The sequence below is a fragment of the Abramis brama genome, assembly GCF_963993115.1.
Source record: "Abramis brama genome assembly, chromosome: 3".
Lineage (NCBI taxonomy): Eukaryota > Metazoa > Chordata > Actinopteri > Cypriniformes > Leuciscidae > Abramis > Abramis brama.
In genome coordinates this window covers 30,797,373-30,911,358 of record NC_139965.1, presented here as the reverse complement: position 1 = coordinate 30,911,358, position 113,986 = coordinate 30,797,373, and the positions used below count along the sequence as shown (strand labels likewise).

Genomic DNA, 113,986 nt, shown 5'->3' with positions numbered 1-113,986 from the left:
GGGATTAATCATGATATAATGTAGAAAGCTCCTAGAACCGCATGTGACAACAGTGGTCGGTCATACTTTCGTGCAGTACCCCTATGGCAGTAGGCTACCCAAGTAATACCCGATTCGGGAAAGAAAAAAAGAAAAGAAAAAAAAAACAATGCTAAAAACCGCAACCCATTTCCTATATTTATAAGTGACTTATAAGTGAAAAAAGAAAAAAAAGAACAAAGTCGCTTATAAAACAGCGGACATGGCAACACTGACATCAAGTGATGACGTTACTCGTCTACATTGATCACCTGACTGGAAGCTTTTTCTTCGTTATCCGGGCCGGCAGGTGGCGCACTCTTACATCACATTATTAGGCAGAAACTAGGCCTATGAGTTGTCTGGGTCCCTGCTGCCTTGCTGAATGCTCATTGAAGTAAAATTAAAGAATTTTATGAACAGAACAACGCTTGTCAATGAGAGTTCTTTTCGTTTACATAGTCAAGGTAAGGCTGCTCCAGAGCTGGGCTGCCCTATGTAGTTGTGCCTGCTTCTGTGATCATCTCATCTTCAAGTCTTCTGCATTTCCTCTGATTCACCTATTAAGTAAGGGTACTGTACTGTTGGCAGTGAAAACACTAGCCGATTTATGGTTTACCAACCTGACCCGTACCATACCGTACTGTACCATACCGTACCGCTCAGTGGAAACGAGCCATTAGTTATTTACCAGACACTTTTATCCAAAGCGATTTACAGTTAAACTAACAATAGGAGGACAACAATATGCAAGTGCTATGACTCTTCCCAGTTTAAGCAGTACACGTAGGCATACTATATCTATATCTATCTATCTATCTATCTATCTATCTATCTATCTATCTATCTATCTATATATATATATATCTATATATATATATATATATATATATACACACTCACCTAAAAGATTATTAGGAACACCATACTAATACTGTGTTTGACCCCCTTTCGCCTTCAGAACTGCCTTAATTCTACGTGGCATTGATTCAACAAGGTGCTGAAAGCATTCTTTAGAAATGTTGGCCCATATTGATAGGATAGCATCTTGCAGTTGATGGAGATTTGTGGGATGGACATCCAGGGCACGAAGCTCCCGTTCCACCACATCCCAAAGATGCTCTATTGGGTTGAGATCTGGTGACTGTGGGGACCATTTTAGTACAGTGAACTCATTGTCATGTTCAAGAAACCAATTTGAAATGATTCGAGCTTTGTGACATGGTGTATTATCCTGCTGGAAGTAGCCATCAGAGGATGGGTACATGGTGGTCATAAAGGGATGGACATGGTCAGAAACAATGCTCAGGTAGGCCGTGGCATTTAAACGATGCCCAATTGGCACTAAGGGGCCTAAAGTGTGCCAAGAAAACATCCCCCACACCATTACACCACCACCACCAGCCTGCACAGTGGTAACAAGGCATGATGGATCCATGTTCTCATTCTGTTTACGCCAAATTCTGACTCTACCATCTGAATGTCTCAACAGAAATCGAGACTCATCAGACCAGGCAACATTTTTCCAGTCTTCAACTGTCCAATTTTGGTGAGCTCGTGCAAATTGTAGCCTCTTTTTCCTATTTGTAGTGGAGATGAGTGGTACCCGGTGGGGTCTTCTGCTGTTGTAGCCCATCCGCCTCAAGGTTGTGCGTGTTGTGGCTTCACAAATGCTTTGCTGCATACCTCGGTTGTAACGAGTGGTTATTTCAGTCAAAGTTGCTCTTCTATCAGCTTGAATCAGTCGGCCCATTCTCCTCTGACCTCTAGCATCAACAAGGCATTTTCGCCCACAGGACTGCCGCATACTGGATGTTTTTCCCTTTTCACACCATTCTTTGTAAACCGACAAAGTCATGGTTGTGCGTGAAAATCCCAGTAACTGAGCAGATTGTGAAATACTCAGACCGGCCCGTCTGGCACCAACAACCATGCCACGCTCAAAATTGCTTAAATCACCTTTCTTTCCCATTCTGACATTCAGTTTGGAGTTCAGGAGATTGTCTTGACCAGGACCACACCCCTAAATGCATTGAAGCAACTGCCATGTGATTGGTTGATTAGATAATTGCATTAATGAGAAATTGAACAGGTGTTCCTAATAATTGGTTGATTAGATAATTGCATTAATGAGAAATTGAACAGGTGTTCCTAATAATCCTTTAGGTGAGTGTATATATATGTATAGAGAGAGAGAGAGAGAATAGAATAGAAGAGAAAGTGTTAGTATAATCAAGTGTTGATTTTATGCCAGTAAAGTTATTTTACGAAACGCTCAGCAGGAATTTTTGCGCGTTAAGTTCATATTCTGAGTCCATCTGCTTGCCTGTTGCCCATATAGTACCGCCTACATCCCCAATAAGGTGCGAGTTTGGTATGTATGAGGTATTGAGAGAAACCGATTATAATCCTGTTCATGGTAGAGAAAGCTGATAACATGTAGGCTACACAGGGAAAGTAACAATGAAGTTATTGAATGAAACCTAAACACATCTTTTCCGCATATGACACAGATAATCATTTTCATTTTATGAATGAATGGCTTGCTCTAACTGTTGCTGGTCTTCGTCAACAACAGGCGCTTTTGCACCACCTGCAGGTGAGGTAGACTAACAGCAGAAGAAGAGTATGCTCGGTAATCTACTGCTTTTCCTGCAGTTCCTGGATGTCAATGTTGAATTTACTGTCGAATTTGAACCACTGAATTTGTGGAAGCGAATTTGCAAAGCGAAATAAAATGGACCGAAAATTGCCTGTTGAATATTATAGGTTGTATTTTTAAACAGTTTGAATATTTTGGAAGTGAAATATGAAAGGTGAATATGGATTATTGATTTTTTTAATGATGAAAATGTGTTTGAAATGTTTTGAATTGAATACAATGCATTAAAATGCAAGCATGGTTAATGCAATGCCTATTTTTTTCAAGTAGGCCTAGTGCAATTCAACAGGCTTTTTTGTTTCAAAAACATTTGGCATTATTTTACTTCCATACTGAACTACACCGTCATTTTTTTTAAAATAGCGCTGCACTACGTGCAAACCAGGTGCAGTTAAAAAGTTAAAAAGAGAAAACTGTGTGAGAGGTTACTGTTGCTTCAGCGGAGCACTCATTTTCAAAACTGAAGCTAATAAAAAAACAAAAAATTTGCGGAGCATCATGTCGCAGAACAGACAATCTTTTTCATTGAGAATGCACGAAGCCGTGAATTAAACAGCAATGACATCGTTGATGAATTTGCTGAAAGAAGGGCCTGGAGAATGCAACTAAAATGAGTGAGTTTTGTGCTTACATTTTTGGCTGCTGTGTCGAGATCGGTTGTATTTGCATGCAGTAGGGGAGGGGGCGGTTGCAACACTTTTTACATTTCCTTCATTCTCTCAGCGACTGTTTGTATTAGAAAGACAACAAAAATATATATTAAACCCATATATGTCACCTACCTGCCCATAGCCTACTGTTGCAACATGTGTACATATGATAATATTAAAGTAATTTGTACTTAAATGGACCCTGAAAAATGTTGCAACTGTCCCCATATATGGCCTAGTCTATTATTGACATTGGTTGAGCCTTGGTTATTTTAGACTTTTTTTTAGTTCCGTTCTGGTTGTGAAAAGTTCTTTGGTAGAGTGTGGTTTTTTTTTTTTGTTTTTTTTTGGGGGGGGGGGGGGGGGGGGGGGGGTGTTTTTTGATGCGCTACAGTGAACGTCTATAAATGTCTCTTCGATGTACTTGGATAGCGGGGTTAGGGGGGCCCCAGGCCTGTACAATTTATTTTGCATATGGGCCCGTGAGGGCCGTGACTGACTTACAACGCCACTAGACCCAGCTCAGAGTAGCTTTAAACTTAGCTATTTTCATGACATACATGCTGTATAGGCCTATATTTGAATTTTAAATATTTAAATTTCATATTCATCATTTCATGTTTCTGTTTTATAATATATACTAGGCCTAAAACATTATTTATATAATTTATGAAAACAAAGACACCAGCGAAGTAAATGAAAAAGAATTTAACAAAGTAAAAAAGCCCATCCCCAATGGCATAATAATCTTAACCAGATTCTCAGTAATAAAACCTTACAAAATCCTCAACTTTTTGTTAATGCATTAACTCCTGCATTGGTAAATGCATTGGTCTCTCCTTTTTTGATAAAGGTTTTAATAACAATTTTATAAGAAATTAATTTAATGTCAGATCCAATCCTCCATGTAAATCAAAATGGCTTAAACCATATTGCATATTCTTGCACAGCATTTGGACATTACCATATCAATATGTTGTTTTTAATAAAGTAAAAAAAATAATGTACAAAATTATTCATAGATGTTATCCTGTAAATGCAGCCATTGGTAGATATATTCATACTGTTTGTGATAAATGTACTTTTTGTAGGCCTAACACATCATTTGAAAATATGGAACATTTATTTTTTGACTGACTTTAAAATAGACATGACAAAAAAATTTAAAGGAACTCTTAATTTGGAACCTCATGACATTTTACTTTGTTTTCAAAACCCATATTTTTCTGAAAAAAAACAAATTATATTATTAATCTTTTAATTATTTTGGCAAAGTTTTATATTCATAAGACAAAACTAACTCAAAAGAAACCCTCATATATTACCTTTTATAACACAGATCTCACAATATACTTTGAAACTTTTTCAAATGACATCACAAAACAAAAAGCTTATAAAAAAACTAACTTTTTTAAGCTTTTCAAATTCACGGAACTGCCCTAATATTATATAGCATTTTTTATCCCAGTATTTTTTATTTATTTTTTATTTTTACATGCATGTTCATTTTATATTTTAGTTGTTGTTGTTATTCTTTGTTTTTTACACTCTGAACTGTATTACAATGCCTTGTATTTGTCTTGTATTTTTTGCATTGTGCTTGTCTGTAATTGAATTAAAAAAAAAAAAAAGGGAAAAAAAGACACCAGTGAAATCTTAGCTGATTTCTCCTTAAGTTAAAATGTGTATATCATTTTGAGGCAGTATTGGCCTGAATGGGTTAATGCTTATGTGTTATAAGCCTGGTGATCAAGCTACTCTTTCATCAGACAGAACTGTTTATCTCTACATCTCTGAATCATTAAGTGGTTTCATAAATCGTCTGAGATTGTCTATAAATTCTAATTTGACAGGTGGTGGAATTAAATTTGAGTGGAGAGCATTTAAGGGACTAAGCAGGGAGCTGGAGTCATTCTGAACATTTACACCAATGTGAGGTGAGTGTCTTTTCTATTGATCTCTTATTCAACAGGGATGAGATATATAGAAATGTTTATAATATGGGTGAATTAGAGGATGTTTCAGTTAACATTCCAGAATGCAAAAGTGATTTATCAAGATCTAACTCATAGATCATTTAAACAATCATAATGCACATATAGGCCTATGTGCATGTAATGCTCAGAAGTAAGCATATTCAAACATTTCATACATTGAGTTACTTTTGATTAATCTAAGGATTTATGTCGTTTCTTATCTCTTTTCTCATGGAAGCATTTTGTTCAAAACATAATAGGCAGTTTGAAAAGGAGAATCCAGCTTTTTTTCCAGGGCAAATCTCCAAAAAAAAAAAAAAATGAAATGAAACACCAAAATCTAAGTCTGATGTACCCATTTACTTTCCCATTATAAATAACAAATTTCCTTCGCCCCACATGTATCTGTAAATGATCCAGAACAGCTTTCATGATGTTCCTGTTGATGGTGGTCATCTGTCTTCTGCTGGGCTCTTTTCAAGCTCAGAGTCGTGCTATTGAGGTAAGAACAGACATGGGTAATAGGTGAAATGGAAAACAATATCAGTAGCAGCCTCCCACTGTGAACCATTTCATTTTTATTCAGGAGATTCTAACATATGTTTCTAAATGTTTAAGCGTACACAGGATATCTTTGGAAAGAGCTCTGAGGAGATTGGTAAGAAATGTTCAATAAAATGACTAATGGCCATGAGCAGTATAATTAAAATCTTTATATTTTACTGTTTTATTAACGCTTTAATAAACTAACAATGGTTCTCAGATAACAGCACTGAACAAGATGAGACATCTGTGTCAGCTGTAATTGAAAGGGCCAACAGACATGCAGGTAAGCGGACATGCTATTTGTGGAATGTGTTTTATGTCAGCTGCTCAATAAAGAGAGGACATTGATCATTAACAAAGAGAGGAAAGGAAATAATTGTATTAACTATCCTTGATGAGGAACGTAACATCTTACTTTTAGTACCAAAAGTATCTTAGTACTTTTGTAATTTTGTCAGCAGTCCAGGGCTGTTCCTTCTCTATACAAGCTCATTATGATGTTCCCAGAATTAGGATGTTAAGTGAATTTCTGTGCTTTATACCATACAGGACAGGGACTGAATGAGCCCTCGGTCATGTTTGGAGACATCGCTGTACCAACAGGCTTAGAAATAGCAGATCCATGCACAACTGGTGGGTGCAAATGGGAGAGAAACAAAAGTGGAAAAGTCCTTGTGCCCTATGTCATCTCTGATGAATACTGTGAGTGACAGCTCTTAGCTCACTCAAAACCTTGTATTACAACATAACTGTTCTGGCCAGTTTTCATATCTGAACTCTCCAACAGCCTCCCAGGAGAAGGATATCATTTTTCAAGGCTTGAGATCTTTTGACGAATCGACCTGCGTTCGCTTCATGCCTCGCACAAATCAGAGGGACTATATCAACATAAAGTCTAATTCAGGGTAAAAATCTGATTTTCATTTATAAAACAATTGCTGTTGCTCTATATTTGTGCTTAAACATTTACTGTATAAATTGGAGTATAAATTGTGATTTTTAAGATTTACAGATTTATTTACTGCAGACTCAACCCAATATTGTTTAGTAAAATGCAAATGTTCCATGAAAACAAATTATAATGCTAGCCTACAACTGTCTATCACAGGAACAATGGTCACATGCTTTGTGCACTTCAGATCGAATCTGTTTAGACTGGGTTTGAAACCAGAAAATTTACATTTGGTTTTGTATTAAATTAGTTAAACACATTTAGTCGAACATACTTTACATAGTATGATTTTATGTCAGTACTGTAGATGTGATGCCTGCATGGGGAAGTGGGTGAAGCTCTAGGCTTGTAAGCGAACGTTTCCTGCTGGTTGAACCTAACATGAGCAAGCCACATACTGTAAATACAGGTTCGTCCAGGAGAACTGTACTTGTACTGTGTACTAAATTCTACATGTGTTGTTTGAATCCTTCCATTATGTTTGATCTGATCTATAGGTGCTACTCTTTTGTGGGCCGTCGCATTGGAGGTCAGACTGTGTCTCTGGACCGTAGTGGATGCATGTCCCTGAATATAGTGCAACATGAGCTGCTTCACACGCTGGGCTTTCACCACGAACACAACCGCAGTGACCGCGACAATCACGTCCAAATCCTTTTTAAAAACATCATTCCTGGTACATCTGATTGGTACACATTTCTTCAGCAGGTTTACATTGTAGTTGCAAATCTTCTCAATTAGGGTAGAAAAGATTTTGCTGTTAAACTCTCTAAAGTTTGTGTTTGAGTTTTTAAGCAGAAATAGGAGATTAGAGAATTTATAGATTTTTTTTTAAATGACTGAATATTGTTCCCCTTTGATTGCTATTCCCTGTAATAGGGCAGGAGTACAACTTTGACAAAATCAAGACTAACAACCTGGAGACTGCCTATGACTACAGCTCTGTGATGCACTATGGAAGGCAAGTTTTGCTGTAGTTTAGTCACACAAAAACAATATATATACATATATATATATCTTCTCTGGATACCCCAAAATGTCTGGCAGGGTTGTAACTACTAAACAAGTGTGCGTCTGGAATGTGTTTGATACTGGAGTGTTTGTGTGGTTTCAGGTTTGCCTTCTCCAAGAACAGAGAGCCAACCATCATCCCCATTCCTGACAATAACGTGTCTATTGGCCGAGCTAAGAAAATGAGTTCAAATGATATTCTGCGTATTAACACACTATACTGCAGTTTGTCTTAAGACCTTCCTTCTCTTATTAATTCATTTAAAAGAATATTATTTTGAAAGCTTTGTCAGCATAGGGTGAAAATGCTGTCTTCTTAACATTGATTAGGAAATGCATTTATATTTTGTATGCATGCATGTTTAATTTTTCAGAATAGGTCAAAACTTAGTCTGTGTTATTATTTGGAAACTTTGCAAAATTTCACTCTTCACGGAGGACAAAATATTTTACAGATTCAGTTTAGGAGTTTGTGATTAGCATCATTTTACAAACCTTAGAGTTGGTGCTGTTTTTAAATCATTTGAGGGTTGCAACGTTTAGGTAGTTTGGCATGTAGATGAGATTGAATGTTTTATAACATACAGCTGAATAAAATAAATATTGCTCTTCCTCTATCTTATGGTTTGTGTGTGAGCTGTTGACCAGCCTTCCTTCTGTTTGTAAGCCATATATAGTGTCTCCTACATTGAAAGGTTGTGCAAGGTCCTCTTCTTTTGAAATGAAGGTCAGTTAAATGGTGAAATGTGATGGAGCAAATGTTTCAAATTAATCTGTATAACCATATAGTTTGTGCAAGGCATCTTTTGAAATATTTCCACATCCTCTTTAGGAAAAAAGGTCAATCAATTGACTCAACATCTGGTTAACAGTAGACCAGAGAAATAAAAAACTTCCTCTTTGTAAACCAGGTTCATGGTCTTCCGTGGAGAGGAATTGCAGTTCGAAAATGCTAATTTGGTTTGAAAACGTTTTCCAACAGCTTACAACGTAAAGATATGAAGAAAAATAGTTGACTGTGTTTCTGTCTTAATAAAAATCTACAGACATTTACCTATATAAATGATTAGTTTGTAAATGGAGCTGAGTGTTTTGCCAAGAGTGGAGCTTTATTTAAAAATATATACAGTAAATAAATTAAATATTTCACTCAGAATTTAGGGTCAGAATTTGGCTTAAACAACATGAAAGCATGGATCCATCCTGCCTTGCAACGGTTCAGGCTGATGGGGGTGATGAAATGGTGTGAGGGATATTTTATTGCCACACTTTGAGCCCCTTAGTACCAATTGAGCATTGTTTAACATCAGAGCCAGCAACAAGACAGCATGAGTATTGATGAAGAGGGATGCTGTCCATCCCTTTATGTCCACAGTGACGCATCTTCTGATGATTACTTCCAGCAGGATAATGTGCCACGTCACAAAGCTCAAATCATCTCAAACTGATATCTTGAACTTAATGAGTTCACTATACTCAAATGGCCTCCAAAGTCACCAAATCTCAATCCAATAGAGCACATTCAGTGGGATGTGGTGGAACGGTAGATTTGCATCATAGATCTGCAGCTGACAAATCTGCTGGAACTGCGTGATGCTTTCATGTCAATATGGACCAAATTATTTGATGAAATGCAAAATGAGTCTTGGGGACAAAATGTCAAGAAAGATATTACAAATTTTAGGGTACTTCCTCTTGTGGATTGGCAGACATCAACCCTACAAGATGTATTTACAACATTACAGTACAAATAAAGATCATTAATTCTAAACTGAATGACTCATTTGTACAAATATAAGCACATTTCTGCTTTTAAACCATGTGGTATTTTAGCGCTGGATTCATGAAGGCTGGGTTATTGCACAGATAAGGAAGTTGAGGCTCTCAGAAGAGTATATAACTGTCAGCCCTGTTTGACCCAGAACATTTTCTCAGAAAGCTCTCATCATGTACTTCTTGGTGGTGGTCATCTCTCTACTCCTGAGCTCCGTCCCTTCTCAGAGTCGTACTATTCAGGTGAGAACAGACAACACTATGTCATCAGTATCTGAAATGTAAAATGATAACATCAGCGTCATCCCAATGGGAGCGGCTTTTCATTTCTAAACACTGGTTTCTAATACACATTTGTTTAAAATTCTAAAACAGGATTTAATTGACAAGATCCCTGGGAAGACTGGTAAGATGCACAGAAAGAAAAAACTAATTTGTCATATTGTAGTGTTTTATTAATAATTTACTGATTCACATCTCAGGTAACCTCACAGAGAAAGATGATATAATTGAAACCAACAAACATGCAGGTATGAGTTTGAAAGCTATATAGGCACATCTTTTATGTAGCAGTTCATGGCAGATTCCTTGGCTCTCCTCATCATTTAAAACATTATATCACCAGAATCAACATACTGAATTAGTGTGCATTATTCTATACCACGCAGGACTGGGACTGGATGAGCCTTTGATCACGTTTGGAGACATCGCCGTACCAAGCGGGCTCCAGAATGCAGATCCATGTACCGCTCGTGGGTGCAGATGGGACAGAAGCAGAGATGGATTAGTCTATGTGCCCTACGTCATCTCCAACCAGTACTGTAAGTGGCAATGTTAACTAAATTAGATATCATCTCATCGGTACCACATGTTCTGTTCAACAGTCTATTCCTTCCACAGCTCCACAGGAGAGAAGTGTGATTGAAACAGGTATGCAGTCCTTTGCAGAGGTTTCCTGCATTCGATTCGTACCTCATCAAGGACAGAGGAACTTTATTCGCATACAGTCTAATTCTGGGTAAATCTCTGGATTCAGGGCTCCTTTCTATTCAATTTCTGTGTTTATAGTAAATGTGCTTTCCCTTCAGATAAATATACAACCTGATGTGTTATGTGGTCCACAGATGCTATTCATATTTGGGGCGCCAAAATGGAGGGCAGGTTGTTTCTCTCCAGCGTAATGGGTGTGTCTATCACTACATTGTGCAGCACGAACTCCTTCATGCTCTCGGGTTCCATCATGAACAGAACCGCAGTGACCGTGACAAACACATCCGAATCCTTTATCAGAACATCATTCCTGGTATTTTTGTTTCAAATTCTTTGGACAAATGTTTGAAATTAGGCGGCATTCTGCTGGCAAACCTTTACAGAGCATGAGTTTTAAAAATGAGAATTCCATACACAGATTTCTGAAACATGATTCAAATTTTGCTGCATGAAAGAAACATTTTAAATAGTAAAGCTTTTTATTTATATAGCACTTTTAAAAACATTTTACCTTTTTAAATGTTTATAAAGTGTTTTTAACAAACAACGGAAAACATGTAAATATGTATTTAAAATATATAAATAATATATTGTATAAATAATAGTACGGTATATAGAATGGAAAGTAAATTAATATTAAGAAGTGATTAATACTTAGAGATAAAGATTAAAAAAAGATAAAATGGAACAAAAGAATAAGAAAACAAAATGCATAAAGCATTGCATATTACATTTAGTCACAATTACTGCATAGTCTAGATTAAATTTCACTGTGTTTTTACCAGGTTTACATTTACAGTCGTTAATACTTTCCTGTGCACTGTGTAACAGAACAGCAGCACAATTTCCGTAAAGTAGACACCAACAATTTGGCTACCCTCTATGACTACAACTCTGTGATGCACTATTCAAGGTAAGCGGTCTTGTCAAATTTTTTGTGTGTGGATATGCTAAAAACGTAGTAAACAGTTTTCACTCTTGTTTCTTTGGGTGTGGTTTTAGGTACGCTTTCTCCAGGAATAATGAGCCAACCATGATTCCCATTCCGAATGCGAACGTTGTGATTGGTGAAGCTCGACAAATGGGCCCCAATGACATCCTACGCATTAACAGACTCTACTGCAGTACGTTCAGCTTTCCTGTCATTTGAATAAAAAACATCATTTGTTATTCCTCGCTGAAAACTCCACCTTAGACCACTATGCTAAGCATGTCTAGCAGGCTGGTGGTCTTTATAGTGGGATTTATTATTAACTCTTAATCACAACAAAATCGTGTCTTTCATTTCATATTCATTGCTTTTCCCCCCCCTCAGGTTGAGAAACTGCTGCCGGGCTGTATGAAGAACGTGTCTGATGGAAAGGTTCAAAGTTATTTTTTAAGCTTTCATTTTCATTTTTGTACATCATAGTGTCAAATGATTTTACTTATTTCATTAACATCCTAAAATCAGATACCTCTCAGTACATAATGAGAATAATGAATGATAATAAAAGATAATAATGTTCCTATCAGATGCTTGTGACAAATCAATAAAATGAGCAAATAATGTGAACTCAAAATGTTCTTTAAAACAAGTAAATAATTTTTTTTAAAAATCAACAGCACTATGATTGATGGCTTCTGGGTCCTTTTTTCCCCTATTTTGGCAATCCTTTTTCAGTAGTAAAGCTGGTGAATGCAAGTGTTGTTGTCTTGATATTAATATCAAAACAATGATTTCTGAAGGATCATGTGACACAGAAGACTGCAGTAATGGCTGCTGAAAATTCAGCTTTGCCATCACATGAATAAATTAAATTTTAAAACACTTTAAAAGAGAAAATTAATTATTTTAAATTGTAATATTATTTCACGATTTTACAGTTTTTACTGCATTTTTAATAAATAATAAATAATGTGCTGCCTTGGTGAGCATAAAGGACTTCTTTCAAAAACAATAAAATGTGATTATTCCAAACTTTTGACCGGTATTAGTAAAATTATACTGATACTACAGTACAATAACCATAATAACGGCAATGTTCTCAATCTTGAGTACATTACAGTTACACAATTAACCACAAGATGTCATGTTTAGTCATTTCCAAACCTTCTGCAGCTGCTAAAGACACAAACATTGTACATTTTGTGTAGTTTTTGAAAGGATTTTGAGGATGCCAGATGTAGGTGTATAAATGACAGAACAATGTTGAGAAATGAAATTGATAGTGAATTGGTTATAGGTACAAATATAGTTTTAACAAGAGTGACTAAAAATGAATAATATCCCTTTGGAAACAGATGTGACCACCTCACTCTAGTGGACAAATATGAGTAAATTATGAGTTTGTGATTTGTAAAGTAAAACCTCTGCATGCCTGTTTAAAACATATGTGCCCCTTTGAATGTAACAAGTAACAGATGCAAATGGGGAGAAAGAACAGGAATCAGTTGAGTGGAACACAGTCTATTGATATCAGGATAAAAGGCAAGGTCACATATGAATATGAGTCTTATATAAAGCTGCTTTGAAACATTCAGTAGGCCTATTATATAGATAGTGCTATATAAATATGTATTACAATAGCCTATTTAAACATTGTCATGTTTTTCAATTACCCACAAAACCAATTACCATGTAACACTCTCCAACATGATCAACATTACATTTATGCATGCAGACACCATTCATCCAAAGCGACTTACAAGGGATACATCTGATCAGCTCATACATTCCCTGGGAATCAAACCTATGATTTTGGCAACTGTTTTAGTTATGTCACACGTTGTATTGGGATAAAGCTCACAAAGAAGAATAAATCTTTATGCACAAACTTTTGACCATATCTGATTTTTTGGCCCGCCTGTTTACATTCACTTTAGACATGACCAGTATCCGATATTTGTGTTTACATTAATTCCTGGCCAAAATAATTGTAGGTGATCGCTTTACTATGCAAATCATTATTATTTTCGTTCTTGATGTGAACAGGCCTTAACCAACTGCAGGTAACAACTAATTATTATTAAAATTATTATTCACAAATAATATTTGTACTTTCTGCTGCATTCAAACATTTTATAATAATTCAACATAACATGTAACATTACATTATATTCAAGAAATTAAAGGACATTTTAGAAATGAGTAATGAAGAGGGACAGTAAAGTGAATTCATTGCCCGTCATTCAAATACGAAACACGGAAATATCAGTAATTTGGCTCTGTCCTAGTAACGTCTCTAGGGGTTTAAATGTAGCAAGGTACACAATAGGATTCTCTTGATAAATGAACTACAACATCTAAACTAATGGATGATTACATTCAAGAAAGAAAATTAATAGGAAACTTTACACAAGGATGACTGGATACTAAATGAAGTAAAGACTGTTTCTGGTTTGTCAGCATGTGATGGCACCATACTGTGACAGGGAAATCCACACCTGTTCTTCAGTGAAGACTGAAGGTTACACAAGACTGAACTCGCTGAGTAACGAAAAAACCACACGTTTATCATGTTTTCTTTGAACGTTTCAAAGATAATGTTTCTATTCACACCAGCATGTACTGTTTTGTACATTACACACGTCTGAACATGTGCCAGGAGATATGAATTCAGGACTCATAAATTGCTGCGGTCACAATTTCAAGAAATTTCAAATGCTTTTATATGATTATATTTGCATAAAATATGACTCAGATTTGAGCTTATAACTATAGATTTAACAATGTTATGTTATGTAATATTAAAAAGTAGTTACCTGCAGTTGAATAAAAGCCCATTCACACCAAGAACGATAACTACATATAACTATAACGATAACTATATTAGTGTCCACACCAATGCATAATAACATTGTTTATTATAAGTGCACGCTGCAGTTCTGTCATCTGCCACTTTAAATGCTCGAGATCAAGGTTATATTAGGCATTATATACAGTGATATATAAAAATATTTATTATTGAAGGTGATTCGCTTTTAAAATACAATATAATCAATTATTTATGAAAATTAAGTGTTTTAAGAAGAGAACCCATACGTTCTGATGCATTCATAAGAGTTGTTTATGACACATGCTCCTATGAAGGGAATTTCACACCTGTTCCTTTTCAGACAAGGTTAAACAAATCTGAACTCTTTTGCCCATATTTGTCAACATCATTTTAATATGGACTTGAACCAGGGTATAAAACTTGTTGCTCAAGCTTGAGGGATTGAGGTGAGAATAGTGGTACGTTTGAGGTGCCTGTTCAAATATATTCCCATTAATTATTATTTATAAGTTGATGGATTTTTTGAGCAGAATAGGAAATGAGGAAGGCAACATATATTTATTGAAAACTTAAATAGGTTTTGTACCATTTGATAAGGTTATGGTGTCCACCGGAACTTTTTGTTTAATTTAAAAATTATACTTATCATGGCTTTGTATTTTATTTGAGATTTCAGGTTTCACATGACCAATAGTGTATATGTAAATTCTGTCTCACCAAATTGCTGTGCCTTGGTTCTTTCTGCAGGTCTTTTATCTCTCATTATCTTTGGCTGCCATGTTTGTGACTAGGGTTACTTTTGGCCTGTTGGCCCTGCTGGTCTTCTCCGCCGAGGGGAAGGTGAAACACATAATTATACATGCACACATGTATAGTACTCTGAAAATGATGCATGCAATTTCTTCATATACTAATTCATGTAATACTGAAGAATGTAATATGCTTTGACTTCACTTAATGTTTAAATATTTATTTTCCATGTCCGTGTTGTCTGTGGTGTTCTGCCTTAACTCACATTCAGCCTGGTAAGTCAAATACTCCAGAAGCTCTAACTGTAAATATGAGATTGTAAAAAGCTTTGAGCTGAAACATTAAATAATTCAGCAAAGACACAGTTTCTATATGATGAATTGACTGACGTACTGTTGAATGTGTTGATGTGTTTTTATAATAGTGGAGGACAAGTCTGCTGAGCTGTCTGTGTCTGAACTGCTGCACAGAGCCAACAGAGGCATTGGTATATACGCACTCACCACTTACTCACCAATAGACATCAATATGTTGCAATTGTCCTTCATTAAAAAGTCCCAAATTAACTGTTTATGTGTTAGTTCCTGAAGCTGATGAGCCCAAGCTAATGGATGACATTGCTGTGAATGAGAAAAATGCTGATCCCTGCACCTCCTACGGCTGCCTCTGGTCCAAATACAGCGACGGCAAGATTTATGTACCTTACGTCATCGCCAACCACTACTGTAAGTCACCAATACTATGATTTATGTTTTTGTAGGCCAAATTCATGAAAGTACCCTTTGCATGCTGCTGAGATTTAATGAAAGGATGTAACTCTCCACAGTAGCAAACTCTGACCTCTTTGCCCTTTCAGCTTCCCGTGAGCTGGAGATCATCCAGCGTGGTCTGGACTCTTTCTCCGCCAGCACTTGTATCCGCTTCTTCCCCCGCAGCAATGAGAGAGACTATATTAGCATTGAGTCTCGCAGTGGGTACATAACACAACTAAAACCACAATCAGAAAAACCAACACAGAAAAAGTTTCAAGATAAGGCAGAGACAAGGCGAAGACTATACAAAACTCAAAATTAATTACCATCAAAATGTAATTTGTGATGAAAAGTAAATCAAGATGATGAAGAGATGAAGATAGTATGTAAGATGGGCAAACATTTTACAATTTATGGATCTCTGTCTCACAGATGCTACTCGTACGTTGGTCGTCAGGGTTATGCCCAGACTGTGTCTCTGGCCCGTAATGGCTGCCTTTACCACAGCACTGTGCAGCATGAGCTGCTCCACGCTCTTGGCTTCAACCATGAACAGACCCGCAGTGACCGTGACAATCACATCCGAGTCGTCTGGGAGAACATCAGTGATGGTATTGTTTTTGTTGGAAGAAGAATACATGTATATAGTGTTATTAGGTTAGTTTATTTAATACAATAGATTTCTAGGTCCAGGTAAAAGTTGTGTTTGCTCATCAGACATGAAGTACAACTTCGACAAAATCAACACCCTGAACCAAGGAACTCCCTACGACTACAGCTCTGTGATGCAGTACGAGAGGTGAGTGAGCTCAAGAGGAGATGAGGTTTCTCTCAGTGTTCCAGATTATAATGTAATGGCATCTATGCCACTTGCTCTATCAGATATGCTTTCTCCAAGAATGGATACCCCACCATGATTCCCATTCCTGACAATAATGTTGCGCTGGGCACATCTACTCAGATGAGCCAAAATGACATCATTAGAATCAACAGGCTCTACCAGTGCTGTGAGTGTAACGACACAAACATTCATTTCTGTCCTTCTCATTCTGGAACTTGTGCTTGCAAAATAACAAAAAAATGACACATTACATTTGGCGGAAGTTTGACCAAAATGTATTTAATTCACATTAAAATGTTCCATATTACATATTTAAATGTAAAGCTTAATTAAATGAAATTTGTAATTAAATAGATTTTTTCAACCTTGATGGTTTTCTCATTCATAGGAGCAACAGAGCTTGCCTTCAGCACCCAGATTCACAGCCCAAACTACAACAACCATACTTCACTCAAGTATCATGGATGGTGTTGACTTCTGCGCTTGAATCACCAATAAATTTTCAGTCAAAGAGAACATCAAACCCAGTTGATTTTTTAAGACTCTGGCCTGACTGACTGTGACAAAAGGGATAATTTAATTGATTTAATTGATTTTTAATTGATTTAATAATTATAAAACAGTGTGAATAATCCATTTTCTGATGTCTTCTATAGTTTGCTATTTTAAAGATGACAATGCAAAGAAAACAACAATTTGAATAGTTATATTTTATTTAATTGACGTGGGAACATTTTACAAACAGTTTCCAAAAGTTCAGTATGCCTACCATATTCCTAAATTTAAAGTATTAAATGAAATTTTGAAGCTGTTGGATCATATTTGGCTGAAAATTTCATGCTTGCGTCCGTAAACACCTTTCCAACCCTTGTTACCGTCTGCGGAATCACCCATTGTCAAAATAAAGAAACTTCAATGCTATTGCACCGAATAACTTGCTTGTCATATTCATACCAAAAGCATAATTGAGAGTGTGTTTTGCTTTTATACAACAGTATACAATTTTACTTCAATAAACGAGAAATTTATATTGAATAAATTATTCCTACCCACTTTTACAACCACTTTAAAAGACATAAAAAGTGGTTGTGACCAGAGAGATGGATTCTGGCCTCATAAATATCACATGGAGTGACAATTTTTCCCCGCCTCAAATTAGATTTGAGTTGATAACTACAGATTTGACTAAACATGTTTGTTGGCCACAGTCAGAAATCTACCACAGTTATGGTATTTTATCTTATGATGTTTTAAAAAGTATTTGTACAGTACAGCATTTATTAATTTATCAGTTTATCATGAGGGATGTACATTCTTATTTTACTCTGTGAACAGATTTTGACTGTTGTGGTTTAATATAAACATGACATAAAAACATAATCCACATGAATTTATATTTTTTTATTTAGTTTTAAGATTCATAAACCAGGAGACTAACATGCTAGAGGTTGAATGATGTTGATCACAACAAACTCTGTAATGTCGGACATGACTCAAGTCTTTACCTCATCACTTGAGATCTGACTCTTCTTTAAAGGCTAAAGGTAGAGTTCGCAGAGAGTTCAGACACACTACTAGAGTATGTCACTGATGTATGTTCTCATTCAGAGCTCACAACAAAGAGTATAGGCCAAACTCTGCCCTCTAGCTTGAGAGAGGGCAGAACCTCATGTTTTCTGCTAAGATTCATCCAGTGACATCCCTAAGCATATAAAAGGGTGCCTGCATTACACTACATCAGATTTGAATTGTCTAAAGGAAGACACGTAAGCGTGCTCAAAGCATAGCAATGTGACGCAGCATCTCGTCAGGGAATCGGGGTTACATAAATTACCCTAAGATGTGCCCTTTCGAGGGAACTCGGCGCTGAGTCAGTTGCTGACACTATGGGGTTGTTAATACCCACTACGCCATGCTGACCAATACCTGCCTGAGCACTGTGAAGGTCACCAAGCACAATCTTGTCTGGCTTAAGCACAGAAGGACTCGATGGGCCTTGACCCAGAGTAACCTAAATGCATCAGTAGCCAATTAGGACACATCCTGTAACACCACAGCCTTGCTCCCTAGAGGTGGATAAAGTACACAACTTCCTTACATGAGTGAAAGTACAGATACTACTGGTCAAATATTACTCCGTTACAAGTTAAAAGTTGTAAAGACCGATTTTTACTTAAGTAAAAGTACAGAAGTACTTGTTTTTAAAAGTACCAAAAGTAAAAAGTAAATGTCAATGCATTGTTTTATTATTGTTGCATTGTTGTATGTAATACTTACAGTACCTTATGCCTCTGAATCTATGCCTGCCTACCCTCATATCAATATCAAATTTATTTCTAGAACACAGTTCCAGTAGTGGGATTGAATGTGAGATTGAATAAGTGCACTCAATAATGTCCACATTGGTTTCGGACACCCGAATGGCTGTTCCCTCAAATAGTGCCCTATTTAAAGTTTTTTGGCTTTTAGTATGAATGTGTTAGCCTTACTGTTATCTATAAGCTAGTGTGCTCCAAAACAATGACAAAATTCGCATTTAGAAGACCAAACCCAACGTTGAAAATGAAAATCGGGTTGACGTCAGAATCCAACATCAGTCGGGTTCTGACATCAACCGACTTTCATTTCCAACCAAAATCCAACGTCTATCCGACGTTGGGTTCTGACGTCACGTCGGGTTCTGTTGTCAACCCGACTTTCATTTCCAACCAAAGTGCAACCGCTGCAACCAAAATGATCCCGACTGACGTTACTACTTTCTACTCAAGGACCGTGACAGAATTGTAGTGGAGTAAAAAGTACGATATTTGTCTTTCAAATGTAGTGAAGTTAAAGTAAAATGTTTCCAGAAAAAAGAATACTCAAGTAAAGTACAGATACTCAAAAAGTGTACTTAAGTACAGTACTCAAGTAAATGTACTTTGTTACTGTCCACCTCTAGGCGATAGGAAAAAAGCCTTGAAGCTTCCATAATCAACCGTTTCTGAAACGGGGACTCCGGTCCGAGCCACCGCTACAGGACAGCCCAGAGCCCCTAAGAGCAGAGCTACCATGGGGAGAATAGACATACCCTCAGCTAAGTTCATAGCACCACATCTAGCAGCCGAACATGGCAATAGCTTCAAGGCAACTCCAAATATAACCCAACCAGACCTGAACACAAGCCTAAGGGAGCAGCATACCAAAGGGAGGAAGAATTCTTCAGCTTGCAAGAATATCCAGACTAAATGAGCTGGAGAGAATGGGTCGCTAAACATGATACAAATCATTCCACAAAGCCCCACTCTAACCTTCAAGTAGCCTTGCTTCACTACCCAATATGACAGTTTGGGGAAGACGACAAATGAGAGAGTGGAAGTTCTTCATTTTGGATCGGAAAATGAATGCATCACAAAGAAAGCATTAAGCCCCCAAAAGTTCAAAAATAATAAAAAATGAAGTCTGTAAGTTTTAGTCCAATGCGATAACATTAATATTTTCGTGAAAAAGAAAATCCTCTTCAGATCAGAATGACCCAAACACAAGATAAGGGTTAAAAAGCATCTATTATTTATTGATTACTGTAATAAATATAAGATGTAATAAGAAAGGTAAACAATCAGCTCTGATAGATCATCAGGTTTGTGTCTGACGTGTGTTCCTATGAAGCAACAAATGAGGGAATTTCACACCTGTTCTCTTTCAAACAACGTGTCAGCATGTTCAATATTGGCCATATCTGTAAAGATTGTATACCGTCTAGGTATATAAAACCCACTTATGGCCATAGTGTTGCACTGGCTTTGGAAATCTAAGGTAAGAGAACTGGTAGGTTTCCCATCTCTATTCAAAGTCATTTATATTTTAGCAAATTATCACATTATTTGAGCATCAGATGAAGAAAATCACATGTTTGTAATGATCATACAGTATATAATTAAAATTAAGATGAAAATGTTTGGTGACCCATTTTATCAGATATTCTCATTGCATCTTCCTTGTGGGTCTAAAGTATTACAGTACTACACAAGTAATTAGAAGTTATGTTGAATATCAGTGTTATGCTGTTACTTGTTTTTTACAAACAGTGTTTGCATGTCCTGTTTAAAAGCCAAAGTAAATCTTTTGCTCTGACATGAAATGAGCCCTGTGATGGACTAGCCACCTGTCCAGGGTGTTTGCCTTTGCCCAGTGACCCTATATAGGATAAACGGGTATACAAAATGGATAGAAATTATAATAAGTTGATAAATATTAGTACAAGAACTGAAATGACCTTCATTTGAGGCATTCTGCCTAAACAGCTATGCCCTGGTTCTTTCCACAGGACTTTCGACACAATGTTTGTGGCTAAGGTGACTTTTGGCCTGTTGGCCCTGCTTCTCGTCTTATCTGTTAGAGCTGAGGAGATGGTAAGACACACACACACACACACACACACACACACACACACACACACACCAGTATTGCATTATGCTTGCACCTCTCTGATACTAATTATTGTAATAATGAAGAATGTAAAATGATGAGTTTTGTTCTATTCCATGTGTGTGGTGATCTGGCATAACTCACATTCAGACTGGTAAGTCAAATACTCCAGAAGCTCTGATTGTAAATATGAGATTGTAAAGAGTTTCGAGATGAAACAATTCTGCAAATATTGAAAGTTTCTGCATGATGAACTCATTTAAGTAATGGTTTGTTAGTGAACGTGTTGATGTGCTTTTATAATAGTCGAGGACAAGTCTGCTGAGCTGTCTGTGTCTGAACTGCTGCACAGAGCCAACAGAGGCATTGGTATATACGCACTCACCACTTACTCACCAATAGACATCAATATGTTGCAATTGTCCTTCATTAAAAAGTCCCAAATTAACTGTTTATGTGTTAGTTCCTGAAGCTGATGAGCCCAAGCTAATGGATGACATTGCTGTGAATGAGAAAAATGCTGATCCCTGCACCTCCTACGGCTGCCTCTGGTCCAAATACAGCGACGGCAAGATTTATGTACCTTACGTCATCGCCAACCACTACTGTAAGTCACCAATACTATGATTTATGATTTCATTCAGAGACCAAAGAGAATAAAATTGCTATTTCTGTTGCTAAATTTCAGGGAAGAACCTAATGCTTGAGTCTTAGAATCAGATGCCAAAGCATGTGAGTGAGAAGTAAGGCACATATTTCCATAGAAACCTTTGACCTTTGCCCTTTCAGCCTCCCGTGAGCTGGAGATCATCCAGCGTGGTCTGGACTCTTTTGCTTCTGTCTCCTGTATCCGCTTCTTCCGGCGCACCAATGAGAGAGACTATATCAGTATTGAGTCTCGCAGTGGGTATGTAATAGAATTCAAATCTGAATCAGAAAAGCATCACAGACTACACAATAGATAAGTCAGAATAAACATTTCATGATCACCAACATAAAAAATGACAAGTAGAAGCCTTTAATGAGAATTACATTTGAGATGTGGGATGAGAATGAAAAGGATCCTTGTCTGATATCAAGAGATTCATTTTATTATCTGTCTCACAGATGCTACTCGTACGTTGGTCGTCAGGGTAATGCCCAGACTGTGTCTCTGGCCCGTAATGGCTGCCTTTACCACAGCACTGTGCAGCATGAGCTGCTCCACGCTCTTGGCTTCAACCATGAACAGACCCGCAGTGACCGTGACAATCACATCCGAGTCGTCTGGGAGAACATCAGTAATGGTATTGTTTTTGTTGGAAGAAGAATACATGTATATAGTGTTATTAGGTTAGTTTATTTAATACAATAGATTTCTAGGTCCAGGTAAAAGTTGTGTTTGCTCATCAGACATGAAGTACAACTTCAACAAAATCAACACCCTGAACCAAGGAACTCCCTACGACTACAGCTCTGTGATGCAGTACGAGAGGTGAGTGAGCTCAAGAGGAGATGAGGTTTCTCTCAGTGTTCCAGATTATAATCTAACGGCATCTATGCTCTATCAGATATGCTTTCTCCAAGAATGGATACCCCACCATGATTCCCATTCCTGACAGCAATGCTGCGCTGGGCAAATCTACTCAGATGAGCCAGAATGACATCATCAGAATCAACAGGCTCTACCAGTGCTGTGAGTGACACATTACTCTCAAAATAATAGACCCCTACTATTTAGCATTGGATGTATAAATAAGTGATGGCCAAAGATTGCATATATTGCATTGTCTAGCAAATCTGTGATGAAATATTACACTCAAATATTTTAACTAATGTACACATTACCATTGTGTACATTGTGAGTATTTATGTATAATTCTTTTTATGTTTACCACCAAAATAAGTGAGGGGAACTTCATACTGACCCTTTGTGATCTACCCATCTTTTAGGAGCAGTGGAAGTGCATTCAGCACCCAGACATGAAGCATGCAGAGAAAACAATACACTGAAGATCCAATGTCTCACTGATATTGTTGACTACTGTGTTGAACTTGCATAATTCTATCAGATGTATTAAGCAAAATGATACACCAAATTAAAACATTTTGAAGAAATGCATAATTCGCACTGGGTTTTTTTTTTAAATAAAGTATATTAACAATTTAATTTAAATGTAATTTAATAATAAATAATAATAGTATAATAAAGTAAATTTTCTATTGTTCCTTAGTCTATATACATTTGCTCAAATAAACTGAAAGCATAATTAAACAAAACTCAAGCATAATTCTTAAAGCCCCACTAGGTAGGAATTCCGTTTTGGTCAAACCACGACCCCTAGAGTCGCTGTGGACTACTTGTATTTAAAGTTACTGTCGTAAATACCACTCACGCAGAGCAGTCTCTTCACTAACGGCCTGATCCCTATGGAGCTTAAAATATGACAATATGATTTGAATTTGAATTGTGTAAATTTGAATTATTTACAAGTGAAATCTAACAAAATTGAATTTTAGGTGGTAGTTTAAATAGTTCTGAATTAGATTTTTTTTAAACGAATATTGAACATTTGAAATTTAACAAATTAAAATGTTTTTATGGCTGAATTTTATAGACATGTATTTTCAAACAGCTAGTTTTTTTGTTCTGAATTCGTATACTGCAAATATTCAGTTTAAAAAAATACAGATTCAAGTTTTCAAGATGAAGAAATTCAGAACTTCAAATTCAGTTGTTGAAGGGAAATGTTTGGAATAACAAGTAGGACTGTGCGGCACAGCTTGCCCTTTATATTGTACAGCAGACCAATTAAATTAGGCAGAATAACTTTTTATATGTTTGGTTGACTGTGTTTCATTTTGATAATGAGCAGTCTGCGATATGAAGTAACGCCAGAAATAAATAAAACAACATGATGCGCTGCTTTAGCGCGTCTCGGTCTCTTTAGATCTTTCTGGCACACACCAAAAATGAACCAAAATACAGAGAATAGCCTTCTTGGCGCGCCTACTTTTGAAAGTCAACATTTAGATTATTTAACGTTAAATGCCTGAGTCACTTTGGAATAAATCACAGCGTGTTTCATGATAAAACGTGACTTAGCCTATACAGTCCAGAAAATAGGCTATAGGTTATAGCAAATTCAGACCAACTGCTGGTCTACACAGAGAAAAAGCCCTTTCTAGGCTCTTCTGTTGTACCGAGCCATTCGTTAGTCTAGTTGTTTGATGAGAAAATTAAATGTTGCCTATAGTTGCAATACACGCGTTTTGTAAGCTCCGTGCAACTGCTGCAGCGGACTATTATTATATTAGAAATCTAATACTCAAGCTGTTTTCTCATTTTTCTACTCTTAATATTAAATAAAAAAACGACTGAACGAAAGATACATGGATTCTCTTGAACCATCACCGCGTTTGCGGCAGAAAACTACTGCAGTGCAGCGAAAATGCTCTGTTCGACTTATCTGAGATCCTTTACTCTTCCCTGTGGATGACCTGTGACCTACTTTCTGTAAGATCTGAATTTTTGAACTTGAATTTTTGAACCTGAATTTTAGAAAACTGAATTTGAAGTTCTGAATTTCTTCATCTTGAAAACTTGAATCTGTATTTTTTTAAACTGAATATTTGCAGTATACGAATTCAGAACAAAAAAACTAGCTGTTTGAAAATACATGTCAATAAAATTCAGCCATAAAAAACATTTCAATTTGTTAAATTTCAAATTCAATATTCGTTTAAAAAAAATCAAATTCAGAACTATTTAAACTACCACCTAAAATTCAATTTTGTTAGATTTCACTTGTAAATAATTCAAATTTACACAATTCAAATTCAAATCATATTGTCATATTTTAAGCTCCATAGATCCCCTCCCCTCTGTATACCCATAGATGTGTATACCATAGACAGTAAAAGAAATGGACACAGCGACCCCATTGGAACTCAATTGAGACAAGTGAAGCCCATTTTCAGCGATTTCTTAGCACTTCCTTTCCTGACGCGCAGACTCAAACCGAGCAAAGCGTTACACGGACCACGTGAGCAACCCGTCTGTCTTCTAGTAGCTGTGCCAAGAGAAATCTGAATCATTCCCTTCCGAATCTTGCAGAGACGGAGAGTGTGAGTAGGAGCTGTCCATAAGCTTTGAGCAGGAGAAACTTTTGCTAGGTATTCTGATTAATTATATTGTCATTTTGCCTCCACGTCCCCCCGATTGCCCGCGAGCTTCTCCTCCCGTCTATACGGTAATCTCTCTAGTGTGCGACAGAGAGTCGCGTGGTTATGACGCAATCGTTAGCCTACTTTTACAAAAACTGCTTCTACGGGTCCATAACATAAGCTACAAGGTAATGGAGCATTTTATACATTGTCGTGTATCTTTAGAAATAAATAATGGACAAATGGAGTCTTTAAACGCCTCAGATGTAAAGTTATTCGCTGTCAAAGTGACGCCAAAATGAATGGGAGTCAATGGGATGCTAACGCAAGTGAAGTTCTGCTACAAGATGTCGGCACCCGGCCGACTTCAACTTCCGGTCGACTTCCTTCCCGCCTGGTGTATACCGGTTCCTGTTCAGTCGGATGGAAGCTGTAACGAGTGGAAATAAGGTGTGTCCCCTTTAAGAGCTGCGCGCGCCCTGTTTAACTGTCGGCAGTCTGTATTGTATGTGCGCCTCGAACACCCCGTGTAAGCGGGTTGTTTCTGTTTGATGCTCATTCTTGTCCTATTTTTGTCTATCAAGTAATGCTGTGGACGGTAGAACGTGTGACAGACAGTTACACGAGTTCGATTGGGGAATAAACAACAATCGTCGGACATCGAACAAGCACAGCTAACGTTAGCCTCCGAAGATGTCTAAAAGTTACTAATCCATCAACAAGAATGCCAGGTGCTTTTAGCTCACACCAACGAGTGAAAGCTTGTCCGTGTGATATATACAATATAAAGCAATATACTTACAAGTCCAACAGCATGTGAGGACGTGTTGGGGGAAGTGAGGTAGCCTATGCCGTAAAGCAGTCAAATTTTGTAGTTCTTTTTGTGCTCAGGTTACTACCCGAACCCCGAAGTTTAAAAGTATGATTAAAAACGATACAGACCCCGTCAGGCTATGGCAGACGTGTCATTCAACCTATTGTAAGTCGATGTACCATCACAAGAGTCTTGGAAATATATTATGAAGGTTGAAAAGTTACCTGGTGCTGCTTTAATTCTTCAACATTGTTCTGAAGAAGCTGATTGATCCTGACTCAAGGTCAGTGAATATGATCATTAATCATCAATGTGATGCATGGTTTTCGGCCCAGACTCTTTCAAGAAGCTATTTCAAAGTTTTAAAAACTGAGAGGCAGAATTGTCTCACTGTATCATAAATCTATTTTCAAAAAAGGGGCCCTTACTTATTATTATTATTATTGGTATTCTTAGCCGCTATAATGAACAATTGACATCCTTGGCATGAAATAATATTTTTATGGTCATAAATAAAGACAACAGCGAAACAGAAAACAAATGCTAAATTTCTAAAAAAATAATTTCACTTGCAAATTATTTTTAAATAAAATTACAAGTTAAGTTAAATATGTTATAAAGTTTCTCCAACTATCAAGCCTAGAGATTTGTTTGTTATGCTATTATCACCAAATATTGGATTTGATCTTTTTGTCAACTTGTTTTCTTTTAACTAGGACATGTTTTGTATTTCTTTTTGGAACTGATTGATAGTAGGCCTCATTGATCTGAGTTTATGCACCTCCGTTTTATGGGGAAAATTATATGGGAAAAATGTACACCGTTTATCACACTGTGTGTTCTTTAATGTTTAACCAGGAAGTTTGTTTTCAAATGCTTTTATTTTGTACAAAATGGAACAAAGTCACACCATTTTTTACAGTCTATGAGTCACACTTGTGTTCCCGGTCAAAAATGGTCTTGAAAAAAAAGTCCCGGTCTACAAAAAAATAGCTTATAAATCTCTTGTTATGTTATGTCATGACCAAATATTGGATATCATCTTTTAGTCAACTTTTCAATTAGGACAGGATTTGTATTTATTTTTAAAACTGATTGATCATAGGTTCTCTAAAGTACATTTGGTTTCACCTGATACAAGCACACAATCTCAGAGTTGACTTTGTGATGCATAAATGTAATTGCAAAAAAGTTACAATTACATCTATGTGCAAACACTTAATTTTCTATAGAGTGGTGCAGTTATGACGTTACTTTATAGGCCAACCGGAAGTTAGCATCACGCTGGTTCCCTCGACAAAAACCCAATAGGATTTTCCCATAGAATTTTGGATTATCGCTAAAAACAAGCTCTGTGATCAACAAAAGTTTATGATACTTGCGCATTTGTCCATCAAGATATTTCACATCACAGATGAACAAAACTTTTATGAATTTTGAAGCCTAAATGCAGTCGCCAGAAGTAAAAAGCTAAAGGTATAGGCTATAAACGAACACCACGGTTCCACGATTTCAACGTCACCATCACTTAGCTTTCGCCAACTCAGTTTTTATCTAAAAACATTTTCCCAGAACATTTGAGTTAGAAAATTGTGTAAGAACACAATTATAACCATAACGGTGCTGTAAAAGTGGATTGAGCTAACCTTTTCGACGTGATGATGTTTAATTTCCCCAATTTAGCCACTTAGCAACCGCCTTTTTTAAAGACACGTAACAGTTTAAAAAAATCACGAGTGGGGTAATATTGATATTTTATGTCGTAGTAGAATAAAACGTGAAAGTGTCTTGAGCTTGTGTTCACCGTAGACCTTAGTTCAGCCATTTAACCAAAACCCATTGACTTTGGGACGATGGCAACGGAAGTGGTAAAATGCTAACTGTGCGTTCACACTGCCGTCGGCGAGAGGTGCAAAATTCGCTCTCACCGCCCTGCCAACGACGCCGTAGAAAGATTCGTGGACACTCTGACGTAGATCGAATGCTTGGTATTTTTTTAAACTTTATTTAAAGGGGCCGCAAAGCAAATAAGCATGTTGATCGTTATTTGTGCAGACTGACCAAGTACGGTATAAGTTAACCTCATGGAATCTTTTAAATGTGAAAGTAAGAAATTGATCAATGAAAAGAACTTAACAATTATAGTGACATATTTGCTAACGAAGTAAACCAATTAATAGCAATTTGTGTGGTGTGGCTTTTGTGTTCATGGTTAAGTGCTAATCTAATTTGCATTCCCGCTGAAAAACAAGCGTTCTAGCACAAAAATGTTGCTTATAAATAGTGTTGCGCGCCTTCTTATCAAATTCACATGATCAACCTCTCCTCTAGTTTGCTTGGGAACTAATGGCGCTTTTCCACTGCATGGTACGGTACGGCTCGGTACGGCACGCTTTGGCGCTTTTCCACTGCATGGTACGGTACGGCTCGGTTCGGTACGGCTCACTTATGGCGCATTTCCACTGCATGGTACGGTACGGTACGGCTCGCTTCGGCTCGCTTTAAATGGTACCACCTCTGTTGAGGTTCCAAGCGTACCGTACCGATACTAAAATGTGACGTGAAAACACTGCAGATCACTGATTGGTCAGACAGAATCATCACTACCAGCGTCATTGTATTTACGACACGAGACACTAAACCCGCTAGATTTAAATAGCCAGTAGACAACAGCCAACACTGTAGCGCCTGTTTTAAAAGTATTTGCTTCAAAAAAAAAAAGAGTATAAGCTTCAAAAAAAGAAATTGCTGATTCGTGGTCATTTGACGAGATGCAGACGTTCCTCTCGTTGGTTGCCGAGGAGTGGATGGGGAAACACGGAATGAAAAATTCGCATTTAATATGATGATGTCATGGCAGTAGAGACGGCAACTATCAGTCCCACCCATTTGAAGCGGTACTAACTGCAGTGGAAAAGCAAACGAGCTAAAGCGAGCCGAGCCTGTGCCGTACCGAGTCGAGTCGTACCACGCAGTGGAAAAGCAAAGCGAGCCGAACCGTTCCGCGCCGAGTCGAACCGTACCGAGCCGAACTGAGCCGTACCATGCAGTGGAAAAGCGCCATAATGTGGTCGGAACCAAAGTTTACAGGACTACGTTCTCTGGAATCCTCTCAAGCGGAGCACTTCTACATTCCGATTGGTCGGCGAACTGCATCATAGCTCATTACCATAAAGTTGACCTGACATCAACTCTCCTCGCCGCTCTCACCGTGCCACCATCGCCGGAACTCGCCGCCGGCTCACAATGAAAATGAATGACTTCTGGCCACTTTGACGCTCTCGCCGGTGTGAACACACAGAAACTTAATTCCGCATTTTGGCCTACAAAGTGATGTCATACCTGCACCACTCTATTGAGTACTCCTGCCCTGAGTGCAGTGATAGGGTGGGAGATGTGTAATTATGTTTGCTAATTATCGTTAGAGGATGTTGAATTTTAACACAATATATAGTAAATTCACTTAGGCCTACCTTGCAATAAATGTGTATTACTTCCACGTGTCCAAACGTCTTGATCTTCTCTGCTTCAATTTCATTGGTTGAATCTGTAAACCAATCGTTTTTGAGTATGGAACAGTGTTGCCAGATTGGGCAGGTTTCCACCAAAGTGGGCTTCTTTTGATCGGGTTGGACTGGAGAAAAATGCATTGGGCGGGTGGACAAAAATTGTGCTGCTTTATAAAATAAAAAACAGCCCAAGCAGCTGCTTTTTTTCCTTCGCTTTTATGTTTAGTCTAGTTATTTAAATATATACATAAATAAAGTATCACAGAAAAATAAGTAGTAGAGTGCAGACATCAACACATTTTCCCTAACACAACCCTTATTGGTTCAGTTTAACCAGTCATGACCGGGTAATATACTTCTGCGTCGAACTCACGCCTTTGACACTCCTAAAAGACACTCGATTTCGCCATATATAGATTCAGATTTATCTCTTTCAGTGACGATCTACGGACCTCGCAGAACTGCTCAACTACAACCCTTCACCTTCTTCGCCGTGAACAGCAGAGCCAAGCAGCAGAACAGCGAGCAAGCCAGCGGACCGTATCCAGATCTAGCATGCTCAATCAGCCAGCCGATCATCACAGCGAGCTGTCGCTGCGCTCTCCGGTGAGCTGATTTAAGGTGGTATTTTTTCAAAGAGAGCAATGGCGTTGATTCAAATGTCACGCCACGGCTATGGAAAATGCAGAGCCCCTCAGCATGACGAGGACAGACACAGCGAGTATGTCGCCTGCCTGGGAAAGGCCGACGCAGACGCCGCTCTGACTGAGACGAGCTGCTCTCTCTGCGAGAGTATGCTGCTCTCATCTCTCCGCTCTTGGATCGCATTCTTCTCAGAGCGCGGCTCCACCCCTCACGCTCTCCCGTTTCCTTTTCCTCTCGAGCCTTGAAGGAAAAAACAGCGGTGCCTCTAGCCCACAGCGAGTCAGGCTTCTACAGCCGCTACTTCCTTGTTCCCAAAAAAGATGGTGGCCGCAGGCCCATCCTAGATCTGCAGAAGGAAGACAGAGAGACAGAAGGGAATGCGCATTTTGAACTACCTTGACGACTGGCTCGTTCTGGCCCAGTCGGAGATGGATCTGAACACTCACAGATATGTGCTCCTCAGCCATTTGGAATGCCTGGGACTCAGAATAAACACAGCCAAGAGCTCTCTGCATCCCAGTCAGAGGATCTCCTTCCTGGGTGCAGTTATAGACTCGGCTCAAATGAGGGCGTGGCTGTCAGATGAGCGCATTCTGGCTATTCAGCGACTCGCAAGCTCGTTCAGAGTGGGGACCAAGCGTCCCCTCAGAACCTTTCAGAGGATGCTAGGCCTCATGGCCTCTGCGTCATCAGTACTTCTGCTGGGTATGCTTCAAATGCACCCCCTGCAGTACTGTCTGAAACCACTGGTTCCTCCTCAGGCATGGCGCTCAGGTCATCTTCATATCAGGGTGGACCACGGCTGCACCAGAGCTCTGGCCCCTTGGATAAAACACAGCCTCTTCGAGTCAGGGGTAAGCTTGGGGATAGTCTCAAGAAGGATGGTGGTCAGTCGATAGGGAAAAGCGACATGATTGTCTGCTTCCTAAGGGGAGCAAGGAGGCTTAACCCTCCACGCCCCCCTACAGTGCCCTCCTGGGGGCCAAGAATGCACCATAGGTGTCAGAGCTCACTCCACTAAAGGCATGGCCTCCTCCTGGGTAGGGCTGGGCGATATGGCCTAAAAAAAAATCCCCGATTTTTTCACAAAAAATCCGATTTACTATTTAAATCGATTTATTTTTCTTCCCTTACTTGAAATCAATCTGCAGATGACAAAGAAATTGTTCAAAACAAGTTTTAAGTTTATTTTGTTTTGATTTTCCCTTCTGGGATTTGATTTGGATTTCCCCCTTGGGGTTAAAGTGCAATCAGAAGCAACAAGCCAAAAAGACAAGATGGCAAGCCCTGCCTTTGTAAACAGTGAAAAAATTTAACATAACATAATGTAACATAACATGAAATGGGTGGATTGGGATTGGGGGGGAACGTGAAAAAAAATGTACATCACAATAAAGTGTATTGTGATTGTCAAAACATTTGGTAACTAAAGAGAATTGTATTAAGTTTACAGACAACACAATGTTTACATGGTACAATGACTGGTATGCTAGCCTACTGTTTTTATTATTGCTTTCACAATTTCAATTCTATTCTTGTGATTTGATTCTGATCTTGATTCAATATCGATTCATTTGGATAAATAATAGGTACAGTAGATACATGTTAATTTAAATCCCTGTCAGCTGTTATTATTAAAGGTTAAAAATAACATCTCAAATTAAATATTATGCGTTTTTTATAATAACAACATTAGAATATTTTAATGATATAGGTAAAAATATTATAAATATGTAATATAGTTATCATATTTAGCAAAATACTCCTCTCTACAGCAATTATTTTAAAGTCCAACTAACATGCTATGGTCATTAAATGGCTTTCCAGAGGTAAATGTAATGTTACGTGACATATTGTTCTCCAGCTGTTATTATAGACCTCTTTCCGCAGTTGAAAAACACAGATTGATCGATTTTATTTCATTTCGGTAAGTTGAACGGTATCTTTCAAATTACCTATTGATCATTCGTGTTTATTTAGCCTACAATTAACTAGTAGTAAAGAGTAACAGATGATTGGTTCACGTGCCACTTGAACTCTGTCAGCGATCTGTCAAGCGCCAAAACGGTGTTTATTGTTTGAATTTCGTAATTAAATCGACAGAATCTGAGAGCAGAGAATTTGTTTCATAGCAATAGTAGCCTAACCTCTGTCTTGTCCGTCGGTGTCAGTGTCTTCTTTGCTTCATGATTTTTCTCTGCGTGAGAAAATGGATGTGTGGCGTGAGAGCGTGTAAAAAGTGACGATTGCGTGAGCCTCACTGTGAATTTGTGAGAGTTGGCAGACCTGCGGATTCAGTTTGTAAGACTGTAGGTTGTTTTTTGGCGGGTGTGCTTGTGCTGCCGCAGTCTTGTTAATTTGCCATGTTGTTTGTGTATCTCTCTATGCCAAACGCTGGGGGGAAGGGCTGAGCCCGTTCGGAGCTACTGGAGCCCAGAGGGGAGCGTCGGCGAATATTAAAGAGAAAACCGATTTTCATTCAAACAAATCGACGTAAACTACACATTCGAGTTAATCGATAAAATCGATTTATCGCCCAGCCCTACTCCTGGGCATGATCTAGTGGTGTATCCATTGGCGATATATGCACGGCGGCCAGCTGGTCCTCGCTGTCTACCTTCGCCAGATTTTATAACTTAGACATCCTTTCCGTATAATTGAACCGATTCCGTATAGAGTGACCAACTCTCAAAACGCTAATTACACCTGGAAGAGCATCGTAGAAGGTACATGGTCATATCTTAAAGGTCCCGTTCTTCGTGATCCCATGTTTCAAACTTTAGTTAGTGTGTAATGTTGCTGTTAGAGCATAAATAATATCTGTAAAATTATAAAGCTCAAAGTTCAATGCCAAGCGAGATATTTTATTTAACAGAAGTCGCCTACATCGAACGGCTCGTTTGGACTACATCCCTCTACTTCCTTCTTTAATGACGTCACTAGAACCGTTTTTTGACTAACCTCCGCCCACAGGAATGCTCCCTCAACCGAAATTCGTTTACGTACTTGCGCACTTCTTATAACTTACTGTGTTTACTCAGCTCTTATGATGATTTTCTGAAGTAAAACTGACGCTTCATCTTTTGTGTGATGTACAATAAACTTTATTAAACTCATCAGTATATGTTTGATAATCATTCAGACAGCAGACTTGTAGGCTATTAATATATAATGGATACATACAAGCAGATGACAAATACGTTATAATAACCGTAATTAAACTACTAAACTATAACTGTTTCATCTCTATACAGCACTCTGACTCTGTAGGCATTATTGTCCGACTCGAAATGAACACCTTTACTGAGAGTTTCTGATATTATCATCATTCCATGAGGTGATATTGTCCTGAGCAAGCGTGCCGCACAAGCCCTGAAAAGTGAAGCCAAAACGTCTCGATCGCCCCCCGGTGACTGGTCCTAGTATAGGTCATAAGCCCCGCCTCCCCATGTTATTCAACGGGACGTGAGACCAACTAAACAATTACACTTCAAATATCTTTTTACCAAAGGTGGTTTCTTTCATTTGCTGTGGTTTTTATCACGCTGATGTTAGTTCAAGTGTCTGTTTCAAAAATAAGTTGTTTTTTAGTTAGTTACGTGATGCGGTGGTGTAACGTCATGACTGACAGCTGTGACTGACAGGTTCTCTGAGCGAAGTAGTCACTGAAGCACCAACGGACATTTTTCGGGATCTTCGGAGGACTGAGGAGATTGTATTTACTTTATTTTAACAAGCCTCTTGACGTACTGCAATCAATTTTTAAAAAAGTGTGCAGAATCCTCTCTCCCTGAGTGCATTCTGCGAGAGTGAGGGCGGAGCGTTGATTTCGCGGCTTTACTTAGTAAGTAAGTAACGTTAAGTAAGTAAGTAAGCCATATCGGGACTCTGGCGGCTTCAGTTCTCATCAATGGAAGAGAGCGAAGGGGCGTCGTCCATCTTTTTTTACAGTCTATGGTCCTGAGAGACTGAGTGCGAGCTCGTGAAGCTCCGCCCCCTGGGTCGTCCAGCAGCAGCTTATTTGCATTTAAAGGGCACACACTAAAACAGCGCGTTTTTCTGTGACCCAAAAAATGACAATTTAAACATGCTGTAAAAAATGATCTGTTGGGTATTTTGAGCTGAAACTTCACATACACACTCTGGGGACATCAGAGACTTATTTTACATCTTGTGAAAAGGGGCATAATACGGGACCTTTAACATAGACTACTCGACTTGTTTCTTCTGATAGGCAATAAGGTTTTTTTTTTTTGTTTAATAGCAATAGATCCCACTATAGGGAAGCATTCCTAAAGATTTGTTGTTGTTTTTTTTTGTGTTTTTTTTTTTATAAACCACCAACTTGCTGTAAATTAAACAGATGTGGTGTGATGGGAAATTTGAAAGTTGGTGAGATATCAGTATTTGCTCTTTCCATCAGAGAGCATTTGACCATCACCATTATTACATCCATTTTTTCTTGTGTTTATACAAATCTTATTGAGACTTATGGCTGTCCTCCTCCTGATGATACACTTTAGGTTGGTTTGCCATTTTCCTAGAGAAATCCTCTTATAGGCTAGTCAATAGAAAACCAATACACTGTTCTCAGATTCAAAATAATGAGTGATCTTGTCACTACTTATATTTTAAAAATTATTCTTGCACAAAAGTGGAGAAAACTACACTTAAATCCACTGTAGTATTTTGACACGTTTCGTTAGAATTGACACCATCTGACATGGGGTGTTTAAGTTGTGTGTTTAGATGCGTTTCATCAGAAGAGCACACAACAGAGTATGAGGCAAGTGTTTTGCACTGTGTGAAAACATAATTCTGAAGAAATTTTTTATTACGTTGAGGTCACTTAAGGGTCACCATGTCCTGATGAATTAGGTGCCTACATCACAGCGTCTTCAGCAGAAACACTTTATGAATAGATTACATAAATTATGTCTTTCGAAAGGATCATTTTAAATTTTGCTGTGAAAATATATATATTTTTTCATTGTTTGAGCATAGTGATTTATTTTTATTTATTTTTTTGAATTTCAGAAAATGACATCACAGTTTTAGAATGCATGTAAGTCAGAGAATGTTTCTTTGTGAGAATTGAACGGTATGATTAGTCTATAAAATGAGATTCCGTGTGTTGTGCGAAAGAAAGGTACAGTTCCCTCTCCTGGCAGAGGGTGTGAAACAAATGCACGCGGGGGATGTATGAGGTGGTATGTGGCAGACTGCTGGTCTCTTAGCAACAGCACACATACAGGAGCGATGAGAGATGAATTCTCTCTTCAAAGTGATATCTTACATTTACAGATGGGATGATATCATCTTAGATAGTGATATAATGTTGGTAGTAAAAGAGGGATTTCCTTGGCTAAACTCGCATCACTCACAATGCTAAACAGCTGAACTAACCTAAGCCCAATATTATGAACAGCATCAGGAAATTTTAATCAAAAACAAAATATCCTCCACGTTTGAGTGATCCCTGTGTAATGATGTTGTGAAAGGGGGAGTACACACAAAAATGTAATTTACTCACCTTTATGTCATTGCAAACCTGTATGACTTTCTATCATCTGTGGATCAAGATATTTTGAAGAAAACCATGTCGTTTTGGGTACCATTGACTTCCACTGTATGGACATAAAAACAATTTTGAGACATTTCTCAAAATATTGTCTTTTATGTTCCACAAAAGAAAGTTTGGAATGACAGTAAATGATGTCAGGATTTTCATTTTTGGATGAACTATTCCTTTAAGTTTTAATGAGTGTGCTGGTGAAAGGGACTCATTGTTATTATAGCATTATCCACTAGGCTGAATAATTGTACAAATTTAATATAATGATGGAATAATTATACTTCCTATTAATAAGTGTGGGAAAGAAACTGAGAAGCAGGATACTGTAGTTTTGATTTGCAAATGTTTTAGAGTAATGAACAAATTACTGACAAAAATAGGTCAGACAATGATAATGTGCACTCAAAATTTCATGACCTATTTACTCTCATCTACCAGAAAATGAATGAACACACACCACAGATTTTTATATACAACGATCACATTCTCTTTTTCATTTGCTTCTCCTTAAATAGAGCAAATATCACAGAATATCATCCATGGTTCTCAATTATCCTCTGCCGTGTCTTTAGAAGCTCCTCCTAGACAACAGTGTGTTCCAGTTCATCCAATACTGTCCCTCTTCCTCCCCCATCTGCTCCTCAGGAGGTGAGAATGGGTTTGAGAAGTCCCCCTGGGGACTGGATAAGCTACCTCCCTTTCTCTCTGATCTTTTGCGCTCTCTTGCTCGCTCTCCCTCGGTCTCTCACTCTGTGGCAGATGGCGGTTTATCAGTGAGAACACCAGATCAAGACTCAAACAAATGCTCATAACAATCGTGAGTCCCCTAAGTCTCCTTCTCTATTAATTTCTCTTTGGCTAGGAAGCCGTTGATTAGATTTTTTTGGAGGGCACTTTTTTTAGTACTCCCCATGAACACATCAATAAGATTTCCTGGCCTAGTGGGAGGTGTGTCTTTGCTCTGATCTATAGCATCAGTTGTTCTGATTGTGAGATGTGAAGATACACATTTCTGTGAACAATCCAAATCATATTAAACACAATGAAAATAATCTATGTGAGTGTTTAATTCTCCATTGTTGATTGCACTTTTATCCATATTTATTATACAAATATTTGTATTACTTTCCTTGTTATGCAACAATCATACCACACAGAGACACATACAACATTAATTCCAGACCTACATACATATTCCACATCCTGACACATAAACAGACACCCCCCTACAACAAAAGGAAAAGGTCGAAGAGAGAGAGGGGGGTTTAAAAAATGTAAACATAATTATACTAGCCGATGGAAAAAAAAAAAGGTTAAAAGGGCTGCCAGACCCCATAAAACTTTCCAGAGGAGCCTTGGATATTAAGGTGCTCAAGTTTGAGGTATGACATCACCTCTGTCATCCAGTGTTTGTGAGATGGTGGCATTGAATTTTTCCAACTGAGAAGAATCAGGCGTCTAGCCAATAATATGGAGAAGGCTATGAGCTCTATCTGATTGGTTGTTAGCTGCATTTCTTCTTGCACCACACCTAAGATTGAAGTCAGAGGATTGGGATCAAGATCTTTGTTGCATATAAATCAGAACGTTCTGAAAATGTCTGTCCAGAATTTTGCTAATCTAGGGCATCCCCAGAACATGTGACTCAGGTCTGCTAGTTCCAGACTACATCTGAGGCACGTTGTTGAGTCTGACCCTGGATACATTTTAGACAATTTGTTTCTAGACAGATGGAGCCTGTGAACCATCTCAAACTGCAAAATCTTGTGTCTAATACATACACTTTGATCCATATTTACTGGACCTTAGAAATAGAAACAGTACCAGACTACAGTGAAATCATGATCTTTTCATGAATTTTCATGTAAATAAGTGTGGCTGGATTTAGAGATTGTGCCTTCACAAAATGAATTCATATTCAGGTGCTCTATATAACTGGGGTTTTCAAACTAGGTTCTAAGGACACCCTAGGCCTTGCTTTATTAAATGGTGTATTGTTAAAAAGTATTCTAAAAAGAGTTTTTTCTATTCTGCAACCTTCAACGTTTGTTCACAATTCCTTTAGTTAAAGATGTATAAATAGCCATAGATAAAATAAATCAGTCGGAAAAATAACATTCCCCCTGACAGACACAGACAATTCCACACAGCTTAACAGAAACCATCCGACGAGGCACAAAACACTCAATAAGACACACAGTCACCCTGCTTGAAGTGATAAACTGATGGGGTGAGAAAGAAAGGGGGAGAGATAGAGATTGGGTGAGGTGAGAGTTTTGGTGGACTGTAGATTAAGTTTGAGGCCATCTATTTATTCTGTTTCTTTATAGCTCGCTATCTCTGTCATTCCCTCTCTCTTTGAAGGTGTTATTTTAAGGAGATCGAGAAAAATGAGCAGTGTCAGAGAGTGGATGGTGGAAAACTGGAGCTCAGGAAATTTGTTCCATCTAATCCCCGTAACTGGAGAGATCTGTCAAGGAAAATTCCCTCTCTGTCACTCACTCCCTACATGATACACAAACACAAATGCACAGACACATTTTTTGTCACGGATTGCTGCCTTGAGGTATGAGGTTTGGCACCTCTCCTTCCAGAGCAGCTTGTCATGGTCTGAGCGTGAAATTGAAGGGATGTATTACTGATTTCATGTTGCTCAGTTAACTTCCCCTGGCTGCCATGCTCATGTAGCACTGCTAGCTATGCTAATAAGCAAAACAACAGTTTGTGTTTTCCTCTTGATTAAACCGATTACAACTTGCTCTAGGAGTCACCTTGTGAACCAAAAGGTGGTAGGCCTACATAGCTCCTCATGACATTTTGTTTTGTGTAAGGTATTTTGTCCAGTGAGAAGTAGGAAGTCATGTTATTTATTTTTGTACTTTAACAGCTTTAGAATTGTTATATGAATATCAAATTTTAACTTACAATGTAATAAAAAAGGAAATAATGTACAATAATAATAATATTTTTATTTATTTGACCATTATAAGTAATAATACATTTAGTATTTTTTTCTATTCAGTTTATGTATTATTCTTGTAAGCCCTGTGATAAAGAGCAATTATTAAGATCCTCAAGAATTATGAATGCACCCCCCCGCCCCCCCATGGGGCTATGAAGCGTTATGGAAGTGCTTTGTGTTGTTTGCCTCACTCCTGTGACAAATCTTCTGCACCCTTCCAAATCCACCTTCATATTTAACTTTAAGTAGTCCAGGCGGGAACTTAGAGCTCAACTTGAGTCTTTTGCTTGAGCCCTTCCTTTGCAGCCGAATATGTTTACTCTTACCAATCTTTCAAGGCCTGTATTCCAAAATGTGAGTTTGTCTTTGAGGGATCGTCTGATCTAAAAATAACCGCCATTCCTCAAAGCAGGGCATCAAAGACATCAGGCACTTAAGAAGTCTTGCTGAGTATTAAAGAGCTTTGCTTAGATTTGACCAAGAGATATTTACTGATTTAATTAAATCAAATCATTATGACAGTTTTGCATTATTGTCAGTGTAGCTCACAGATAAAACTGGATCAGGGTGAATGAACTCTGCATTTGACAGCTAGAATGATATCGCTGTATAAACACCTGTTGCAGTGAAATAGTTCAATTAAGAGCTCAGGCCAGGCAGCCATGATGTCCAAGGAGCTTTAAAGTGCCTGCGACTGAAGTTTAGAAAGGAGTCTTTCATCATAATAGCATTTCAGTTTAGTCTTCACGGATGGGTCCACTTGTGCAGGGGTTTGAGCAACCTGTTTTCCTCAGATGCTCATTTCAAGCAGCACTGAGTCACAGGAGGAGAGAGAGAGAGAGCTCATCTCTCCACATGACCCATGTGAAAGTCATAGAAATCCTCCAAACTTGAGCGGCTTTTGCACTTTACAAGGGGACGATTCAATTTCACATCTGAATGAACACCTTCAAATCAATTACGCGAGAAGACCTTACTGTATAATAACTAAATATAGCTATTATTGTCCCAAATGCTCATCTTCCAGAAACTTGATACAAGCATTCATGATGGCAAACAATGAGAGAGGGCCAGAATGAATGTTATGGAAACAGATTAATCTGCTCAGTGCCAGAATGATCAGGATGGGGGGGGATCTGGGAACAGGAACATAGACCTAGTCCATATGGTGCCTGCAGTGAGAGAGAAAGGAAGCAAGATAGATAGAGAGAGAGATACAAACGCAGAGACCAAAACAGATTGGTCATTTGTGTTTAAAGTAAAAAACAAAAAACAAATATATGATTGCAAACAATAAAAGTAGAATAGCTAATAAAATCAGTCTCTCATTCAGTGCAAAATGTCTCTCCTCAGGGACTCTGAGTGCTGTCTATGATTGTGTGCAGAAGTGTGAAATTACCACAATTGTTGTGTCAAAACTAAAGCCTGTGTGTATTACAGTCTGCCATTGAACTTGAGTCTTGTGAGAAAATGCACATAATTATGTAGGATTATTGAATCCATTCATTTTCATATTGAGTGAGCGCATGTGAATGCATGCATATTCACAAAATTAGATCCTAAAGATCATTGTGTCCAGTTTGGCTTGCTCTTAAACAGATGTTTGCTCATGTACACAGAGACAACACCCCCTGGAGTCTCCCTATTGATAGTCCTTCCAGAATGGCCGTTCATTTGTCTGCTCCAGAGCCCCCCAATCAGCTTGCAGCACCCCGATTGCTCTTAAATCCTCCAATGACTGTATTGGAGAGTGTGTGTGTGAGTGTGAGTGTGCGTGCATGAATGTGTGGGTGTGTGCTGCACCAGACATCAGCAGCAGGTTGAGAGCCGACACACAGAGGTAGCAAGAGAGAGAAGAAAAGAATAAAGGGAGAGAAAGAAAAAGAGAAAGAGACACTCTTTCATTCATTCCTCCGAGAGAACTTCAAGACCGCTTCCTGCAGATCCAAACGCACAGGTAAGGACAACAGCATGAGGATGTGGTCTCTCTTTATCTCTCTCTATCTTGTGATGCAGTGGCAATCGCACCCCACCGTTTTCTATTCGTCTTTTATCTGATCGGCGTAAACCCTCAATCAGAGGTGCAAACTTATACGATCGGTCTTGGACCTCTCTGTGCTGCAGTTGTCCTGGTTTGTCCCTGTCATTTTAGACCTATATGAGAGAAGGGGAAGTGATTTACTGTGATGATGCTCTCTGATTCTATCGGATGCTGACGTTGCTATTGTTGAACACAGCAGAGAGCAGAGCCTTAACAGAGGTAAACCTTTGGCTGAACGCTTTGAAAACAGCACACGTGGGGTTGGTACTAACAAAGCCAGGTCATACGCTCTCTACGCTCATATCCACATCACCTCGGGACAGCGTGAGCGAGGGAGAGACAGAGAGAGGCTCTTTGTTGCTCATAGTGATCTGATACGGATCTGCACTGCCAGGGAGATATCCCCGAAGACACTAAAAACCCATTCAGCTTGCGCATATGTGTGTGTGCTGAATCAGAAACTGCCTGCTGTCCGGTCAAAGTGAATATTTACAGACAAACTCATTAAAATTGTATGAAATGACTTCCCAATAAATGTCGGTTTACCTATTTATAGATCTTAGCATGTAGGTTATAATAGAGGAAGGGAATTGCACGTTTCCATGGCAGAATTCAAACTGGAGCACATGCGCTTATATTTACACCTTCAGTCAATACTGTTTTATTGTGCAAGAATCACTGTAAATGAAAACACTAATCAGCTTTACATAAGATCCACAGCATGTTTAATTGTATGTGTGGAGATTCAAAGCACACAGTCTGTAAACATTATTGTGCTTACAACGATACATAATGTATACAGCATATGTATTTATTGACTCATTTCTTAGCTCTATAAAATTACTGTAAATATTTTCAACCTTCTCAAGTGTTCAAGTGTGCTGTATTTATTTTAGGTGGTGTTAAAGGAATAGTTCACTTTAAAATGAAAATTCTGTCATCATATACTCACCCTCATGTTGTTTCAAACCTGTATGAATTTCTTTTTTCTGCTGAACAGAAAGGAAGATATTTAGAAGAATGTCAGTAACCAGGCAGTTTGTGGATCCCATTGACTTCCATAGTAGGAAAAAAATATACTATGGAAGTCAATGGGACCCAGAAACTGTCTGGTTACTGATATTCTTCTAAATATCTTCCTTTCTGTTCAGCAGAAGAAAGAAATTCATACAGGTTTGAAACAACATGAGGGTGAGTATATGATGACAGAATTTTCATTTTAAAGTGAACTATTCCTTTAAGGAGAGTGAGCGAATTATTATTATTATTTTTTGCTTGTGGCATTGAGATGAATTACAAGATCATAGTCTTAGTGAGAGGCATTATTATTTATATGTTTTTTAACGATATGCTGTGCATGATGTATTTCATCCTAGTCTAACAGAAGAGGTGTTGTGTTTGGCAGCAGGTTGTTTGTATGCTGGGCCATTACCCATGTCACAGATAACAGATTACATACACACAAATAGAGCAGCAGAGAAGCCACGCCATTACCCAACTTTATTCATCTTGACTGCTGCAGATTACACCGTGAAATATTGACGCATGAAAAATATTCAAATTGATAGTAGTTTAATTTACAACCACTTATTAGTCTAATGGAATGCTACAAATGTGGAGAATGACTGATACTGTCTATCGCTGGGAGTTTCGTGAGACTCCAGCTGTCGGGTTGAGCCCCTCATTACGTTGTGACTGTCATCGTCCCAATATTTAAATGGTTCCTCGCTTGTCTTTTATCTCTCTCCTGTTCTATTTTTGTTGTTTACTCATAAAACCGTATCCTTTTCTTTTTCCCTCTCATCTCTTGCACCTATATCCAACACGCCTGTAAAGACTGCTGTATTTTGTCTGCTTGTGTTTGAGATTTAGACTGTGCTGTCAGAATAGAGGGTGTGTGTGTGCGGCTTTGGCTGAATGGTTCAGTGGAAGTGGCATTATCAGAGTGTGGTACCAAAGGCTGTTAGGGAAAGGGAGAGAGAAAGAGAGAGGAGATAACTGGGCCCTGGAGCACACGCTCACAGGCGCTGTGCTCTTCAGTGTATGCCGATACTCCACAGACCTTCATTAAACACCACAGTCATGTCACACACACTGCCCTTCACTTGCTGAGTGGAGTTTCACGAGCAAACTGAGACCAAGTGTGTCCACTCCTCTTTACCTGCGATCACATTTTGCTTTGAATCACTTTAGTGCTCCTGTTTATGGATGTTAGTGTTTCCTGTGAAAAGAGCAACTGTATCCACTGGCTGGATTATCAATAATGTATTGCCTCTCTCAGCAATAGCTTTGTGAATGCTACAGGCCACCTAGTATCAGTCCATAGAGAACATCCATTGATGTCTGTGTGTATATTTACAAATTAGTGCTGTAGTGCAATGTCTGTGACGTAAGGTGGGTATTTACACTTGGTCACTGCATGTGTTTTAAGCCACAGAATTTGCTAGTTTTGCTAGTTATCTGTAAAAATGGATTCTTGAATGAGAATTGAGGAATTTATTTTGTCCATCAGTAATTGATTGGATCATTGTCATTTGCTAATAGCTGCGATCTCATGTGAGTAACGGGTTGCTGGAGGGGAAGGATTTTTACGTAAGTGCTCACGTCATCAGGGAAAAGAGATGTCTTTGTGAGGGAGAAGTTAATGTTTTTGATTAAAGATAAAGTCACATTCATTTAAAAAAATGATGTGCATGTATAAATCGTTTATAGTAAAAACAGTCAGTTTCAATTTCATGGTGACTTCAAAACAGCTAAAAAAAGATGCCAGATCATTAAAATACCAAGCATAGAAAGAAAGCATTTGGATATATACAAAATGCAATTCAGCTAACTGTAAATGCTTCTTGTTTTTCAGGCCACGTATGTACACAGTTCACTCCTCGTGTACAACTGACGTCAGCATTGACCAGGCCTGTTCACACCAACACATAAATTCTGTTAGATTTTTCCATGCGATATGTCTGTTCAGACAAATACATTAAAAAACTGCAGACGGTCTGAATGAAAATGCAAAATTACTTTCACGAGTTCACTCTTACAAATAATTAGATAGAGTAAAGCTTTATGCGTATTTGGCGTGCTGTCCGGGGGGCATGATTTATGATTTATTTGAAAGAATTACAAGAGCAGTTTCATGTCTATTCTTGTATTGTTTAACTGGTTGGGGTTGATATGGGATTTAGAAAGTAATAAGTAATGTAATACTTTTTAGAGAGAGTAATTAGTACAGTAATCTAATTACACTGTTAAAGATGTAATTATTTGCTAATCAAGACCCAAGTGTTAATTAATAAGCCTGCAAGTAGTTGACCTGCATAGGTTGTTTTACATTATTATTGTTGTTTTACAATTACATTTTAAACTCAAGTTAACAAAGCATACCCAGCTGAAAACGGGGTTGGACCTGGAAGTGGCCATGTTTCACATATAAGCCAAACAAAATCATACAAACAGTATTTGTACATCAGCAAAAATAGGGGGAATCTTGACATGCAATAAAATGCATTTTTAGGGATTTTTGTTCTCAGCTGTTGCATATAGACATTTTTTTTTTTTTTTTTGCTTCACTGAGCTGAAGGGTTTACTCCATGTGTTCTCAAAGGACATTGCAGTTCAGCATTCGGTGAGAAAAAAAGGTGTAGCTGAAAACATAAGAAAGGCATTGACAAATATTGATGTCTCCCTCCCCTGTGTTCAGATTGTTAGGGCATGAAAGCATCACTCAGCCAAAAATAGAGATCAAACAAGAGGAGGAAATTTTTGTTGTTGTTGTTGTTACTTAACCCGCCAGCAAATTTAATATCCTGTAACTAATTGTTTTTAGGGCTGCTAAGACAATATTTTTGGAAAATCTTAACATAACCACATACACATGCTGATTTACTCATGCGTTTCATTTGAATATTCTTAAACTGTTCAAATACCAAACAGAAAGCGGGCACTCTATTTTTATCATGGCTTAGCTCAGTGTTCCATCCGTGAAACAGAAGTCCAACTTCTCTGGCATCTCAGGAGATCTCATTAAGAGCAAAAACCTCTTTGCATTTGTATTCATATTTCGATGTGGCAGAGGTATGATGAGTTCCATCCATCATCAAATCAAACAGAAACGGCTGCTTTAAGGTTTCATGTCTTAATTCATACAGGAGGCACCGCCAACAGTATAATCTGTGTCTTGTTAAAGTCTGTTAAAAAGAATGAAATATGGAGATATAGCATTGGAGATTGTGGGGGATGGTTGTTCCAGTAAAACAGGGAAAGAGGCAGTCTGGCTGTATTGCTAATGGATCTCTGGGACACTCTTGAACTTGTTTCACAGAGGGAGAAACGTTATGAAGGCTATTTAACTGCAGTGTTTAGACCCAATAGTCACCAGGTGTCCTGCAATGTCCCATATACAGACACTGCTCTCCCCTCAGGCACACGCTCTTATGGGCTGTAGTTCAGCGAATGGAGGGCTGGCGGTATCTGCGTCACAATATGAGGTGCTTAATGCAGCCTAAACTCCTTTTTTTTTGCGTTGCAGTTTATGTGCATATCTATAACAACCACTAACTACCCCCCCCCCCCCCCCCCTTCTTAGCATTTAATATGAAACATTTGATGAATCACAACAAATGGGGTTGATTTAAATAAAAATGCTTCAGAAATCCAATTTAATACCCACATGTGTTTGTAGTCTTATTGTAACGTTTGCCATGATATGATACACACTATAACATGGGGTGAAAATTTGCAATGGGATTTGGGGATGGGACCCCTGAAAGCTGAAAATTTCAGTCACAATGTTCTGTCACCTCCAGTGTTCTGCTGATCCAGTGTGTGTCTTATTACTGCTTATCTCAGGGGAAAATAAATGGAGAGGGTCTGATAATACAGCTCTCATCCTGCTGTATCTACTGAAGGCACTGATCTCTTCTGTTTTGATCCCACCTCCCGCTGGCACTTGTATGCATAATGACTGCTCTTTTTTTGAACTGGTGTGTTGGTAACGAGCAGCAGCTATCATTTACAAGCTTAACTGAATGTGAGCATTTAAATAAGAGTGTTCAACCTTTTTTATGTTACCGGCTTCGGTTAATGATAATTAACAGAGCTTTTTTATTATTCTTTGCTCCCTCTGCAGTTACAATGCTGCCTGGTACCAGGCCCCTGCTGCTGTGTGTGCTGTGTCATGTGACCACCACATGGGCATTCGCCCGCATGTCTGACGCCGTGGAGCTGCGGTCCGCGTTCTCTGTGGCACGTACCAGCAGCATGGAGGGAGGGCCGAAGATGGTCATCACCTTTGACAAGGTGTACGTCAACATCGGTGGCGATTTCGATCCAAAGGCCGGCTTGTTCCGCTGCAGGATTCCGGGCGCATACTATTTTTCTTTCACAGTGGGGAAGTTCCCACGGCGAGACCTGTCGGTCATGCTGATGAAGAACCGCAATGAGGTTCAGGCGATCGTGTACGACGAGAACGCCGGAGAAGAGCGGAAAGTCCAGAGCCAGAGCGCCATGCTGCAGCTTGATTTCGGAGATACTGTCTGGCTTCGTCTTCATGGAGACCCTCGCTACGCTATCTACAGCAACACGGGTCATTACACCACCTTCAATGGTTACCTGATCTACCCTGATGTGTACGGCTACCAAGAGCCCACTCACAAAGTCCATGACAGTGACCGTCAACCACCGAAAATCAGTGATCACTTACTGTCTGAGCACGAAAATACAATTACCAAAGACACTGGTGTGACTATGAAAGAAGAGAGAAGGGATGAAGAGATAAAAGAGGAGGACGTGAGAAATGGAGAGGAGGAAGACGACGACCAGAGGTCTGCATTCTCAGTCGGCCGCACTCAGAGTATTGTGGGAGTGGATCAAGGATACCCTGAGCACCATCCCATCATCTTTGACACTGAGTTTGTCAACATCGGCAACGACTTCAACTTAAGCTCTGGTATATTCAAATGCAGTGTACCAGGAGCCTATTACTTCTCCTTCAATGCTGGCAAGCTGCCCCATAAGACCCTGTCAGTGAAGCTGATGAAGAACCATTTGGAGGTACAGACCATGATCTACGATGACAGCGACACTGAGAAGGCCCTGCAGAGCCAGAGTCTGATGTTGTCACTGCAGGATGGAGACACTGTCTGGCTCTACAGCCACCAGAGGGATGGATTTGGTGCTTACAGTAATCACGCCAAGTATATCACTTTCACTGGCTTCCTGGTGTATCCTGAGCTCCACCAAAGCTCTCCTCCGCAGCAGAAACAGGAGAAGGCATTGTAGGCCAGTCACGGAGCCAGTCTGTCTGTGGATCTTTAGGATGGGTATGATTTTGGAGGAGCGTTTGTGTGGAAAAAGTGTGAGTTCCCCACACACAGACTTCTACACTCTAGAGACTGTATGTCATCACTCTTGTGGTTTGCTTCTTCAGTTTCTTTATTACTAAATCTCTCAAGCTCTTGTTTTTATTCTGTTTATCTACTTTATGAAAAAATTACTAAGTCAAGCAAGCAGCACCTATAACACATTGGTTAAACAAGGCCTCTACTCGGCATCCCTAAAGTCGGCATGAAACGGAAATTGTGATCTTCTATTCTTCTCTATCGGGAATTGATTGGAACGTTGGATTGTTGTTGTTTGCAAATTGAGCAACCTCATGTGAGTGACAGGTTGCTGGATTATTTCCCCGCCGGAGCGCTGCAGCGTACATTATCAGAGATGTCGTTGGGAGGGGGGCGTTAATGTTATTGGTGAAATATTACGAGGACACATACATTTAAAAAAATTATTTGCACAGATAAATCACATGACAAAGACTGCAACATTCCATGAAAAAATAAGAATTGTCAATTTTGATTTCATGGTGACTTTAAGGCCTTAAATGTGGAGTTCTTACAATTTGATTAAAAAAATCGAACGTCACTTTTAAATTAATATCAATCATTTGTAAAATTAAAAAAATATATATTAAAAATTAAAACAAAAATAATCATAAAAAAAGATATGAATAAAAGTAAATATAAAAAAATCTGAGATTCTTAGCACTAAAGCACCTATCTCTGCAGAGGCAATTCATTATATAGCTCTAACTCAAAACTGTGTTTCATACTCTCTCAAATTGAACAATTATTAAATGCATGTATTTTTCAAATAAGAAACAGTGTTGTCTTTGAAGCTTTTGCACGAAAGATTTGCACGAGAGCTCTATCTTCTGCGTATTCATGAATTATTTGCATTGTAAAATCAGTGTTCATGACACACACACACACACACACACACACACACACACACACACACACACACACAAACAAACAAACAGTGATGACGACATTTGTAAATGATAATTAAATCATAATTCATATATTCAGTCAATAATCAGTCTGGTTTTGGTTCAGCACTTCATTACACATTTAAACTGAGTATCGCGTCTGTAACTGCTGAATGCAGGCTCACAGCTTCTAAAGGAACAAAGAATTTTATTCACTGCCAAAAACATTTACTGTACACCAACTGATACTAATGATTTTGGAAAATTGTTCAACAAATATTGATGTTTATATTTTGGGGAAAATTTTGTATCAAAGATATTGATCAGTTTATATAATTCTTCTGGTTTATTCTGTTGTGTGTATACGGCCATAAAGATTTATTTAGGTGACAAAGTATATGTATGAAGTGCACAATTCCAAAATGTAAATACTTTTGTGTTTTTTTTATCCATTTCTATATAAGTGAACGTTTGCATTTCTAATTCTGTGCCTGGTCTTATGTACTTTTCTGTATGGGTTTAATCCAGCAAATAAACTCTGTGAATGAATGCTGGATAAGCTTTTCAGTGTTTGTGCAGTATGAGCTACTTTGTTAAGTACCGTAACGGTGGTTTCAGTGTACACTGGATTCTTATTGTGGAAGAAGCCAGTCCTCAGAAGCAAGCCAAATAAAAACTCTGAATGTAAACTCTTTTGTCTTGCATTTTTTTAGTAGTGTCAATATTTTACATCTACAGTGTTGTCACTCCTACCATTTATATCTTATTCTGTACAAGGATTTTTCTATGATGATGAAATAAAGTGTTTGATATTCAAATATCCTTAAAATTAGTCAAATCTGAATCAAGATATTTTAAAATCCCAGCTGAAACACATTTTATTTCAACAATGTATACCAGTTGAGATACTTAATTATCTTAAGCAATAACAAAGCACACATTTGTGTTCTTTTTGAATGCATGAGCTTGATTTCACCATGAATGTCACAGCCTTTGTGAGGTCTCAGAACTAAAATAGCAGATCCAGATTAGTTTTCTGTCATGAGGATCAAGGAGATGCCTGGGGAAGTTTAAGATGAATTTGTCTGATTAAAGAGATAAAAAGCCTGAAAGTGAAGCACTGTGTTTGGTGCAAGCCATATAACCCAGATAATACCTTTTGTATCATTATGGTGGTGGAATAACATACATCAAAAACAATGAAGGAATGGCTTGGGAGAAAAGAGGGTTTGTATTATAGAATGACCCTGTCAGTGACCAGACTTATAATTATAAAACACCACTGAAATCAAAAACCTGAGTGCACTATAATTATGAAGACGTTCTTCCCCCTGGAACTCACTGTTTGCTAGGTTGCTGCCTTATGTTAAACTACTTTAAATGACATTTGTCCACATTAATCTACAATCCATACACCATAACGACAAGCAAAAAACAGATCTACGACAACTTTAAAAAACTGAAACAAGTACATTGCACAAGTATTCAAACCCTTTACTCAGTAGTTAAAGCACCTTTACAGCCCTTAAAGTATTTTGGGGTATAATGTGACAAGCTTGGCATATCTGCATTTGGCGATTTTCTGCTATTCTTCTCCTTAGATCTGTCAGGTTGGATGGGGACCATCGGTGGACAGACATTGACAGGTTTCTCCAGAGATGTTCGATTGGGTTCAAGCCCAGGCTCTGGCTGGGCCACTCAAGGACATTCACAGAGTTGTCCATAAACCACTCTTGCATTGTCTTAGCTGTGTGCTTATAGGGGTCATTGTCCTGTTGGAAGGTGAACTTTCTGCCCAGTTTGAGGTTCTGAATGCTCTGGACTAGGATTTTATTAAGGCTAAGACTGTATTTTGCTGCCAAGCGGGTTTTCATGTGTCTTCAGCGAGTAGAGGCTTGAGTCTGGACACTCTTCCATAAAGCCCGGATTGGTGGTGTTGCCGTGATGTTTGTCCTTCTGTAAATTTCTCTCATTTCCATAATCATGATCATGATCATGGAGCTCAACCAGAGTGACCATCATCAGCTTCCCGGTGACCACTCTAACCAAGCCCCTTCTCCATCGATTGCTCAGTTTACCCAGGAGGCCAGCTCTAGGAAGAGTCCTGGTTGTTCCAGACTTCTTCCATTAAAGATTATGGAGGCTACATGCTTCTGTGAACATAAAAACAATTTTTTTAAGTCTCTAAGCTCTACAGACAGTTCCTTTGACCTCATGGCTTGACCTTTTTCTTTGATATGCATTTTCAGCTGTTAGACCTTGTATTGAGAGGTGTTTGTCTTTCCAAATCATACCCGTTCCATTGAATTTGCCACAGATTAACTCCACTCGAAGCGTATTAACCTCTACAAGCGAAATTGGAATGCGCCTGAGGTTAAATTTCAAGTGTCCCAGAAAAGAGTATACTACTTATGCAATTATGTAATTATTTAAGTTTTTCCTTTTTTAATAAACGTGCAGTTATCAAAAATATGTTTGTTTTTTTGCTTTGTCATTATGGTGTATGGAGTGTAGATTAATGTGTGTGTGTGTGTGGGGGGGGGTATTTTAAAGTAGTTTAACATAAGGCAGCAACATAAAAAGTAAAAAAAAATGAAGGGGTTTGAATACTTTCGCAAGCCACTGTATATGCATAACAGTAATCAGTATTACAAAGTAAATTATATTAAAGAAATAACACAATAAAGCAGACATGCCAGAGCTGACGACTGCAGAAGAACTCCACTCATGAGGGAATGAGAGAACGCACTAGCAGCAGACAGCCGAGTAGCTGACGTGCCACAAATTGTAATGAGATTGGTAAATAAAAGCCACAGTTAATTATGGAGGAGAGATTTTTATACCTATAATTTTGCACTGTTCTATGACATTCCTGAATGGCAATTAAACAATTTTGTGGCTAAAACTCATGATTTTGCAGATAAAAATCTTTTTGGAAATAACCTGTCAGTATGACTTATTATTATCTTTTGTAGAGATAACTGGGGTATATAAAACCTTAAAGGCATTTGGCTATACGCACATTTAACTGCTGAATTATAAAGATAAGAGAACGGTTATCAGACATCAGTGAACTAAAGAATTTGCATTTAAGCATTATTCATGTACACACTAAATTCAGTTTTGATTAGAATACCTGAGAGAAATGTCAAGCAAAACGTATAAGTGGTATATTTTCCTGCGTTATCTGTCACTTTTTTTTTTTTTTAATTTAACAATCAAGGAATGTTATCACATAACATGACTTTTAAGAAAATTCTTAAAAATGTATGATATAAACACATAATCCTGATAATTCAGAGATCTGAAAAGAGCTTATTTTCATTTGTGTAAGTCTGTTGTGCACACAGATACAACTATCAAAAATGTTAAAAGTGTAACCAGTATTATTACAAAAAAAGTAATTTATAAATATTAAATGACATGCAGAAACAGGAGTCGTTTCATTGTTTTATTTAGATGTAGCACAGGGTCTTATTTACATAAATATGTTCTGATCATTACAGCTCTCCAGGGTTACTTTGCTGGTTTGTCCCCAGACTCCAGCTTGGGTGCATCTTTGGGCTCCCTGTATGCGGGGAACGCTTCCCATGGACTGTTCAAGTCAAACTTACGGAACTCCTGAGCGAGCTCCACAGGTTCAGCCACAACCCGCTTCACCTCATCGTCATAACGCACCTGAGAAAATAGAAGAAAACAACTCAACATAAATGAAGCCACATCCCTTTTACAGGAATGTTTAAAATAAATTAAAATGACATAATTGCCCTACATACACTGTTTAAAATTTTGAGTTTACTCTTTTTTTTGTGTGTCTCTTATGCTCACCAAGGCTGCATTAATTTGATCAGAAATACATTAAAAACTGTAATATTGTGAAATATATATTATATACATGTTTTCTATTTTAATGTACTTTAAAATGTAATTTACTCCTGCGATGCAAAGCTGAATTTTCAGCATGATTACTCCAGTCTTCAGCGTCACATGATCCTTCAGAAATCATTCTAATATGCTGATTTGCTGCTCAAGAAGCATTTCTTATTATTATCAATGTTAAAAATCAATGTTTTGCTGCTTAATATATTTGTGGAAATCGTGATAAATGATTCTTTGGTGAATAGAAAGTTCAAAAGAACAGCATTTATTTGAAATATAAATATTTTGCAGCATTATAAATGTTCTAACTGTCACTTTTGATCAATTTAATGCATCCTTGCTGAATAAAAGTATGATTTTCTTTGGAAAAAAGAAAAAAAACTCTGTCTGACACCAAACTATTAAAAGGTTGTATAACAATGAATTGTGCATTTACCTCCACATATCCAGACAAAGGAAAGTCTTTCCTGAATGGATGACCTTCAAATCCATAATCTGTCAAGATACGTCTCAGATCTGGATGGTTTGCGAAAAAAACTCCATACATGTCCCAAATCTGTAATGAAACATTCATTTCAGAGTGAAGCCAAACTGTCTCTAAAATTTGAAAAAACAGACTTAACATCTGCATGCAACTACAGCTATGATGCAGGATCTAATGGACCATTAGACAATGGACAACCCTCAACCCTCCCTCAGTCAGAGTCTGCGGTGTCATAGCATGTGGGAAGCAGCTCAGGGGCTCCACTGCATGAGCACTGCAGATTGTTGTGTCTGAGCATATGCTACACAAAACAGACATCTATTTTGAAGTGTGAAATATACAAATGTCAAAACCCATTCATGAAACCTCAGCTGATTACTGTGAGACACACATACCTCTCTCTCATACCAGTTAGCTGCCTGGTGCACAGACACAGAGGAGTCAAGAGGACTCAGCTCGTCAGTGTAGGTCTTCACTCGGATTCGAGAGTTATAGCGCAGGGACAGCAGATTATACACAATCTGAAAAGGAAAAAATTGGATCATCAATCATTTGCAGAACGGTTTCAGAGGAAAAAAAAAATTCTGATGGATACGCCATCCAGGCTACCAAAGTATGCATATTATGTATGTATAATCTAACTTGCTAAAAACACAAAATGAAGATAATATTTTATGGACATTTCATAGTTGAGACTGAGCATGCTCACCTCAAAGCGATAGTGCCTTGTAGGGACATCCACAGCTGTCAGGTCAGTCATGTTGTTGAACTGAGCGTTTGTGTGATCTTTCAAGAAGGTGAGAACAGGTATAATCCCTTCTGGATGGATCATTACCTCCAGCTCATTAAAGCAGGTCACCTAGGATTCAAACAAAAGGCTGTAAATAGAGCCATTTTTTGAGGAATTGCAGAGTGCAACTAATCACTAATCTGTCATCTGGATCTGACAAAGATATACATGAGAATAAATTACCTGAACTTGTTGCACATATTTGGGGAGAATCTCTGCAATGTATTCGCCAAACTCTGAAAGCTGAGTGTGGGTGACTGGATCCTTGGGCCTTACAGTAGCTAATGCAAAATAAAACAAAAAGACATTTGGTCTTACTTTATACATGTCTTTAACTACTATGTAAGATTTAAATAATTCATTTGATACAATGCACTTATTGTGTACATACTTTATTTTCCACACTTTACTTATATTTAAAAAAAAAATACCAACTTAAAATAATTGCTGTATAATTACACTGTTGACCCTTCCTTTACACCTGTCCCTGACCTTAACCGTATCTCACCTCAAGTGTTTTGCAAAACAAAATGAACACCATAGCATGTACCCAACACTTTTTTTTAATGTAAGTAACGTAAGTAGTTAAAGACACCTAATATACAGCAAGACGCAACGTTAACAACAGACTTCCAAAAATCTACTCACGTCTGGTTTCAGTTGTCGTTGTTCTTGTCTGGACAATCGCAGCGCTCTGCCTAGCAACTAGAGAAATTGAGAGAAATCAATACATTACAATATAGTGTCATTGCGGCAAGTTCAGGTCAAGACATCAAAATAAACCAAATTGGTAGTTTGTGTCTGATGAAATTCAAAACATAGATTAAAGACATCCCTTATATTTCCAAATAACAAAAAAAAAATCGTCTCACTGGAAGCGTGATGTGATGTCTAAATATCAAGAATAAAAGAAGCTGTATTGGCATAATTCAGATTATAACTGTAAATCAGTCGACACTGTCATTGACGTTCTGTGTGTTTGTAAAGGTCAATAGCGAAGAAAAGCCTAAAACACAGGACAGCTTGTTTGGGTCCTGCACAGTGACAATCATGGTTAAATGAGTAAATAATTCATATTATTCAATAGTTCTTGTTTATTTCTTACCGTTCAGACTTTTTCCAAAACCGCTGCGGACAAATCTAACCAAGGAGGCCGCCATCTTTACTCCCTCACCGTCCTTCCTCGCGGGATTTACTGATGCTGGAGTTGCGGGTGCGTTCTGCAGTGCGCTGCTGCCATCTTCAGGCGCTACAATCGAGGCATTAAAGCGATAGTTCACCCAAAAATGAACATTTTGTCATTACTTAATACTTACTCCCCCTCAAGTTGTTCCAAACCTGTATGAGTTTCTTTCTTCTGTTAAAAAGAAGAATCCACAATATAGTATATAGTATTTTTTAGCAGAAATTAATTTAGTGAGAGATTAGCGATGTTCCACTGTGCGATTTAAAAGGTCTCTTATCACGGCTGCAGTTCGTTTTTTAAATGAAGATGTGTAATTACTGTATTGATTGATTGTTGTATTTTGTATAGCATTTTTAATTATGTCTTAGGTTTTTTATGTAATGTTTAATTTGATGTAATTGTTTGTACTGTTCGAGATGTGTATGTTCAATGATGGCAAGAATTTCCCCTCACAGGGATTAATAAAGCTTTCTAACCTAACCAAGACTGTGTGCAACAAGTTTTTGAGCAATGTTTTGATCATGTGAATAGATTAGAAGCATTAGAAACTTATGTATCAACTATGATACAGTAGACCTTCTAGGGTTACAAACGCTGTTCACATATTTCACTAAATAGACCACAGCATACCATTATTTTATCATATTAATTAAAATGTATTTGAAATGGTTTTAAACAAGTCAGTACAGAACCAGTTGTACACCTCTCTCTATTTGATTATAGTGTATAACAATAAATAATTAAATACATAGGCTCCGTTAAGCTTCAAGATTATGTTTACTGTAGACAATTAAAAAATATCATGATCTTATACATAATCACAAGGAAACAGGTTTTTGAACACAAAGAGGCTAGGTGGGATAAAAAAAGAAAAATAAATCTGTTCTAATATTATTTAAAAAAAAAAAATCACTAACTCAAACAAAAATAAATACAATTTGGAGGTGATAGAAAAAAGAAATTCAGAAAAAAGATAGAAAATGTATTCACAATATAACCGATGATTCAGATTATTGCTTAAAGTCTATTTTTATGTATAGTACACAAATTCTTATACAAATATATAAAAAATATGCACTCCAGCAAGGAAAAAACAACTTATTAACAATGTACAGCATATGAGATTCAACATGAATGTTGGCATTTGTACACTGTGTATCTTCTAGCTGGACTCTGAAGCGCAGACTTGCTTATAGTACTCCTGCAGCACCTCCAGCTGGGCTGAGCGGATCAGCACATGAGGCCGGACTGAGGCCAGCATCTTACAGGCCTCCTCTGGACTCCAACAGTGTAGCTGTGAAAGGAGAAAAAAGGTTAAACACAGGGCCATAACTACCACAGACATTGAGGGAGACAATATCCATTGATGCAAACAACTCAACTGTGATTAATGTAGGCTAATTCATAACTGTGATGAGACAAAGAACATTAATGGAGCTGTTTTTGACATATTAGACAGACGTTTAAGAGTGAATGTTGGCATATTTTAAAATAAAAAAATATAATATATTCCTATATTACTTAAAAGTATAAATTCTAATTATTTTACATGGTTATAACCTTGGTTTAACATCAAATGCAGATTCCAAAGACTGTCACACTCTTGAGTTTTCTAACATTCTTTTGACAGAACTGTTCTTCTTTCCCTTTATATAACTGCATGATACGATGCATATAATTATATATAAGCATCTTCAGAAATAACTGGTTGATACTGGTTCAAGAAGGAACAAATTCATATAAATAATATACTGCGTGTGTATAATCAGTGAAATTACGTATGGCTTATTCTTCAAAAAAAGGAGAAGTGCACTTAGAGACTTAAAGTGCACCTATTATAGATTTTTGAAAATGACCTTTCATGTAGTGTGTAACATAGCTCTAAGTAAATGAAAACATCCAGCAAAGTTTTAAATCTGAAAGTGCACCATATATAAAGTTATTGTCTTTCAAAAGTAAGAGTTGACTCTGAGTCAACGAAATGAATCGTTTTTCAAACGAGTCATAAGTCGGTACGTTATGACGTCAAGATGAAACATTAGCATTGCCTATTGCCCGCCACTTATTGCGTGCGCAGACACCAGGGAAAACTTGAACCTCAAACACTGCAGCTGATTCCTGTGGATACTGGATAGCATCATGTCGAGAAGACGCTGTGCTTTACAACGTGAAAGTAAAGCCAGTTTTTTTTCACTGCCCAAGGACGAGCATGTGAAGAATCAGTGGTTAAAATTCATCTGTACCACGATACCACAGCAGTATAATCCTAAACTTTTGCTGTGTTCCCTTTATTTCACTGACGACTGCTTCTCAAATCTCGGAGTTCAGTGCAGGATTTGCACACCGCTTGCTCTTGATTGATGGTGTTCAAAATACTTAGTTTTGAGTTTTATATTGTGCAGGTCTCCTGCTAACTGGTTAACTCACATTATTACTGTCTTACGGAAATACCTCTGCTAATCAGCTGTGGTAACTGCTAACCACTATTACCTATAACTGTGTCTATTAATGCAGATTGTCTGTCGTTCTCACTACTTTGAGTAAAGATTAAGCGTAGACCAACGTTTATGTTACATCAGTCATTCACGCTAGAGCTCGGCTAATGTATGCACTGTTATTGATACAGTTTCCACATGTTCACCGCAATAAATTCGAAAAATACTCTGTAAATAAATAAGTACAAGTAAAATAATCGGTTTGTTGATGGACATGCACTTGTTAATGCTGATGGTGAGGAATTACAGTTGCAACATCTCATAATGTACCTCAAACTGAGTAGTGTATCACTGAGAAACGTCCTGCTTGAGTTGTCCTTGTGATGGAGGTTTGACTTGAATAACTAGTGCTTCCAGTGTTTCATCATTGCACTCGCGCTCGGATTGATATGGTAAAATTGACGTCATCTTTCGTTACTGTGTTTAGTTTACGGTGTAGGAAGCCTCAAGACAAGCAGAGCTGATGTTGTTATGGCAATGGGCGTTTTTGTTTTCGACACGCGCACTGTAGAGATTGATTAATCTGACGAGTCTTTTGAGAATCACTTAAAATGTGGTGATGTGCAAATGTATATTATGAGAAAATTAAACAGTTTTTTTACCTTTGATGCATGTAAGCCTGTTGTAGGAGACTCCAAAACAACATTAGGAAACTTTAAAATAGCATAATAGTGGCACTTTAAGTAAAAGTCACTTTCTATTCTGCATGCATGTGTGGGTTTCATGTAGAGAAGTGAACAGCATCACTTGAATTAACCTATATATTAATGTTCCCTCTCCAAAATTCTCCACCAATAATATTATGGCGAAACAATTTCAGGTGTGTCTTGTACAATGCTCAAAGAATGTGCTAAAGAAATGTACAACCACACAATGACAAATATTGTTTACAGTGGTGACCTATGACACAGAGCTTTTTGTATTGATACTTTTACTATTGTACATGGTTTAGGGCAGGCAGACAGACTGATACCCACCCTGATGAGGTATGCAGCTGCAATAGTTGCACTGCGTGAACGGCCGGCCTTGCAGTGAATATAGACACTACTGCCTTGCTGTCGATGTCTCAAGGTGAAGTCCACACCCTTGTGGATGTGCTCTAGGCTGGGGACACCTGTCAGGTCCACCGTGTCCAGTCTGATCTGCTCAACGCCAACAGCTCGCCACTCCTGTTATTAATATAAGTATCCTCAGATGTGCATTGCCACCTGTGATTATAGTTGGGAATGAGTGAAAGAGTTAGGAGAGACACTTACCTCAGCTGAATTGCAGAAATATTTTGTTTCATATTCTTCATTCATGGTAATGACTCCTCTGATTTTCTCTTTTTGGACCAACTAAAGCCAAATGAGACAAGAGGGATTAGTTAAACTCTTAAACAGGACTACGATATGAGGCAAATTATAAATGTGCTAGGATCATTACAATTGTCTGTAATTCATTAATACAGTAAAAGTCAAATCTTACCTCCTCTGTCATTGACCTGAATGGGAGAGCACCAAGAATGACAGTCGGATCCACGCGATTAAACCATTGTCTGGAGGTGACCTTTTCCATGACAACATTGTAAGCGAGTGTGGGATAAAATAAAATCCTAGCTAGAACACTGGACATCGTTCCACATGTAAACGAACGAAACGAATCACAGAAGTTTCATTCTTTCTCAACTACTCGTACACATAGACAGCTCGTACATAGCACTGCATTATGAAAGACACGCTCTTTAAGTTTTTTTCTTCGACGCCTGTCACAGATCCTCGACATTGCCCTCTTCTGTTTTGGAGGTTAATTGGCTGGATACAGTGTCTCGTTTCCAATAATATCCAGCGACTAGAAAATGAAGGAATAACACCCATCTTAAAAAAAAAAAAAAAAAAGACCCATCTTAAGCTATTTATCAGACGCCATTGATACAAGAAACAATTTTTGTGTGTGAAGTATAGAGACTTAAAATAAAAGTCATGGCCTACCTTTGCACGAGTCTCGTTTAATTTTGTAGTTTATCGTGTTCTTTAACATTAATTAATCAATTACATTCATTTAAAAAAAAAATGCAACAGCATTTCCGGTTAATAGTCCAATAGCATGCAAACCGCACAAGGATAAAGACGGACATAAGGACATGTGCCTGCAGACGTGGTTAATGTCCATTTACAGTGTGGATAAAATGTATTAGTGCTTTCTTAGGATTATTTGGCATTATGAATGCATTATATAACGCATTCTACAATAAAACACATAATAATACCAACACAACTGCACAGACATTAAAAGGACAATTCACGTTAACCAGTCTGTCAGTTGCACACATTTGATGTTTATCTCCATATCACACGCGCAGGCCTTTTGGGTTTTTATTGACTTCAGCGACCACGTGAGAGAAACGTGTATCTGTCTCTTTAAGAAGGGGGGCGTACTTCAACCAATTCCTTATAACTTCTGTTTTAAGTATTTATATGGCAATTTGTCATAAAAGACCAAAAGAATTTGATGTTATAGTCACGTCTATCAACGTTTTGGCTCCAAAAGTACATATTTGCCCAGTACATTTCGACAGAGGCTCCACCCCAATCCCCTTTTAATAAATGTGATGGTGCATGCAGGAAAGACAGCCATTTTGCACCGTCCCTGTTTCACCCAGAAAGTAGGTTGTCGTGGGAAGACGTAATCTGAGAAAAAGAACTAATTCACAAATCCCACTAAACAATAATTCCCCTGTGTCCGCACACCATACCTACTCAGTTCCCTCCGTTTGAAAAAGGGGGCATCGAGGGTAAGTGTTGATTGTTCACGGTTGTAGCTGCGCGAGCTAACTGGTGGTTGTTTACGGTCGCTAGCACGCGTTAACATGCGTCATTATGTAAGAGCAGATCGACCACCGCGCGCCCACAGGGCTCATTTCGGTTAAAGATGCTGTTTTGGTCAGTAGTACATGCACGGTTGCGTCAAGAGTAATCTAAACCTGTGTAACTTCGGCGTGTTGTCCGAGCTGTTCTGCTAAGTTTAGCGCCACTGAGAAGTGTAACAATGATGCAACGCAATTAAAACGATGCAGGTGATGAGCTGAACTCTCACACAGGTCGTTCCCTGTGTTGCACACGCGGTCTTAAAATCGCATGTATTTTCACAGCGATCGGTCTGGAAATTAAGTAACTAGAGGTTCTGTTGGAAAACGCATGGTCACTCCCCGGCTAAATTCAAATGAACGTAGCAAATGTGTTCGTATAGTAGCAGTGTTAAGTTTTAGCACAGAGCCTGTCATGCTCTCCATTTGCAAAAAGCTCCTTTTGCAAGTTACATGCAGCTGTGTGACTTAATCTCTGGAAGTATCGATCATAGCCAGTTAAACTAGCGACTCCAAGTAAGTTACTTGCTGCGAGTTAAATGTCTCTAACGTTAACGTTACCTGGTAACGTTAGTCCTTTTACTTGCTTGTTTCAAAGCTAACGTGCTAATGTAATATAAATACAACATGCAAAAGTACTTCTGAGATCATCACATTCAGTGTCTGTGTTTGTATCTAATTTAATTTAAAACGTGCTTATGTTGCTGCTTATTTCCACAAAGTATGTCAAAGTTAAATGCAGTGAGAGGTATTAGTTTCTGGCCTGCTGGTTTGTGAGCACAGAGGCCTGCTGAACAGAAAGCTGCTGCTGTTCAGGACTGTCACGTGAACTATCACTATCATTTGATAAGAGCTTCACAATGGACTATTGTCCTTTTATGTCCAAGCCAAACCATTATAAAAGAATAATGCATTTTTAAAGCTTTTTGAACAAGAGTTAAGGAATCTGCATTATAGTCCTATATCAGGACTAGTCGGTGTTTAATGCAGTGGTCATCTAATGTGGACTGGACTGTGTTCTGTTGGGAATGCTTTATTATGTTACCAGTGTTGTGACCTTCAGTTGTAGTTTGGTATAGAAATGAGTTATGTCTAAAATGGGTGCCTTGTAGGTAAAAGCTTTTCAGGGTCAAGACAACATAGGCTGATAACATGCTATTGAATGTGACCGCCTGAAGAGCAAGAAGGTCCATTCTGCTTGATGTGATTGCTTGAAATGGGATCTTTGGTGTTTTGTCTAATTCTGCTGTTTGATAATGAACTTGATTTCTTTAACCTGGCTGAGATTGTTAACGGGATAATTTAGCCATAATGTTGTAATGAATATGAATCTTCCTCCAACTAATACATTGTAATACACCGATAGTATATAATATACTAATATACACCCTATGGCATACACATAACCAGTCAGAAAAAATACACAGCTAGCATTGTGAGAATAAAGTAAAAATGTTGCACTGAAAATTTATATTATCTTAATGTAGAGGGGCAATAGGCTATATGCTTGTATTCTGCGTTTGCATTTTATTATTCTTCATTCCAGTTCAAGGCCAGTTGTAACCGACCTGTTTAGTCCTTATCTGACATTGGCAAATTGTGCAGCATTGACTCTCTTGTAAGATCTGTCTGTCTCCCAGAATTATTAAAAAGGAAAACCCAACTCTAAAAGAGGCAGTATAAATAATACACGAAAACCGCAAATAAGCATGGTAAAGGACAGCAAGTCCGCAAATACTGGGAATCATCACAGATGTTCACTGATAAAATGCCAGGCTAACCATACAACGTTCTTTTTGCAGGTTGACGGGAGCAACGTTTCAGAAAAGCAAGGCCACAGAGAGGGTAAGTGGTTCTCACTTTTGTGTTAGGATGTATTACAATGGACTATTTGTTAAGTGAGACATCACAATGTCATGCGTGAATGTGGGAAAGGTAGGTATTCATATTCCAAATGACTGGCACTCAAAAGAACATGATTTGACTAGAATCATCAGACTGCACACACAAATGTTCAGCCAACAGATTAGTTTGAGAAGTCGCAAATGAGTTGATTTTCAGTTTATGTTCTATGAGGTTCCATTTGTGCCAGAAATGAGTAGCCTGCTTTGTCTATTATACTATACGTATACTATATGTGTCCATGTCTACAATAATTATTAAAATCAGTATATTTTGACATGTATGTTCTCTGTTTATGTTCTCTTGTTCCGACGTCTTTACTGTCGTCTTTCTCTGTCGTCCTTGTTCTGTCCGTACAAAAACAGCACTTGTGTGATATTGCTTAACTAGATCATATGATAAATATGAGACAACTCATACATGGACATTTTTGCCCCAATATCTTGAATTTTAGGTGCATTCTAACTGCATTCTATAGACTCCATTATGCAGTGAGTTTTTGCCCTGCTTCATGTTCGTCACCAATCAACTGTATGAAATGTAAGATGACCGTAAGTCTGTGGCGGGTGCGTTAAATGCGTGAAATCATTTTAACACGTTATTTTTTCCACACACGTGAATGAATGCAATTATTTTGCACACTTTGCTGGCAGATAAGACTTTGTATTTTGTTTTTTGTTTATATATCTGTACACACTGGCCCAAACCGCCTTTTTTTGAAACCGCCTTCCATAGACAACAGTAAAGATGACAGAACAAGAGTACAGTAAGGACGACAACAGTAAAGACGTCAGAAGACAATGACAGAACAATGACATAAACAGAGAACATGCATATCAACATATACTAATTTATCTGAACAAGTAGGCAGTGACCATAGACAAGGACATATGTGTAGTATAAAGCACAAATTAGTCAACTTATTTTTGGCACAAATGGAACCTCGTTATTTTCAAGCCTGATCGCATGCCTGTTGAGAACTTCACTGTGTAAAACAAAACAATTATACTGATCTTTGAACTTCAGTTTCTATTCAAGTCTCTTTGATAGAAATGAGTAGTTGTGGCCTGTGTTCCTCCGACTATTTGGACATTCAGTGCTTGTAGTTCCTTGAGTATTTAACTTTTAATGTGAGCCAGCAGTGTCATTTGTGCAAACTCTTACACTGCAGTCCTCTCTGTTTTTGGATGTTTTTCTGCTAGCGTTTGGATAATTATTGTTGGTGTATATCAGCTTAAATGATGTATTAGTCACACATGTGGAGGTCCATTGTCATTTAGGATTTTGCACCTCCATTTCTGTCAATTTATGTCATGCTATTAGAGAGCTGCGTGAAGCAAAATTGCATGAAATGAACTCCTTGTTCCTTGGTGTTTAGTGCTCCGAATTGAGGACAAACCGTTTCCTTGGTTACTAGTTAGTGCGCGCACACGCACACTTGTGAGTTGATGCTGCTATGGTGGGCTGTTCTTTGCAGTTGGATTTTTGTCCTGCATGGCAACACCTCCATTATCTTCAACTGAGGACTGACAATTCCGTCAGACTCTGCTCATATTTGAGTGTGTATTTACATAAATACTGAGGATTTTCAGAAGAGCGTTCGGCTGGAGAGTCTAGAGTGCAATTGTAGGCGTGAGTTTGAGCGCTTAGCGCAAAGTCAGGGGGGTTTATGTCTCCATTACAGGGGGAAGGGAAGTGTGTCAGAGTGCAGGCTCTTTAGAGGAGCCATCAATCATCTACTGCGTTACCTTTAAGACACTCATGAGGGGACTAAAATACTTGTACTGAGCCACTGAAAGTCTTCAGTTTCATTTTGTACTTAACATGCTAATGCTTTCAGGCAAAAAGCTCTTTAGCTTTGACTTCTGTCAGATTTCGCTGTGGTAAATTCGTGTCTGACAGTTGCTGCACCATGGCAGCTGTTAAATCATGACAACGCTCTCCAGGAGGGAGTTACCACATGGAGGTCAGCAGCAGCACCTGTCGGGAACATTCCCGTTTATGCTCCTGCTAATGTGGGTAATGAATGCCATTAAAGACCTAAATAATTATTCCTATACATTTCAACTAGGGCTGTCAAATTAAAATCTGAATATTGAATATTTGTCCAATTTAAAATAAAAATTCACGTAAAATGCAAAAACAGTGCTTTCAAATTTTAGGTGTGCGTCGTGGCACACGAGATGCGATGATGGCGTTGTTGCGTTTTAATGTTTTTGTTAGCCTATCCAGTTGAACCCTCTAGATCAGGGATGAACAACTTCGGTCCTGGAGGGCCACTGTACTGTAGAGTTCAGCTCCAACCCTGCTATAAACCACCTGCCAGTAGCTTTCTGGTAATCCTGAAGACATTGATTAGCTTGTTCAGATATGTTTGATTAGAGTTGGAGCTAAACTGTGCAGGACAGTGGCCCTCCAGGACTAAAGTCGCCCATCCCTGCTCTAGATACAAAACATTGCAGAAATAGAGAAGCTCAATGCGGAGAAGATCGTGGTTATGTCAAAACAGGTTACCTAGCCGTTCACACACAACTAATTTTGTGTGCTGCTTTTCCATTATGTAAACATAACGCTAGACGGACATCTTCGACTGTTGCACTCGCGTCTGGCACGAGAGCAGGTTTAGAAAGCCATGTAAAAACATGTCTCAAGACTTTGTTGTTGTTGTCTTTTTTCATTCCACTGCATGTCATGTTTTTAAACACAAAAGCCACTCTACTTAGAATCGAAAGACCAGGAGACTTGGTTGTTTCTTCAGCAGGTTTCTTTATTGAGGACAGGAGCTGTCGGTAGCTGCAATCACCAAGCCTGACGTGAATGTTCTCTTACAGTTTATATACATTTAGGGGCAGGAACCGAAAAAGACAGGTTTAGGAACCGGTTTTAGACTGAGAGCATTGCCCACCCTAATCCACTCAGCATATCTATTCAAACACTGAGACCCGAGTACAGGACTGGCTGGACTTTCTTGCTAAAACACAAACTCCAAGAGTTTCAGTAAAACAGGACTGACCATAGTCTTTTGCTAGAAAACTCTGATAATCATAATTTATACCTGACCTTAACATGCTAAATTCAATGTAAACCTAAATTAAACATTTTAATACATTTGCATTCCCACATTTGTGTGATTGGCATTTCGACTCTTTGTGTAAAACTATTCATAAATACCCAATGCTCTTATGCTCATAATTGTTTATGCAATTTAAAAAATTATATTTAAAGCATTTGCGCACGAAGGTACCTCACGAAACTGTTTTCAGACAGACTTCTCAGGCAGCGTAACGGTTTAATGATCTATAGAAAAAACAGCAAGCTTTGGTGATAACGAAGCAAATATTTAATTACTACAATAGTAATTTCTTGCTATTGGTCAAAAACTTAGCCAACCACCAACTATAACTTTTAGACACCATCTTTATTTTTGAATTGTGGGATATCAGAGGCAGCAAAGAATATCGTTATGTAAAAATGTATCAGATGAAGGTGTGTCAGGAGACAGGAAGTGATGTTAGCATTAGATTCGGATGTGCCTTCCTAACTTGGAATGCATCCTCCAAAGGCAGCATTTTTTTTCTTTTAGACACAGCCACGTTATTTTATTGCTTACGTTTTTTTTTTTTTTTTTAGGTTTTGCTCATCGCACCCTCTTGTGGCCTCAGGAGACAAGCCAAAAGCATTTTTCCCTCTAACTGAAATTTCATTCAAATATAATTTGAATATTAGTCATATTTAAGAATAAAATTTGAATTCAGTTTTTCAGCCATTTTGACAGCCCTGATTTAAACATTTCCAAAATATGACAATATTGTTACATTATATTTCATTAAAAAAAAACTTCATTATTTTCTTTGCATGTAGTGAAGGAAGGGACTATATCTTATATTATGCATGCCGTCACCATGTGTGCTGCACATGCTTGGTCTGTATCATTGTTAATTTTGATACACATTTCAGTATCCTAAGACACAGCCTGCCTTTCTGTTGCACATGAATTTAAGCTGGAGTTTGTCATCATCAGAGGTTGAGTTGGCTGTGAGTTTTCTCCAGTTTGGCAGTGAAACGGGTGGTTCTGCTGGAGGCAGAATGAGTCTCACTGTAAGTGTCCAAAAAGAAAAAAGGGGAAATGTGCACAGCACTCTCTCTTGAAAAAAAAAATCTTAATTCTTGATCTTTTGAAATAAACCCTCCTCAATTCCCTCTTCAGTCCAAAAAGACCATTTTAGTGAGACTAAAGGCCAGGACACACCAAGCTGCCGGTGAGCCGTTTTTGAGCGTCTGTCGGGTTAGTTTTTGCAGTCTGTTCTGCACAGTCATCTTGAGGTCCCCTGTTTGAGAACCACTGTGCTAGAGCAAAATGTATGTATATGAGCAAAATTTGATTGGCTGAAATATCGAGAACTGGCTTGTTGACAAAAAATGTACTACAACAATTCATTTATCACCTGAGAACACAAGAATTCAATTACACATTTAACTACCCAAAGTTTATTTCTGGTTTTGGTATTCGGCTAAATGAAAACTTAACTTAGGTTTCGATATACAATTATATTGGTGCATCGCTAGTAAACACAGAAGCTCAACTCTGCTTGCTCTGTGCGAGAACAAACCTCACTGTTTCATGCTTGTGAAGCAAGCATGGTTGTGCTTCCATGTTTACCATATTGACCGGATTTGACAGAATTTTAACTTTGGGGTGTATTGTATTTAATTTTTTATTGTGGAACGGCCTAATGCTGCAGCATCCCAGTGTGTTTAGTTAGACTACAGGGCTGGGCGATAAAACAATAACGATAATTATCGCAATAATAATTTTCCTCTAAAACGATAATAAAAGTTAAATAAATGCTCGACATAATGTTTACGCTCCAAAAGCGGAATGAAACGGCGCTACTCATTTGAACCATGCACTACACGGACCATTTATCCGCTCGGCTCAAAGTTCATATGGCAGTGCAGCACGAGCTTACTAAAGCAGATGCGTTTACACGCTGATCGGTCTCGGTCACGCGACCACTAAACAGCGCTGTGAGATCCAGTGGGAAGCGCTTGAATTTAGTGAAGAACACAAATGTCTTGGGGATTTAAACTAGTTTAAAGCCTGATGAAATGGCACAGAAAAACAAGAGAAACACTGTGTGCAACAATACAGTCAGAAGGCTTTTCAATCTACAAATTGCCACAATTTACTGTAGTAACACTAACTGCACCATGGTATTGTGACAGAAATGTGGAATATTAAATTTTATAAATATTTTAGTTAAAATACTGTTATGAAAATTAATGTAGACAAATAAAAATGACATAAATGTTTATAAAAATATGACTAGAAAAATAACACTAGATTATCAATAATGCATGTTTTCAAAAAAGAAACATCTAAAAGCAATATCTGCATGAGGTGAAGCTGAAGAGTGAATGAACACCAGTAAACTGAAGCCCTTTCTATATGACGCATGTGAGATTAATCTGATATACTAGATACACAACATAAGCGTAACATGACAACTGGTTTCTGCAAGGACACTTACATTGAATTGGCTCTATCACTCTCTCCTCTCCACCTATTGCTGGCGTGTGGTGAGTGCACTGGCGCCGTTGTACTGCGGCTGCCGTCGTATCATCCAAGTGGATGCTGCACACTAGTGATGGTTGAGAAGAGATTTCCTGATATGATTGTAAAGCGCTTTGGGTGTACAGTAGTACATATGAAAGTGCTATATAAATGCCTCATTCATTAAAGGACGCAAATGCAAGTGAACTTGAGCTAAGTTAATTCACAACATTATAGTGTTCTCATTAGGGCTGCACGATATATCGAAATTATTGAAATATCACAAATGTACATATTGCAACAGCTTGTGATAACTGCATGATATTCATACTCGAAAAGATTACAAAAAGTCCAAGTTCTAGGTCAACGCAGAGAGTAGACAGGACGCATAAATGTTACTTACATGTGACATGCTTAATGTTTTTAAATGCAATAAGCGAAGTACTCGCACACAGGAAGCTGCCTCTCGGACAGCGTGTGATCCTAAATTCAATTCTCTTCCGTAGCTTATATGGCCAAATACACACACAATTGTCAAAATGCCTGTCTTGGTGAGTAGTCACTTAAACACAGTCGGTTGTGTCTTAAGTGGACTAAACAACTGAGAAAGAAAGTGTGCATGTAACAATATTTTGGATCTATGCAGCTCTTAAAGTGACATCAGCCTAATAAACCTATCATCTGTGTGCTTAAAGGTAGGGTAGGCAATTTCTGAGATGTTAGCAATACCGAGCTATTTTTGAAAGCATGAGAACCCACCCTCCCTTCAGAGCGTCTCCAAAGCTACGCCTTCTCCAAAACACATGAACGCACACAGCCAGAGCAGAGTCTGCAAAGCGGCACGAGAGACCAGAGTCCTGCACGGGTACGATTTTGTAAATCCGTACCCGCCCATACCCGCAGTGCTTAAAACCGCATCCAACCCGTTTTCCGACAGCAGCACTAATTAAAATCCGCACCCGACCCGCTTAAAATAGAACCGACACCCGACCCGCACCCGAAATAAAATCAGTTTAGCCAATCACATTATAGACACAATTACAAAAATGTTTATTGCCAGGTCATACAGATGTTATTACACGACAATTAACACAAGGACAACTTCAGCCGAAGCTGTAAAAAGGCCGGTACATGCAGAACATGGCTAACGTTACCACAAAACTGAGTAGCCTTGTAACATTTTACCAATCGAACAGACGCGGCTACAACACTATATGCCACGCAATTTCGTCTAGCCTACATTTGACAATTTTGGGTTCAAACACGCCCTGCACACCACACATACTTAGTGTTACATTTGAAAAATACTGTTCGATAGAACTGCTTGGTTTGTTACCACAATTATCTGCGTGCTTCCTCTGCGATGAAGTTCCACATTTGCGGCTATCCAACACGAAAATGCATGCAGCAAATAAGCCGTTCACAATATTTTCTTCAGATAACTCCAAATTTCTCCCACACTGGACTTGATTTTTGATGACGTATTGGTGACAACTTTACAATCTCCACTAGCTATTCTTTTCTTCAACTCCTCAGCATCCATCTCGACGACTGCAAGCAGATCGCGCGCGTGCGGTTATGATGAATTTTTAAAAGTGAAAGTAGCCTAGGTAACGTTATAGGTCCTGGGAAGGCGTGGCACGTGGGCACAAATAAACTGATGTGGGTTTTAAATTATTTTATCAACTTGAAATACAGGCATATTTTTGTAGATGTGTTCCTAAAAATATGCATATTTTTACGTTTGCATGTGATTGTTTTCAACCCGTGTTTAGACCCGTGTTTCCCCCGTGTCCGACCCGCACCCGTATCCGACACAGTTGGATATTTTTCACCCGTTTGAGCAAAATTTGCGGGTCACGGGTACCCGAACCCGTGCAGGACTCTACGAGAGACGCCGCTAAATTGCGTAATTTCTCAAAGCACATACCATTACAATAATAATGAACGTAAACCACTTACAGAGCTCTTACTTGTACTACCTGACTGCTGCGGTTTAATTTCGGCATTGATAGTGTTGCCATTGAAATGCATAAATCAGAGTCTGAGGACGTGAACAATTCTGGGTAGAATGTCACGGGTTGCCATCTTGTAATTACGGTTACAACATGGCGTGCAATGACAATAAGCTTGTTGTTTTGGTTCAGGAGAAACTGTGGCTGCTGTTTGTTTGTGGTGTTTTAAATGAACATTTATTTAAAATAAAAGTTCTTGTTTGGCAAAATTACATTTCTTTAATAGCCCAAACACAGGCTTTACTCCCTTCAAACTTAAATTATCACTGTTTCATTACATCATTGTTGGAAACCACTCTTATCAGAATAATTATGTTAAGCTTGTGTATATTTTCAGTTAAAGCTGTTAAGTTATAAAGCAATCTCATGTAGGGTTTTTCCTTTGTGTTTTATATAATGACCTCTAGAAGGTGCTCTAGAAATGTTTCCTTGATTGCTTTTCCCTTAAGAGAAATGCGTTGCAGTATTTCGTTACGTTGCAGTACATCTGCAGTATCCGCGGATATAACGCGATCCGCGCATCACTATCGAACGCTTGGAGAATGGACACAGGCCAGGAACCCGCAACAGAACCGTGTCGGTGGAAAAGGGTATCTGAGCATGTGACTGTAGTCGATAGTTTTGTCGAAAGCCGGAGGTGGCACGAAATTTGACGGAGGCGGCCTCTTTGTAATTCTCTATGCAGGGAAAAAACCCATGTAATGTGGGCCTACTTGAAGCCGTACACCTATGTTAAAATATCACTGTTTTTAAATGCATTTACAATAATTAAAATTTGTTTTACACACTTAATGTATTATCGTAGCTCATATTGAATATTGCACTATTTAATGAGTTATCGCATTTTACTTCAATATCATGCAGCCCTAACGTAGGCCTACTGTTGAAAAATGACGACGAGAAAAAATTATTGAAAGTAATATTACAAGTTGCATGCGCTTTTCCCTTGACGACAACGCTGAAACACGGGCAACTAAAGCGCAAAGAAATGACAAATTTCTGTTACAGTGGTGTTCTCATAATGTTATGTACATGTCAGATCAGCACATCTTGCATCAAAGTAATTCAGGCGTCTCTGCGCGCTTTCAAATATAGTTTCACTTTATTTTGCCTGTCTGGATGGCATGCTGTCCTAATGCTAACCAATCAGACCTCAGCAATCGCTGCAAAATGCTGCATTTTAGAATAGTTTCAGATACTTTGCTTTCTTTTTTACATAATGGTAAACCATGAGCTTGTGAAATGTCCAGTATGTGTTAGGTTTTCAGGACAAACAGAGTTAATGGAGGGTTAATGCACCAACGGCTGAATTGATTGATTATACCTGATTGATTTCTCTAAGCTGCTTTGGATCTTGGCAAAGATGCTTTCTGTATTTTTGATGTGGCGTCTAATGCCCTGCACGTCACAGAAATCAAATATGCACTCAAGGTAGTGAAGTGAACCCGGACAACTTCATTAGAATAATTTAGACACTATTTGCTATTCTATTTCCAATAGAATTGTAGCCGTTTTAATTTCTGCCATGAGGTAACCTTCTGTTTTGGACGGTGAGTGAGCTGTCCGTGTTGGTCGGCAGTTTATGACCCTTGGCATTCTGAACGGCTGGCGTGGGGTGCTCTGATCAAGATGTAGTAGTACAAGTTGTTATTTTTGTAGTCATACAGAGAGGAACAGGATGGAGGTAGTGCCCTATACTGATGGGAGGTTTGTAATTGTCCATCTATACCCCTTTCTCTGATTAGTCAGCTGTGTGTGTGTGTGTGTGTGTTGTATTCTCAGCTGCTGGGTCGTTCCAGATGCTTCGGTATTACTCCATTTGTCCACAGTGCTCTCTGTCTGTGCCGGTGTTCGAGAGTGAGTTTGTTGTTAGATGAACTGCAGACCATATGCTCTGCCTCCCCCCCCCCCCCCCCCCCCCCCCCCCCCTCTACCCCAAAGGCCTTAACACTGCCTTACATAGACAGTCCATGAATAAGCCCTACAGTCACTCATCAGTCATTAAAACATGGCCTGTGGTCTTAGAGCATTCTCACTTCGCTCCCAGGGTCAGAAGCCACATCACAGCTGCATGGCATGAGTTTCCCAAAGGGAAGATAAATTATTGATGTGTACAGTGTTGAGAATCAGGCAGCTTTCCAAAAGTTGCAGCGCAACTAGTTGTAATTTGGAAGCCTTACCGTAGTTAGTGTAGCCTTTGGTATCAAGGTAGTTTTTATTTCCCTCTAAATGTTACATTTACTGTTTTTAAAGGCTGGAATACACTACACAACTTTTGCCCAGATTTTCCCCCAGATTTACAGTCTGGACAAGTTGGTGCTATTTGGTGAAAGTCATAGTCAGTCTCAGGGATGCTAACAATTAATCAAAGATCGCATCCACAAACAGGAGTTACACATTCTGACTAGCATGCATCTGAGGCGGCATTGACATGTTGTAGGCTATTAGTCGTTATATTTGATTATTAAATGAGTAATTTAATTAAATGATCAATCACATTGACTCATTTTATAATCCCACTAGCCCTTTATTTAAACTAAAAACCCTTCTCATTCATTTGGTGAGAAACATGGCGTTTTAAGCAGCATTTGCACACCTTGTCAATGTCATGCTGTTGGCTATATGCCACTGCAGTAGACGCATATTGCAATATTAAGGCTAACGATTAATTGATCGTTAATTTAAATGACGATCGATCATGGGAATTTGTGTAAATTGACATCCCTAGTCAGTCTGCAGTTTTGAGTTAACAGATTTCACAGAAAACAGTGTAGTGTATGATGGTCACAGACTCCAAATCTTCCTCTTTTTTTTTTAGCTTCAAAGTTTGTTTCCATGCCGTTTTAGGACATCAAACATGTTTAATATTTTGAGCTGATTTTAGAACACATTGTTTTCATTTGTCATGCGTCTCCTAGCAACAAAGCATGTGTTTCTTTTCGAGTTTGTTCTGTTCTGATTTAGTGTGATCCTTAGTCGTTTAGTATGATGCCCAGTAATTTCCTCTAACTATATACAAAGTCGGCAAGTGTATGCTTAGTGTTTTAAAATCTGTTCATATTTTAAAAGTTGTGTAGTGTATGTGCTCATATGCAGCGTTGGAATGTCAGATTCATTCTAGCGAATTGTTTTGTTCAGATTAATGTTCATACACATTAAAAAATGAAAATTCTGTCTTGTCATTGTGGTCTGGTTGTTTCACCATGATAGTGATCCTATGCACTTGTACATTTCTATGTCTATATTATAAACTCTGATATTATGTTACTGATGTATCAGTTGTATTTACTTTGACCACAGATCTTTTTTGCTACTGGTTGGGTATGTGAGACTTTATATTTTGTTTCTCAGCAGAGTAGTATTTTACACAGTGCTGTTAGTCATATACACTCTCCTTTCAGTAACTTTGTTAAAAGTAAATTGAAAATATACTTTGGGCTGAACAAACATCTGGTTTGGTCTGAGCTTGGAGACCATTTTTTCCCTTTTTTAATGTGACAAACCTTTGTGTTTGAGCCTCTACAAACGGATTACTACCTCCAATGAAAGTGACAACAGCTTCCTCTTAGATTATAGTCTGTCATTTACATGATTATGTTCAGATCATCCAGGAAGTGTCTTCTCACTCTCCTACATATGTGTTTTCTGTGTGCATGCAGTTTTGTGACATGAGGTTTGCATGCTGTCTATTCTGTCAGAAGACGTCTCTCTTTCTTTTTCCTTTCCAGTTTATGTTTACCTGTGTATGTGTGTCTGATGTGTGTGTCCTGTAATGTTTGGTGTGTTTCTGTAGCATTTAACAAAGTCACTGGATGGATAGCATCGACGCTGAAGCCCTCTACCTGACCACAGCGCAGATCGGGCAACCTCAATGCGAGCTTTCCCTTCCTGCTGTGGAAGTACCTGCCCTTGGCGGGTAAGAACACATACACTCCACATCCTTTTACCCCAGGGGTGTGAGGATACCCTCCATCTACAGGTTTTCCCTCAGTGGGAAACAAGTCTGTTAAGCAGCTTCTCTTTGAAGCTGGAATGAGAAGAAAAAATAACTTGCTCTTATTTTGTCATTGCTCCTTTTTCTAAATAGCAAGCATATCTGCAGTGAGCAGCCCACCAGATGTCACTGCATGACTAGTGATGATGTCATGGCCTATTTGAATATCTGAGACAGACTGTTGAGGAAGAAAAAAATGATAACATTCTGATTAATTGCAGAAACATTTTTGTAAGGATGTTCTTTTATATATTCCTGCATAAATGATATGCATTATTTTCTGAACGAATCAGCATTTTACAAACTATATAATAATATATATATTATTTTTTTTGGCAATCAAGGCATTTGAATGTTATTTGTTATATACTTATTATAGGGCCATTGGTGTTTTTGTGCTAAACAAGACTAAATAGTATACCTAGTCTGCCTGTGGCTTGTTTTGTTTGACACCTTTTGACTGCGAGCTTATAAAATGACCCATGTTGCATGACCCCGAGCAGCCCGTTCCTCCCTCCCTTCCGCCACCCCCACCATGCTGGAACAGTGCACCGTTCGTGGCCCGTTGCCGGAACATGATTGTGTCCTAGGGGCGCTTCAGCTCGGGGATTACCAGAGAGCTGCCTGTCCCCATTCATTCCTGCCGCTCACTCACGCTTATCAGCATCAATCTGACGCTTTATTTATCTGACACTGCACTCCTTTCTGCTTTGCTAAGAGAAAAACTCACAAAAAAGTCCCCCTCCATCAGCACTTTCCTTTGTGGAAGCAGGGGTGCAGCTTTTAGTGGCCCGCCGGGCCCGTCCTAATCCTCAGTCCCAGCCCAGTGACCAGAGCTACGGCCTGTGTTTGTCATCCAGCACAGTGCCGAGCCTCGTCGTTGTCTCTCTTTGCTCCATGTCGATTTGAGTTTTGTGGGGTCTGATCAGCCTCCATGAGGTGTACATTTCCCTTTCTCTCTCAGCTGTTCCCATGTCACTTCTCACGACTTCTGAACCTTGAGAGACGTTGTATAGACGGATAGTTGCTGTGGCTGTTTAAGTGTAAACAAGTGCTTTTTTGTGGATTCTGTCAGTGTTCATTTGAGACTTACTGATTGGTGAAGTGCTGAAGAAAATGGCTTCCTTTAAGCTGGATTTTCTTCCTGAGATGATGGTGGACCATTGCAGTTTGACTTCCAACCCAGTGTGAGTACAGACTTTAGTGTTCAGCTTGGCGTAACTTGATTTGGGTTTCACTCTAGTACCTTAAGTTCTCCTTTTTTTTGATAGTCTCTGTAGTTAATAAAAAAATTCCACCTTTAATACAGTGACTGTTTAATTTTATTAATTAGTGTTGTTTGTAAAATCGGAGTGATTTACTGGTTTGTTTACGTCTTAATCTGAGCCGAAAGGCCAGTAAATGTAAATGTCAGGCAGTATTTTCGGTATTAAGGAGCTGAAAGTCAATGCCCAATGGCCAGAGGCCTGCAGTGAGGGATGCTAGTTCATGTTTACTACATAATCCTGTAGTAAACATGTTGTTGTTTTTATTATTAGACTGTATTGTCTAATCGCAGCCCAGTCTGAAACCTCTCCTTTAATAAAAGCCCAATACTTTGACTGTGTATGATCTACTAGTTGGATCTGCTAAATGAAGATATTTGGACATTTCATAATCTGCCCAGGAAAAGCAAAAAAGAGAAGTTAAAAATCTGGAGAGTATGATGTTTTATATGATTGAGGCATTGTAAAAACCTGTGGTGTGAACTCTGTTATATTCTCAAATAGTCAATGAGTTAGTCACTCACATGTTTTAGAAAGGAAAGGAAAAATCCTTGTTTTACTACTTACTCCGCCATCTTGAGTGGCTGTTCCCTGTCTGTTATAGGATAGGATGTATTGCCCCGTATTTTATTTATAAGTTAACACAAGATTTCATTCTTTGCTGTTGCAGGATGCTGAAATAAAACATTTCAGTGTTTGTCTTATTAAAATCACAAGGGTTGTTTGTGATTCTCACTGTGAGGTTTTACAACCTCAAAGGGAACAATTTAGCCAAGAACAGGGCCAGGAACTGCTGACTGAGCTAGAGCTATGGTAAATTGCCTTCTCTGCATCTCTTGCATAACAAATAACCCAAAAAGAACAGAGTTCATTGTTGCTAATAGTCTTCAGATTGAAGGCTGCATTCATATACTATTCATATTAATTTGCAGCAATGGGAAAGAGATGACTACCATCTTGATTATCTCCTTCCTGTTTGTCTGATTGTTCTTCCATTCGGGTTCAGTAGTTTTTGTTGAATCGGTAGAATCTTCTGATTCTTCTCCAACATTGTGTTCTGATGTTCTGTGACTTTAGCTAATCCCAACAGTCAGGAACTGGTCAGTTCACTGGGAAAGAATTAACAATCCTTAAATGTTTTTGCCCCAGTGAATACCCAATGTTCCTCTGGCCCAGATTGGATGATCTTCTAGAGAGGCCGTGTTATCTGCTTGTCTGAACAAGTTCTGGTTGCTGGAAAATCGACAAAGTGGAAGGTTTTATAAGCTCTGCTGTTCTCTGATCAATAAACGCCATTAATCTGGCTTTTAGCTTCTGGCTAATGCTGCTCTTTGTCAGCAGGACAATGCTGTGTTTTCGTAAAGTGATCTGTCACTCCACTGATCAGCAGCTGCTAAAGAGAGTGATGAAGCAGTGCTTCAGGCCTGTCCATGACATCACTCGTTGCTTCCCCTCATGCTTTACTCTTGTCAAGCAGAAGTGTGTCAAGATGTTCTTTTAATTCATTCTCATCACAGACTTTGATATTCTTTTGTGATATCTGACATTTTCCTTTCTCTTTTTAATGTCATTTTTGGTGGTTTATTGATTGAGGTCCAAATCTACTTTCTAAATCCATGTTATTGTGAATCTACACGTTTAATTTTTTTTTTTAATGTTGGGCCTCGTAATGTTTAATCAAAATGTCATTACTGGACCTTTCAGGTGAAAACGACAGATGGATTTCCAGATTTGCGGATGCTAGATTTCTGCAATCATTTAGTCTGCTTAAACTCTGCCCCTACAAGCTCGCATTCATCTGCCTCCAATTTTGAGTGCAACGCCCACATCTTCACAATCAACAACTGATGTATAGAACCAAGCCCATTTTGTCTTTTTCGATAATCTGTTACACTAACATGTTTGTCACAATATGTAAGAAAAGATCTGTCGCTGCTTCCATTTCATTACGATTTTAAATCCAGTTAGTTGAAAACTGTTAGTGCATGAACAATTTTCAGTTATTGCTTACCTCAGAAAATCTTGTGTAGCCATTTTAAAGGGATGGTTTGGAGTAAAATCAACCTAGGGTCCTTTGCACCATAACCTCGAGCCAAACACCCCCCCAGAAGCCTTTTTTCCCTTGGTTGAACATTATTAAAGTTAGAGATATTTAGAGATATCAGCCAGATGGCTTAGTGCAGGCGCTAATGGATCCTATGATGTATCTCGTAAATTACCCCACTAATAATGCCCGGAATGGTACCAAACTTTTACAGTAGTACAAATAGGTTCTGTACTCATAAAACGAGGCATTGGAAAGGTTGTTAGTACATCAGGAGTTTATTTGAATAACACTTGACTGACGGCTTATGCTACTGCTAACCCGGACGTCGACGTCACTTCAGTGGTTTGGGAAAAGCACGTAAAAGTCCTGGCAGAAAGCGATGCATAAGGATGTAGTGTAACGACGAATTATAATTTTTTTCTGAAGTGTTGACAACTTAGTGTTAATTAATAATTGTTGCAAACTGGTACTACCAACAAAATATTAGTGCATTCCTGGAACTGGGCGTCGTTACACTACATCCTTATGCATCGCTTTCTGCCAGGACTTTTACGTGCTTTTCCCAAACCACTGAAGTGACGTCGACGTCCGGGTTAGCAGTAGCATAAGCCGTCAGGCAAGTGTTATTTAAATAAACTCCTGATGTACTTACAAACTTTCCAATGCCTCGTTTTGAGTACAGAACCTATTTGTACTACTGTAGAAGTTTGGTACCATTCTGGGCATTATTAGTGGGGTAATTTACGAGATACATCCTTGGATCCATTAGTGCCTGCACTAAGCCATCCGGCTGATATCTCTAAATAAGCTCTAACTTTAATAATGTTCGACCAAGGGAAAAAAGGCTTCTGGGGGGGTGTTTGGCTCGAGGTTATGGTGCAAAGGACCCTAGGTTGATTTTACTCTGAACCATCCCTTTAAGGCTTCATACATGTTGTTTGAGCAGGGATTTTACTCTTGTTTGCGCTTCACGCAATGGCTGAAGAATTTGCTAATAATGCCGCCATGAATGCTTTAGGTACCATGTTTTCTGCTAGTTTGTATTGCTAATCACTAGAAAAACATAAAGCAGCAGTAACATAAGTAAAGTTTTTTTTTTCATAAGAGAACCGGTTTAAATTGCTCTGCAGCATTCACAATTTTTATTCGCACAACTACAGTTTTACAAGAAATCTAATCAGAATATAGAACTCTATCTGAATGACCATGTTTGGACTAGTGGTCAATCAATTTGGGTTTTTCAATGGCTGATGCTGGTTCTGAGATCTACTGGTGTAGACAATCATTATGTAATGCAATACAAAGTACTCAAGTATTTATTTACAGAAAGCAATTTTGTGATAGCAAATAAGATGTACACAGCTGTTGAAATAAGTACTTATTTTGCAAGCCATTTACCCATCTCAACCTGAGAACAGCAAATGCATCATATATTGGCGAAGCTGACCAAGTGGAAACTGTTATCTGCCAAATAAAAGATTTGGTCTAAAAAACAATCATCAACTGGTTTAATCAGCCTGACCGATTAGTCTAATACTGGTGTGCTGTTGGTAAATAAGACTTGGTTGTAAATTTGGGGTTTTCATACTTGGGCAGTGGGCACGATATGAGATTGTTGTGTGCATCCTTCCATGTGCAATATGTTTGAGTATCATCATCTGTCAGGGAGAAATTGAGGGCCATGTCCTTAAGACTAGTTAAACAGACTTAGGTTTTTTTTCTTTTCTGTAGAACCAAGAAGATGAATGGGTCTCTGGACCACCCAGACCAGCCCGACATTGATGCTATAAAGATGTTTGTGGGTCAGGTCCCCCGGACGTGGTCAGAGGATCAGCTGCGTGAGCTGTTTGAGCCCTATGGTGCAGTTTATGAAATCAATGTTCTTCGGGACAGGAGTCAGAACCCCCCACAGAGTAAAGGTACTTGACAGTCAGTACACTGCGGACTTGTACGGTCTGTTCCAATTCCTAGTGAGCACATAGCACACACACACATGCAGTGCTGCTTAAAAAGCTTGGCATAAACAAGTTGTCTTATGTGGCAGCGCAATTAAGTTGCCTACTTTTTGGAACAGTCCTCATGTTGGGAATGTGCCAACAATCCCTTAAAATGCTGCTCACTAGGATTTGGAACGCAGTTCTAGAAATTGGTCTCAGCGGAAATGTTGTCATCTTGGACTTGGTTCATAGACCATTTATTGCATTTGCAGGTTGTTGTTTTGTCACATATTACACCCGTAAATCTGCGTTAGAAGCACAAAATGCCCTTCACAACATGAAGATTCTTCCAGGGGTGAGAAAAGGATCTATTTTTATTTTATTGTATCAATAATCCATTAATCCTTCATGTGTGTCTTCAGATGGCCGCCTTATATGTATTGCTCTTAAAAATGCATCAAATCTACACATGTATTTTTTAGTACACCCAAAAGAAACCTTTATTAAAGCTTTTCAAACAGCTGATTTCTCATGGGGGATGGGAAATGTCAGTATTGATAAGTCATGTGATTATTATTTTTTTCTCTGCACAGATGCATCATCCCATACAGATGAAGCCTGCAGACAGTGAAAAAAACAATGGTGGGTGACTTGAATTTACTCAGTTACTCTCCGTTCAAAAGTTTAGGGTCAGTCAAAGAATCCTGAAAAAAGATTCATCACAGTTTCTCAAAAAAAAAAGAAGAAAATTCAGCAACAACTTTTCAACATTTGATAATAAGTTTTCTTGAGTTATTACTATATTAGAATGATTTCTGAAGGATCATATGAGTAATGACAATTCATTGTTGATTTGTAGTGATATTACTGTTTTACTGTATTTTTAATTAAATAAATGCGAGATTAAGATAATTCTTTCAAAACATTAGAAAATCTTACTGGCCCCAAACGTTTGAACGGTAGTGTATTGTTTGAGGAAATGTTCGCAAAAATGTTGAACAGCTGTGCAGAGGCAGTGCTGCCATAACACACTTTTCTTGTGTTTCAGCGGTAGAAGATAGAAAGCTGTTTATTGGAATGATTTCAAAGAAGTGTAATGAGAATGACATAAGGCTCATGTTTTCTCCATACGGTCAAATTGAGGAGTGCCGTATACTGAGAGGCCCTGACGGACTGAGCCGCGGTGAGAACTCTATCAAGCGCATGTATATTGTCACTATCACCAGCCAAAGGAAATTATACACCCATCATGTGACCCAATTTAAAAAAAAAAAGAGAGAGAGAGAGAATAGAGGCAGTACTGTGAATGTTTTGACTTCTAGCACATACACGCATGAATTTAACTTCAGCAGTCTTTCCTTCAGTGCACTGGTAGCACACTAATAAACATCATCAGTTACTCTCTCATTTTAGTTATTTTCGAGGAGGTAGTGTTTGCGTAATTATTAGTTGCAGACACAACCCATCAGAGAAAAATGAGACTCAATTGGCTCCTGTCGGCCCAGATGAAAATGGCTTCATTCATCCCAAACTCAACATGGCAACTGTTATTAGAGGTTATATAACCATAACGGCATGCAACAAATTGAGAATATTTGCACAGTCGCTTTGATAATTATTATTATTTTTTTCCCTTGTCCACTTATTCTCCTAGTTTCTAGCTGTCATTTACCTGAGGCGTAGAGAATCACTGTGATTTTTTTTTTTTTTTTTTTTTTTTTTTTTAAGTTAACCAAAGTGTAACCAAGGGAACATAATGCACATTCAGGCCCACGCTATTTATTTTAGAATTAGCTTGAGTGAACTTGCTGTCCATCACCATGGAAACTGCATAAGTAATAGGCACAACCCATTTTGACTCAGCAGCCCTCGAACCGTTTTCCAAAGAGACTGGGCCTGAATCGGGCCCGTTTTTGATGAGGTTGTGTTTCTGCCTGATTGTTCCTGATTGGATTTAGGTTTTTGGTTTAAACACAGAAGTTGGTGTCCTTTTGTGATCTACTCTCTTACTTGTCAACTCTGTTCACAGGCTGTGCCTTCGTCACATTCACAGCGAGACAGATGGCCCAGTCTGCCATCAAATCCATGCACCAGTCACAGACCATGGAGGTAAACACACATACACATACTCATAAATGCCTATGCCCCAATGCATAGTATAAAGATATATCTATAACCATATCTCTATCTCTATCTTTTCTTTTTTTCAGGATTCTATGAATAGAAATTTTAAAAGAACAGCATTTATTTGAAACAGTTAGTTTGTAAATGTCTTTTATTCAGCAAGGATGCAAATTGATCAAAAGTATTAATTTCTCTCTTCCAGAAGAAAAAAATCATACTGTCCCAAAATATTTGAACAGTAGTGTGTTATGAAAGGCTGAGACGCTGCTGTAACATATAAGAGTATAAACATATAATCTGTGACAACTTGGTTGCTTTCCCTTTTTATATGTTTCTAAATTATATCCTATGCTGTATTTGCTATACTATATTTTGATTTCTGTTGTGTCCCTTAGGGCTGCTCTTCTCCCATCGTGGTGAAGTTTGCAGACACACAGAAGGATAAGGAACAGAAACGCATCACCCAGCAGTTGCAGCAACAGATGCAGCAGCTCAACGCTGCCTCCATGTGGGGAAACCTTACAGGACTGAACTCACTGGGGCCACAGTACCTTGCAGTGAGTACACAGGATAGATCCCGTTGCATCTGAGGTCTATGCACGTAGAAACCGCGCCACTGTTTAAAACATGCAAACTGCACTGCATAAACTACACAAAGCACGTGCCGTGCACAATGAAAACATTCATATTTAGTACATGAGAGCTGGTCTTTGCTCCGTCTAGGGCTGTCACAATATCAGAATTTCACTAAATGATTATCATAGCCAAAATACTTCTCAGTAACATTATAATCACAATATCTATAGAAATTTTGAAAGAAAAACAAAAACTGTCAGTCAAATTTAACTTTGTTTTGTTTTAATTTGTTTGGAAAAAAGAATCACTTAAAATATGTGGGTAGGTAGACAAGAGAGCGTTTGTAACCATAACTGTACAAAAAGCACTTACTGTTGATCTAAAAAAATCTAAAAAACCACACTAAAGAGCTCACTTTTTTTCTGGTGCAGGTAGAACATCTCTCTTTCGTCTGTCATCTCCTCTGAGATGATTTTGTGAGGCAGTAGTAGCTACACTCTGCGTCGTCATAGTAGAAACAAGCATTAAGGTGCAATACTGCCACCTCCTATGTTGGAGTGTCAAGCAGATTGCTGGATTAATTACGATATTATCATTGGTGATTTTTGTTGGGATTTTTCTTAAGTATCACTTATCAATGCTGTTATATTGCGACACCCCTAGCTCCATTCAAAATGTAATTTGCTTTATCAAAACTATAATGCATTATTGTTTGCATCTGTAGTAGGGATACACGATTAATTGCAATTTACATGAAATCGCACTTAAACCGATTTGGCTTATAGCGATTATGAAATCACAAAGGCTGCGTTTGTTTTTTTACGCGCAGTTTGTCATTGATGTATGGCTCTGTAAACACTGCTCCATCTGAAAGCACTGCGAGTTTGAGTCACTTATGTGTATTTGAAATACACTTTCCAAACATGAGAAGCATTTATGAACCTTTTGTCCAACAAAAGACAACATTTAATAACATGCTTTTATTCCAAACTCACTTCGTAACGACAGTTGAGCATCCTTCTGTGAGATGATGTGGCTTCTTACATAGAATAAGGCAGTTGTGTGTTTTTTAGTCATGTTTAATCAATCAACGCGTTTCAATCTTCTGTTTATTCAGCTACAGATAGTATGATGTGTTATCACAATGGATAATCACAATGCTTCAACAGATGAAGCAGCATTTACTACTGATCAGCGCGCATAAAATAATCGCAGCCTTTGTCAAATCGCGTGCGGTTTCATTGCGATTAATCGTGCAGCCCTAAACTGTAGTGATTAGATTAGATTCCGTAAGAGCCTTGTAATCAGATTTGTATGGGATGAATATAGAATCAAAATGATTAACACGTGCAAGCACACTTATCAATGAACTTGATACATGTTGCAGAAATGTTTTATCCATGCCTTTCATCTTGCGTGTGCAAAATTCAAAATTGAATGAATGTGAAGCAATTTGTACAAATAGACATTTGTACAAATAGACAATGTTTTCCTTTGTATTAGTGTATCATAATTTGCGCATGCAACAAAGAAGATGTGCATTTGTGGATCAGGTGACACGCGTGCATTCATTGACGTCATTTCTGAGTCGATCTCATTTGATTCATTTGGATTTTGAGACTTTCTTTTCGCGGTTTTTAAGCATTTCACAACCCACACACAAACAACTACAAATGAATAGGCCTGGTGCTAATCATTAATGTGTGCACAACTACCCATCTATTTGACAAATTCACAAATGTGCGTCACTACATTTAAACTAATACAATACAACTTGTGTGTGCAAAATCCAAAATCACATGAATGTGCAGCATTTTGTACAAATAGAGACATAGTTGTTAATACAAAACCTCGATTTTGTATTAATGTAGGCCAGAATTTGTGCATGCAACAAGTAAGATGTGCATTTGTGGATCAGGTGACACGCGTGCATTCATTGACTCGTTTCTGAGTCGATCCTATTTGATTCATTTGGATTTTGAGACTTTCATTTCGCGGGCTTTGCCTTGTAGAACCACCATAGACGAGATACACACACAGATGGCTGAGAAAAACTGCTACCACTAGATGGCAGTATTCTGCTAAAACCTATGGCTAAAACAGACAACGGCAGCATAATCAAGCGTTCTTCCGCATTTAAGACGCTTAATGAGAGTGATATTGAAGCACCAAATTTAGTACACAATATAGGCCTACCTTATTAATAAAGCATCTGTGTGTGGATCTCGTCTATGGTGGATCTACAAGGCAAAACCCGCAAAATGAAAGTCTCAAAATCCAAATTGATCAAATGAGATCGACTCAGAAACGAGTCAATGAATGCACGCGTGTCACCTGATCCACAAATGCACATCTTCTTTGTTGCATGCGCAAATTATGATACACTAATACAAAGGAAAACATTTGTATTCACAAAAATGTCTCTATTTGTACAAATTGCTTCACATTCATTCAATTTTGAATTTTGCACACGTAAGTTGAAAAGCATGGATAAAACATTTCTGCAACATGTATCAAGTTCATTGATAAGTGTGCTTGCACGTGTTAATCATTTTGATACTATATTCATCCCATACATTTGCTTTAAAAAAAAAAAGGTTGCTGTGTTTTTCTGCTGTGTTTGAGCACTTGGGCTACAGGTCTGTGTTTGGCCGTTATTTAAATGCATTTAATTTGGCTTCTCAAAATCCTGATTGTCTATGATTGGTTACTCCTAAAGTTACTGTTTAATTGGTTGTTTCCTCACATGGGCCGGCACAGATGTGTAGCCCTGTTTTGAATGTGTTAGTGCTGCTCCATGGGTGTGCTGTGAAAACTTCTTCTATCTTCATCTTTTCCCTTTCTAATCCTTTTCAGTCCTATTATAATTTCTGATCGCCCTTGAATGTCCACATTTCCCTCTACTTTGTTTCTGTCTTGTTCACATGCGCTCCTTTGTGTATTTATTTTGCCTTGTTTGCCTGATTTATCTCCTCTCCTCTCCTCTCCTCTCCTCTCCTCTCCTCTCCTCTCCTCTCCTCTCCTCTCCTCTCCTCTCCTCTCCTCTCCTCTCCTCTCCTCTCCTCTCCTCTCCTCTCCTCTCCTCTCCTCTCCTCTCCTCTCCTCTCCTCTCCTCTCCTCTCCTCTCCTCTCCATCACAGTCCTGGATGCAGTCCTGACTCTCTCTGTTCTCTGTTTTGATGTAATGTCTAGCTTTATTTGCAGCTTCTACAGCAGTCTGCATCCTCTGGAAATGCGCTCAACAATCTCCATCCAATGTCAGGTGAGAGTCTGAAGTGCTTCGCTCCACTCAGACCCGCTAAAAATGATAGCGGCTGTTAGTTAGCCACTTTCTCAGATGCATTGCAAACCCATAAAATCATTGGTTCTGACTGCCTATTAGCTTTAGGACGATGAAAGGAGGTTGTGCATGTGAATGATGGAGAGAAGCAAGTGTGTGGTGTTGTGTAGTTCTTGATATTCTGGATGGTCTGTGATCTGCGGCAGGTCTGAATGCCATGCAGAATCTGGCTGCATTAGCAGCAGCAGCGAGTGCTACACAGGCTACACCCACAGGTAGCAGTGCTCTGACCACCTCCAGCTCCCCTCTCAGTGTCCTCACCAGCTCAGGTATGCCCTCCGGACAGCCCGCTCAATCTGCCTGGGACGCCTACAAGGGTTGGTCCCGCTTTTTAATCTCCTCCTGTTCTTAACTTTGCTTCTTATCAGTCTGTGAAATAGAATTGCTCTGTGGAATATTTCTGTCCAATAGCAAATTTCACTTTACTAAGTTCAAAACATTGGAGCTTTGAATTTTAAGTCAAATTAGTTTATGCCTGATGTTATTTGCATATGTAGAAACGTACATTTACAGCATTTACTAATCTTGGTTAAATAATTGTTCGTTGGTAATGACAGCTAATGTTGACAAATTGAACCTAAAGTGTTAGCAATTTCTCCAAGCAAAAACAACTGTGTAATGCGTTTAAAACATATCTTGCTGTTCATGCATCAGTCTGCCCACCTTGACTCTTGATAATCCCCATCATTTGCTTTAAAGTGCTGTCTTTATTTGACTTGTTCACTTTTTGCACTCTGAAATACATGACTTCTCTCATTACCGTCTGCTGTTTCTTCTCAGTCTCATTTGCTTTACATGTCTGTGCAGTGAGAGCATGTGAAATGTGAATTGGCAGTATGTCTGATGGATTAGTAATGTGTCAAACCTGGTTCTTGTTTTCTCTCCTCCTCACAGCGGGTTCCTCTCCCACCTCCAGTACTAGTAATTCGGTGAACCCCATGGCGTCTTTAGGTGCTCTTCAGTCTCTTGCTGCGGGCGCTGGAGCAGGTCTCAACATGAGCTCCCTAGCAAGTAAGAAAGAAGAAACGTTCACTGTTTTTGCTTTTGTATAAGGTCAGGTGGTGTTGCTAAATATCCGGTTTGTCCATGTTATTAAAATGCATCTCAGGTGATGTGGTCACATCAACAAAAAAGGAGCACATAAAGTTACTTCTACATGTTTAATTCTTTTACTATTGTCTGGAACACATAAGGATGCATTTGTATTTACAGTATCAATATGATTTTTAACATTCTTTGCCTCGTTTCTTTTTCTGCTGTATCTCCTTCTCTGAACGCGGTTTCTCTGTATCTCAGTAGTTTTTGTGTGTCTGAAAGCTGAGCTGTGTTTCTGTTTGCTCAGGTATGGCTGCTCTGAATGGTGGTCTGGGCAGTGGAGGTCTCTCTAACGGCTCGGGGAGCACTATGGAGGCTCTGACTCAGGCAGCCTATTCCGGAATCCAGCAGTATGCCGCTGCCGCACTGCCTAGCCTCTATAGTCAGAGTTTACTGTCCCAGCAGAACGTTAGTGCCGCTGGCAGCCAGAAGGAAGGTGAGTACATGGAGGTCTGATGAGCTTTGAGCAGCTGTTTGGGTTGGGAGAGTGAAAGCCTCTGTACAAGAGAAACTGTGTGTGTGTTTGTGTGTTGATGTGGCTTTTGTGATCACCATCTTAAGGATTCATTTTTGTTTTAAATATGCTGCAACAGCAAGTCCCAATCAGAGTGCGGGTAAGACATCATAATCACTCTCCACAATGTCCATTTTCTACATTTTGGTTTGTTTAAAAGTATGTGGAGATCCATGCCAGCAACTCTGCCAATTAATTCATGAAGCATTCTGGGTTAAATACAACTTCAAGCCTATCGGAATCATCTGTGGCATGCTTTTTTTTATGCTTGTATTTTATGACCAATTATTATAAATGTTGAAAACGAACAGTTTCTGCAGTTTTGGAAACCAGGATAATACAGGATTTTTCAGTATTCTTTGTTGAAAGTTCAAATGCATTTATTTGAAATAGTAAATACATCTATAATTTTACAAAAGATTTGTCACATTTGTTTAATTTAATGCTGATTAATTGCTAAATAAAAGTGTGTATATATACTTTAAATAATACTGACACTAGACTTTTGAATAGTAGTGTATATTAGACCTAAGAAGATTATTCATTTAAGATTAATAAACCATTTTGTTAAGTAAAGACTGTTGGATATTCCTAAAAAATGTAAATGACAATATTCGTCCTGAAAGCCCTCTTTCCAGATTTCACATGCTGTTAGTTCAGCAAGGCCAGATTTTTATGTGTAAGGAAATAACTGTCTATATCAGCAGGTATCAATAGTCTATTTTCGTCATTCAAAAAGGGATACTGAAACTAGGACTGCAGATATACAAACCGTAACCAAGCAGCACTTGCTTTCCATTTTGAATATTACTGGCGCTGATCACTTTGTTTATTCCACTCCGCTCATGTTCTTATGAAAATTTTTGTGTATTCAAATGCCTTGGTAATATGACAATCTAAACAGCCAATCAGAGTTCTCTCTCACTGATGATCAACATGCTGAATTGGCCCAAAAAACACAACGGCATCCACTATAGCCAATAGTGCGAAACACACCAAAAAACTAAGCCAACCGATGTTCAAAAACGGCCCGGCGGCCGACCGTCATTCACTGCTCTTGACTGAATGACTTTTGTGACTTTAATATAGATTTATCGATATTTAATTTATACAGTGAAGACTGTGCAGTGCTATTTTACATTTGATTACTTAAATTACATAAATTCTGTACCTGAAAACTACCGTTAAAAATATCTGAAAAGCACTATTTCATTTGTATCTTTGGTCTGTTATATTTATTTGTGCTATTTGTAATTGGGTTATTTTTGGTTATTTTATTTCTCTCTGTTTATCTGTCTTTAATAATGTTTTAAATTTAAATTAGTTAGGCTAGTAGTTTTTTGCTGTACTATCAAAATTGTAATAGAGAATTGTGATATTTCACTGCTAAAGCAGCTCTAAATATGTGCTGTGCTATTAAATGAAAGATAAAATAGGATAGAGCAATAGAAATAACAATGAAAGTAACAGAGAAGAGAAGGAACAGTAGCCTTCATAATTAAGCATGATAATAATTAAAGGGAATAAATATTTGCTAAACAAATTAAATCAACAAATACGTTTCATATTATTTTGGTTTCTCTGCCTAAAAATTACAAATGCAGTGAAAATACAGGTATACCAAAAATGAAGGTATTGGCCTCATTCTGGAAAAAGTGGCATCATCGATGCATTACTAGTAATTATGGCAGTAACACATAAACAGACCTTTATTCACCTAGAAATGTATTCCCACATCAAAAGAGCAATTTGCACAACTGTTTTACTGAATCGAATTAAAATGCTATAACAAAATGCAAACCCTACAGTATGATAGTTGTATCAACTTGGGTCTCTATTTTCTGTGCTAATCTGCCTGCATGCTTGAGTTGTATTTAACACAGAATATTCTTTTAACTAGGCAAGGAGAATAAATGATAAACCTAAATTGAAAATAAAAAGGTTGCTAGGCAGTCATCTTAGTTATCTTTGTTTCTCTTCTGTTTTTCTAAAGGCCCTGAAGGAGCAAACTTGTTCATCTACCATCTGCCACAGGAGTTTGGTGATCAGGATTTGCTGCAGATGTTTATGCCTTTTGGCAATGTTATCTCTGCCAAGGTCTTCATTGACAAACAGACCAACCTTAGCAAGTGTTTTGGTGAGTCGAGTGCTTGTTTTGTCTTCATTTTTGAATTCAGACATCAGAAACAAGCCTTTGATGTATATTCTGAGCCGTGCGTAACCATAGTCCGGTTCTGTTCTTTTTTCTCAAGGCTTTGTAAGTTACGACAATCCAGTTTCGTCCCAGGCGGCCATTCAGTCAATGAACGGTTTTCAGATTGGAATGAAGCGGCTGAAGGTGCAACTTAAACGATCCAAAAATGACAGCAAGCCATACTGAGTGCTTTTACTCTCAAATGGACTTGTTTTGAAAATGTTTTTCTGGTAAGTGGAGTGTGACGTTGGAAAGTTATAATGACCCCACCCACCCTTAACACCTGCCTTTCCTAATCCTTTTACTTCTCTGGCCTTTCCTACATATCTTCTCTCTTAACCTTAAAAACAAAGACAACATGCAAATTGTTAGCATTATGAATTTGTTCCAAGGAGAATTTTTTTTTTTCTTCTTTTTTTTCACATTTATATATCTAATTGTTTTGTTGATCTTTTGTTTTCCCTTAAGTCTTATTATTATTATTTTTTTGGTGCCATATTACAAGTTTGCTGTGTATAAATCAAAATCTTGCGTCAAAGGATGTTGCACAATGAAAGCCAGCCTGCGTGACTGCTTTCAGTCCCTTAGACTTTTGATCATCACGGTCTGGCCCCTGTAGATGTTCTCCTGTGTTTACACTAGACTCTTGTAGTACATTCGGACAGTGTAATGCTGATGCCTCCTACAATGCTGCCTTTCTTGAAAATGAAGGAGGCTTGCTGCATCGGTGCAAAAGATAATCAATCAGTCACCTGAATATTGTGTTGAGCATCTGGAAGGTCAGGCTGCACTTCACTAGACTCCGTTTTCATGGATGCCTTTTTATTTAATTCATTTATTTATTTCACTAATTTATTTATTTATTTTTTTAATGTATCTGTGTCTTCACAATGAGGGTGATGTAACATTGCTTCAAAGTCTGTTTTATGTATTCTGTTGGAGGGCTCAGCTAACAACAGTAATGATGATGCTTTTTGCTTGTTTTTAATTCACATTCATATTTTTACATTCTAAAAAGACAAACACTAAGCAAGGGTATTATATCACATGCTGGTTCATAGATGGTGGTTAATATTTCAGTATTGCTAGTTTGCTGGAGATGCTACACTTACTCTCAGGACATTCTCACCATTCTGTCAGACCAAAACTACTTGCCCATTATTCTACTCACCTGGTACATGATGAAATAAGTGATGGAGTGCTTCATTTCAGTTCATGAATCCTTTCTTAAAAGCCTCAAACAAAAATAAGATGTTTTTTTTTTTTTTGACCCACAGTTTTTTTTTTTTTTTTATTCTTTGGAAGTTGCTGAAGAATCACAATGGTAGCACACATGGTTTTAAAATGGCATTTGTACACAATCCACAACATGACTTTTATTTTGATGGTCATTTGATACATTATCCTACGCCTCAATTCAAGAGGTTGGTCTTGAAGCTTTTAGCAATATTTGCATTCTGGAAAAGAGTGAGAGAAAATGTTGCCAAGAACATAAAGAAGGAAGGAAGTTTACAATTTCTGAATTCACGGCCACTTAATTGTCCGTATGAATCAAGTCAATTTCAATAAGTATTTTATTCTCAGTGTTTGCAGGTGGTCTCTTGTACCCTGGTATATCGAGACTCCTCAGACTCACAGTTGACCTTGTGATCGTGTATTTGAGTTACTCCATGCAGCTCACTTTAGTTGACCATGGCAGTAAATTAGTGTTCAAAACGTAATCAAATGTTAACGCCAATCTGAGTCCTGCAGGGTCGTGAGGTAAGAAGATTGTTTTTATGGAAATTGAGAAGAAATCATTATCCAGATAGTGTATATTACTTAACTATTATGCCTTTTCTATTTTTATAGAGGTTTTATAATATTGCCTAAATAATTTCTCTGAATTAAAACGGTTGTTTAAAAAAATCACTCAAAAGATTCAACAGTGTTTTTGTAGAATCCTTGTGAAGTTTTGTGGATACATTCACCGATTGTTAAAACAACTGATGTGTGGCCCTTTTCACTAGATTTAGTGTCATCTGTTTAGTCAAAAAAAATTGTACCAAGAGCTTTTTTTTTTAAGTCTGAAGCAGATCCACGGTTCAGTCTAAAGTTCTTACTTAATATCTCTAAACTAAGTACATTTACATGTGCAGTGACGATGCTGAAATGTGCTTTTATCAGAAGTCATTCGTTTATTTCCTCACAGCATAACTTGAGCCCTGAGTCGCAATTAGTAAAAAATAAGTGAAAATAGTGTTTTAGACTTTTTATTTTATTGTTGTTGTTTGACATTTACCTCACTATTGTCATCACTGTTTGAAACGCTTGTATTTATTAATGGTGCTTTTTATTTTCACTGATTAATTGCAAATAAGCCAATTCTTGTTAACCTCACAATCTTTCTATTTTCATCAAGTACGGACACACTTCCAACAATCCAGGTGAGGAAACGTGTGCCACTCTTGCGACTTGTACAGATATGCCGGTCTGTATGCCTTTTAAGTTAGTTTCATACGTTAGAGATGCTTTAGACTGAACCCAGGTGTGAAGCCCCTCTTAGATGCTAGTGCAGGGAATCCCCAGTCCCTGGTCTGTGCCTCTGTTCAAATAAACACATGCATTACAAAAACCATTTAGTGGAAGAAAAATGTGAAGGCCGATGTTGCACCACGAATCACCATTTTGAACAATCCAAAGATTCTTGTGAACTTGTTCTAGGCAGGGATTTTTGTTTGTTAGACAGAATCTTTTCATAGTTTTGTTGCTTTTTATCCAGAGCAGATTGACTGGCGTTTGTGTGAAGGTCTGCAGATTTGTGCACCTTAAAACATCTCACAAGTGCAGAGTAGTTCCACTTATGTGCCAAACACATCAAGTCTTAAATTTCTGTACACGTTTTAATGATGATACTCTGTTACTCACTCTGTGTCCCATTATGTTGTTGTCCTTCACGGAGTTCAATGTAGCTAAACTGTATCCATTTGTGTTACCCATGGCAGGTGTTTTGTGAATAAGAACCAATATGAGCAGCTCCAAATATGCATTATTCCACAGTCCCACACAATTCAAAGTTGAAGCACAAAATAAAAAGACTTTCACTGAAAGAGCTGAAACATTGAAGCACAATTTTTCTTTTTGTTTCTCTCTCTCTCTCTCTCTCTCTCTCCCTTGGTCTAAAATCAAAATGTGGTTGTGAGAAGTTGAACATTTTCATTTGAGTTCAAATGTTGCTGTCGAGGACAGTGTTGAGTTGTCGTAGCTGTAGTAGGCAGGTTGTGTTTAATGTTATTCCCTTTGTTCACTATTGGCATGGTGCTTACTTCTCCCTCTTTCTTCCCACTTTTCTTCATCGTTTCCTGTGTTGCATTCAATGTTTTGTGTTTAGATCATGTGCATCTTTGAACCCCCCCACCCCCTCCCCCCATGTAAAAATAATCATTCATGATTTTCTTTTTCATCCCCTCTCCTTTTTCCGTTGTGCTTTAACCTAGGTTTGTTATTCGTTTTTTTTGTTTTTTTTGTTCTAGATATCTTCGTGCCCGTTTGTCATCGTTTGCCTAGCATGTCGATGTGACGTCAAAAGTTCATCGTCCAGTCCGTTGTCCTCTTCGCTTCTCTGACGCTTGAAATTTCACACTTGACCTTTTTTGTTAACTTTTGACGCTTATTGATTACTTATTTTGTTTGTTTCTTTGTGTGATGTTCATTTCTGTCATTTGTGCTGCCAATAGGGAGCGTTAGAAAGACTGCTAAAAGTGTAAAAAGTTTCATGACAATTGTTCTGAGCAAAGAGTCTATTTTTCTAGAACGTACAAACATAACCACTAGATTTTTGCAGAAGCTTTTAATTTTCATTTGTTTCATTTCTCAGATTTTTTTTCTTTATTGGTTTTTATTGTTTTAAGCAGTCTTCCTAGCGCTTCTAATTGTATTTTTTTTTTTTTTCTTCTCAAAGCAGCCATTCAGTTTATAGAATCACTTTTGTGTGTTCAAGTGTGGGTGTGTTTCCCTTTCTCTCACTTGTTAGTTCTAAAACTTTTAGAGGATGTTTTCGTCACATTTTGCTGAAATCGAGGATAAACTTTGTAATTTTGTGTTAGGTTAGTTGGCATGATGTAATTTTGGGAGTTTTTATTAACAGAGTGACATTACAATAGACACTTGAATTGCCTTTTTTCTTCTTTGTGTGTCGAGCCAACATAGGCACATGTTTTTCATTTCCTTATTGTGTGAAAATCAGGATTAGCTGAAATAATGCATAGAATGAGCAGAGTTGAATTTCTTGTCACAGGTAAATATTAAGCATGCATGTTATTTTGTAAGTGCACTGAAATCCTCAGCAAAATGTGATCTAGTTCTGTTTCAAAAAGTCAAGATGAATAAAGTGGTGCCAAAAGTTTTGCATGTTGCTGTTGGTTACATTTGCAGTATGTTTCACATGTTTATGGCTCCTGCTACAATGACACATACTCATTTTGATGGTTTAAGATTTTTAAAAACAATACAATGTGTGTTTAGGTAATGGGTTAAAGTGAGTTTTAAATGCATTCTTGTTACAAAAACTGAAGTGGTTTTCAAATGAGCCCTTAGATATAAATGATTGTGCCTACAACAGCAAAAACATATGCTCTTCTTAAAATGTTGTTCAGTTAATGACAATTTTTTATAACCATACAGTTGGTCTGTTTTACACTCAGCTTGCAGGCATTTTTTTTCCCCCATTCTGGCATCTGTACAAGTTGTGAAGTTCTGGACTGATTGGTAGAGCTCAACTGCAGCTTTGCCCCCTAAACCTTTAGTTTGGGGGCAACTCTCTAATGTCCAACATGTCTACATGGATGAAGAGCTACTTTTTTTTTTTTTTTTTTTAAAAGATGTATTGTGACAGATTTATCTAATTGGGGGTTGAGGTGGTTGTTTTCTATTTAGATTTTAAGCTGCTGTTTTGTGAGTTTATATGTATTCTGAGAAAATTTCCTGTGGGATGTTTGTCATTACTGGTACAGAGTGATTGTATTTAACATTTAAGATTTGTACAGATTTTGCCTTTTCTACTTCATAAGTTGTTTCACAATGTAAGTCCCAGTAAGTAGAAGCATGTAGACTGTAACACCATGACCAAACATCAACCTGTACAAAATAACCAAAACCACAAACAAAAAAATCGACTCCACAAAACAGCCTTTAACGAAGATGTTTTTTTGTTTTTTTTGTCGTTTTGTCATTCAAGTTGTGTGGTTTTCATTGGAAGTGTAGAGAGTGCAGAATTTATTAGATGTCTGAAACAAGTGTGTTTGTATTAAGTTGGTTCAGGATTTTATGCTACTGTCTCTACAGAAATCTAGAAAAGTGGACACCTACGAAACAGTCATCTGGTAGTTTATCTTTAGTTCATGTATGATTAAACTGTTTGAAAAGATTCACACACATTGTCTGAATTCATTTGTTTTTTCTCAATTTAAAAATGCTAGAAATGCACATCATGCTTTGTTTTTTAGTCCAATGATTTGATGTTTCTTGATTCACTTTTCATTGTACTTAAACATTTAAATTTAGGGTGATAATTCTAGCCAATATTTTTAATAATTATGCAATAGTTGCTAGTCAAATTCATTGTAATTGGTTTTTTATATGCAAGCCATAGACCAATCAGACAAATTATAATATTTGTACACTACTTTTTTAAAGTTGTTTTTAGAATCCTGTATTCTGCAACTCAACGCATGGAAACGCTGACAGCGCTGTACAATGCTTCAGTAACAGTTGTGCTTTACCATCTCATCTGCAATAAAGAACAAATGTGACAATTCAAACTTGAATACAGCTATTGAACTTTCAGAATTTGTTTGCATCATATGCCCGATACTGTGTTGTACAATATAGACAATAACCAGAACAATCCACTTAAAGAGTTTATGATCAAGTTCAAAAATATATTAATAGTCATCACGTCAACAAGGAAGTCTGTGTATTTTCTTTATGACATAAAACTTAAATGGACCAAACTACATTGCATAGGTCAAGCCCATCAGTATGTAGAAATCAGCTAATTATACATCTAGGCTTTGTCCATCAGTCCTGCCACTATGGGTAGTGACAGGTAAGTGTCAGAGTTTACTGTTTTTGGAGGTGCCACCCACATCTTCACCGCAGAGGGGAGGGAGGTGGTTATACTTGGGCCTGATGTTCATATGGATAGATATTGAATATGGATCCTGACCGACAATGCGGTGCATGTTTGCACTGTCCTGCTGGAGCTCTTCAAGGCTTTTCTCAATTTTAACCACACCACCACTCTTTCCAGAAGTGTCCACTTTCTCTGGATACAGATCGTCCCCTAGGTATCAGACGAGGGGGGAAAAGGCTCAGTTTTGTGCAAGCAAGTTCCTTAGTCACAGCACTCTATTATCCCATCAAGAAGCAACATTTAGCAGATAGCTGAAGGAATTTATTACCTGGTAAAAGACTTGCATAGCAGTCAGGTGACACCAGGTAAATAGGCAGCCACTGCTCACATCCCTCCAAAGACCTCTGCCAGGCAAAGCGATGGAGATCTCTGAGAGCTGGGAAATGGCACATTCGTCCAAGGTCGTAGTACTGAGGTGGAGCTATCCAGATTTCCTTTGACTTGTAGCTGTGCAGCACTTCTGAGGGAGTGGACCACTGAGGGACAAGGCAGTTATTTCCCAACAGTCAAGAATCGGTTGTTCTCATCAGGGCGAGACTGAATGACCTATATGGGAATGGCCTGGTTTATGAATATTAATTACGTTCCGTGACGTAAAGTGGGCGCAGCATTGCTGGCGAATGAGCGCTTAATGAGTATTAATGGCCTTATGAATATTAATGAGGCCATGGGTGGACGCTCCAGGAAATATATTGACATTAACGAGCAAAGTCTTTTCAACTAGCTGGACACAAATTAGTCACGAATGCAAGAACTGATCAAATACACGCTCAGTAAGTGTCTGTCAAATACAATTTTAAATGTACAAGGTAACTAAAGTTATACCATTCAAAACGCACCTTAAAATGAACGATTTCCTTCTCGTCGTGAAGCGTATATGGAATCTCGTGTAGGCAGCAGATGTAAAATGCCGTGTCGTAGCGCCTCTGTTTGCCGTACACGCCTATGGGTGTCAGCCAGTTCCCCCATTCATGCAGAGCCCAGATGTTGGGCAGACACTGCAACTCCCTGCACATCTTGATAAAATTCGCCGGGTTACCAATAACCAGAGATCTCCACTTAGACAGCACGTCTTTATTCCACAGTCCGCTCGATCGGGTCAGTGTTGGCTGGGTGTCACTGTTATAAGCATCATCTGTGTGCACGCGAATCCCGCTTTCCTCGTGTTTGGGAACCGCCAGGAGCACACCTGACTCCTCAAACGTCTCTCTCACCGCACAGATCCTGAAAGCCACATCTCCCGGTATCGGGGATCCCAGCTGAGACCTGTCAGTGGCAAAAATGGGTGGCCTGGTCGCCGGCGGCTGCTTCACGACTCCGATGCCGTAGTTGGGCGCTTTCGTAAAGGCTTTAAAGATCTCCTGCCACTCACTGGAGAAGTCAGACAAATCCACCAGCCCTCCAGGAAACACGTAGGCATTGGGCATGAACCCGCTGCGACCGCTCCGTTTCAGCAGTAGCACTTGATAGTCGAAGGCAGATTTGTGCGCTACATCAGTGACTTTCCCCAGACCTGCTTTAAGAGAGTCCGCACACGGAGAGTGTCTCAGCCCGGCCGCCAGGATCACCGTCGCCGCCTCTCTCCAGTGTTTCAGCGCCGTGTTCATCTTGCTCCCTGTTTACATGATCACAGCTACGCTGGTATCTTATCCGGAAACTTTCGACATCGGTCGCGTGAAGGACAGCAGCACAGAGAAAATAATAGTCTGTTTATTTTGTATTTGGTGATTGAGCGCCATCTACAGCGAGGGAAGAACTCTTGCATTTCCTTGCCACATTCACATCAGGACGTTTCTATTACACTTCAGACAGTTATAATCGATTGATTTATGATTGCTACCAAGTCCAACAATAGGCCTACCTATAAAATCCATGTGTAATGGCCACAAACAACTGTGTTATAGCCTATGTCAATCCCGATAAGCGCACCAGTATAGCCCAACCATTTAACAGGTCTGGCAGTTAAAAATGATTGCAGAGTAGGCCTAATGTAAAAACTTTAATAGCCACTGAATTGAAAAAAAAACAGTGAACAGTTAAAATATGTGCGCATATAAAAATAGGCCTCAACAAAATCATCCTCATAGCTTACAGTAGGTCTGTCTTTAAAAGTTATAGTTAAAAATCAATTCACCTGTGGAGAAAATGAATGGGATTTTTACTAGTAGCTACAATTATAATAGGCTACTTAACCCTTTCACGCATAGTGGTCACTACAGTGAACAGCTATTAAAAAAGGGTGGCCAAGGGTCAATCAGACATGCCAAGTTGCTCCGGAATATCCACCCATTCCTTCTATCCTAGGAGACTCTTGTAGGTAAAAAAAATATTGCAGCATTAAGCAATATCTAATGATTCATATCACAGTAAAATTTTCCAAGTTTTGATTTTAGATTGAGAGAAAACTCTGATTAATCACATGTCTACTGTAGTGGACGTCATGCATCAATTGCTATATTTCAGCTACAATTCATAATTATAATGTGAATGTTGTTTTTGAAATTTAAAACTTAAAAACTTAATCTGCAGTGACTTTTTTTACTGTAAATAATGTACTTGTATTATTAGAATGTAATTTTCATTGACATCGAAAAAAGTCATGTGATTACATAATGTATGACACTTGTAATGCATTACTTTACTTGTTAGATCAAAAAGTAATCTGATTATGTAATGTGCGTTATTGTAATGCCTTTCTTTACTCATAACATCAAAAAGTAATCTGATTACGTAATGCATGTTACTTGTAATGTGTTTCTTTACTCGTTACATCAAAAAGTAATATGATTAGGTAATGCACATTACTTGTAGTTAATTACTTGTTAGATAAAGTAATCTGATTAGGTAATGCATGTTACTTGTAATACATTACTCGTAACATTAAAAAAATCTGAATACGTAATACGTTACTTGTAACACATTACTTTACTTGTAACATCAAAAAAGTCATCTGAATGCGTTATGCATATTACTTGTAGTGCGTTACCCCCAACACTGATCATTTCAGATGAGATTGAAAAAAAGTATCGCTAGGTTTTCTCAGAGGAGGGCTATGATAGAAATGTGCATGTCCATCTTGAACATAATCAGAATTATCAGCTAATAAGGGTAAATCTCCATACTCTGGTACACTGGAGGGAGCATCTGAGTGGTTTCCACAGTTGTACCTTGACAGGCTGTAGAAAATTCTGATGGAATCACGTCCTCATGTTCTGATATCAAAGATACGCGAAGTGCAACTTGTATGAAGTTGTATGAAGCCTTTGCAATATTTTGCATTTATATATTTTGTATATATTTTATAGTTTTCGCATGATTTGATATAATTGTATTGATTAGTTTGTTAAATTCACATACTTTATCTGTTTGATTATTGTCTTATATTTAATATAGTATAGGCCTATCTTAAGTTTAAACCATAACCGCATGCTGTCCACTCAAGTGGACATCTGAAGATCTCTTTGAAAAATGTGTAAAAAAATAAAATAAAAATGAATTCTTGTTTTTCATGCCCTAAGAGCAATAAAAACACAGGAAAAAAATCCTGACTGAGGTTATCATAATTCATGCATGAAAGGGTTAAAGACTTACATTACTACAATTCTTATACTGTGATTAAATGAGTCTGAGTCAATATATTAACACAATTAATACATTTGAGTTCAGTAAACGTGGAAAAATATCACTGCTATCCTGAACAACAAGCTTGCATTTAATCACACAATAAGTTAGATGATCTGGAAGTTGTCATAATTTACAGACACTCATGGAAGTGATATGTTATTCTTTAAAGTAAAAACAAATCCCTGTGTCCTGGGAAAGGCTTGCAATACATTGTAAAAACAATTAGGAATAAAAAAAAAACCAAATCTGTCCATATGCAGCCGTGTTCCCTTTAAGGATCCTTTATCCACATTTCCACGGATCAATCTGTTGTCCATTGCAGGCTATTATGTCTGTGTCTTTCCTCCAGTTTGACATCTGTCACTCAATCTTTTCAGGTGGAACGACTTGCAGTAGCAGCTGAAGGTGCATAGTGAGTGGCCCTGTAAGCGTCAACAGGTCAAGTTTAAGAATCTAGCATTTGGGAAGAGTTGCTATTTAAATGTTTCTGGTAATGGTTAACATCCACTAAAAAACAGCCTTAAAAGTTTTCAAATTTCAAGGGTCAGGACAAGCATACATGCAATTTCCAGATACTTACTCATGATGTGGCGAGTCCAGTTGAATTTGTAGTAAATGAAGGGTACATATAAGAGAAGACCGCTGACTATGAACACTGTGCAGTACAGGTACTCCCACTCAGGCTTGTCTATGATGGGAGCGAGAACTAAGTAACAGGACACAATCACCACCAAAGCAGGAATGACTATCGGAACCTGAGAGGAACAAAAGGCAAACATTTTCAAGTTGGGTATAGTCATTTTACAATAGATTAGATTTATGGTTGATTCAGTCCATGCCATTGAGCTAAATATCTAACACATTCGAGAATAGAAACTATATGGGCAATATAAAATACAGACAAAATTTGAGACTCAGAATGGTTTACTGCAATAGCTAGATAGGAAAAAAACAATCCAGAAGCCACACCTCTTATGCGAGTATTAAATGAATTCATAAACAAAGGCACTTGCTATGATAAGCATAATATATGAAAAAAGATTCTCAGATTTTCACTTCTGTTTTAGCTTCTACTCTAGCTTACTCTTGAAAGTTGCCTTCGCGTTTATTGTTGGGTCTTATGACAAATAGCTCATGATCTTCATAATTTTAAAGTTGCTCTGGATAATAGCATCTGCTAATTATTATTATTATTATTATTATTATTTTAATCCAGTCACTTTATGCTGTGTCACCATGCGTAATGTACTCTAACCTTGACTGGTCTATGAAGGTCCTTTCTTGTGAATCGCATAACGATGAGCACAAGGCATGTGAGCCCATAGAAAGCCCACTGAGCAAAACTGAAGTAATTGATGAGAGTGTTTATGTCTGCTGGCATGATGTAGATGATTGACAGGAAGCCCTGCAAATCACATACAAGAAGAAATCAAATATAATGGTAATGCGTTTAGAACAGTTGTCATGGTTGATGTAATATGGCAAAATTAGTAATAAGCCTTGTCCAAAAAGTGTTGAGGATGGAATATTACATGAGACTTACATTAAACATGAGAGCTGGAGAAGGTGTGAAACGTTTCACATTGATGTACGACAAGATCCTAACCATGTGACCCTCCCGTCCTGCCACATATGTCAACCTAACAGGTACAAACAGACACAACAGACAGTAAGTGTCAGGCCCAGAAAACAATTTTCAGCATGCACTTAATCCTGTGTGCAAATTTCTTTGAAGCAGCTGAAGTTCCTAACCTTCCTGCGGTGAAACAGCTCCCATTGGCTGCACCAAAAGTGGAAAAAACCACAAATAGAGGCACAACCCATGATAATGGGTACAGCACTCTGTCACCAAAGGTCTGTGGAGAACCCAATGATTTAGTAAAACACAAATCAAAGATCATTGCACAAGCATTTATTACTGACAACTTTTTTATTTTATTTTTTTCTAAAGAAACTGACAAGAAAGGTTCTCAAACTTTTTTTTTTTTTCTTTTTTTTTTGCTGATTTAACATTTTAGAACTAGGGAACATACTTATTTTCTATAGAAATAGAGGTCTGGAAATCACAGATTTAAAATTCCCTGATATTTCCAGGTTTTCCATGGTACTGGGAACTATGACTACAATACACACTCACCACAGCAACAGCAGAAGACTGTAGAAGTTCAACAGGGGTCATGACAGTGAAATATGCTATGTTGACCAATATATAGCACACAGTAACCAGGGGAATCCCAATCATGATAGCCAGGGGAAGGTTTCTGTAAAAAAATAAAAATAAACATATCTATGAAATGAATAAATCAAAACAAAAAACAAGACATTTTCAATAATACAATAACACCTTCATGATAAATATATACTGTATAGTATACTGTACTGTGCAAAAGTCTTAGGCATGTTAGTATTTTCACCCCAGCAACGCTTGAAGAAACCTTCCTGCAAAACTACAGTACTGTGAAAAGTTTTAGGCACTTGCTGTAAAGTGAGGATGCTTTCAAAAATAATGTCATAAATGGATTTTTATTTAGCGATTAACTTCTATTAACTAAATCAAATCAATATTTGGTGTGGCCACCCTTTGTGTTTAAAACCATTTTTGTCCTTGGTACACTTGCACATAGTTTTTCAGGTAGCTTTGCAGGAAGATTTCTTCAAGCGTCTTGGAGACGTTGCCACAGTTCTTCTGAATTTAGTCTCAATTTTTTTCTGTTTCTTCATGTATCATCATTCAATATCTCCGTGTGGATCATACCGGCTGTTGTGCATACAAAAATCTCACTGGATTATTACAATTTATGGCAAAAGAAATGTTTGGAAATGTAAACTGATATATATCCTACTGACAAACTACAGCAAAAGATATATACAGTGAGGAAAATAAGTATTTGAACACCCTGCTATTTTGCAAGTTCTCCCACTTAGAAATCATGGAGCGGTCTGAAATTGTCATCGTATGTGCATGTCCACTGTGAGAGACATAATCTAAAAAAAAAAATCCAGAAATCACAATGTATGATTTTTTAACTATTTATTTGTATGATACAGCTGCAAATAAGTATTTGAACACCTGAGAGTTTGCAATTACAGAGGTCAAACGTTTCCTGTAGATTTTCACCAGGTTTGCACACACTGCAGGAGGGATTTTGGCCCACTCCTCCACACAGATCTTCTCTAGATCAGTCAGGTTTCTGGGCTGTCGCTGAGAAACACGGAGTTTGAGCTCCCTCCAAAGATTCTCTATTGGGTTTAGGTCTGGAGACTGGCTAGGCCACGCCAGAACCTTGATATGCTTCTTACCGAGCCACTCCTTGGTTATCCTGGCTGTGTGCTTCGGGTCATTGTCATGTTGGAAGACCCAGCCTCAACCCATCTTCAATGCTCTAACTGAGGGAAGGAGGTTGTTCCCCAAAATCTCGCAATACATGGCCCCGGTCATCCTCTCCTTAATACAGTGCAGTCGCCCTGTCCCATGTTCAGAAAAACACCCCAAAGCATGATGCTACCACCCCCATGCTTCACAGTAGGGATGGTGTTCTTGGGATGGTACTCATCATTCTTCTTTCTCCAAACACGTTTAGTGGAATTATGACCAAAAAGTTATATTTTGGTCTCATCTGACCACATGACTTTCTCCCATGACTCCTCTGGATCATCCAAATGGTCATTGGCAAACTTAAGACGGGCCTTGACATGTGCTGGTTTAAGCAGGGGAACCTTCCGTGCCATGCATGATTTCAAACCATGACGTCTTAGTGTATTACCAACAGTAACCTTGGAAACGGTGGTCCCAGCTCTTTTCAGGTCATTGACCAGCTCCTCCCGTGTAGTTCTGGGTTGATTTCTCACCTTTCTTAGGATCATTGAGAACCCACGTGGTGAGATCTTGCATGGAGCCCCAGTCCGAGGGAGATTGACAGTCATGTTTAGCGTCTTCCATTTTCTAATGATTGCTCCAACAGTGGACCTTTTTTCACCAAGCTGCTTGGCAGTTGGATTCTTACTGATTGTATGGGGTGGACAGGTGTCTTTATGCAGCTAACGACCTCAAATAGGTGCATCTAATTTAGGATAATAAATGGAGTGGAGGTGGACATTTGAAAGGCAGACTAACAGGTCTTTGAGGGTCAGAATTCTAGCTGATAGACAGGTGTTCAAATACTTATTTGCAGCTGTATCATACAAATAAATAGTTAAAAAATCATATATTGTGATTTCTGGATTTTTTTTTTTTAGATTATGTCTCTCACAGTGGACATGCACCTACGATGACAATTTCAGACCCCTCCATGATTTCCAAGTGGGAGAACTTGCAAAATAGCAGGGTGTTCAAATACTTATTTTCCTCACTGTAAATAACTGGCTTAAAACCTTTTTTTGTGTGTGAAAATACTAACATGCCTAAAACTTTTGCTCAGTACTGTATATATATATATATATATATATATATACAGTGGGGAGAACAAGTATTTGATACACTGCCGATTTTGCAGGTTTTCCCACTTACAAAGCATGTACAAAGATACAAAGATTTACTTGCAAAGATTCCTGTGAGTGACGGAATCTAAAACAAAAATCCAGAAAATCGCATTGTATGATTTTTAAGTAATTAATTTGCATTTTATTGCATGCCATAAGTTTTTGATACATCAGAAAAGCAGAACTTAATATTTGGTATAGAAACCTTTGTTTGCAATTACAGAGATCATACGTTTCCTGTAGTTCTTGACCAGGTTTGCACACACTGCAGCAGGGATTTTGGCCCACTCCTCCATACAGACCTTCTCCAGATCCTTCAGGTTTCGGGGCTGTCACTGGGCAATACGGACTTTCAGCTCCCTCCAAAGATTTTCTATTGGGCTAGGCCACTCCAGGATCTTGAGATGCTTCTTACGGAGCCACTCCTTAGTTGCCCTGGCTGTGTGTTTCGGGTTGTTGTCATGCTGGAAGACCCAGCAACGACGCATCTTCAATGCTCTTACTGAGGGAAGGAGGTTGTTGGCCAAGATCTCGCGATACATGGCCCCATCCATCCTCCCTTCAATACGGTGCAGTCGTCCTGTCCCCTTTGCAGAAAAGCATCCCCAAAGAATGATGTTTCCACCTCCATGCTTCGCGGTTGGGATGGTGTTCTTGGGGTTGTACTCATCCTTCTTCTTCCTCCAAACACGGCGAGTGGAGTTTAGACCAAAAAGCTTTATTTCTGTCTCATCTGACCACATGACCTTCTCCCATTCCTCCTCTGGATCATCCAGATGGTCATTGGCAAACTTCAGACTGTGGTCCCAGCTCTCTTCAGGTCATTGACCAGGTCCTGCCGTGTAGTTCTGGGCTGATCCCTCACCTTCCTCATGATCATTGATGCCCCACGAGGTGAGATCTTGCATGGTGCCCCAGAACGAGGGAGACTGACCGTCATCTTGAACTTCTTCCATTTTCTAATAATTGCACCAACAGTTGTTGCCTTCTCACCAAGCTGCTTGCCTATTGTCCTGTAGCCCATCCCAGCCTTGTGCAGGTCTACAATTTTATCCCTGATGTCCTTACACAGCTCTCTGGTCTTGGCCATTGTGGAGAGGTTGTTTGATTGAGTGTGTGGACAGGTGTCTTTTATACAGGTAATGAGTTTAAACAGGTGCAGTTAATACAGGTAATGAGTGGAGAACAGGGGGGCTTCTTAAAGAAAAACTAACAGGTCTGTGAGAGCGGAATTCTTACTGGTTGGTAGGTGATCAAATACTTATGTCATGCAATAAAATGCAAATTAATTATTTAAAAATCATACAATGTGATTTTCTGGATTTTTGTTTTAGATTCCATCTCTCACAGTTGAAGAGTACCTATGATAAAAATTACAGACCTCTATGCTTTGTAAGTAGGAAAACCTGCAAAATCGGCAGTGTATCAAATACTTGTTCTCCCCACTGTATACAATAAACAAAAACACAAGACATTTTCAATAACACAATAAGACCTTCTTAGCTAACCATGTAAGATTGCAGATATACTGCCATGTCATTTTGCAGATAATATTGCAGCTAACAATACTGCAATATTACAGATTTCACATGTTTTAGAAAAACAGAATTGGAATTTTAATTCTCACTTGTATGGATTTTTCAGCTCTTCTGTTATGAAGTTAAGCTGATTCCTATGAAAAAAGAAAAGAGAACTTTGACATGAATTGCATAGCTGACTTCTGGTCTTATACATGATTCTCTCAGAATGAAAAAGCCATGGATAAAGAATGATCTGGTGAAAGTCCACGCAACTAAAAATAGATCCTACAGGTTTGACAAGCATTCAATTTCCCTTTTTATTATGTAATGATACTTCCCTTTATCATTAGACGGTGTGAATGGTTCCCAGGGCTGAGAGCACACTAGAATGTTGATTCTTTGAATCTACTATAGGCTTATTAAAGATTTTAAAAAAATGTACACTGCTGCTTAACATTAGCCTCATATGCCACATGTACAACATTATATGAGCTCCTTATTACTTTACCATCCATCATAAGCCCAGAGACCATTGTAAAATGCAAGGCCAATTGTTCCAAATGATGTTGTTCCCCCTGCAAATGGGTCTCTAAGATTCTGTGTATTGCCTAAAAAACAATTAGAACACAATAAAAAGACACATTTTATTGATCTTTCATTGAACATTTACAGCATACCTGTCAACACTCCCGTTTTTTAGCCCTATCTCCCGGACCCCTCCCGGTTTGTTATTTCTCCCGGGAAACTCCCGTAATTTGCATGGCCCAGACTCCTTTATGAATAATCGGACCGATATGTTTGTCTAATGTTGACCAGTTGCCAGATCTTGTATTAAATGCATTATATTCACACAATCCACACACCATATACAATTTCAACCCGTTTGTCACCTCAACCTGGCAGCCTATAACCCAGTTGCACAGTCGCGGAGAGTTTAACCCGAAAGCGAGTCGATAGACATGGCAGGTGAAGGCGGTGTCCCCGCAAAGAAACTGAAGTACAGTTGTAACCTACAGTACCTCTTGCTATTCTCCAACTGTCCTTTTCAATGTCACACAAACCAGTCAATAAAAACTGATATCATATAAGATAGGAGTCACTAAAACAGATCTGGCAATGAGATATGAGGTCGGATAAAAGCAGGTTTGATTGATCTCAGGGAATAGAGAGGTACCTTGAGCCAACAGAACGATGCCTGAAACCACGATAATGACAATAATCAAGAGTTTGGCTGCTGTGAAAAAGTTCTGCACTCTGGAGGCCAGCTTCACACTCAGACAGTTGATGAGTGTGATTATTACTGATGAGAGAACAAAGTGAGGGTTAGACCAAAATAATGTCATTGGAATATAAACAGGGCCTAGACTTGTACATACAGATACAAGCTGCAGCCAGGCATTTGGTAACCACTTGAGGAGGAGTGCATCCTGGGTAAAATGGAGCGGAGGCGTACTCGGCACAACTCAGGGCAATGATGGCAAATGACGAAGGCTTTAACACGATGATCGTGGTCCAGGAATATAGGTATGCCAGCACTGGCCCAAAGCCCTCCATCAGGTATGGATACTCACCACCAGACTTCATGATCATTGTGCCAAGCTCGGCATAGCAGAGGGCCCCTGCACACACACGCACATAGTTTCCCATTAGTTTCTCAGTGTTCAAGTTGAGGTCAATGAGTCCATTACCAAAAGGTCTTCTGCAGGCAAAGTCAGTATTAAACTAAAGAGGATTTCTGTGTCTTGGGAATTTTCCTGAACAGTATGTGACTTAAAAAGACTGACTGGGGGGTTTCTGAGTGAGTGAACATATCTGATTAACCTCCTTGACTTTGCCCAACTATAATCTCAGCAGAAAGTGCTGGATAAAATAAAGATTTAGTTTAGATTTACATATTTGTAACACATAATGCGGTAAGACAACAGCTGCAACGAATGGAGCAAATTAAAAGAGTAACACTTTACAAGGTTCAATACATTAACATTATTTAATGCATCACGTATCATGAACTAACAATCCTGGTTAATGTTAATTTATTTAACATTTAATTTGTCAGAAATTAGTATTACTAGGCATTTATGTAGCATGAACAAAAATTAAGTAATATATAAATTAACATTAACCTTGATTATTACAAAATCCCATTCATTGTTAGTTTAAACTACTTAATGCATTAACAAACTGAGCCTTATCGTATGTTTTTAATAATTAATAAACAAATTAATAAAGCAGCAACCTTTAGACTTTAAATTATTTTACACACTATAAAAAAGGTTATATTTTGCATACATGGTATATGGTGAGATTATCAATAAGCAAAAACAAATATGATACGATACATGAGGTGATTGTGCTTAATCACCCATTAATCTTTGTTATAAGGGGTAATCAGGCTTTTCAAGGCTTTTGTGCAACCTCATCATAGATAATGTCTTTTTTGTGTGGATACTGACCCAGTGTAGCCAGTAATCCGCATGCCGCCCACACAACCAGACACGGACCCACGGCTCCAGTTCCCTCCAGCACCGCTTTGGGAGAAATGAAGATCCCGGAGCCGATCATTGTTCCCACTATCAGACAGATGCCACTTACAAGACCCACCTGAGGCATTCAGACAGGCTTAAGGTTAAAGGGTTAGGGATTGGTTTAACTGATAACGTGATAATAAAATTAGATTCGATACCACATAGGATGTCAGCTGATTTTAGAGATTGTTTACTTTATCTGATCTGCTGGATACCAGTTGTTTAATATGCTCATTTGATCTATTTTTACATTTAGGTTACCTTTGCCATTAAAGTTAATCCTTAAAACGCTCATAATTTAGCAAATCTCTTCATAAACATCCTTTTTTTATACCGTACATAATAATGTTTTAATGTCTAAATTCACATGTAGCATTTAAATTACTGATTTTTAGTTTTTACTATTTTATTTTAGAACTGGCATTTTACCAATAAATGTACAATGATCTAAATGATATCACTCCACTTTAACACAGGAAAGATGAGGCTTCCATTTATATTGCCTGATTGTTTTCTCTGAATATATGGTCAACATAAAGAACAAGGGTTGCAATAACTACTTAAAGCGATTAATATTACTAGACCTTCCATGTCCTTATGTATGCAGATTTATAAATTGTTAAACTTGTCATTAATGAGAGCTACAAAAGACAGAAGAATGCTCGGACAGACGGGTCAGGAAAGGAAGGGATTACACTGTAGTGATGGTGACAGGCACTGCCAGGTTAACCCACAGTTAAACCCTTCACACGCTTACTCACACACCCACATGCATCGACTCTGGACGGAAACCATTGATCATTAAACATTTTTCACATTCTTTTGTGTAATATGCCTCATTCTCTCATACTCACATCCTGACGCAGAACTGCTGCTTTTGGCTGCTTTTTAGTTTTCAAAGGCTCTGGAATGCTCCCATTGTGAGTGTCTTTTTTCAGATCCTCGTCCATCATTCACAGGGTCAACAGTTCAGTTTTAACTTTGTGCAGTCAGCCTGAATAAATACAGACACAACTATAATATAGCCTACTCTTTCTTATACACCTAATTACATTTATTATGATGATCAATTTAAAAAATAATAATAATTAAAAAGACCAAAAATGACTAAGCCTGAACCTGAACTAAAAGACAGATAGAAATCTAGGGAAGTCTGGATCTAGGGAATATAGCACTTTTATTCTTGTTGTTTTGATGTCTTGTTCTTGCTAGTGTAGTTCATCATGTCAGATTACCTCAAGCATCCTAAAGCCCAAGTTAAAATACATTACAATGCTTTAAGTGTTGCTGATGCAGGTGAATGAGCGTCAACATGTTATGGGCTCTCTGACAGATCTTTTTATTCATACACATAACATCTGCTCCACTTGCACTTCAATTCAGATAATTTTGTCTCCTAGCAACTGCAGTACAATAGTCATAGGTTCGGTTTATACTATAGTCAAGAAGCAAAGACTAGAATTGGCTGCAAAAAAAAAAATCTGAAGGAAAATGAGTACAAAAATAACAAATATTAAAATACTGCTGTAAACTCAGCAGTACTAGAAGAATTCGCATACATTATATATTTATGATTTAAGTTTATGATTAAACTTCTCTTAAAGGTCCATTTATTTGTGCATTAGGTAGTAAAATAAATTGTGTGCAAATAAAGTAATCTAAATACCTTTGCCAATTTTAAAGAACTTGCTTTCTCATTCTACACAGATAAGAAAATATTGTATCTTATCTACAATTAAGATAGTCAGGCTGATGTCCACAAGCAGCTACTGATACTAAATCTACTGAACAAATTGATTTGTAGACCGTCAGAAGTCAATAGGACCATCTGTGCTGCCATTGTCTTGATGGTCCATTATGTAACCCTATAAATACTCTCACTTAACATGAAGATTTACAGTGTAAACAAACACACATCAATACTTCAGTTAAGATGACTGTTTCCTTTTCTGCCAAACATTTATCATACTTGTAGAAAATATTTACTCACAATAAACAAGTCACAATATTGTAACAAAAATAATAATGCATTGAATATATTTTTCTGATTGAACATTGTTCAGGTGCAGTTAGCAAAGACAAACTATAGGTTAACTCAAGCTTACTTTCTGTGCCACCATTTCCACCGTCACATGAGAATCATGTCTAACTCGAGGCGTGAGGCGAAAGACAAACCTGCAATGCTTTCAGTTTTTCCAGCAGAAAAGTTTTGATCCATTTGCAAATTCATGTGTTTAATAACCAACAAAAGTGGGTGGAACCTTCAATGTTCAGTTATTCTCCTGGCTGATCGTGATTGAAGCAAACACGTGACAAGAAGGAGGAGAGGGACCAGGATTGGCTAGAGGTGAGCAGGCTCTGACCAACACAATACTCCTTTGAAAGAGACACCTGATATGGTTTGGTTGGAAAGAGGGGGTGACAGTGTGAAGCCAAGGATTGACCAGAACACAGAACCATCTCAGATAAAAAGCACTGCCAATGCAACTCAGTACAGGCCATTGCTTAAATAAATACAGGCCGGTAAATAGCCTACTTGAAGCAGTGTAAGCTCCATGATCTCCATTATAAATGCATTTCACAGCCAAGAAGAGCTTCTCTGATTGATGCACTCGTCTCTACTGTCTCCCCTTTTCATTTGTCGAGGTCAAAAGCTGGCCAATGAGATGTATCTCAAGTTTCAGAAGGAGTCAGGCATTTAATAGCTTGCTGCGGTATTAAAAATACTGATATGAAAAGTACTTTTTTCACTTTTCCTGGCAATTTACAGCATTTATTATTCTAGTATAATGTATAATTCATAAATGTACTATAGCTTATTGTTATTCATGTTTGTTTGAAATACATTCATAATTGTTTATTTATTCAACTTGAATTGTTGCAAATTGTGTGTAGAAATGAACAATGAATAATAATGAACACTGTAAGAGGGTTGCTTATTGTTAGTTCAGGATAGCAAATACATAATATATTAACATAACACAATGTTAATTGTAACCGTGTCCGTGTGTCCAAAGTGTTCCTATCTGCACAAATGACAGCACAGCTCTAACTTTCCAATAACCTGCTATGTTACTATGTAACTAATCCCACCAGTGTTTCAACAATTCCTAGCCTCCACATACTGAAACCTATGAACACTAATAAAGACCAATACAACCCAACACAAAATGAGACAAACAGCATCACTTCTCATTGCCAATCTTCAAAATGATCAACATGAGTTAACCTTAAAAAATAAATCTGCATTAACAGTTCCTAATAGATATTAAGCAGTGAAAATGTCATGTCTGAATGACACATCACAGCATCGATCTACTTCCTCCACAAGCAACATTATTCTCGTACTTCCAATATTTATTCATCAAGGAACTTCCAAGGACATGCAAGCCAATGGCAGGCACCCTTAGATATAAAAACTACACAAATACAGTATATCAACAGTGTACTCTTTACATGATTCCTTACCTTTAGATGGGCTCCTTCTTATCCCAAACTCAGATCTGAATCAGATCAGATCAGACCTGAAAGCTATAACAGCAGGAATTACACGCACATTCTGGGTGGCATCTGAGCAGCTAACAATTAACCCGACCCTGTGTGGACATCCTTCTTTCACATGCAACACTGAAACACAGAGAAACATCTCAGACAGACTTCATGTTTATGCAGCTCATTCTACATCTTGATGACTGAACATTCAGAGAGAAAATCACTTCAAAATGAATTATCCCAAACAATTTCATTAACTTCAATTCTTTTAATATGAGCATAATATGTATATGAGCTACATTTAAGCATTAATTTTTTTTAAAGGTGTTAATGTTTTACTGACCTCATAAAGCGACCCATGCCCATGTTTTATTGTTTTATTTTGTTTCTGATGAAGTGATATCAGTTACAGTTAAAGTCAAGTTGCTAGAATGATTTGAGTATGAGCATGTGGTGCCTTATTATAAAACCCAGTAATTGTGGCTCAATAGATGAGAAAAATAAATTCAGGGGTCAGTTTAAATGAAAGGGTTTCATTTAGTATGAAACAGAGGAATGAATCTGCCACCACTGGCAAAATGAAAGAAAGACACTATATGAAAGGAAATCCCGTATTCACATTTATATTGGTTGCACAATAATAATCTATAAAGTAGCTAATGGTAAAATTTAGTAAGGGGCGGCCTACACGATGTGATTAAAGTGAAGACATAATAGTGACGTAATGTTATTAAACTGGTCTGCATTAAATAACATGAAGTCATGGTAATAATAGCTTACTTTAGAAAATCTACCCTGGTGTTGCTGAATGAAAGGCCCCCACTGGCAGCAGGCTCCAGACCCTTCACAAGAGCACATCAATAGAGTGATTGAGCGCTTGAAAGGGACCCAGCTGACCTTACAATGAGATGCTAACCTAGATAAGGAACAAACTACAACTCTAGACCGTCCCAGAGGACAGGTACTAAACTTTAAAAAAAGCTTTTCCAGGGACTTTAACTGTTCAACAGGATCTGTAAATCCTCAAAGTCTGAGTATCTATTGTGTTTATGTGATTTATCTGTCTCAAAATCTGTCACAGATTCATCAGAACGTTACAGATTAATCAGGCCTGTGTGCATTTTTCTTTATATTATTTAATAGCTGGTCTTTGTGACTTTAACTGTATTTCCAGTTACTCCTCAGGCTTTTTGACATTTGTTTAATTGATTTAATAACAATGTCCAGCAGATGGCAGCACTACTTTTCGTATCTTCTATTAGCTCCACTGATGAAACAGGCCAACATCAGTTTTGATCGGACCCAATTCTGTCGTTCTAATGTTAATTATTTTAGTTGTACTGTTGTATTCCTCATTTTGGATTCAATAAGTAATTTTTAATGAGGAATTCTAGGGATACAAGTGAAAAGCCTTAAACTTAGGATCGAAAATGTTTTTCTATTCTCAAAACTGATGACTAATGGCCCGCTAGAAAAGTGAAAGGGTGAGTAGCCTAATGTACATTTACAGTATAGGGGGAGAATAAGACAGGCAGATACGGTATGTCTGTGTGTTTAGCTCACTGGTTGTGAGAGAATTCGAGGCGCAGCAACGGTATAATATGTCCTCGTCATTTTTCTCTCCTGTCAGAACCTCAGTCCACTGGGTCTGTGAAAGGGAACAAGTGAGAGCTGTAGGATACTTCACATGCTCATAAGCATACAGACACTCTTTCACACACAGATAGTCATTTTCTTCCACTTACTGTGATAAGCTGTAGCTCTTTGCAGACAGTCGTCCTACATTTCATCCTAAAAAAATAGATTCCTGATTTATAACATACCAAAGCACTTCAGGTCTGTTCTATCTCTCCAGTTCATGGGGTTAACACTATATGAAAGATATTTGTTCTTAAAAAAACATCTGTGACATAAAATTCTACCAAAGTCATATAGGCTACATATATTATAACAAACATGCTCCGATGAGTAAAAATAAACAAAACTAAGATGTAACCACTAAAGCAAAGCAATTAATCAATAAACAGTTGACTATTTGAGATACTACACAACTGCTAATCTAGGTCATTTAGAATTAGTATCCTACTGCTAACCAGTAGTGTATGGAGGCAGATTAGTCTCAAATATAAATCACGCAAAAAACATGATTCACAAATGCGTAGACGATTTCACATGCATGAAACCTAATTCACGTACACACAAAAAAAATCCACGTGCGTGAAAAAAAAAAAAATTTCACAAAAAGCAATTCACATGCGCAAAATAAAATTATATACTCATAAAATACATTTCACAAATGCAAAACATAATTCGTAGATATACAACTGTGCACAAAAACCTTTGAATGTTTAAAATGTAGGAGTGTATCCTTGCATTTGAATGTGCAAATCGTCATTCACATACGAATTGCCTTAGATATGTGTGTGTGTGTTTTTGAGACTTTCCTGGCAGCATAACACTCATAACACAGAGCAGTCGTACTCTTTAGCCAATCAGATTTAAGCTTATCAATCGACCAATCAGTATCACGTGAGGGCGGGCCTACCTACATGTTACGTCATCAGCTTTCGACCAGTTCATGGCTGAGCAGAGGTAAGTGCAGTTAATCGTTCATTTCTGTATTTAGAAGTTAGAGATCAGTTGAAGCAATAGTTTATTAACTGCTGTTTAGTCCACATGTGAATATAAACATTTATTTTTAGTATTGATGGATTTTCATGTCCTGTCCACCACACATTCAACTGATGATAATGTATGTAATGACGTGCATATATAGGAGACATGTTTTGATCTGCATATATTATGTAGTTTTATTGTTTCAGATTTCCAAGACAGATGATGTACGAGTATGAAGTTGCAGACAACCAGTACTGTGATCTTACCATTTCTACTGTAATTCTTTGAAAACAGTCATGTTGCAAGCCATCCATTTTGACAGTTGTTTCAACAAGTGGTTGAAAGTGATGCATTGTTACTGTATTAATTTGTCTCCTGCGGACTATATGTACACGCTTTAGGAATAAAGCCTTGCTATGCATGCATTATTAAATGTTCTTGTAAGAATTAAAAGATTCAGACATAGTTCAATTTGATGTACACGTTTTATTAATTTGAAAGTTTCCGAATCCTTTGGGAATAAAATATCTAAAATGACTTGATCATGATTAATGTTCCTGTTACATATGAAGATCATGAACTGACAGTCTAAACTGTGAAGCACAATATTCAGTACAGAGAAATATACGTCTCTTTATATCCAGTCAGAGTGTACTTTGCTTTTAAAGTATATAAATATAAGTGCAATACATCAAGTGAAAAGTTAAAAAATGAATTGTGTTCAGTCCGGTCAAAATTAGACCTCTCTGTTAGGACATATAAGATTTTGTCCTGATATTTAAAGTACTAAAACCCTATAGTACAAGAGGTGCAGACAGAGGATGTGGGAAATTAAGTGATGGTATTTGAATAGAGTTTACTGAGTAATCTTAGTCGCATAATCTTAATTGCCTCTCTATGATAAGTACCTTTGTCTTATCAGCATAAAATCAGATTTGCCTATTTTACTAGGCAAAGTAAAATTAATGCTTCACAATATTGTCCTGTGAGACCTTAAGATGACAATAAAAAACCTTATTTAAAAACCTTGACATTACAATACAGCATAAGGAAATGCATGTTGAATATATTGGTAACACTCTACATACAATAAGGTACAATAACTAAGTTAACATTAGTTCATGTATTAAATAACCATGAGCAATACATTTGTTGCTGTGTTTCTTAATCTTTGTTAACGTTAGTTAAAAATACAGCTGTTCATTGTTAGTTTACAGTGCATTTACTAATGTTAACAAGATTTTAATGAAGTATTAGTAAATGTTAACATTAACAAAAAA

At 38.1% G+C, this 113,986-nt stretch overlaps 10 protein-coding genes across 19 annotated transcripts; 6 read left to right on the top strand and 4 right to left on the bottom strand.

Moving 5' to 3' along the window:
- Positions 1 to 5,173: 5,173 nt before the first annotated feature.
- Positions 5,174 to 8,874, top strand: c6ast1 (six-cysteine containing astacin protease 1). The gene is made up of 9 exons (XM_084107353.1): positions 5,174 to 5,267; positions 5,727 to 5,808; positions 5,925 to 5,964; positions 6,070 to 6,135; positions 6,402 to 6,554; positions 6,640 to 6,757; positions 7,302 to 7,480; positions 7,684 to 7,765; positions 7,919 to 8,874. Exons 2-9 carry the CDS (start codon positions 5,737 to 5,739, stop codon positions 8,049 to 8,051), a joined length of 843 nt encoding a protein of 280 aa, XP_083963479.1. The 5' UTR covers positions 5,174 to 5,267; positions 5,727 to 5,736; the 3' UTR covers positions 8,052 to 8,874.
- An 836-nt stretch (positions 8,875 to 9,710) lies between these two features.
- npsn (nephrosin) lies at positions 9,711 to 12,185 on the top strand. The gene is made up of 9 exons (XM_084108141.1): positions 9,711 to 9,831; positions 9,964 to 9,994; positions 10,071 to 10,118; positions 10,257 to 10,409; positions 10,489 to 10,606; positions 10,713 to 10,891; positions 11,410 to 11,491; positions 11,581 to 11,702; positions 11,894 to 12,185. Exons 1-9 carry the CDS (start codon positions 9,763 to 9,765, stop codon positions 11,896 to 11,898), a joined length of 807 nt encoding a protein of 268 aa, XP_083964267.1. The 5' UTR covers positions 9,711 to 9,762; the 3' UTR covers positions 11,899 to 12,185.
- Positions 12,186 to 15,083: 2,898 nt separating this feature from the next.
- LOC311079017 (low choriolytic enzyme-like) lies at positions 15,084 to 17,195 on the top strand. The gene is made up of 8 exons (XM_084108144.1): positions 15,084 to 15,176; positions 15,522 to 15,573; positions 15,668 to 15,811; positions 15,943 to 16,060; positions 16,271 to 16,449; positions 16,556 to 16,637; positions 16,721 to 16,845; positions 17,068 to 17,195. Coding segments are annotated over exons 1-8 (765 nt in total). The 5' UTR covers positions 15,084 to 15,113; the 3' UTR covers positions 17,070 to 17,195.
- A 4,150-nt stretch (positions 17,196 to 21,345) lies between these two features.
- LOC311079016 (high choriolytic enzyme 1-like) lies at positions 21,346 to 23,181 on the top strand (the record flags this gene model as incomplete). 2 transcript variants are annotated; one of them, XM_084108143.1, is made up of 7 exons in its annotated part: positions 21,346 to 21,455; positions 21,550 to 21,693; positions 21,876 to 21,993; positions 22,194 to 22,372; positions 22,479 to 22,560; positions 22,637 to 22,761; positions 23,019 to 23,181. In XM_084108143.1, coding segments are annotated over exons 2-7 (624 nt in total). In that variant the 5' UTR covers positions 21,346 to 21,455; positions 21,550 to 21,575. The 2 variants fall into 2 exon arrangements, with proteins under 2 accessions (XP_083964269.1, XP_083964268.1); XM_084108142.1 differs by lacking the exon at positions 23,019 to 23,181 and having other exon boundaries at positions 22,637 to 22,769.
- Positions 23,182 to 40,553: 17,372 nt separating this feature from the next.
- Positions 40,554 to 47,722, top strand: c1qtnf4 (C1q and TNF related 4). Its single transcript, XM_084108922.1, has 2 exons — positions 40,554 to 40,694; positions 45,907 to 47,722. Exon 2 carries the CDS (start codon positions 45,912 to 45,914, stop codon positions 47,055 to 47,057), a length of 1,146 nt encoding a protein of 381 aa, XP_083965048.1. The 5' UTR covers positions 40,554 to 40,694; positions 45,907 to 45,911; the 3' UTR covers positions 47,058 to 47,722.
- A 3,758-nt stretch (positions 47,723 to 51,480) lies between these two features.
- ndufs3 (NADH:ubiquinone oxidoreductase core subunit S3) lies at positions 51,481 to 54,407 on the bottom strand. The gene is made up of 7 exons (XM_084109383.1): positions 54,301 to 54,407; positions 53,844 to 53,900; positions 53,379 to 53,476; positions 53,115 to 53,264; positions 52,801 to 52,926; positions 52,358 to 52,477; positions 51,481 to 51,720 (listed from the first exon to the last, which is right to left on the bottom strand). The coding sequence occupies exons 1-7, from the start codon at positions 54,353 to 54,355 to the stop codon at positions 51,559 to 51,561; spliced, it is 768 nt and encodes a 255-aa protein (XP_083965509.1). The 5' UTR covers positions 54,356 to 54,407; the 3' UTR covers positions 51,481 to 51,558.
- A 613-nt stretch (positions 54,408 to 55,020) lies between these two features.
- Positions 55,021 to 59,462, bottom strand: ptpmt1 (protein tyrosine phosphatase mitochondrial 1). The gene is made up of 4 exons (XM_084108633.1): positions 58,344 to 59,462; positions 58,133 to 58,213; positions 57,854 to 58,045; positions 55,021 to 55,675 (listed from the first exon to the last, which is right to left on the bottom strand). The coding sequence occupies exons 1-4, from the start codon at positions 58,488 to 58,490 to the stop codon at positions 55,544 to 55,546; spliced, it is 552 nt and encodes a 183-aa protein (XP_083964759.1). The 5' UTR covers positions 58,491 to 59,462; the 3' UTR covers positions 55,021 to 55,543.
- Positions 59,463 to 59,510: 48 nt separating this feature from the next.
- celf1 (cugbp, Elav-like family member 1) lies at positions 59,511 to 93,686 on the top strand. Of its 8 annotated transcripts, none has more exons than XM_084108629.1 (16): positions 59,511 to 59,649; positions 61,524 to 61,566; positions 72,986 to 73,108; positions 78,230 to 78,417; positions 78,708 to 78,790; positions 79,029 to 79,077; positions 79,484 to 79,618; positions 80,465 to 80,544; positions 80,955 to 81,116; positions 84,340 to 84,397; positions 84,622 to 84,744; positions 85,370 to 85,486; positions 85,818 to 86,006; positions 88,078 to 88,221; positions 88,337 to 88,508; positions 91,791 to 93,686. In XM_084108629.1, exons 3-15 carry the CDS (start codon positions 73,005 to 73,007, stop codon positions 88,462 to 88,464), a joined length of 1,560 nt encoding a protein of 519 aa, XP_083964755.1. In that variant the 5' UTR covers positions 59,511 to 59,649; positions 61,524 to 61,566; positions 72,986 to 73,004; the 3' UTR covers positions 88,465 to 88,508; positions 91,791 to 93,686. The 8 variants fall into 8 exon arrangements, with proteins under 8 accessions (XP_083964755.1, XP_083964751.1, XP_083964753.1 ...); XM_084108625.1 differs by having other exon boundaries at positions 84,622 to 84,792; XM_084108627.1 differs by having other exon boundaries at positions 84,328 to 84,397.
- Positions 93,105 to 96,179, bottom strand: nudt19 (nudix (nucleoside diphosphate linked moiety X)-type motif 19). Its single transcript, XM_084108632.1, has 3 exons — positions 95,290 to 96,179; positions 94,719 to 94,926; positions 93,105 to 94,600 (listed from the first exon to the last, which is right to left on the bottom strand). Exons 1-3 carry the CDS (start codon positions 96,055 to 96,057, stop codon positions 94,371 to 94,373), a joined length of 1,206 nt encoding a protein of 401 aa, XP_083964758.1. The 5' UTR covers positions 96,058 to 96,179; the 3' UTR covers positions 93,105 to 94,370.
- A 1,814-nt stretch (positions 96,180 to 97,993) lies between these two features.
- On the bottom strand, positions 97,994 to 110,225 carry slc7a9 (solute carrier family 7 member 9). 2 transcript variants are annotated; one of them, XM_084108638.1, is made up of 13 exons: positions 110,067 to 110,225; positions 107,453 to 107,592; positions 106,527 to 106,674; positions 105,450 to 105,692; positions 105,248 to 105,373; positions 104,582 to 104,681; positions 104,181 to 104,225; positions 100,212 to 100,335; positions 99,827 to 99,930; positions 99,618 to 99,714; positions 99,330 to 99,479; positions 98,655 to 98,829; positions 97,994 to 98,496 (listed from the first exon to the last, which is right to left on the bottom strand). In XM_084108638.1, exons 2-13 carry the CDS (start codon positions 107,549 to 107,551, stop codon positions 98,435 to 98,437), a joined length of 1,473 nt encoding a protein of 490 aa, XP_083964764.1. In that variant the 5' UTR covers positions 107,552 to 107,592; positions 110,067 to 110,225; the 3' UTR covers positions 97,994 to 98,434. The 2 variants fall into 2 exon arrangements, with proteins under 2 accessions (XP_083964764.1, XP_083964765.1); XM_084108639.1 differs by lacking the exon at positions 110,067 to 110,225 and adding an exon at positions 108,704 to 108,887 and having other exon boundaries at positions 98,143 to 98,496.
- Between the last annotated feature and the right edge of the window lie 3,761 nt (positions 110,226 to 113,986).

Coding starts and splice junctions, on each gene's coding strand:
- c6ast1 (XM_084107353.1), top strand. CDS start 5,737: ATGATGTTCCTGTTGATGGTGGTCATCTGTCTTCTGCTGGGCTCTTTT. Junction 5,965..6,069: donor AAAGAGCTCTGAGGAGATTG/GTAAGAAATGTT, acceptor AATGGTTCTCAG/ATAACAGCACTGAACAAGAT. Junction 7,481..7,683: donor TTTTAAAAACATCATTCCTG/GTACATCTGATT, acceptor TCCCTGTAATAG/GGCAGGAGTACAACTTTGAC.
- ptpmt1 (XM_084108633.1), bottom strand. CDS start 58,490: ATGTCCAGTGTTCTAGCTAGGATTTTATTTTATCCCACACTCGCTTAC. Junction 58,046..58,132: donor ATTTCTGCAATTCAGCTGAG/GTAAGTGTCTCT, acceptor TATTAATAACAG/GAGTGGCGAGCTGTTGGCGT. Junction 55,676..57,853: donor CAGCTGCATACCTCATCAGG/GTGGGTATCAGT, acceptor CTCCTTTCACAG/CTACACTGTTGGAGTCCAGA.
- celf1 (XM_084108624.1), top strand. CDS start 73,005: ATGGATAGCATCGACGCTGAAGCCCTCTACCTGACCACAGCGCAGATC. Junction 79,619..80,464: donor CCCTGACGGACTGAGCCGCG/GTGAGAACTCTA, acceptor CTCTGTTCACAG/GCTGTGCCTTCGTCACATTC. Junction 88,222..88,336: donor CAACCTTAGCAAGTGTTTTG/GTGAGTCGAGTG, acceptor TTTTTTCTCAAG/GCTTTGTAAGTTACGACAAT.
- LOC311079017 (XM_084108144.1), top strand. CDS start 15,114: ATGTTTGTGACTAGGGTTACTTTTGGCCTGTTGGCCCTGCTGGTCTTC. Junction 15,574..15,667: donor CAGAGCCAACAGAGGCATTG/GTATATACGCAC, acceptor TTTATGTGTTAG/TTCCTGAAGCTGATGAGCCC. Junction 16,638..16,720: donor TCTGTGATGCAGTACGAGAG/GTGAGTGAGCTC, acceptor TTGCTCTATCAG/ATATGCTTTCTCCAAGAATG.
- ndufs3 (XM_084109383.1), bottom strand. CDS start 54,355: ATGGCGGCCTCCTTGGTTAGATTTGTCCGCAGCGGTTTTGGAAAAAGT. Junction 53,265..53,378: donor AATATGTGCAACAAGTTCAG/GTAATTTATTCT, acceptor TTTGAATCCTAG/GTGACCTGCTTTAATGAGCT. Junction 52,927..53,114: donor CAAGGCACTATCGCTTTGAG/GTGAGCATGCTC, acceptor TTTCCTTTTCAG/ATTGTGTATAATCTGCTGTC.
- c1qtnf4 (XM_084108922.1), top strand. CDS start 45,912: ATGCTGCCTGGTACCAGGCCCCTGCTGCTGTGTGTGCTGTGTCATGTG.
- nudt19 (XM_084108632.1), bottom strand. CDS start 96,057: ATGAACACGGCGCTGAAACACTGGAGAGAGGCGGCGACGGTGATCCTG. Junction 94,927..95,289: donor AGGAAATCGTTCATTTTAAG/GTGCGTTTTGAA, acceptor CTTGTCCCTCAG/TGGTCCACTCCCTCAGAAGT. Junction 94,601..94,718: donor CTATGCAAGTCTTTTACCAG/GTAATAAATTCC, acceptor TCTGATACCTAG/GGGACGATCTGTATCCAGAG.
- slc7a9 (XM_084108638.1), bottom strand. CDS start 107,551: ATGATGGACGAGGATCTGAAAAAAGACACTCACAATGGGAGCATTCCA. Junction 100,336..104,180: donor GAGCTGAAAAATCCATACAA/GTGAGAATTAAA, acceptor ATTTTTTTACAG/AAACCTTCCCCTGGCTATCA. Junction 99,480..99,617: donor CTCCAGCTCTCATGTTTAAT/GTAAGTCTCATG, acceptor TGTGATTTGCAG/GGCTTCCTGTCAATCATCTA.
- npsn (XM_084108141.1), top strand. CDS start 9,763: ATGTACTTCTTGGTGGTGGTCATCTCTCTACTCCTGAGCTCCGTCCCT. Junction 10,119..10,256: donor TGAAACCAACAAACATGCAG/GTATGAGTTTGA, acceptor TATACCACGCAG/GACTGGGACTGGATGAGCCT. Junction 10,607..10,712: donor CGCATACAGTCTAATTCTGG/GTAAATCTCTGG, acceptor TGTGGTCCACAG/ATGCTATTCATATTTGGGGC.